Below are 144,179 nucleotides of genomic sequence, written 5' to 3' on the forward strand. Positions count from 1 at the left end.
GTGTAGGTTCTCCAACAGTCCAAAAAACATGAAGTTAGTTCATTGGACACCCAATCTTAAATGAAAGAGTGAATGGTTGTATGTCTCTTACGGCGGGAGTAACGGTGACTCTCTTGGAATCCATGAGCACGGGTCCCTAGGTTGGTGGTCATAGAGACCGTCAGTCCTCACTGCCACGTGGTTCCCGCAGGAAACGAGCCCATTGATGCACAGCTAAGAGGACAAGCCCATGGGCCGGTCGGACCAGCCAGCTCAGTAGCCAGGTCAAAAACTATGACATAGAATTTGGACTCCCAGACAGGACCACCCTTCTGGATTATCAGATGGGTGATTCACAGGGTAGTTATGGGACCCGGGGCAGTATGGCAAATCCATCACTTCCTCTGGCTGGATAGAAATGGGACCAGCACTGAAATCTGTCTCCAAAATGGCCGGAGTAGCTATTTAGGCCCTTTGACTCTCTTAGGAGTCATGTCTCAGGTCCTTTGAGCGAGTGCAAGAACCTGGGTTGGTCTTTGAGAAACCGCTATGGCTTCTCATGCCTTCAGCTGCCACTCAGTTGCCCTAAATGCCGCCACCGTCCTCTGACCAATCGAGAGCTAGTGAATACAGTGGGGTCTCGTAGTGATTACATCGGGATGCAGGTGGACTCTTATGGGATAAAGCAACCTTGTGTAGCACCAAGATGGCACTGGATGGGCCAGTCAACCAGAGAGGGTCTGAAAGAGGGCCTGCACTTCCAGTCATAACCCAGAATGGCCTGAAAAAAGGCCCAAACATAGCTCTGTGCTCAACTAATGACCTTTAGTTTGCTTATTTGGCTCTTTCTGAAAATACTTCTTGTAATGTTTTCCAAAAAAATGTCACGACTCGTTAACTGTCACAACCAAGCTCTTCCAAGGCCGCCCCCGACCTCGCATCGTTTCCGTTCTTGTTCACCTTCCGCCCTCGCATCTTTTGGATGTTTGCGAAACTGAAGCGGACAAAGTGCCAAACATTTTCGTGATGCGTCAGCCTTCGGGGCTGTCGGCGAAATCGGAAGAAGTACAGCTGTTGTTCTCGTCACTTGCGCAAAGTTGGGACCAGTCAAAATCTGATTACATTCCAATTCCAAAACACATCTGTTTGTTGCGGACTGAAACTTCCCACTGTTGACAAAAAGACGGGGCTTAAACAAAACACTGAATTTATAGCCGTAGATTTCTTAAGTAGGAATCACCTTTGACCCTTTGGCTATTTGAATCCAAAATGAAACTTAATGTAAAATTCTTATTAATTTTGAAAAAAGCAGTAAAAAAAATTCCCACCCCCACTTGTACAATGAAATATTCAAAGTCATGTCAAGGAACTCTTATTTGTTGACATGATGGGCCAAAACTCTGAAAACACGTCCTCAAAGGATTCCACAATCTTGCCTCATACCAATTTGTAAAAGAAAAAAAAGCATTTATAATTAATGTTTACAGATGTCGCAACGAAGGCTCCGAATCACATGATGGCCTCTCTCTTTACCCAAGAAATAAAACTTGTAGACCCTCAAGAGAACAACCTTTGAAACAATATTGACTCGGCACTACAAGTAAGACCATGTGCATCAGTTACATTGACCAAAGTAGCGCCATCGGAGCATCCTTCTGATCGGCAGGTTGGTGGTTCGATGTCGGGTTCATCCCGTCTGAGCGCCGAAGTGTCCTTGGGCAAAACACCGAACACCCAAATGTTATGAGACATGAGATACATCAGGTATCGCAAGGAAGGGTCTGAATCAAATGATCCCCTCTTTGCCGACAGTTTTCTGGGTTGCAGACGAAAAACTGGAAATCGAAAGGGGCTTTATTGTAGTTTTAATGGAGTCGTAGTGCAGGGTGCTAATCTGATCTGTCTTTTCCAACTCTTGCGTGTACGACAGTGTAAATCATGTCTTTTCGGTCTTCACGGTGACGAAACACAATCGACAATGAGCTCCAACAAAACCAGGAAAAGGTCATTCTCCAGAGCAGTGCCGGCAGCAGAGACTGTATTTTCAGCAGTATGGATGAATGGGAATGATAACGGACATCCAGGTCAATATGGAGTGTCCAGAAAGAAGAGCGGATGGTGAAGCTGTGGACAGAAAAGCCCTTGTGGGGAACAAGTGGAGATGGAAAAGTGCTGGAGTGAAACAGCAGAGACTGAGAAAAAATTGCTGAGAGAATCTAGTTGTAGTTTTGTAAATAGTGATCCTGTGAGAGTCTTTGTTAAAACTTGTATTTAGATGATAATTTTCCACAGGTCTTTTCCAAATCTGAAGTGCGATGAAACTGACACCACACAGACACGGGGAGAACATGGAAACCCCAACCTGGTTGGAATCGAACAAGGGACTTTCCTGTTGCTGCAGGGGAAGCGCGAACCACTGCGCCACGCTGCAAATTATACCCAATAAATTACTTCAATTGGCCGAGGTGGTCAGCTGGTAGAGCATAAATCCTGGTGCTTCAACGCCCAGCTCTTTCCATTACACTGAACCCCAACTTACTCAATTTTCTGTGAGCTCATGTATGAATGGGTGAATGCTTTCGAAGGTGTCATACAAGCGGAGACCATTAACCATTGCGACACACGCCGTTTTCTGTATCTCCCCATGAATAATAACCTTTCCAAGATTATTGGAGTTCCCAAAAACCCTGTCAGGCGAACCCGTCCGTTGTGAAATGGCTGTTGTCAATTACGCGCAAGAGTTTATATGATAATTCTTGTGCCAGGGTAAATAAACAGACTGAAATGAAGCAGAGCTTCGGAATTTTGTTGACTTTTTCGAGATCGAACCCGGAGTTTTCCCCTTTGAGCGCCCGCAGACGTAAATTTGCAAATTTTAGACGCGACTGTTTTCACGTTACCACATGAAGGATGAAACGGGAGATGTCACGTTCGGAGGCTGTATCGCAGATCGACCCCCAGACAGACCTAAAAGGGTAATTGGCCATGTGTTTGGAATCACTCCGGGGCAGAAGCCATGGTTTGATTAGATTCGGCTTTTTCTGGCCCCTCCTCTCGTTCCTTCCCCCCTGGCAACGGCAGGTTTCACTCATCTGTCCTTCTATCTTACTCTGCCGTCCACATTTCTTTGCTTTTCTTTAATTCCAAAAGAGCCTAAGAGAGGGAGACAGAAGAAGACGGGAGGGAGTTTATATATATATATATATATATATATATATATATATGTCTTTTTTAAAGCCGTGTTCAGCAGAGAAAAAAACATAAAAATCACTCTAAACCCGAGGGATCCTGGAGCACCAGACATGAAAACTTGCATGGAAATAAAAGAAAAAAAAAGCGATGTGGAGGAAGAAAATGGGAAAAAGAAGGGGTGTGTGGGGGCTGCTAGGGGAGCTCTGACAGTCTCAAATCGCAACCTCTCTCTCTCGTAAAAAAAAAAAAAAAAAAAAGGAGCACCACGGAGTTCGGGGACTGCGGCTCGTCAAATATTTGGTTTTTGAATGATGTTAAGAAGATGGCGTTCCGGAGCCCCGGCCAGCGCTCAGCTCCGGAGATCCCGAGACTCAAGCCGGCAGCGGCTCCTCCGGTGCTCGGCAATACGAAGGAAAAAAAAGCGAAGGAAGAAAATCCTGCACGTGTTGACTGAGGATCCCTTAAGACTTCTTATCTTACCACGACTGATCCCTCGCTCTCCTGGTGCTAGCGAGGGAGCGAGGTTGTACGCCCGGTGGAAGGGAGAGCTGTAATATCTAAACTTTAAGACGTCTGCAGGGGGTCAAGTCGGCGACCCCCCTCAGCGAATTTGACGACAACTCGGCACAGTGCATCCCCCGAACGCTACCGGAATGTTTTTTTTTTTTTTTTGTAAATGGGGGTTAAATGAGAAATTTCCAAAATTTGAATGGGAAAAGGCTCTAAAAGTCAAAATGGATAAATAAATAATGATCTATTCTGTTTATCCTGCACTTTCACACACAGAGACATACAGCCATTCACTCCCTCATTTGCACATCTCTACAATTTAGGGTAAATTTAGGGCCTGTTTTAGGACTGATGGCATTGTTGGAATTGAACCAGGGACCTCCTTGCTGTTAAATGGAATCGTCAATTGATAAAATAAAATAAAATAAAATAAAATAAAATAAAATAAAATAAAATAAAATAAATTAAAATAAAATAAAATGTTTTAATGATAATTCCAAATGGACCCTATTTTTCTTAAGTACCACATTCATTTCAGGAATCATGGCGAGATTATTTTGTCATGAATGTGAGATATCAAGACATCGCTGAGGTGGGATGTGTGAGCTCAGTGGTATTTTTCATGTTTAAAAAAGAAAAAATAAATTGCAAAAGACAAATGTAGTCTGGAATGAAAGCCTTTTTGTTTCCACATATTCCCAAGAAACGATTTAGAGCAGCAACATATTTCTTAGATTAATTTCAATCCATTACCTCACAACTTGAAGATAAACAGTTGCATTCATGGGACTTAAAAAAAAAAGAAAAAAAGATGAAGTTAATATTTATGTAGGTCGAAACTGAATATTGTTCATGGTAGCGGGTGTGTGTGCGTGTGTGTGTGTAGCGGGTGGGTGTGGCGGTGGGTCGATTACTTGAAGATGGCTGCCTGTCTCTGGTTGTTGCTCAACAGCTTGATGTCATTACTATCAAACTCAGCCCATTCATCTTCATCTGTGTCCCAAGTCCAAGTTTGTGTGTGTGTGTGAGGAGATGGAGGAGGTTCATGACAGATATGCACACACACACACACACACACACACACACACACACACACACAGACAGATGCACGTTCAACATTGATTGGAATGAAGCACAAATAACGATTGTCTCATCAAACGCTGACAAATCCTCAAAATTCAGGTCAGTTCAGCGGGAGCCTCGAAAAAAAAACACCCGAAAACAACCCGACTGATGAAACTTTGAGCAAGAAAAAAAAACGCTTACGAAAGAAGCAACTCGGAGGAATAACACAGAGTCATCAACTTAGTTCCCAAAAGAATGCGGTAAGGAAGATACACAACAGAAGTTTTTTTTTTTTTTTTTTTCCTTCTTCTTCTTCTTTCTGACATTAGAAACATAAAGGTACATGAAAAATGTTTTTGAAAAATGTGTTTGTAGCTCATTGGGTAGAGCGGGGCTTCCTTCCACCACAGCTCTGCCACCACTGGTGTGTGAGTTTTGTGTTTGCTCATCTTTAAAAAAAAACATTCAGTCACTTATTATCCATACTTACATACTACATAAATACCACATCCAGCATTTAGGGGATGCGCTGGCTAACCCAGCTGTGTTCGGGCAAGAGGTCGGAGGGCGTCCCGGACCGGCCGCCGATCCAGGATGTCTTCAGACCAGACCATTCACACTCTCTTTCACATGCAAAAAATAAAAATGTTAATATGTGAATCTGTGTATTGTGAGATATGCAAAGTGTTTAATGCACAATCGCAAGGTATGCTGATAAATGGCGCTTGACTCAGTTTATTATGAAGCACAATTTCACAAAACACATATACATATTTATACTATACTTTATACTATATATTTTTTTTTTTTTTCTTTCTTTCTCTGTGCCTCCTGCAGCTGGCAGGCTGCACACCACAGCAGTTCCGTCTCCAACCGAGCCCTTTTCCCCTCTTTTTCCCCCTATTTCCGGTCTGTTGTTGAAAACTAAAGTTGAAAACCAAACTGCTGGATGTCACTTTTGCACGTTCATCATGATCATATGTTGTTTATATTCTTCAGTCTTTTTTTATTTGATTTTTTAATATATTTTTTTAATATTTTTCTGATATTTATATTTCTAAACTGCTGCACATTATAATCAACCACCTCTACCGCATTATCAACTCTCTGCCGTGTGTGAACTGAAATTTCGATGGGATCTCGATGGGATAATAAATAATAAATAATAAATAATAAATAATAAATAATAAATAATAAATAATAAATAATAAATAATAAATAATAAATAATAAATAATAAATAATAAATAATAAAAGGAATATTCTATTCTGCCATGTACTGCAGAGGTGCTTTTGAGCTGGACATTGAGGCAGGACTCATTGAAGCTTTAAGGCCAATAAATGTATCATGTATGTCATGAAACGTCCCTGCTCATATACTTCCCCACTTTTCACCTGAGCAGGGTGGGGGCGGCGCAGAGTTCAATTCCAAGTTCCAATGTTGGAGAATTCTTCTTTCTGGTCATGCCGATATAGTCTTCCTTGTTCGAGCCAAATTTGCGGGTCGTATTTGAGGATACCCCGCAACAGCACCCCCATGACTACCGGCGGTACTGCTACATCCACAGAAGACAGCCAGAAGGCTGCGTCCATATGAGTAAGAGTATTTAACATCGACCAAAACGAGTCATCGAGCAGCAAAGTGAGTCAGGGAATCTTTCGGAAAAGCACAAAAGCTGGACGGATCCCGCCTGTATGAGTAAAAGTATAATAATAAAATGTTGTTTCTTGCGGTCCTTTTCCATGTGTGTGCATTTGCGTTGTCAGCCGACGCGCATGTTTGTTGCAGATTCCAGTCCGGCCTGTGATGTGGGGACGGACTCGGGAAAGGAATGCATCCCACGTGACCTCAAATATGTTTTTCCGTAACACCCCTGACTCTTCTATCGGCGCGTTCCAAAAATGGTCCTTTAACGCGCAATGCACAGTGTGCTTTTCTTTTTTTTTACTTTAAATAGATCCTTGTTTTCCCAGACTATTTCCACTGACACGGCAGGGCTCGGGTCGAACAATAAATCAAGGGGCTGTTTAAAAATGAGCCCGTAAAATATCCTGGATGTTTAGTCTAGCCCTTGGCTCTTGGCTTATTTGGCCGCCGAAACTGCGTCCCGCTCTAAATGTTCGACGCCGCATCGCCTCTGCATTTCCCCTTTCCCGCTCGGAGTATTCTACCGACTCATTAATGGTTTTGCAAGCTGCTGTTCGGAGCCTCTCATCGATGTGGTTTCCAGTCGCAGCAGGAGGCTGTTTGGCCAAAAGAAAATTAAAAAAATAAAGCTCTGGTGAACCCACTCTCTGCTACCTGCCCACCGCTTCCCAGCAGACAACATTTTGGTTCAGATCTTTGAAGGGGGGGTTTGCTACCCAACTCAACGGGACTGGAACATTAGTCGTAACGGTTCAAGCCAACCGGCCAAAACCGAGAATGTGTCAGCCTCGCTAAAAATAAATGGAGTGCTCACCCGCTGAGCGCTGTGGTCAAGGTTTGAAGCAAATTAAGTGCATTTCTTACATTTGGAACAAAGCTGTATTTTTTTTAACCCAGGGGAACGGCCGACTGACCGACAGGCTGAACGCCTTCTGCGAAACAGTAAACTTCATGAATACTACACATTGAAGTAATACTATTAGTATTAAAAAATAGTAGGATGATTGCTGTCTATATTACAAATAAATGTTTAGTTCCCTAACTTCTTCCACATTATTAGGCACCAAAAGAATTTGATGCAAAAAAAAAATGCTTACCACTACAAGCTGAACCCCTGGGGAAAAATACGCTTAAATATCAGAAAATCCTGGTTGAGTTCAGTGAGGCAACACTCGATGTTCAAACTACATTTGAAAGGGAGCTGCATCCTAAAAAGACTAAAACAAAAGCTTTGTTTTAGTGCTTGTTAGCTTCTTTACAATTTGAGTTTGGCTTCTAGTTGGGTTTTGTCATGGGTTTCGGCACAAGAGACAGTAACATCTTGTCCTGTGTATTAATGGACGCATTATCTTTATCGCTTATTTTGTACTCAGATAAGCTGAGGCCGATCCCAGCTGCATTCGGGCAAAAGCCGGGGTTCTCCCTGGATCAATCTCAGGGCCTCATATAGAGAAAAAACGACCATCGACTCCTTATTGATTATCGATAGCACTCAGCATGCAATTTGAGTCGCAAGTTGTCCCGGATTCAAGTGATCACAGTGCCGCAAGCAGAGGTATATAACGTCACTTGTTCATTTACACATCCGGGCAATTCAGGGTCTCCAGTGAACCCACTGCATATCTTCAGGTGAACTGGAGAACCCGTGGGAAACCCACACCGACACGTAGGAGTACATGCAAAGGTCAAAATCAAACCAAAAAGCTTCCTGCGTTGAGGCGGACGTGCTAACCAGGCCAACTATTAATTAGCATAGTGTAAATATGAATATGCAAACGCCAAACTGTAGAGACATGATGCAACATGTCAGCAAAACTTTTCCGGACAAGCGATGAGAAGCGTAGCCCTCGCACTTACAGCGAGTGTCGAGACAAGCGATTCACTGAGCCGGAACGTCGTGTGTCATAGTCTGAATACCATGGCAAATGAGGGGGAAACATTATGCTCTTCAAAATGCTACCAAGGGAAGGCATACTTTTGCAAGACTAAAAATGTTCACGTTAAACTGAGCATCAGAAGTCACTATTCGAATAAAAACCTGTCTGTCTCTATTAGAATAGAATTGTTCCAAAAGAGTGCTATATCTCTTCTCATTCGCGCTCATGCTCGCATCAAAAGTGCCGCTAACATTGGTAGCATAATGGGCTTCATTTCATGCTAACTACTAGTTAGCACAATGCTACTGTAAACAAAGGCACATCCAAACCTTCATTAATTTTGATTAACATTGGTTGATGCAGGACATGACATGAGAACTTGTTGGTCGCCTGAGAAACTAAAATAAATGCAAATTCTCAATGGATTAATAGTGTACAAGTCCATAAGTAGTGGTTGATCACGAGTGACTGCTCTTCCATGAGACTGAATACTTATATTGAATCATTTCATTCATTCAGTTATTCATTTGTCCATTAATTTGTTCATCCATCCTATGTATATATATATATATATATATATATATATGTGTGTGTGTGTGTGTGTGTGTGTGTGTGTGTGTGTGTGTGTGTAAATATATTTACAGTACATGTTTGTGGAGGTGATGTGGCCAAAGACATTATGAATCCTGGTGGTGAATCCTGTCATTCAATTATTCATTCATTTATTCATCCATCTGTGATTGTGATCTGATTGCGATTCAGTCAACCAGTCATCGCTTTTTTCATCCATCCATCCATCCATCCATCCATCCATCCATCCATCCATCCATCCATTCATCCATCCACTCATTCTGGCTACTGGCCCTCAGTATCTCAGTGTGATCCAAGCCTAGGACCGGGGTCTCCAATTGAGGGTCTCCAATGAACTTGCTGCATATATTAGGACTGTGAAAGGAAACCAGAGAACCTGGAGAACATGCAAGCTCCACACAGAAAGGTCTGCTGTCAGAACTGAACCAGGAACCTCCTCCCAAGAGAGGCGGGAGCGCCAACATCGCGCCACTTCGCTGCCCCTGAATACAATTAAACTCAGAATACAATTTATACTACTAATTATAACACGGCCGCGACATTAAACGAATCATTTCTTTCAACAGCTCGGTCACAAGGAGCTGACTGCCGCCAAAACTCCGATGCAATTTGACAGCGATATGGAAACCAGCAGCCGATTCGTCACGCTCGATTCACCAAAGCTGACCTCTTCCGCCGCATTACAGGCTGATTTTGCGGCATCGGTTAAAATTACATGTAAGCGTCGGTGGGGAGCGAACGGGGCACCTTTCATCGATATGGGCGATGGTTATTCTATTTTATGGCTCAGACATTGCTTAAATTTAATTACCATTCATTGACTGAAGCCCATCAGAAGGTCACACAATATTTGAGACTGATGTTACAACCCAGTTACGGTTAAAAAAAAAAAAAAAAAACACGTCACTCAAACACAAAAAAAACTTTTATAAACCCAACTACCAAACCAACCATAATCCCATTTCTTTGTTTATTAACTCTTTTTTTGTTTAATTAAAATATTTTTCTTTTCTTTTATTTGTTTATTTTTTTAAATTTTATTTTGTTTAATTAGATGCACTCAAAACTGCAACTATCTGAATTTAATTTGATCAAAAAATATACAGAGACCTGTAATAGGAAATGTTATATTAGGTGTTGATGAATGCATTTGAATGATACTGATGATTCATCTGTTTCCCTGTAATAAGTTAAATCAATATGACTTGTTTATTTTATTTTTAACTACCACAAAAATTATGATGCAAACTAATTTATCACGTCTACTTAGAAGCAACCGCTAAATGAATCATTCATTCTTTCGGTGGTCAGTAAAGTCTTTCAGACATTGTTGCTTTCACAAATAGCAAAGGTGAGTTGCATCCTGTATTTAATGATCAATTTCCATTTTTATCGACTGAAAGAATCTAGGATTTGTGCGAACCATGCCTGTGTAACCCTGAAGATAAAAAAATAAAATAAAAAACCCCAAGACTGTTCAGGTCAGAAAAGAATGTCTGCAATTTCTCAATATATCATGCGTTATATTTTTTCAAGTGTGAAACATTGCTTTCGATATTTATCAGAGTTAAAAAGTATGAAAATACCAATGTGTCTCTGTCAGACTTGCTTTCATTGCTTTTGTTTCCATCCCTTATACATGCTAATACACACACGCACACACACCAGCCACATGGCAACAATAGGTCAGATCCTGCAGCAAACTTCTCGCAACTGTGTACACATTGGGGAAGTGTGTGCGAGCTTTGTGCGTATGTGTGCATATGTGTGTGTGCGTGGGTGTGTGTGTGTCGGGGGGGCATATGGGCTACGGTGAATGGGGCAGACGGTGGCTGAGGGAGGAGTGTGTGACAGATGCCCTTTTGCGGGCCGTCCGCCAGGGGTCAACGCATCTATGGGGGGGTCAAAGGTCATCCCATCTGCTGTAGACATGTGTTGGAGAGCGACGGGACAGATATGATGATCGGGGTTCACGGGGTTTCAACACTTGGACGGCGAGAGCATGAGTAGGAGGGGCCGCACTGGTGTGACGTGCACTAACAACACATGCACACACACACACACACACACACACACACTCATCTATAAAACCAATACACACCCCAACATTGAAAAGTAAACATGCAGAAAGGTAAATATGTAGCATCCCTGGATGTGTGTTGTGTTATGTGAATTGCGATGGCAGATAGAGCTCACTTGCACAAACACACGTGCACGACCGCGCACACAAAGACCTGAGAGTGTCGGGAGGGTTAAATAATACATCCTATTTTTAGAGACCTGCTCCAATTTGTGCTCCACTCCTCTGAACCCAAACAGCGTCGGAGCTAATCAGCACTGCCTCTCCACGCAGAGCAACAAGCCACATTCGAGATGCTCCTGCGGGGAGAGAATTTCCTCCATCTTTCTGCAGTGTTCAAAAAAAGAAGAGGCCCATTAGAGTTGTTGTTTTTTGTTTTTGTTTTTTTTTTTTTTTTCTCCAAAAGATGTCTCTTCTAACTTGATAAAAGCACAGTTGTTTCAGTGTTTCGGGTGCCGCCTTTTTTTTTTTTTTTTTTCGGTGGACCTCTGTTTTATGCCGATTGGGTCAAATTGAGCCAGATAATTTTTAAAAAACAGAGATAGGAAAAAATCATGCTTGTCGACCGTAACTTACATTGTTAAAAAACAAATACATAAATCTTAATTTATGTTCCCATTAAACATTAGCTTGTAAACACACCCTTTTAGCTAATATATTATTATTATTGTTATATAAATGTCAGTGGGAGTGTTAAGGGTCTCACCAAGGGACAGTACGGTATGCAGACAGGAGAGAATTGAACTGCCAGTCTTTCCAATTGTATGTCGCAGATGGAAGAAAAGTGGACGACCAAAGTGGGTGACCTTCTTGCAGCGAGGCAAAAGAGCAAATCACCGTGCTGCCTTGTAACCCCACTATGACTAGACAAGAGAGGAAAAAAAGAATTAAAAATGAGATAATGATTGAATTACTTTGCCAAGTTTGGGTTTCTACCCCTCAGAAACTTTGAGGCACAAAATCTTCTTCTTTCTCTTTTGGCTTTTCTCTTCAGGGGTGACCACAGCGAATCAACCTCCTCCATCTAACCCTATTCTCTGTATCATCTTCTCTCAAACCGACAAATTTCTCATCCTCTTTCACTTCTTTAAAAAACCTTCCCTTTGGTTCCTCCAAACCTCCTGACTGGCAATTCCAACCTCAGCTTCCTTCTACCAATGCTTTCACTTTCCCCCCTCTACACATGACCGAACCATCTCAGTCTGGCCTCTCTGAGCTTATCTCCAAAACATATCTCTTGTGCTGTCCCTCTGATGGACTCATTCCTTATTCCATCCATCCTCATCACTTCCAAAGAGAACCTCAAAATCTCTGTGACCTCAAGCTCTGCATCCTGTCTTCTCTTCAATGCAACTGTCTCCAAACAATGCAGCATCGCTAGTCTCACAATTGTCTTGTATCCTTTTCCTTTCATTATGGCTTTCATTCTGGCTCAACCCATATCAACCTGCTTGAACATGTTTCTTTACCTCTTCTCAACACTCTCCATTGCTCTGGACTGTTGACCCTGAGTACTTCAAATCTTACCTTCTTTACCTCCACTCCCTGTAGCCTCACCGATCCCCTTGAGTCCCTCTCATTCAAACATTTATTCCATCTTGCTGCGACTAACCTTAATTCTTCTCCTTTCGAGAGCATTCCTGTCTAACTTCATCTGTCAGCCTGTCCATCACCACAGCAAACAAGAAGGGGCTCAGAGCTGACCCCTGATGTAGTGCCACCTCCACCTTGAACTTCTCTGTCACACCTTCAGCACACTTCACCACTGTCTCACATCCAGCATACATGTCCTGCACCACTCTTAATATGCTGTACTTCTCTGACACTCCAGACTTCCCCATACAGTACTATAGTTCCTGGAACTATGGTACTGTATGGTACTATACTATGGAACTCCTTGGAACTAACAGTTCCTCCCTGTTGTATGCTTTGTCTAGGTCTACAAAAGCACAGTGCAGCTCCCTCTGACCTTCTTTGTACTTCTCTACCAGAAGGCAAATACTGCATCTGTAGTACTCTTTTTAGCCATGAAACCATACTGCTCCTCACAAATGCTGACTTCTGCTCTCAGTCTCCATTGCCTCCATTGCCAGTTTCCATTGCTCTTTCGAATAACTTTATTGTTTGGTTCATCACCTTCATCTTTATAGTTTGTGGCACAAAATTTGGAGCCCACTTAATTTATAGATGTGTTATAAGCCGTTTCTTTACTTTTTTGGTTAAGTATCATGGTTTTAGAGTGATGATGGTATGAACAGTGCCAAAGCATCCAATAATTGATCGATCAGTTGGATGAATGTCAAGAATGAATGCTTCTGTGTGGATTCTACCGGGAACACACTGGAGATGGGAAAAGTGTGACATGAACTTATTAAACAAAATGAAATAAAATGAAAAAAAAAGGCTTACACTCTTTTAACAGTCAAAGTTTTAGAGAAACCTCCTCTTTTTGCCCAAAAACGTTAGTGAGTGTTTTCTATTTGACTTGGCCGTCACATCTTAGCCTGTAAACTGCATGATCACATTACAAATGCTTCATCCATGGCATTTTCCTGTTGTACCATTCATCTGTGTGTGTATCTGTGTGTGTGTGTGTGTGTGTGTGTGTGTATGCATGCATGCTTCAGACGGGTTGATGTCTGGAGTTAATGCACTCCTTATAGTAAATCCATTCACTCTCTTCCCCACATGCGCAGCAGCTCCTCCATAAATCATAAATACTACCATCTGCCCATAGGATGATGGAGAGCTGCGCATTTCCAAGGAAGGTTTGCGAACAACCTCTCAAACACGCTGGAGTAAATAAAGGAGCGTGTCGAGAGTGCGCCCCAAACCCCACCAACAGCCTGCCGTTTTACTGTATGCAAATGTAAAAGTAGGTTATTTATCATAGCGTTTGTTCATATTTTTCTCTGAGAAGTTCATTACTGTTGGACAATATGTGAAATACCTTGGATTTGAACCAAAGGGGTTAAAAAGAAATTAAAATATATATATTTGTTCTGCATTTTCTTGAAGTGCTGCTGAAAGGAGCTCACAGAGAGCTTCAGACTTTACATAGCAAATTGCTTGATAGGGATTCAAATAAAGCGGAATCCCTGAAGCACAAAAGCGTGTGTGTGTCCCGCTGCAGAATGTGAACATGAACGAGACCCCGCTTGAGTCAATAACCCACGAATGTTAGCAAATATGTTGCTCGTCATTGAGCACAATGAGCATTGAGTGTCCTCTGATTTCTGATTAAATTAATGAAAAAAATTAAGCTTCTCTCAGGGAAATGGAGGCATTTGACTAACGCATTGGAATCAAGATGGACCAATTCCATAAATATATTATTCCAAAGTTGGGCTTCCATTGTTGACAGAAGCATATCCGGTATGGCAAATGGTCTGCACTTATATAATGCTTTCACACCTTGTGGTTTCTAAGCAAGATGGCATTCATCCATTCATACACCGATGGCGGCTGAGCTGTCATGCGAGGCTCGGAGCGAGTCTTTGGGAGCAACTCGGGGGTCGTTGTCTTCCCCAAGGATGCTTTAGCATGCAGACGGGAGGAGCTGGGAATCCAATCACCCCAATGGACGCGGAGGACATGAAACCTTCATCAAGGATGCAAATTTAAACCCATCATCCTCATCGGCTATTATAATAAAGAAAATTTGGCTGCCGGGTGACTCGAACATCACGAAAACACAAGTAGATGTGATTAATGTTGGACTTCTATTGTTGATGACAGCATATTCTATGGGACAAATGGTCTTTGCTAAGACCTGCTAAGACTCTGCTAAGGTGCTAGCCAGCCCATCTATGAAAGCTATGAAACGGCCGCATTGAAATGTACATCCACGATGCAAATTTAATCCCATCATCCTCGGCGGCCATTATAATAGACAAAATCCAGGAGATGCTAAACTTAAGTCGTAATTCTGTTACTACGGCTCGACTCACGTGGGGGTGAAAAGTTCCCAGAAAAAAATGGAAGAAAGCAAATGTGGCGCAATCCAAAGAGTTGTGCAACCGGTGAATGGAAACAAAGCCATGAACATATAAACAGAAGCTTGAAAGGTTATGGAAATCAAAAAGGTGAATAATGATAACATTTAGAATTGGATTTTCTTTTTTTACACACTACAGCATCAATAAGCTATTAAACTGCGAATAATATTCAGTCGGTGTCGGTGAGGCTTATTCTCACAGCTGATTCATTGGATTTCTTGACAGACATAAAGGAGGATCTCATATCCCAATTAATTATATGAAGAATCTGAGAGGGATTTTTTTCTGTTAAACTCACAAAAGTGCTCAACCACCCCCCAACTGTTTGCAGTACCAGTAACTTCCATATAACATAAAGTAAGAAATGATGATTTATGGCTGCTGACACGGTCTACTGTTTGTACAACATGGATTTATATCCCTTATGTGCTCTTGTGCAACTGTGAAGTTATGATTTATGGAAGTTTTACCCACCTAAACGCGTGACGTGTCTCTCAAACAAGGTTTCATAAAAAATCCTGAGGCTTTTTTTTTCACTCGAGAAGCAGAGACAGAGAAAGTCTAATTTTTTTTAATTTTTTTTTTTTTTTTTTCTCCTGCTCTCATTGTTTATGCAAAGTCAGCTGCAGAACAATCCTCCAACACCGATAACGGAGATAAGATTGCCGATGCAGATCTGCGAGTTTTCTGCCGACATCTGCAGTATCTCGGGCTCGAACGCTTCTGCGCACTGAATGGCCCGAAGGAGTGCACGCTCATGGGCACACGCACGTGCACGCTCATCCACACCCCCCCCCGCCAACCCCTGTAATCTGATTGTTCCGGAAAACTGAATGTAAAATTGCAATCAGTGTAGTACAATTATTAGTCATCCTGCAATTCAATCTGCACCCTCTCACCCCCACTTCCACCAGAAATCAGCTTATTCACGACGGGCAAAACGAGGACCGGGTAGATGGAAGGGAAGATGAAGAAAGAAGTGTGCAGACACATGGAGAGAGAGAGAGAGAGTGAGAGACAAAAATAGCTGAGGGAAACAAAGAAAAATCAATTGCTGTCACATCAGTTGCAGGGAAATAAAGTGGGATACAGCTGTAAAGAAAACATGAAAAAAAGTCGGAAATTGGTGCAGATATGGGGGAACGTCTGAATGGTCGGAAGAAATGAAAACCAGGAGAAAAGAAGAGAAAAGAAAAGGATACAATAAATAAACAAACAGATAATTAGTATCGCATCTATTGGGGGCGAGAGCGGAGCCGTGGAGAGAAGCGAGGCAGAGGAAGAATCCCCGTCAGAAAAACCCAGATCTGAAATTCTGAAAGCGCCTCTCGTGAACCTCCTGAAATATTCAGAAATGCAGAACCGAGTGAGATGACACATCCATCGGCCTAATACGCTTGATATTTTCCATGTAGAAATAAAAGCCCCGGGAAGTAAAATATTGATAATCTGCTTCCTAATGACTCGCAGGGAGGTGTGTGGAAGGAAGCCAGTGGGGGAGGAAAGTGGACGAAGGTGACATTGAACCCCAGTATGGAGCAGCAGGTTGAACGATAACATGTGATTTCGGCCACTCATCAGCATTACTTATGTTTACAACTCAGCAATAAACAATAAGCGAGTTCTGTGGAAAGCCCTTCCTTTGTGGGTTGGGCCACTGGCAATTCTTAAAAAGTAAATGCCGCAACTATGAAACTTCTAGTTTGATGAAGAGATGAATGTCGAAAACTATTTTCATTGAATAGCTCCCACCCCTGATGCAGAGGGAAATGCACTCAAGTTCTTGGCTGGAACTCCCATTGCTGCTCTTGAGTTACAGCTGAAAGTTCTCAAGAGGGTTTCTAGTTCAGTTGCTGTAAAAGGGGCGTTGGGGGGGGGTGTCATCTAGCAACTTCTTATCACGTGGCCATCATACAGCGCCGGTCTACTTGACTAGTTTTACTGTTGCACAAACAAATGGAAAAGCCCATGTTAGTTTGACTTAGAGAAAAGCTTGAGGTATTTATCATTTAGTAAACGCGCTCTTTGTGGTGTGTCTAGACGTGTGCCAGAAGCCAAAGATAACACTTCTGTAGTCCCAAAAAATCCTTTCAGAGAAATGTCTAAATTTATTGGCGCTGCAGCCAGTAAAGGGAAATGTAATGGGCTTTTGTTCATTGCAATAGGTATCTTCCCTCAAGATCGTAGATAGCAAAAGTCCATATGACCTGAACAACCATTTGTACCACTAGTTAAGAATGGGGGTATGCTTTGTTATCTATGAGCAGGGGCATGTTGTCACAGAGTTCGGAGCATTAGCACACAGGTAGCAAGATTACCAAGCTTCCTCTTAGCCCCCAGATTATCAACAAATAAACTTCCGCCCGTGAAAAAAAAATGGTGAAGCCCACATTTGCTCAACTTTGCCCAAGTTCGAGATATTAACGTATGGTAAACTTGCTCCTCTTCATGTGTCTAGACATGCGCAACAAGCTAAAGATAACATTTCTGTGGTCCCACAAAAATCCTTTTCCAGACCATTCTAGATGTATTGGTGCTGCAGTTCGTAAAGTGTAACATAACTGACCCTTTGCCATTGCAGTTGGTATCTTTGCTCAAGGTAGTAGATAGCAAAATTCCAGATGACCTGAAGTATCATTTCTACCCCTAGTTTAGAATGAGGGTATGCGCTGTTTGCCATAAGTAGGAGCATGTTGTCCCAGAGGTCAGATGTTTAGAACACAAGTCGCAGGATTATTTTGATCATATATCAACTAAGCAAAACCAACCCCCAAAAAAGGGGATGCCCATGTTTGCTCAACCTTGCCCTTCGAGAATAGTTTGAAATATTTAACGCTTGGTAAACATGCCCCTTTTCATGTGTCTAGATATGTGCCATAAGTGAAAGATGACATTTCTGTAATCCCCCCAAAAACTTTTTACAGAAAATTCTAGATGTACTGGTGCTGGAGTTAATAAAGTTTGACATAACTGACCCTTTTTCATCATAATTGATATCTTCCATCAAGGTAGTAGATAGCAAAAGTCCAGATGACCTGAACTATCATTTCTACTCCTACTTTAGAATTCGGGTATGCTCTGTTGTAAGTAGGGCCATATTGTCACAGAGGTCAGAGCGTTAGCACGCAAGTAGCAAAACAAGCTAGCTTCCCTTTAACCCTCAGATTATCAACAAAGCAATACCCTGCTGTGAGAAAAAAAAAAAAAAAAAGAATTGGTGAAACCCATTTTGCTCAACTTTGCCCTTCAGGAATAGTTTGAGATATTTAATATTTGGACAAAATCTTTTTGTCTGGATGTGTGCCAGACTACAAAGAAACATTTCTGTAGTCCCAAAAAAAACTTTTTTTCAATCCTAGATGTATTGGTACTGCAGTTATCAAAGTTAAATGTAAAATATTTTTGTCCATCACATTTGGTATCTTCCCTAAAAGCTAAAGAATGGGGATATGTTCTGTTTGTCACAGAGTTCAGAGTTTTAGCACACAAGAATCAAGACAAGCTGGCTTCCTTTCAGTCCTCTGTCAACAAAGCACATTATGACATACATATTGTATCTCCCCACAACCCCCTTTTTTCCAATTCACACATTTAATGTCCCAGGGCCTTTGGATTATTAAAATGTGCAGGTGATATTTACCCCATTGATGAGTGACACACTTTGCTTCTAATGAGCGTGAGAATTATCTTGGGAAATTATGTTGTGGGAAGGAAAGTAATGCATCCTCTTTGAGTACTATATGTTCCGGAGGCAGAGAGAGCTGTGAGGATAAAGTTACTCAAACACATTCCAGTTTGTTTTTTGTTTTCCCTGGCACTACCCCTTACCTGATCCCAGCTCTCCATGCGAAAAAAAAAAATCGCATTGGACAGACATTCTGTCGGGATCCGTTCTTGCTGACAAAGGCGACTGCCGCCTGTTTGGAACACCCAAGCAGCATCCTGTAATGCTGAAGCCATTATTGGACGCGAAAGCCCCTCAGCGTCAGGCCCTTGAAGCTCCCCTGATGTGCGACCCACGCGTTACCGCTCGGAAATCGTATCCTTTTGTTGTTGAATTCCTCTGTTAAATGTCTAAACCAGAGGAGCTGGGAAACCACTTGCATCTTTTTCGCAACACACCCTGTTTCTTGCATATTAAGCCCGTTTGTACAAGTAACTGTTCCCAAAAACGACATTGACCTCAACTTGAACTCCTGTTACAACAAGGGGTAGAACACTGAGCAGTACAACTACTACTACTGCTAATTGTATGACTACTGCTGCACCCCTTCCTGTCAAAAAATCCCATACTTCAAATTACCGATTAAGTAATTCATTCATTCATTCATGCATTATCTATACCACTTATCTTGCACTCAGTGCTGCCAAAGCCTCTTCCAAGTATCACTAGGCAAGAAGCAGACAGATTGCTGGTCAATCTAAGGACCAAATATAGAGAGAAATAGGACTTGAATTGCTTCACCTAAAGACATTACACCTGTTATTACAGTCAGTTCTGAACTGAAAAAGAGACAAACAGCGATTCACCCTGTCATTCACAAATCCCATGTTTTTCGTGTTTTTTTGGGTGGAAGGAGGCAAACATGCTAACCCCATGCTAACCCCACACAGTCGCAATCCCACTATGCCATGGGTGGTAGTGTGCCGCCCCATCACAAATCATCACATCTTAAAAATCCAATCACATCATCTATTATGACAAAGAAAAAATTGGTAAAAAAATCTCAAGTGTTACTACAAGGCCCAAAAATCCACATGCTTTTTTTTATATTCAAATACTTTAAAAGTAACAGTATGTGATGCCGCATAACAGATTATCAGTTTAAGCCAATTCCCATCTGTCAAGGATTCCGCAGTCTACAGTTGCGGTGAACGTGTCAACCATAGTCACATAATTCACCGCGCTGGTAGAAAAATGACAGAATCCTCTTTGGCTTTGCAACAGTTAGAAATAGCATTTGCGGCCGCCGGATCGGCTAAAAGAGAATCCAATCAGCCTTGGAACTGCACATTAAATTTCGGTCCCTGATATAAAATTGTCAATTTTTTCACCCCCGTCTTTCCTTTTAAGTCACTAATGCAATGACCCAATTTCGGGCAAAGTGATCCTTCAGGTTTCATCTCAGGTTTTTCAATTATGGTCTCTTAATTCGCTCTGATATCTAAAGATAAAGTGCACGTAGGTTGAATTGATATGACAGAAAAAAAGTCACAGTCAGTCACAGAGGACGGCGGTCGGTTATGCGTCGCATGGAATGAGAAAACATCCAGGAATTTCATCTTCAAAGAAGAAACAAAGGATGTGGATGAAACAGGCAAAAGAAGGTCAACATTGCTTTCATTTTAACCAAAGAGATAATATCTAGCACTCTTTTTGCTGTCAATGAACTCATCATTTTATCCGGAAGAAATTGCGTTAATCTCAAATTCTTTGCAATCACGAACATGGTGAAGGACGAGGACACAGACAAATGTTTACCCGTGCCGGCTTGAAGAGAGAAATCAAGATCCAAAGTGAGTGTGCAATACAGCTGGTGAATTTTGTGAATCCCTCACACAATGCATATTTATGTATGTATCTTAATTCCATTAAATTTTGTTATGATTCATATTTGCATTGGCTTAGTTTTTATGAATTTATTTAATTTTTCATTGATTTATGTATTGATTTTTTTTTTTTTTTTTGTTTTATTTAAGGGTCCCAATTTCTGTCTTGGTTAGTCGCTAACCCACAAATAGGTCGAGAGCAGAAGCTATATTGGTCAACAAGAGACGAGAAATGTCGGGCAAATGTCTCCAAGGAGAACATTTCAACCCAGTGACCCCAGAAAGCTGTGTTTGGCGCACAACATTTGTGCACCTGCTGTTCAGAATTTCTGCCAATAACCTTAACCAGCTATTTTCATAATAATATATTTATATATTTTTTTACTTTTGGTACCTCAATAAAATAAAATAAAATGGAAAATTGAATTTGTGTCCCATGTTTGCTCAGGCCGGCTTTCCATGCAGCAGCTGCTCTGAAGCCTAATGGAGCCGACGAGGAAGAGGAGAACGGGATAAACATGCCTGCGTGCAAACCCCGAGACACAATCCCTGTGCTGACAATGCAGATTACCACTGACATGGTTGTGGCCCTCTACCTCCTCGTCATCGCCTCTTCATTTAAATTCTTCACCCACATAGGTGGACGCTCGCCATCTTCAAGAAACAGCAGGAGCCGTGAGAGAGATTCGGAACAAACAAAAAAAAAAAATCAAATTTTTTTGTGTCGTAAATCTCACTTTGAACTCGTAAATATGCGGTGAAAGCACACCCTTTGTGATATTTAGGTCTATGGCCATGGGAATACTGTTGCAATAAATACCGCATGTACAATTCCCTAGCAACTTTTATTTCGGGAAAAAATACATACATATATATAATCAGCAAATATCAAAAAAAACTGGACCAATAAATGGTGGTAAAGTATGACATTTTCCAAAGAACTGGAGGGGAGAGTCAGGCCAGCTGCAAAATTCTGTGTTCCAAAGATTCATGGATCTTTGTCAGCTATGTTCTGAACTCCTAGGATGTGAATGCCTTGTTTTTTTTCCTGCCCAGGGACCCAGTACTTGTAGGAAGTATAGCGGTACTTTTTGCTGTCATCCCCTGGGGTCGCCGGTTTGGTCTTGTACCGCCACGTCTTGTCGACAGTACTCGGAAAAGTTTGGTGGTAAGCTCACATCATTTATGGGTTCCAGGTCATGGCATTTCTGGACCTGGTCTGTTGGTCTGTCCCTGTACAACAACATCCTGGCACTTCTCTACCATACCCCATGCCAAAAACAAGTTCTGAGTTAAGCTGACGGTATCTGGTGAGCTCCTCCAGATTCATGTTCTACATACAGAGACCTTCAAAATATCATGTGAAAACTCTGTATTTTATTTGTTCTGTGATTTAGCGCGAGAAAGACATTATTTATGTTGGTAAGAATATATGGATTGTGTTTCCATTGATCAACTTCTATGTTTAGACTTTCAGTTGTACCTCCCTTGAATCGCCTTCCCAGGCTCTGCCTGGTTCCTGTCCTCTCCCGGTGAGCCCAGGAGTACTTCTCACCAAATAAATATTAAAACTACCAACCACCGTCAATGAGACTACTCAAAAATCAGAAAACAAATAAGTAAAACAACAAATAAATAGGCCCTCCTCAAAGTGCCCTCTTATCGTGGTTGAAGGGTTTTCTCAGGGCCTAGTTTTTGGGTGAATGGTCTCAGCAAATAGGGCCTGTTTCCACCTTATGGTCTCAAAGCGCTAGATGGCACCCGATGGCGATGGGTACAGAGCTGCCATACCAGGCGCTAACCAGTCCATTGGGAGCAACTCCGGGTTCAGTGTCCTGCCAAAGGACACTTTCACAAGCACATGGGAGGCGCCAACCTTCTGATTGGAGGGAGGCCCACTCTACCAACCGAGCCAAAGCCACCCCCGAGGGTCACCCAAGGCAAACAGATCCTCGACAGGGGAAAGGACAAAGTGGGGTATGACAAATTAAAGCTATGGACTCAGTTTTCCCTTGCCCGGACACTTGCCACCGGGGTCCCCCATCTGGATGTAAGCCTGGGGCTGGGGCTCTTTGGACGACCCTTGGTGGCCGGACCCGCGCAGATTGGGCCAAAGCCTGAAACAACACTACACCCCCTCCCTTTCCCATGGGTTCACCACCCACAGGAGGGGCCAACAGAGTCGGGTGCAATGTGAGCTGGGCAGTGGCCAAACATTGGGGACCTTAACTGTCTGCGGAAGCTGGCTTGAGAGACTGCATTTTAATGTTGGGTGGGTAACAGCTGGGATTTATAGGGTGGGTATTATAGCTATACATTTTATTGTAAAATACTGCAAAATCCAAAGCTGGTGCCAGTGACGTGATATTGCGAAGTATGAAGAGGACAGAAATCGGGAGGCGAGAGCTCGTAGTTCAGGAATATCCGGCACAGCCCAGACTGAGACTTTATCTTCTGTCCAGTGATCCCTGTTTACAGTATGAAACTTGAGATGCAATATTGAGGCTCAAACTAAAGACAATAAATAAAGTCAACAAGGTCTTTTTGGATCTTTGGAACTGGTGTGTTTCTTTTGTAAGATAAGCCAGACACACTAATAAGAAACTTTATTGATCCCCGTAGGGGAAATTATTTTGTCACAGCAGTGTAGCACTGTTTACTCTTGCTCTCTGTCAACCAGGGGGCTTCTTTTGCTGAAACAACAGTCCCTATATTCATGGAAATATATGTCCACTATCTGTATCACAACAAGAGAGGACTTGGATATCCTGAATAAGAACAATACCAGTGAGATCATAGCCATAATAATAATGCTAATAATAACAGCAAAAACAACAACACAAATAATAACAACAATAATAATATGATTATTGTTTATTACTATAATTATTATTAACATTATAATTATACGTTTTTTTTTCTTTCTTTCAGCAAGAACAACTATAATATATAGTAACAACTATAATAATAATAATGCTATTATCATTATCAGCAGCTGTATCATGATTATTATCTATTTTATTGTTGCTCAATTTCAAAAAACAGCACTTTCTTTGTTTTGTATTTTTTAATCTGGTAATTACCCACTCTTATTTTCTCAATGCTGTCTCTGAGCTCATTGTTTCAATGTTTGATTTTCCCCCTCCTTTTTCCACTTTTCCAAAACACAACCAAAAAAAACATGTTCTGGATAAACCGCGATTTGTTCTTGCACTACTTGTCCTTTTCCACCCTTCGACCGGGCCATACACACATACGCTGATCCAGAAATGCTGAAAAACCATGTTTGTTTCATGCCATTACCAAGCAGCAGACACACAAGTCATTGATTTCCATGCTATTTTCAGGATCCGATTACAATGCACCTAATGCCATCTCTTGTATCCATGGGTCGGGACAAGTTTTGCATTTCTAGACGTTCTGAAGTATCAAGAACTGAGGTTTGACACAGACCAGGAACGACATGCAAAACATTCTTGGGGAGCTATCCAAGAGAAAAATACTCACTCCTTTTATTCCACCACCAGACTTAAGCAATTTTTGACCAAGGAACGGAGTGACACTCCCATCATGCCATCTTTTGATGCACACTGGTTCTTTTGAAATGCTGCCTGTGAGAAACCAAACTTCAACCGAAGGAAAATGCAAACAAAGCAGGAATGCAACCCCCGATTTAGTTCAAAGGAGAAAAACAAGTGGAAAAAAAAAAAACGGAAAAGAAGACAAGGCGATGATTCTCCGACATCCAACAAACGTAGATGTCACAGGTCGGTCTTGTTATGTCAATCCAGCAGCTTTAAACCCATTTAGTTTAAACCGTAGCTGCATACCCGGCATCGGTTTTGGATTATTGCAGAGTATTACCGTTCCATTAGCCTCAGCGACTGGTTGACCAGCCAAGCCTGATGGAAAGACATGGAGCGCTGACCGCAGCCGGCGCTGGACGCTTCACTGCACCGCCAATATTTTGGTCAAATGATTCAATCGCTCCTTCAACATAGCGGCGAGCCAAAGAAAGCAGACTGCCCAGATCGTTCCTTGTGTATCTGTGTGTGCGTGTGCACGTCCACATGTGTGTGTGTGTGCGCAGGAACCCAAAAGTGGGATCTAATTGAAACCAGCTGTTCTACTGAGACAGAGCTGGAATGAGGCCAGAACGCTACATTAGTCTGACATGGATAGAGCGAGAGACATGCACAGAAAACAGAGAGGAGGGGTGTAAAAGTATGCGAGGCTCACGCAGAGAGTTAGCGTTTGATGTTAACAGAAGGGGGGGGTCGTAATGGGAGAAGGGGGGGGCGCTGATTGTTTCTCTCTAGACTTCTGTGACAATTTTCTTGTGCTTTGCACGAGCCTCAGACTTGGAAGTGACAAGCAGACAGCTCTCTGACAGGGGAGAAGATCACAAAAAATAATACCATCAGCGGCGGGAGCCTCATTGTCAAAATGAGCTTGTGTTCGACTGAGACGCTGACAAAGTTCTCTTTTTGGCCTGTTTACATCACTTTGACCTCGCTTTTGGGATTTCTGAAGTTTAATCACACATTTCCCACAATTTCTTCACACTACAGCAATGCAAGTTAAGCCCGACCCCATGCTAGGCAGATGCATGTATATACTATGTATATACTATACTTAGCATAAATATGCTTGTTTTTTGGGTTTTTTTTTGTATAATTTCATCCTAAATCGTGCCAGGAGTATGATAAGTATGAAAAACAGAGCTAAAATAGTGCCCTGGCAGTAGCATTCTGCCTTCCCACTCATGCAGATGAATCCATGAATGGGGAAGAGGAAAATCACAGAGTTACAGGCAGAAACAAGTGAGGAGTGTCCAATTTCGTAAATGGAAACTCAATGGAAACCATCAATGTCTCGTGTTTGGATGCAGCAGATTGGCGCTCTATCTACTCTTCCTGCTTTCACAACAATGTTTATTTGTACAGTACCTTTAAGACTTTGTTTACTGTCTGTTTATTTTATGACCGGTTTATTTATGACCTGTCTGCATGCCCGAGTGCCCTTGGGCAACTCACTGAGCCCCAATGTGCTCCCGATGGTCTGGTTAGCGACTTGCACGGCAACTCTGCCTCCGTGACTGAGCGCTTGTGTGAATGGGTGAATGTGAAATCTAGAGTAAAGGGAATGAAAGTGGAGTCCATTTATCTTTTACTCACACTTCTGGCACCTGTCAATATATTTCCCTGTCTAACTTAAATCACCCAAAGCTGCTGCATGTCCTTTGCATCTCTATGTCTGCGCTTCAGCAACCTGTATAAATCTGTATAAAGCCCTTGCTGTCCAACCTTGCATACAAGTCATTGTACATCTTTTTTTTTGGCCTCTGCCACCTTATGCAAATGGGATCCAGGAGACGAGTAGGAGAATACCTGGTTTGTCATCTGAGTAGAATGTAGATAAGGAGACTTGTTGATGGAGCGGAGAAGATCGAGAGTGGATACAGAGAAAGAGGTAAGACTAGAGAGAGTAGACAGGAGTACACGGAAATGCAACACAAGGTGAAGGTACAGGTGGAAAAGGCCAAACAAAAAGTGTGAGATGACTTGTATGCTAGGTTGGACAGTAAGAGGAAGAGACTGATTTATACAGGTTGGCGAAGCAGAGAGATACAGATGGAAAGGATATGCAGTGGGCTGGGGTGATTAAGGACAGACAGGTGAATGACTTGAAAGGTTTCAGAAATGTAATGGGAAGATGGAAAGAGTACTTTGAAGAGTTGCCGAACGAGGAAAATTGAGAGACTGAAGAGTATAAGAGGTGACCGCAGCGGACCACAAAGTAGCAAAGATTAGTAAAGCTGTAGGGAGGAGGGCACTGAACGGGATAAAGAGTGGAAAGGAAAGTGGCCCTGATAATTTAGCCTTGGAGGTATGGAAGTCTCCAGGACAGGTGCAAGTACAGTTTTTGAACTGGTTATTTAACCGGATCTTAAAGAGTGAAAGGGATGGAAGTTATATTTGATGGTGCTGATTACTGAGAACAAGGTGCACATTTGTGAGCAGCAGTATGGTTTCATGCAGAGAGACAAAGTACCACAGATGCAGAGGTCAGGTTCGTAGGTCCAGAAAAAGCATACGACAGGGTGCCGGAAGAGAAATCATGGAAGTCTGAAGTAACAGGGAAGTATGTTCGACTTGTGCAGGTTCAGTGCGAGAGCTGTGAGACAGCGGTGAGGTTTGCTGCAGGTGTGATAGAGGAGTTCAAGGTGGAGGTGGAGCGACATCAGGTATCTGCTGATGCTGTCTGACAGTGACAGCCAGGAGGCCTAGAGGAAGACTGAAGAAGAAGGAGTGGATGGAACGGATGGAGTGAAAGAGGACAGAGGTTAGTTGGAATGCGGGAAGAAGCTGCAGAGGAGAGGGTGGATGGAGGCACGTGATTCACTATGATTCCCTGAACGGAGCAACCAATAGGACAACGGTTTTGAAACTTGGTATTCATTGCCATAATGAATACTGCAAAGCTGCCCTTCAGGGCCAATTCCAAGCTGAGTTTGATCAAATCAAAGCTAAACTCAAAAACAGTTATTTGATCCATTACTGAATAGTCTACCACTAAATATATGTAGTATTTTTGACAACTTTATATTCATTCATTTATTTGGTTTCTGGATCTCACGCTTATTTTCCTTTCACAAATGCATTTGAAGGTTACTGTAAATAATTTGTGTTGCATATTCCTTTCAGAATAAACTTCATGTCGATTTCAAATACAAAAATGCAACTCCTGTCGTGTATGTATTTATTTTTTCATGTGATCATTTTTGTGTGCTTTTTACTTATTGGTGTCTTTCTTTTCTATTTCAGGATGGGTAAAAGTACAAATTTACACACGTATCTATCCGCTCGAGTGATACTAACCACTGGCTCATCAAGATAACTTTGCTGGCGGCACTCACTTCGCTGTCGGGGAACCTTGATCTTGATGCTAAGTAACAGTAATGAACCGACGGGAGAATATCTGGAGGGAATGTATTCACAGCACAGAGGGGGAGGTTTTTGGGGCTGTGAGAGCTCAGGTGAGAATTGGTCAGGAAGCATCTGGTGGTCATTTGGAGCAACAGGAAAACAGTAACAGATGGGTTTGTCATGTCATAAACCATGTGGGAGGGGGGTCTTTAAAAAAAAAAAAAAAGATATGCGTCAATAGTTTTTCATTTTGCAGCTTACCACGAGGACACGGCGTTAAATTTAAATGCAGCGTCCATCTCAGCGTTAGAAAAAGGAACGGATTTTAAACACATGTTTATGTGCTGCAGGATGTGCGCTTCTGCAGAATACTGATAAAGCAAACACAGTGCAGAGACTAGGACTGGAATATTTATAACAAATGTCATTAAGGACAAACAGAACACTACGCTAAACACAAACAGCACAACTAAAGAGCAAAATGTGCAAAAGTTCGAGCGACTGTTGAGAAGTATTTCTTTGAAAGGAGATGCAAAAAAGCAAAATCAGATTCATCTTCCCTTCCTTCTCTCCATCCTGTCCAACATTTTATTGGTTTGTTTCAACATATTGCAAATCACAGATGTTACTTTGTATACAAGGACGGTAACAAAACATCTGCTCTTGTCTCGGGTCTTTGTTCAGCATCCCCTTCACCCTCATTCTCCCCTTCTTGCCATTCAGTGGTTTCAAGGATTCTGTTTATTTTTTTTAATTTGTTTTCCTTACCACAATTCAAGAGCAATTTCAAGAAAGAAACCTTTACTGTTTATTTATCTGTTTTTGTTAAAATGGTCCCATGCACTATTTATTTCATTTATTGATAATCAATTTTGATTTATTTATTTTCTTTGCTTATTTGTTTTATTTCTTTTTGTTCCATTTAGTTATCTATTTGGTTTGGTGTTTGTTACACTTTTTTTTGGTTTTTATCTTATTTGTTTTTTTTGTCTTTTGAGGTACAATCTTATTAATAAATGTATTTGTTTGGTTTTTGGTTGCCTATTTTGCTAACCATATATTTATTTAGCTGTTTGTTTGGCTTTTTTATTTACTAATTTATTTATTTACTGGATTTTGATTTTGTTCATTTATGCATTTATTTTATTTACTTGTTTGCTTGTCTATTTATTTATCTATTTTTCCTGTCTATGTTTGCAGTTTTTTTTCTGCACCTTAACCCCATTGAATGTGTCTGTATGCATTAAACCTACTTAATGCAATAAGTTGCGCTCCAAGTTTCATTAAACCTACGCTTTTCTCCCGATACACCGGATATTCAAAATATACACCGTTTTCGCGGCATTGGGGCGAACACGGGTGGCACCTTTGAAACTTAATTCGAGTAACCACAGGTTACGTAACATGACATTGGAGTCCCACGTGGCAACGGAGCGACCGGAGCCCGATCTCTGGTCAGCGGTGGATCTCGGCTGCCGAGACGTTTTTCCTCCGTTGCGGCCACACTCGGCCTGACCCGAACTCTGAGGTCAGTTTAGAGCTCAAGCGAAAACAGATGTTGGACCACTTTGTGCCTCATACTCTATGCTGTCTGTGCAGTTGAGACTACAGCGCTACTTCTACAACTGCTACTAGAATTACTACTACTACTACTCACAATAACAACGTTCCTTGAGTCGCCACCTTATCAGTGATCCCAGGAGCTCAGTCGTCAGGGGGTGTATGCCTCCTGGTAGCATAATTCAAGGCATACAGGTCCAAGACAAGTGACCGAAGAAAGGGTAGTTCAGTCGACCCCCTACAAAAATACAATGATGGACCCAAGGAAGAAGCCAAGCAGAAGGGTGAAGCCTTCCTTTAATCCTGCGGATTTATGTTCCCAACCTCACCTGTGGACAAGAGCTGTGGTCAGTAAGCGAAAGAACAACTTCACAGATACAAAAGTCTGAAAGACACACAGTGGGGTTTCCTCACCGTCCCAGCATGAGGGCACACTAGAAGGGCTGGGGATCTCAGCTGGCCAGAGGAGCCAGAAGAGCTGGAACAGAGAAATCTGTTTTTCTGCTTTGGACTCCAGCAAGCAGACTCCAGATTCATGCTAGAAAATGGATGGATGGATGGATGGATGGATGGATGGATGGATGGATGGATGGATGGATGGATGGATGGATGGATGGATGGATGGATGGATGGATGGATGGACGGATGATGATGATTGATCCTATTACTACTACTACTAACAATAATAATAATAAAAAAATTAATAAAAACTTGAGATATGTGAACAGAGGATTCGGCCACATATTTGAGCAGATTAATGGTGGAATTGTAAAGATGCTACTGGCGTATCACAGAAAATGTACCTGCATTACGGGTTTATTTGTAATACTGGATGAGTAGCTATGCTTGGAGACATTCATTTATTTATTCCTTATATTATTTATCTAATTTTATTTTTTTCATTTATTAACTAAAATGGTATTATTATATCCCTTGGCATTACTGTGTTAATCAGTAGGTGAATCGCTTGCAGACAGACTAAACTGGAAAACATAAACTTAATTCTTTCAATCCAATGTTTTTTAATCGTATCCTTGCATGTCTTTCCTCACCATCATCCCTTCACTACACCCTTTTCCTCAGCTCTAATCTGCCTCTTCATCTGCTCCTGTCTGGTCGCTGTCATCCTCTCCTCCCCCTTCCCAATCATGTCCGTCTTATGATGCATTTTGACTTGTTTTTTTCTTATCATCCTGGGCTTTCTTTCTTTTTTCCCTGCGAGTCAGGGCTCGCAAGACACAATCAACAGAGCTCTTTTTTTTTCAGTGGCAGACAGCCTCTGATTCATGTGCCCATCATCCCATCGGCCTGAGGGCCGCCGGGCCGGGCACAAAGGAGGCAGGCAGTCAAGCATCACTCTCTGCACTCTCCGCAGTCAATTTCATTGCTCTTTTCTCCGGCTTGTCTCTTTCTTCTCCTCTTATTGGGCTGTCTGTTGTGTCTCCACTGTTGCTCCTGCTGAGTGTTTCTCCGTCAATGTCCACTCGTCACTTGAACGCTCATTTTGCTAGCTTCATCCACTTTTTCTTTCTTTTTTTCTGTTTGCTTTATGCTGTCCTGGCCACATTCTCTTGTCTCCTCATTGCATTCGCTTAACGGCAGAGAGGAAAGAAGCCGGGGTCTTTTCAGTGACTATTTACACAATCGAATATATTTGGAAAAAAAAAAGAAAACGATCGCACCCGGGTGAGATTCCTGTGATTGTTGGCTTTGTATCGGGAGGTTGACTCCTCAAATATGGCCGTAAATCCAGCTTATATTGTAACAAAAATCTTTCAGGAACTCGACTCTCTTACAAATTGGCCTTGAGTATTGGAGACAATTTTATTTTAAAAAAGGTCCATTCATTCAAGAAACTTGGCATGAAATTACTCATGTAAAGTGCTGGAGAATTTTATCCAGTGATGAGAGAGATAAAATAACATAAAATAGCAATAATCAACCAAAAAAAAAAGGGATCTATGTAGAAATAGATTTTCCTCAAATACAATGAAACGACAATAATTCCTCAGCTGCTGTGGCATAATCCCATAATTCCCTTTGGTGCATCTGCTGCGTTCAAGTCTATTTGTCCCTATTGCTTGTCCCAGACCATTGGATTGAATCTAGCGGCAAATAATCAAATCGAAAATAAATGTATCTGGCCGACATAAGTGACGCAATACTTGTACCGCATCGCATTAAGAGATTGGTACATCTGCAAGGCCACCCAATAACCAAAGGATCTTTCACTCTACTGCTCCTTGTCGCAAATTTTAAAGCTCTAACATTTGTTTGTACTGTCTGCAAGCGCAGCGTTGTTAGTTTCGGGTCTCGGACACTTCATGCGATCGAGACCAATTGAGCTTTGTTTCCAGAAACTTCCCTTCTGTGCTTGTATCACACATGCAAATGACAGCAAATCAAGTACAATTGTAGTTTAAAAATGTTAAAAGTTAAAAATGTAGTTTGTGCATTGATGCCTGTGACTTATAGTTGCCATTGGACCCATCATTGAGACATTATACTTAAAACCTCACTTGCCATTTGCACCTTGGAAATGGCATACATGTCCCGTGTAGTTCCAAAATGAATCAGATAAGACTACATTTATTAAAATCATTGATGGAAATACAAACCCTCCGAGAGCAAGCGCGTGACAACACTGGCAAGCAAAAACCGACCCTGTACCGGTGCAGAAACCTTGTACAGATCCAAGCTCAATGTTGGTTGGGGTAGGAAGGGCAACTGTGAGAGAGACAAGGGTGGTGTGAAGGTTTGGAGCGACAGCTATAAATAATGCTAATAACAACAGTAATGCTAACAGCTCGCAGGTTCTGGTGTGTGTTTCAGATGACGTCACGATGCATTTAAAGACAAAATCAAATTACCCTCACAGGTGGGTCCATGGTCAAAATCCCATGATAATATTTGCATTTAGTTTTATTTCTTCATTTGGTTCAAAATAGTTGCCCAACCACTTACTTATATATTGCCGTCACTCTTTTTGCAACTGCACCTTTAAAATCAAACCCTACCATATCTACCTCAATGTAACTCATCGTTGTTCTTTTTTCTCTGTGGCAAATTATTTATAATCGTTTGTACTTTTGCACCACGGGTCTTAGAGTAAGGCTATTCCAATGCTCTGTATGAGTGAACATCTGGCAGTATTGTCAATAAAATTGACTTTGACTTTACCTTGCTACCACTGCTATGCAGATGATATGCCGCTGTCATTGACCATAGATTGACCAGATACATTTTAACTCATCAGCTTTCATTTTTGAGCTAATAAAAACAGCCAAGAAGGACTTTATAACCATTTGACCATAAAGGTGGAGCCATTTTTTAAATCATTTTTCCCAGTCTTTGGATGCAATGTTATTTATTGCAGTAACAGAGTTGTGTGTTTCTTTTAGAGGCCATACCTTGGAAATATTGCTCAGATTGTAACTTCCTTAAAGAGCGCACCTATCCTAATCCATGCATTTGTTAATCCAAGTTGCAAAAGAGGATTTTTAAGATTCAAGGAATACAAGTGTTCATTGTCAGGCGGTACGCACAGTCCAGAAACTTGATTCCATATGCTCTGAAATTCCTCCTTTCTGTCTGCAGTGCATGCCTGCTAATGAAACATCAGTTATTAATGTTACATTAGAGAAGCAAGAAGGTCTCTGGTTCATTGCCAAAAGCGAGCCAGTCTGTACTGGTTCTGACTGGCATCTCGGATTTCCTCCCATATTCCAAAAACTCTTAGCCCCGATGCCTCCCCAACAACAGGATGGGTGGAATAGAAAAGGTCCTACTCTAATTTCAACTATTTGATGGAAAGTGGATAATAAATACATTATTATTATTATTATTATCACTATTATTATATTATAATTATTATAATTATTATAATTATTATAATTATTATAACTATTGATTTCACCATTGTTATTATTATTATTATTATTATTATTATTATTATTATTATTATTATTATTATTATTATTATTCATTAAACATCCTAATAATTAACCTTATTATTATTTCTTTTTTTTAGGAAAGATACCGCTATCAAATTTTTTATTTTCTAATATCGACTTTCTTGATCCTAAACTTGGGCAATGGGGTGGCATGTTTGCTACCTAAGGATCTGCAGCTTGGTGAATCAGTGTTATCGTTCAAAAACTAAATGCAGGTCCTTGCAGATGTGGACTCCTGACACCCCAGGCTCACATTCGTGGCAAAAAAATCTTCGATATCTGTTTGGTTATTTCCTTCAAGGGGCTTTCCACTGACACGTGATCCTTTCAAACATAAGGCAGCCATATTGAATCACTGTGTTATTTATGAAATTCATGTGTGAGCGACTCTTGAGTTAAGGACTGCACTTTGAAGGAGGAGACAATGTCGTACTGTCACTCTCTTTCATTTCACATTTTTTATTCCCCCATTTATCTCTTTTTATCTCCCCATTAAAGCGATCCATTCCAATGGATATGTGCAGCATCTGTCTTCAAACATATCGTGCGCGCGCATGCGGCCGGCACAGATGTGATATGTAGAGGGCTCACTTTTCCATATATTAGGTTATTTAGGCACTTGTCAGAGGCAGAAGATTTGGTGGATGATAGCGTCGTCTTTCTTCATCCCATTTGTCCATTTGTGTGAGCGCGCCCGTGCATTATTGAGAGCGTGTCACGGTGTGCGTTACAAGATAGAGAGCACCCACAGTGAAGGACAAGCATTTCTCATCCGTTTATGAAGCCGTCAGCATAAAAGTCAGCCAAGCATCTTAATGACCTATGACTCAACTAGGAGAATAATCTGACGCACACGCACACAAACACACACACACACACACCAACAAGCACGAGGCTGATTTGAGCAAAGTTCACACGTGGCACAAACAGTAACGCCGAGTCACACTCGCAGCAGCAATGGATTGCACCGCTATTAACTCGTGTGACATAAGATAATGTATATTTTGACCTCTGTCTAACCGCCTTCATTAAACTGCGCGCTCTGATTGTTTCACAAAAACGGTACGGCAGATATCGCCCAACCAGCAGGAACCATAAAAATAATAATAATTATAATTCCCTACCTTCAGGTGTTCCCCACCAGAGTTAAGATTATGCCAGATCCTGGTATAGATTTTTTTTTTCCCTCATAGAAGTATTCTTGAACGGTGCCGCACAGGGATAGAAGTCAATTTAATCACTTGTACAATCAACTGCCATCATGTTCACTTTGCCCTTGACCTATTTACACCATAGGCATCACCTGCACAGGAGTACAAGCACCCAAGAATCCTGCAGAAAGTGAAGAAGAAGCTACGATTTTAGCCATACCTTGAATGCACCTGATCCAAATTATTCGCGACAACACAGTCTTTCTTGTCAGGTAGTTGTTTTTTCTCGACTGGCTTATTAATTCATGTAGTTCTCTTTTCAATGGAGAGGGAGAAACCTGTATTTTCATGTATAAGAATCCGTTACTGATACCCCCAGAAAGTCACAAGTGACGTCAAATCAACCAGGACTAAATCCTGTGGGATTATCCCAAAGCAGGAGCACATCAATGCTCCCGCGATTTTAAAGCCGCCAGGGTTCAAGTCTGCGCAGATTTATATAGCGGCTAATGCAGACATACCGGAGGGTCTGATATTACATAGGTATTTACCCTTCGCCCCCAAAACCTGGCTGCTTTCACTGCATCAGAAATAAAAGAAACATGGCAGCTGAAATAAGGGTAGGAATTTGGACATGTGGTGTCTCCCTCCACGACTAAATCAGCAAATAAAAAAGTTGAGTTGGGAGATGAAGATGATTGGTAGAGCTAATTATTTAGCAACACAAAATTAGCTGGATTTACGTGAAACGTCGACCGAAAGCTGAAACAAGCTGCAGACTCGACTGGAATCAGGGTGTGGAAGTTGGCAGAAATATATCACAAGTGGACCGTTAACCGGTGTCCGACACAGATGCGTGCACCGAATCTCCACACATTTGCACCATAAATTACAATGTAGGCTGCGCGGAAATGCATTCCTTTGCAAATGCCCAGAGGAGTGATCAGGAAATGTTCCCACAGGTATCGCCTTTACCTGGAAATCTGGAGTCTCAGACAAAGAGATGGAAACCAATGCATGCGATGGGTTCATTTTCTTGAATAAATCCTGTTTTTACTTCTCATAATCCAAACTGGACGAAGCCTCGAGGGAGGCTCATAACCCATCAACTGTACTCTAGGCACCAGCCACTGACCGATGGCAGAGGTGTACGTCTATGTGCTGGCTACTTCCAATACATCTGCTACCCTTATACTATGAATTTTCAATGCGCATCAATCAAACAAACCTTCTTCTCTTACACAAAAGTCAGTGGGTAGATGCCCGTCTCCCCCAGTTGGGGCAGAAATCCGCCAGCAATTAGCACTTTCCCAAGGTTTTCCGCAATTTTTTTTGCTCCTCAGGAAATCTCGTGTATCTTTTGATGGTTTTAGAGTTTGGTCCAGACCAGCTCTGCAAGGGAAAGTCTCACAAGGCAACCGTTTTGTGACTCAGCACCATACAAAAAAAATCTGACTTGCCTTGAATCCGACGGTATCGGGGCGAGCCGTCGGCATTTCCGCAATCGCATCTGGCAAAGACATGGAGTTTCAAATGTCTTCAAAATTCAGTTCAAAATCAGAAATCGTAAAGATGCATACTGACCACTACTCCAAGGACCTAGTCTCATCAATATGGCAATCATGTGCCTAGTGATTAGCGATACTGCTCTGCCCCACAACAGTACCGCAACGGTATGCTGCCTTGACTAATTACAGGGACACGCTTTGGTTGCTTGACACAGTTTGAAAAGCCTGTGCAGGATTGTAAAACACACAGTACATTTCAGTTGATGAGACCCTTTGTCTTACTGTTTAGCAGCATGAACATTTTATAGTGTGCCTTTCACTCCCTTAATATAGCTTACATTTTAGTATCTGGAAAATAATCACATGCAGCACATCACTGCTGGATGAATATGGGGTACCGATGTTTTCTGTCCTTTTGTACCCTCTTCTCCATCTTCCTAGAGAGTTTATTGATCTGCATGGAACAAGAGTTTGTTTACTCTTCTGGGTTTTAGGATTAGCTCTTTGCGTATCTGGGAGATTACGCTTCTAATCTTTTAATCAGCGGTGAATATTTATGATTTTTTTTTTTTTTTTTTGATTATGGATTTATGATTGCATTTGACTCACGAGCCGAAATATTCCTCCTGCCTTTAAATGGTAATAAATAAATAAAAAATCATGTTGCAGCACAAGGAACACATTGTACTCCGCTTGTGCACTTATTTCCGTAGTGGAGAGGTTGCTCCCGTGTCAATAGTTCATTGCATATCTGGGTTTCAATGTGGTTATAAATGTGTGGAACTTTTTGTGCAGACTCCACTTGGCAACTATGACTTGCACGGACTTGGACAGCATAACTTCACAAGCTAAAAAACTAATTATTTTAGTCTCCTCAAGTCAATATGGTGCCATTCATGTAATATGCAAATGAGACATCTCCTGCATTGACGTTTCTACATTAACTGATTTATTTATTTGAAGGTTTCAGTATTTTTGAAGGAAGAGATGACCAAGCCAGTGTTCCTTATCTACCATACGGATACATGATATTGAAAATTGCTAAAAAGGACGATGGTCTCATTATATTTAGTGCTATCATGTGGTTTACATGTCATTCACCCATTCGCCCACTGTAGCAGCACAGTTGCCGTGCACGGTGCCAGTCAGACTGTCGAGAGTTACTTAGGATTCAGCACTTTGCCAAACCACAGTAAAACATGCCGACAGACGGAGACGGAAATCGTACCGTCGCACTACCTGCTCTGCCAATTGAGCCACAGCTGCCAAACTAACCTATCCAATGCAAAGCTTCAGTGTCTTCATTGTTTTCATATTGACCAAAAGCGCTGGTAAATTAATTTCTCACAAATGAGATAGTAATTTTTTTCCCATCAGGTTTCAAAATATTTGCACATCTTATTAAAAGCGCACACATGATTCACCTGTTTGATTTTAATTCTTTACTTCAGATTTGTGTGATGTCGCACTTCTAGGTTTATATCCCTTGGGGATCTTATATTAAAGATGCAGGGGACACCCATGACTAATCAGGAAAAGACAATCAAAAAAAAAAAAAAATCTTGAAATCTCTCCCTGCCAGTCATTAAATTATCCAATTTAAAAGAGAGATAATCCTCAAAGATAATCTCAGTCAATTTTTACTTGGCACAGCTCTTGTTGCTTGGCGGGGAGAATGAAAAGAGACATCCTCCTCAGAATGTGTTTTCTTGTATGATAATCATGAAATTCAGTTTGATAATTAAAAAATAGCTTTGAACTTCCCAACTTGGAATACTTGAAACAAAAAAAGTTAGTTTAAGTTGAAAACTCGCCACATTTTTTGGCTTGTCCATTACAGCTTGGCCCATGAGCATACAAGTCTGGAGGTGTGCTTTGACTTCTTCACCATGTTTGGTCAATGTGAATATGTTATCAGAACAGAAAATAATGAAGCGGGAATTTCCAAAGTGGTCATCTTTTCCTTCCAGCTGTTCCCCTCAGGGGTTGCCATGTTGAAATATCTGCCCTTATTTAACCCTACCCTCTTCATCCTCTCCTCTCATACCAACCAACTTCATTAGCCTTTTCACCCCTTCATGTAGGTTTCACTATGCAAAGAGTAGCACCATTATAAGCCAATGTGTATAACATTTTCCCAATTGGCATTTCATTTTTCAAGCTTTTGACCTAAAATAATCGTCCTTGAAGCTTTAAGCCTAAACAGGTCTGTTTGGCTATTACCTTCAGAAGTATCTGTATCTCAGATCTAGTAGTTTAACAGAATAACTCAGATACTCATTAATGAAGAAATGATTCGTGGATTTGTCCAGTATCCTGTAAAGAAAAGTTTTAAAAAAAAGTATATTTTGATTTTAGTCATTGTCAAGCTACCTTTTATGCCCAATAAAACATAAGAAAATGTAATTTTACAAACAAAATTGTCAGTTGTTCTGTATGAATCTATAGCAGAAGATCATATAGATAGATTTAAATTTTAATTATTTTTCTGTAATTTTTGTCCTTTTTGATTCCTATAACTATTATATATTACATGGGGTAATATATAATAGTTATAGGAATCAAAAAGGACAAAAATTACAGAAAAATAATTAAAATTTAAATTTAAATGACAAGAATGAATTCAAAATGGTATGAATAAAATATGGATTTGAGTGTGAGTTAGTCTTGGTCTATGTTCTTAAATGTTCTGCTATCCTCTACATAAAGTTTTAAAGAAGCCAAGTTTAAAGTATAAGAAAATATCAGAAACAGAGAATGTTACAAATCTAGTGATTTATTTCTTACACTTTTATATGAGTAGCAGAAGTAAGTAGGACTGGAGAAATATGGAAAAGTTGTATCATATACGGGTATTTTTATTTTCTTTCAAAAAGCTATGTTTAAAACAACCCCCGGGGTCCTATTTTTTTCTCTAGCACTAATACTGATTTCAGTATTCTGAATTTCACTTGCTCATGCGTGTGTGTGTGCGTCTGTGTGTGCGTCTGTGTGTGTGTGTATGTGTGTTTGATGAGGCAAACTATAAAATTCATGTCAGTATGTGTTGACTTATCCTTTATTTAAATAAATAAATAATACAATCATGCCATAAAATTACAGAAAAAATAAAATGAATAAATGGTAATAAAATACATGGTATTCAGTGAAATAATATTAAAAAAAAATGCAGAGGGGAATTTTTAGAGACAGAAAGGATATGGAGAGAGGAAGGTATCAGTGCTAAAGCCTGTACATCAGCTACTTTCCAGCAAACCAAGCCAAGCAGGTAATAAAGCAGCGCCTTACTGACCGGCAACTCGGGAAAATCATCTCCTGATATTGTGTTTGTTGAACTCGGCCATGATGTTAACACTCGGAAACTCGAAAAAAAAAAAAAAAAACCCACATTCTCAATTACCACTCCCAGGGACGGAAACTGAAAATTTTTTTTTTTTTTTTCTCTCATTTTGGCTTCGAAACATTTTACTCAAAATAATCAAAATCCGGGTGAAGCACCAAGTAAAACACTCTTGGTTAAAAAAAAAAAAAAAAAAAAACAAGCCGTCTTCCAAATCTCACACAAAAGACATGTATGTCCATCTGTGTGTGTGTATGTGTGTGTGTGTGAGAGAGAGTGTGCGCTTTACATCGGCGTTACTCGCTTAAAAAAAATGTCAGCCATTGCTCGAGCAACCAGCAATGGAGCCCTGAGGTGTTACCTGGATCTATTTCCCACCGCTTGCATGGTGAATATCTCCCACTGCCACAACAAGCTCCTACCCATCCCTCCTCGCAGTGGCAGGATGTGACACGCCATCACCGCCGTGACGCTTACTTGGGGATATCTGGAGCTCCAAAATATTTCATGACTTCTCCTGGGGACCTCCGTGGATTATAATTAGGGAGTTGCAGGGCGGGTTGGTGGCTAGTTATAAATATATGGGGTGAGAGATGGGACTCATGGGGAGATGGAGGGAGAGAGAAGACCCCGTGGAGAGTGGTCCAATGGCGACAGCGCAGCCATAGCTAATGTGATTCCCCTGCTGTGACTCACAGAGGAGGTATATAAATACCCACACGGGCCCCTGTCGCTGACACGCAAGCCCATCCCTGGCTTTGTATAAGCCCATGAGGCAGAGAGACAGAATTTGAAAGGCCCAGAAAAACCTATCCACCCTTCAACCCCAACCCCCTGAACTGTGAACTTGTGTTTATCTTGCCACGTGGAGGGTATAAAAAAAAAAAAAAAATGCATTTGAAATGGAGAGCTGAGGGGATTCTCGGAGTGCCCAAATGAAAAACAGCTTAGAGTGTCCCAAAATTCCCCCCTTCTCTCAGCCATCTCGGGCTTTTGTCGCGGCTGGGCCACAACCCGCAGCTGCCACGGGGAGTTGAGCTGGCCAGCTTGACAAAGAATCGGGTGTTTGTCCCCTCCGGGCCACCTTTACTTCAGCTTTCACTTAAAGACATCATTGTCCTTTTTGATCGCTAAAAAGTCACTCGTAGGCCGCCATTGTTGTTTACGTCTCAACAGCGTCTGGGTAGTGAAGTCATAGGGTTGGTCCACAGTCCCAAATTTTACCAGAAGTTGCAAAAATATGTCATCAGAACAACCCTTCCCATGAGAGAGACGTGAGCGAGGAGGATTACGCTAAAGACAGAAATCAAAGTGAGCTTCAAAACAGAGATGAAAAAGACCAAAAACACAAGGGTTGGGAAAAGTCATAGCGTTGCTATGCTAACAAAGATAGTTCTGTCTGTTCTAAGGAGCTCCACTTTTTGTCTTCAGCTGTTCACTGTAGATTTCTGGACCACTGTGTTGACCCACTGGGTAACTCGTCTTAAATTTTGATATTTTAAGTAATAATTCGTCATGCTTTTTTTTTTTTTTTTTTAATAAAGCAACTTTATGCTTATTGTTTCTCCCAGGCAGGGTCCCCCGAAATTAAAAAAAAAAAAAAACAATATAGTTAGGATCAAGGTGAGAGAAATATCCTGAGCCCCCTATGCAGGGGCAATTTGAGCGCTCTGGGCTTCGGCCAATGCCGGGGCCGTATGCGAGTCCAGATGCGGCGCAGACAGCGAGGTTTGGCTACGATCGGTGACGGCCAAATCTGGCTCGGATGTAATGAGCTGTGATGAGCTATACGACAGAGCCGGGGCTCGCTTCAGGAGCGTCCATTTCAAACTAGCTGCACCCGTTAGCTCTTTCGGCAGCTTAGCTTGGCTAAATGCACCGAATGCATCAGCGAGAACACGTGGGAGTTGTGTATGTCCAATTTCCCACTTCTGCCGTCTCTTCTTGTCCCTTGAAAAACTGTGCAGACAAACATCAGTCCCTTTGTTTCCCTTGGACTGGAAGTTGCACTCAAAAGTAGCACAAAGTCGCATTATTAGCATTTATACCATACTTTGCCAAAGTTAGTGCTAGCGGAAAGCCAAAGCTAACATGAGCAACCTGTATGCGTCATCAACTCAGCATGTGCTAGTAAAACAATGAGCTACAATATGTGTTTTTGTGTGATTTTTAAAGAATTAGCAATTCTTCATGCATCTTTAACAACACATTCTGAAACATACAGTAAAGCATATTTATGCCTGTTGGACCTCCTAGGAGGGGTTCGCTTTAAAAGAAGGCCAAGATCATCTGAAGGCGCGTTCCTCGTGTCACACGAGAACCTTCATACGGGTATATCTTTGCGGGCCGTATCCACCAGAAGCTGTAAAAATGGCACGGTTGCAGCTTTATAACAACACTTTATAATAAATCAGCATTATATGCATGATTATATTTATTTTCACATGTAAATAGGAGCGTCATATGTTTTCCATTGCTGCTCAGCTGCACCATTATTCACCTCTGGCAGATATATAGGTGACGTTAAAGGGTAGAAGCTTGGGAAAGGGGTGGACAGCTCGCAACAGAACGGCGCAACCTTATTTTTCCCTTTTCAAATATATTGGACAGAACAGAACTGCACTCAAGTTCGTGCTTCTGGCTCACGTTATGAAGAATTCATAATAGCAAGAACGTCCCACATTTGATTCCAACAGGGAGATGGGGGTTCTGTTCCACCCTATCCCAAGATGTTGAACTCTCTCTCTCTTGTCAAATCCTTCTTGTTTTGGCAACTGGACTTGTATTTCTTGACTTGAGGACATTTCACCCCCTCATCTGAGAATCTTCTTCAGTTCCAATGGCGGGTCCAGGTTACGATGGCTTGTTATGCAAATGTAGAGTTGATCAGCAGAAACTAGGTATAGTTCCTCAAGTGAAGAAATTCAAGTCCAGTTCCCACAACAAGAAGATTTCAACAAGAATTCACCATGACATGGAAGACTGAGAACTGGAAGACCTGGAAGACTTCATTCTTCAACTCCCTCCTCCACCCACCCAACGCGGATGTCGAACGTTCCCCCAACTCTCTACTGGACTCTGACAGCATATTGCAGCATTACCACTTTCTTTTGCACTTCCGAAATTTTGCACTGTCATAGAGAACACCATCATGCTGCTTTTGCACCATATATAGTTGGGTAAAAAAGTATTTAGTCAGCCACCAATTGTTCAAGGTTTCCCACTTAAAAAGATGCGAGAGGCCTGTCATTTTCATCATAGGTACACTTCAATTATGAGAGACAGAATGAGAAAAAAAAATCCAGAAAATCACATTGTCCGATTAAAAAAAAAATTGAAAATTACGCCGGAAAATAAGTATTTGGTCAACAACAGACATTCTCCTCAATACTTGTTATAAACCCTTTGTTGGCAATGACAAAGGTCAAGTGTTTTCTGTAAGTCTTCACAAGGTTTTCACCCACTGTTGCTGGTGTTTGGCCCATTCCTCCATGCAGATCTCTTCTAAGGCAGTGATGTTTTGGGACTGTCACTGGGCAACATGGACTTTCAACTCCCTCCAAAGATTTTCTATGGTGTCGAAATCTGGAGGCTGGCTCGGCCACTCCAGGACCTTGAAATGCTACTCAGGAAGCCACTCCTTCATTGACCGGGCGGCGTGTTTAGGATCATTGTCATGCTGAAAGACCCAGTCACGATTCATCTTCAATGCCCTTGCTGATGGAAGGAGGTTTTCACTCAAAATCTCACGATACATGGCCCCGTTCATTCTTTCCTTTACACGGATCAGTCGTCCCTTTGCAGAAAAACAGCCCCAAAGCACGATGTTTCCACCCCCATGCTTCACAGTAAGTATGGTCTTATTTGGATGCAACTCAGTATTCTTTCTCCTCCAAACACGACAAGTTCAGTTTTAACCAAAAAGTTCTATTTAGGTTTGATCTGACCATAGGACATTCTCCCAATCCTCTTCTGGATCATCCAAATGCTCTCTAGCAAACTTCACACGGGCCTGGACATGTACTGTCTTAGGCAGGCGGACACATCTGGCACTGCAGGATTTGAGTCCCTGGCGGTGCAGTGTGTTACTGATGGTAGCCTTTGTTACTTTGGTCCCAGCTACTGCAGGTCATTCAGAAGGTCCTCCCTCGTGGTTCTGAGATTTTCGCTCACCGTTCTTGTGATCATTTTGATCCCACAGGGTGAGATCTTGAGTGGAGCCCCAGATCAAGGGAACTTATCAGTGGTCCAGTATGTCTTCAATTTTCTCATATTTGCTCCCACAGTTGATTTCTTCACACCAAGCTGTTTACCTATTGTAGATTCAGTCTTCCCAGCCTGGTGCAGGTCTACAGTTATGTTTCTAATGTCCTTTGACAGCTCTTTGGTCTTGGCCATGGTGGAGTTTGGAGTGTGACTGTTTGAGGTTGTGGACAGATGTCTTTTATACTGATAACCAGTTCAAACAAGTGCCATTAATCCAGGCAATGTGCGGAGAACTGAGGAGCCTCTTAAAGATGAAGATACACATCTGTGAAAGCCAGAAATCTTGCTAGTTTGTAGGTGACCAAATATGTATTTTCCACCGAAATTTGCAAATAAATTCTTAAAAATCAGACGTTTTTTTTTTTTTTCTTTTTTTTTTTCACATTCTGTCTCTCATAGTTAAAGTGTACCTAAGAAGGAAATTACAAGCCTCTCTCATCTTTTTAAGTGGGAGAACTTGAACACGGTTGGTGGCTGACTAAATATTTTTTGCTCCACTGTACTATTATTTAGTAACCTTTGCAATAAACAGCACTATATATATATACTTTATATGTTCCAATTACACATATGTATACTCTATATATTCAAATTACACATATTTATATACCTCAGTCTTCATGCTGTCAAATGTCTTTCATCGTTTCACCTCACCAGCAGTTTTTGTTTGCTTGCGCTCTATACTTTATACCTTAAAGTTTAATATTTATCGTTTGTTTATTGTGCACTTTGCTAATGTGCACTCTATTATTATTATTATCATTTTGTTAATTTCATGTCACCGTTGGATTGTGAGAAACATCTCGACTCCTCTGTATGTCCAGTAGATGTGGAGAATGGAAAATAAGGCTGACTTTGACTTCGCATCTTCTTTGCACAGGTTTATCTCCGGTGTCCTCCCGCAGTCCAAAAACATGCTGTTGGTTCACGGGAGACTATGAATAGTTTAGATTTATGAATGACTGAGTGAATGAGTCTCTACGTGTGACTGCGATGGGAACCCTGCCTCTGACAGCTGGGATATGAGTACAGGATGAGCGGCATAGATAATGAATGAAGGAATTATTGGATGAGAGGGTGAATGGTTGTTTGTGTCTGTATAACATTTGAATGAGACAGTGAATGTTCTTGGCTTGTAGATGATGTGTGAATTAGAGGGTGAATAGTTGCATTTCACCAGATGACCTATGAATGAGACACTGAAAGGTGGCGTCTGTTGAATGGTTCTATCTCTCTATGTCACAGGTGTCAAACTCTGGCCCGCGGGCCAAATTTGGCCCGCGCTGTAATTATATTTGGCCCGCAAAGCCATACCAAATGACTATTAGGGCTGGCCTGTCGGTGTAGTCTGCAGCGCATGTACCGCAAATTCAACAAATCCCAGGATTTTTTGCTGGTGTTTTGGCATGAAAATCACAACAGGACCCACCAACGCCCTCTCCTCTGTTGACAGTAGTCATAGCGACCTTATGCTAATACTGGCACCCTGCTACTTAGGCAGAAAACCGCATTTTGCATGTGTGCAATAATAAGTTATATATTGTATAGTATTAAACTACGCTTGTTCTATATTTTGTTTTTAAGCAAAATTTGTTTGGGTCCATATGAAAAGGTTCACTGTTGTATCTGGAGGAAGATTTTCTTCAATAAATATCGATGTTGGCCCGCGACTTTGTCCCAGTTTTGAATTTTGGCCCACTGTGTATTTGAGTTTGACACTCCTGCTCTATATAACATTTGAATAAGAGGGTGTATGTTTTTTGTCTCCAGGTGACACATGAATCAGAGGATGAACGGTTATTTTTCGATATATGATGTCTGAGTGAGACTGAACACTTTCATGTTTCTATATAGCGTCAGGAAGAGAAGATGAGTTTTTGTTTCTGACATATGAATGAAATAGTGACCTTTTTTGTCTCTATATAACGTGAGACTGAGTGGATGTGTGTATTTTTGTCTCCAGATGACGTATGAATGAAAGGGTGAAAGGCGTTATCTCCCTAAATGACATATAAATGGTTGTATGATGTGTGAATCAATTTATGAATTGTCTATATGTGGCCCTGTGATCGAGTGGCAACCGGTCAAAGGTGAACTGCCTCTCAGCCAATGGCAGGATCAGTGTCATCTAGAACAGGATAAAGGTTAGTATCACGGCAATAAATGACCGGTAGTCTTTATATATTCATAATAGACAGATAAATGCTCATCCTTTCCCTGTGCCAAAAAATAACCCGTTCTAAATGTTGCTCAGGTGCCAAACGCTTGTGAAAACAGAGTGTAACATTATCACATATCATGAATTTTTCATATTTTTAATGGCCTAACATTTCTTTCCATGTGCGGCTCATTAATGGCTGTCAGCCGCCACGTGGAGTGAATATTATTCCCCACTTTGGGGAAACAGATGACGCACAGCCTCCAAATCTCAAAGGTGCAGTCATTTTTTTTATTATTGATTTGATGAAGTGGTGAATTGGCATCTGAAGCTGGATAACGCCCGACCCACCCGAAATGGAAAAGTCCTTATGTCAGTGAAAACCTCTGCAGAGTCCTGTCGCTCCTCACTGCGGGCTACAAACCAGAACACACTCTCAAACTCCTCTTCTTGAAGCTCGATACACTCCGCAAGTCTCATCGACTCCGGTGATACCCCTGACCGGGGGCATGCTCTTTTCTCGCTCTGTCGCTCTTCATCAGCGTAATAACATCACAACGTATCTCTTAAGAGCGAGCGTGACGGCTCCCGCCCACGCCTGCCGCTCTTAAAACATCGGGAATTAGATTCGTTTGGTCCCACTTGAAAAAAGTTACCACGCACAACTTGTGCATGGGTATGACAAAAGAATGGAACAGGCTTACAGTAACAACATGAGAAATTAATTAAAATAAATACATAAAAATGAATAAATTAATGAAATTAATGGGAATTTAATAAAATAAAATAAAATAAAATAAAATAAAATAAAATAAAATAAAATAAAATAAGCAATGCCATTCCTTCAAATTTCTTCAAATCTTTGCACTTAAGACCTTAAAACACTTTATAGCCTGGACTTTGACACTTTATAGTTTTATTTTTATTTATAAATTAAATAGATTAGATTAAAAATAAAATAAACTAAGCAATGCCATTCCTTCAAATTTCTTCAAATCTTTGCACTTAAGACCTTAAAACACTTTATAGCCTGGACTTTGACACTTTAGAGTTTTATTTGTATTTATAAATTAAATTAAATCAAATTAAAAATAAAATAAATTAAGCAATGCCATTCCTTCAAATTTCTTCAAATCTTTGCACTTAAGACCTTAAAACACATTATAGCCTGGACTTTGACACTTTAGAGTTTTATTTGTATTTATTACCCCCCCTTTTTTTTTACTGTTTATACTATTTCCTACTATTATTTATTATTGTTATGTTTTACTTGAAACTCTGGCACAACAATTTCCTTTGGGATAAATAAAGTTGTTCTTATTCTTATTCTTTCAGGTATTATTGTAACATGTCAGCTGTTACTATAAGTATGAGATCATTTGTGTCCGTCTCCCCTGTCTCTATCGCATTTTTGCTTTCTACTCCTGCCGCTTGAGACAGAAGGCCACCTGCCTTGAGCTCGGATCTGTCTGAGTTTTTTTTTTTTTTTTTACCGGTAAAAAGGCCGTTGTCGGCTAACCGCTATCTCCAAGCTCTTGCTCATTGAGGGAAGGATATCGGTTTTCTATCAATCATTTTAAAGAGTGGCGGTTCAGACCTGCTCTGAGCAGCATGACCGTGTTATGATCAGGCTCCGTATGAATAAAATCTTTGACTTCAATTGACGTCATGAATTCTCCTCAGCCTCTGTTCAAAGTGGCGTCTGGAAGTAGATTAGAGGTGGATGGCTACAACTTGCGGAGCCAGAGCGTGACATGTGCACGAGAAGTAAAACCAATGCACTTACGTCGAATATATTTGCATGTATTGAGTGTCTAAGACTGAGATTCCCAAATTAAATAAATTGCACACTCACTCTAACAGATTTCACACTTGGCTGATGTGTATTGACTTGTGAATAATCGACAAAAGGTGCAAACATGGCTGGGGGGATAATGGGAATTGAAAAGAGGGGTTTTGCGCCTTTGCGTCGCATCAGATATGTGTGGTTTTGGATAAAGAGCTACAATTTGGAGCGGCTGGAGCAAGAAGACCTGGTGAAAGAGAAGGGCAGAATCAGCTGTGAGCTGCTGGTGAGCTGCAACCGCTTGTATATATTTATTCATTAATTCTTTCGTTACTCGCTTATCCTGTCAACTGACAGGCGAGGTTAACCCTGGATTGTTCGCCTGTCGATATCAGACATAGAACCCCATTTGCCCTCTCTTTTAAACATCATTTACAGAAATACCACTATTCACCCAATCTTTTGCACATCATCGTGAGACATACAAACATTCATGTCGTCCATAGACGAACAACCATTCACCCTCTCATTCACGTCATCTTGAGATATAAAACCATTCACACGTCATACAAAGACATTCAAGCGTCCACCCAATTGTTCAGAAGTGTCATCACGAGACATTAGACCAGGGGTCAGGAACCTTTTTGACTGGGAGGGCCATAAAAGCCAAATATTTCTAAATATATTTCATCGAGAGCCATATTGTATTTTAATGTATATTAATTTAAATATGTCCTACTTTTAATGCGACCTCTGGCGCTGCATGGATTTGTTCGAAGTGTTGCTTTATATTTGACAGTTTCATCAATGCAATTTTAGATCCAGATCCAAACAAAAATACCTTTTTTCAACGCCGCCTGGAATGCACGGTAATCTTTTTTTTTTTTTTTTTTTGCCATCTTTTATCTGTTAGAAGGATAAACTAGTTGGCTATCTGATAAAATTGATTTCTTCACCTTTACAATGACCCTGACATGCCCGTAAGCCATTGCTTCCCGTGAAATGTATCTTCAAATCTAATTTCTGTTTACTTTAAAAGGACAGTATTACGAAGAAATTTTACAAGTACTTTAAAATCAGTTCCAAACTGTTTTTTTTTTTTTTTTTTTTTCAACTCAAAATTATCTGGGAGCCATATGCCGTCACCAGAGGAGCCATATAAGGGCTGGAGCCATAGATTCTTGATCTCTGCATTAGACATTCAATCCCCCATTCAAACATTATAATGAGACATCTGTCATTCACACATCAAAAATTCAACCAATCATTCAGGGGTGTCATCTATAGACAAACAATATTCACACTCTCATTTACAAGTCATATAGAGACATTCAACCGTTCACATGTATTTCACGTGTACTCTCATTTACCCCCAAATTCACGTCATCTTGAAACAAACAACCGTTCAGTATCACTCACCCTCACATTCACATCATCTAAAGGCAATCAACATTCAGTCTCCCATTCACCCTCTCATTCAAGCATCATCTAAGGACATCCAACCATTCATCCTCTCATTAACACGTCTGAATAAACCTGCTGCGTGTTTTTGGACGGCGGGAGGAAACTGGAGAACCTGGAGGAACCAGAAGAACCCTGCCCATACAGAGTGGAATTGAACCAGGGACCATCTGGCTGTGAGGCGGAAGCGCTAACCACGGCACCCCTGCATCTATATCAAGAATCAAGAAGTAATGGATTGAAAAATAAAAACAAAAGGAAAATGAGAGATGATAAAAAGTGAAGGAAGAAACATTGCCTTTGGATAAAACATCCACGACAGTCCGGCTCCAGATTGGATATTGCTTAGATACATCCCTGGTTTGGCTTAGCTGATGCTAATGCTCTGCACATGCAAGCCATTGGCCAAATCCAGTATTTACTTGCAATCTGTAGAATCCCGTGTTTTGGCTTCCAAAAAGCCCCTCAGTAACAAAAGCAGCATCCACAGCCCGGGATAAGGTAACCTACACTTCGGAAATAACAACGTCCGACGGCGGTTCAGATCTTGTTAGCGGGGGAAGGCGCCCTCGGTCCTTCGGGTGAATGGTTTGTGGATTTGTAAGGCCTGGGAATGAATTGTGGAAAAACACACGGCGCATTACGAGAGCCCCTCGCCCCCCTCGGCCCCCCCCTATCTCGATCTCTTTTCCCAGCAACGCGGGCGTGAGACGCCGTTGATCTTTTACCTCAAGGACCCGCATGTGATATTGACTTGACCGATGTTCCGGATTTTTCCTCATCACATGAGGTTCTGTGAAATGGCTTTGGCCGCGTACTGGGAGGATTAAATGCAGCTGTTACAGCTGTGAATTGAACGGGTCCAGCGGCTGACAAGGACTCCCCCAATTTGGCAACAATGGCAAGATTTTTGATCAAGAAATCAGCATATTGTTTATTTATTTTATTTGTTCATGTGCCTCTACAGTCTTAGACATTGTGGACATTATTATTATTATTATTATTATTATTATTATTATTATTATTATTATTATTATTATTATTATTATTCTCATCACTGAATTGTTATCATTGGGGTTATAAATATCATAACATAACATAATATTATTACTACTATTATCGATGATAATAATAATAATAATAATAATAATAATAATAATAATAATAATGATGATGATGATAATACTACTACTACTACTACTACTACTACTAATAATAATAATAATAATAATAATAATAATATCAACAACAATAATAATAATAATAATAATGTTGCTGTTACAATTATTATTTAAAAAGAAATGTTGTAATTGCTGCTGGTGGAATTATTATTTTTATTACTAGTGTTAGAGTGCATAATAAAATTGTTTTAAAAGAAGTTGATAGATTTGTTATTTCTATGTAATAATTGCTCCAATGTTTATCTATACCCGAGAGTTTTCCTATTTTACTTGTTTAATCACTTCTTTCACATTGAATGTCACACTGGTGCGTGTTTGTGCTTTTTGTAGCATCAGGAGAGGGTGAATTTGAGGACATATGAGGGGGCGGCTGTCGCTGAGTTGGGAGAACGAGCGTCCCTGCAAATGGAAAGGTTGCCAGTTTGATCCCCGGCTCTGAACTGTAATTTGTGAAGTCACTGAGCAACGCAGTTGCTCCCAAATACCTGATTAGTGCCTTACATGGCAGTATGCTTGGCTCAACATGCAAGGTTATTAAAGTGCTATAAGTAACCATTTGCCATATAGGGACTGCAAGAAATAGAAAAAAAATGGTGACATCTAATGATAGTATATTTTCCTGCATGATTTAAATGCGTTATTTTTCCTTGCAATACACTTATGTAATCAAAGCATCCACTTGTTTGCTGACATTTTCCATTGGCAGCAATCGGTTCAAAGTATAATCAAATCTGTTTGCAGTACTTTCAAATTGCTAAATGGTGAAATTTAATTTTTGAAACTATAATTAAATGTTAAACTTGTTTGCAGATGACATTATTATCTATAGTGAGAGCTGAAAACAGGTAGAGGAATGTCTAGAGAGGGGGAGGTATGCTCTGGAAAGGAGAGATATGAGAGTTAGTCGCAGCAAGACAGAATATATGTGTGTGAATGAGAGGAACTCAGGTGGAACGGTGAGGCTACAGGGAGTGGAGATCAAGAAGCTGGAGTTCGGGTACTTGGGGTCAACATTCCAGAGCAACAGAGAGTGTGAAAAAGAGGTGGAGAGACGGGTTCAAGCAGGTTGGAATGGGTTGAGAAAAGTGTCAGAGGTAGAAGATGTGATAGAAGACTGTCGGCCAGAAATAAACAAAAGGTGGGCAAGACAGTGGTGAGACCAGCGATGATGTATGGACTAGAAACTGTTACAATGACGAAAAGACAGGAGACAGAACTAGAGGATGCAGATATGAAGATATTGAGGTTCTCTTTGGGAGTGACCAGGATGGATAGGATCAGGAATGAGTGTATCAGAGGAACAACACATGTTAGATGTTTTGGAGAGAAGGTCAGAGGAGCCAGACTGAGATGGTTCGGTCATGTACAGAGGAGGGATAGTGAATATATTGGTAGATGGATGCTGGAATTGGAGCTGCCAGGCAAGAGGTCTCGAGGAAGACCAAAGAGAAGATTTATGGACGTAGTGAGAGAGGATATGAAGGTAATTGGTGTGAGAGAGGAGGATATGGAGAATAGGGTTAGAGGGAGAAAGTTGATTTGTTGTGGCGACCCCTGAAGGGAAAAGCGGAGAGAGAAAAATCATTGAATATTAAACTGGTAGAATAATGTACACAGAAATTATTAAAATATCAACCTTTTTTTAAAATCTGTTTGCTTTAAATTGCGTGCATCGTGCAAACTTTACCGTGCAATTTTGACTATGTGACACGCAGCACCGTGTTTATTCGTCCGCCTGTCTGTTTGTGCCCGTCAGTCTCATCCTCGATTCATGAATATTCAAGCTCTCCATGATTATACCCGCTCTAATCCAGGAAGTGAGTGGGATGATAAAAAAAAAAAAAAAAAAAGGTTGGCGGCTGGTCCCCCACCTCCATACACACCTCCACCACTTTCTCAAAATAAACAAATAATTAGCGCATGTGAACCTTGCTCTGATATCACAAGGTGGGGCTGACAGAGAGACATGGTTGAAAGTGTGTTTTCATGACCTCAGTACCGACTTCAACGAACGTGACTCTGATGAGACGAAAAGAGAAGAGCTACTTTCTTATAATTGCATCAGCACTTTGTTAACAATAACGCAATTAAGCAGAGAGCCACTAGTAGACTTGCTTTTCTTTTTTTTTTTCTTCTTCTGCCCCTCTGTTCCCACACAAGGCTGAGGTATGTTAATATCAATTAGATTCTGCTTGTTATCTCTCCAGCTGCACTAATCCGATCCCTGGGAAAGTCAGGGAACAAGATGTCAAGTCAGTTAAAAAAGTTCTCGGCTGATAAGCGAGAGAGCGTGAGTGTGTGTGTGTGTGTGTGTGTATGTGTGTATGTCAGTGCTTGTGTGTGTTTTTAACACACAATTCCGCACTGCTGTGCGAGCTTTTAAATTAAATGTCAGAATTGTAATGCGGAGGAGGAAAGATGTTTTGTCATGTTCTCACATTGAGCTCCAGGTAGAAAATATATATATATATACATATATATATATATAATAATCTGTGAAGTAAAATAATAATGTTATTAATAATAGTAATGGCAACAATAATCATGCTATTAATGGTAATAACCATTATACCACCACCACCAACAATAATAATAATAATGATAATAATAATAATAATAATACTAATAATAATAATGATAATAATGATAATAATGATAACAACAACAACAATAATAATAATAATAACAGTAATAATATATTATTATTATTAATACTATTATTGTTATTATTGTTATTATTATTATATTATTATTATTATTATTATTATTATTATTATTATTATTATTATCATAGCAACATAATAGTAATATTTAATAATTGTAATATTGATAATGTACAATGATAACACCAATTATAACAACACCACCAATAATTACAATGTTAATAATGTTCATAAAAATGATAATAATATGATAACAATAATAACATCACTATAATTTATAATAATGGAATAGGAATATTTGAGAATTTCTTCTACCAGTGATAATAGTAATAATAATGTTATATTATAGCTTTATTTGCACTCTCAGATCCTACAGTGTCAAACCGGATCCCATTCATTCATCACTCTGGCAGCTATGGTAGCAGAATTGCCATGCAAGGCACATAGCTTTGTAATTATATTCATAATCATAGGGACACCACCTTTATTTTACCTTTGGAGGACAAATATAAATGAAACAATCAATATGTGAACCACATGTAAGGATTTTCAATGAACCAGAAAGTAATTATAATCAAATTAAACAATATGGTAAAATACTGATTTTGATTCACAGAAAACACATGTCACTAAGCACATAGTTGGCAGCTGGCGGAGTAAGGCGAATGTCTCAGCTTCTTTTCTGACATTTGAGGATGACGGGGACCCGCACATCCACACTGCAGAGCCCTTTGCGAATATGGGTCATTTCCTCTGGGGAATGTCAAGTGGTACCTTGATATTGGTTCTGCTGGGTTTGTCCTGATGTGATCCTTTTTGGTTTTGATTAGCCGCTGCTAGCTGTTGGCCATGTGGTTCAACTAAAATAATAATAATTAATAATTAATAAAATAAATGAAAATAAATAAATTACAATAAAATCTAAATAAATAAGTATGGCGTTAAAATGAATTAGATAAAGAAAATGATATTTGATCATCCTTGAACAAACCCATTTAAACTTGGATTAAATAGATTCAGTTAAATTTGCTCCGCTGAGTAAAACCATCTTTTGTGGGCTAAATGACTTATTTGGTGAATCAAATTCATTTTCTGTTTGTTTACCGATAAAACGAGAAGGGTGACGTGGAAGAACGGGGGGAACTTGGACCCGTCATGAAAAGCGTGCCGAGACAGAACTCAAATAAAAAGTAGCAAAGACTGTACCGACAATTAAGTTATTTACCTGTAGTATTTTTAAGTAATGACTATAATTTTAGTTATATTTTGGCTGACATAGATGGTCATATTTTAGCTCACATAAGGGGATTTAAAACTAATATATTAAGGTACTTCTTTATTTTACATTTGGCAAAAATATGAGATAAAGTACATTGTAAACATCCCACTTGTTAAAAATGTATGCTCACTGAAGCTGTGTTTCATTTAATGCTAGAGGAACTGATGCACCGATGTATATCTAAGTCCATTATCTATATCTACTATACAGTTTTATCTCTTACTTTTTGACTCACGCCACCCCTTGAGCAGAAACTGGGGGTAATCAGAACTCTACACCAGCGAGCCGAGGTACAACACATTAGGGAAGCCTTGGTATCCTGTGGCTGCCCTAATTGGGCCTTCACCAAATCAGAAACCACCAAACACTGCAACATAGAACAGCAGGAAGACAACGACAAACGAAAGCACGTTGTCGTACCATACTTTGCTGCTATTTCGGGGAAACTCCAAAGGGTGTTCATTAAACACCATATACCGGTACATTTGAAACCCCACAACTCCCTGAAGAGAAAACTGGTGCACCTCAAGGACAAAACACCCAAGTATAGGATAGAGAATGTGGTGTATGAAGAATAGAATGAAGTACATTGGAGAGACCAAGCAACCTCTGCACAAATGGAGAGCCACCACTGCAGGACAAGACTCCGCAGTCCGCCGACACCTGAAGGACCACGGCCTTTCTTTTGAAGACAGTAATGTTTGTATTCTGGCCAGAGAACACAGATGGTCTGAGAAAGGAGTCAAAGAAGCCATCTTTGTCAAAACAGAAACATATAACACCGTACTGCGATCAATACCAAGACAGATTTGCTCACAAAAGTTGCTCTTTTGTTCCAACGAACAACAGCCCCATGAGCACAACAACCCCCTTAGACCTAGTTTCTGCCAATCAACTCTTCCATTTGCACAACAAGTCACCATAACCTAGACCCACCCAAAACTCTAGCAGTTATATTCAGAAAATCCCTCCAGGTCTTTAGAACTGAAGAAGCCTCTTGGATGAGGGCAGAATAGTAGTTAAACAGACAGATTTTTTCTAACTTTTAATTAAATACGTGACATGAAAGTTTTTTTTTCCCAAAAAGTGCCTGGTACAGGTCAGGATAAATAATATATTTATATATATATATATATATATATATATATATATATATACTGTATATATACATATGTGTAGCCTAGTAGGAAAAGCCATTGATCGCTATCTTCATCTTTACCCTGCATAATAAAACTAAAGTTAGTTGTTTTCAGTACACACCCTCACAATTCACCCATCACACACTTCCATAGTCTCTCTTTTGTTGTCACTCTTGATGTCACTGGTGTAAACTACATGTTTAATTTCATTGGTCCAATGTCTAGATCTGGGGTAGGGAACCTATGGCTCGCAAACCAGGTGTGGTTCTTTTGATGATTGCATCTGGCTCCCAGATAAAACAAAATATCCTCACTTGTTTTAATCTATCCATCGATTTTTCACTGCTCAGGTCCTGTTCAGGGCTGCAGATCGCTGCAGGAGCAGGTGTCCATTATTTTTAATTGGATGATACTGCCCCATGTTGGCCGTTGCTGGGCAAACCGGTAAACGCCCCCTTTTGAATAAGTCTGCTCAGTCATAAGTTCAAAGCTAACCCCCTGAAAAAAAGACGACGAGTATCTTACATTTCAGAATGAATGGACCGAAGAATTCGCCTTTGTGGAGAGAGCAGGTTCTGCGATGTGTCTAATCTGCAATGACAAAATTGCATCGATGAAACAGTCGAATGTAAAGCGGCACTTCGACACGCGCCATGCTAGCTTTGCATCAAAATACCCAGTGGGTGATAGCAGAAAGAAAGCGTGCCGAATGCAAATGAGCAGGGTGCAAGCTAGCCAGCAGCAACTCTGCGTATGGACCCGGCAAGGTGACTATAATTCCGCTAGCTTTGCTGGATCTTTAGCAATAGTGAGGAACGGAAAACCATTCAGAAATGGCGAGTATGCTAAAACCTTCATGCTGGATGTAGCCAATGAATTTTTTGATGATCTTCCGAACAAAGACGAGATAATCAAACGGATACAAGAGACGCCTCTGTCGGCAAGAAATGTTCATGATCGTACCATCATGATGGTGAACAAAGTGGAGGAAACGCAAGTGAAGGACATAAATGCAGCGCCGTTCTTTTCCCTGGCTTTGGATGAGTCAACAGACGTGAGCCATTTGTCGCGGTTCAGCGTGATTGCAAGATATGCTGTTGATGACACACTGCGTGAAGAAAGTCTTGCTGTTCTGCCAATAAAAGGATCCACAAGAGGTGAGGATTTATTCAAGTCATTCATTGAGTTTGCTCCAGAAAAAAATCTACCTATGGATAAACTCCTCTCAGTGTGAACTGATGGTGTATGGTGGGAGAAAAACAAAGGATTTGTGGCGCTTCTTCATGAACATGAAAATAGACCCATCCTAAGTTTCCATAGCATTCTACACCGGGAGGCACTTTGTGCTCAAATATGGCAGTTTGGCGAAGTGATGTCGCTGGTCATTCGTGTGATCAACTTTATTATTGCCCGAGGCTTAAATGATCGCCAGTTTAAAACACTACTGGATGAAGTTGGAAATAACCATCCTGGTCTGCTTTTGCACAACAATGTGTGTTAGTTGTCAAGAGGGAAGGTGCTTAGCCGTTTTGCTGCTTGCCTGAGCCGAAACTGAGTGGCTCCTCAAGTTTTATTATCTCGTAGATATAACTGAACATCTGAACCAGCTCAACATAAAAATGCAAGGCACTGGAAACATAGTGTTATCCCTTTAACAAGCTGTGTTTGCTTTTGAAAACAAGCTAGAGCTCTTCATTATGGATCTTGAAACAGGTCCTTTACTGCATTTTGAAAAACTGAGCCAGTTTAAAGATGCATGCACAGCAAGTGAGCCTATTCAAAACTTTGATTTTCACCAGCTAGCTGACTTCATATCCAGTCTCCTACAGTCCTTAAAAGCATGCTTTGGAGAATTTCGTTTTTTTTTAAGTGCATCGCACCATCCAAACAAGTGTTCACTGAAAACAGGCTCTGAGTTACATTCCTGGTGTCTTCATCAGAGATTTTGAAGCAGAAGTGGCTGACCTGAAGGCCTCAGACATGTGGGTTAACAAGTTCAAGTCACTGAATGAAGATTTGGAAAAAATCACACGACAAAAAGCAGAGTTGGCAAGCGAGCACATGTGGACAGAAATGAGAAAACTTCATCTTGAAGGCCAGCTGATTCTCCGAACTTGAAACGCACTTCCTATCACACACCACACACTGCAGCGTGTGAGTATTGCTGTATTGACCGTGTTTGGATCTACATACACATGTGAGCAGTCATTCTCACGTCTCAAAAACATCGAGGACAATCTACGATCACGTTTACAAATGAAAGTCTCAACGTTTGCATGAAGTTTCACCTCACCAAGCACCAACCAGACTAAAAATACATCAGCAAATCCATGCAGCATCAGATAATAGTGAATATTATAACAACATTATTGAAAAAAATAAATTCAGAGGCTTATTATACTGACCTTTGGTTGAATTTACTTTTAAAATATATTATATGGCTCTCACTGGAACTAATTTCCAAATATAATGCTTTCATGGCTCTTTTAGTCAAAAAGCTTCCCGACCCCTGGTGTAGATCGTCATGGCACGAAGCCGGTTTGCCCGTAAAAATCCATAAAGTAGCTGCATCATTGTTCAAGCTGCGATATACATTTCATGATCGCCCATTCAAATCCAAGCTGGATGAGCTCCTCCATTTCTCACCTCAATGCACATAACAACGTGTACATTGACGTTGCAGCCCCGTTAAGACCAAAGCACTGGACAAGAACTCACTCATCAACACAACCAACCCTTTCAAGCCAAACAAGCGGTTCTATATCGGAAAACACCCTGGAGAGTAACTTGGTTCAGTTTCCAGGGGAGCTCGGCAGTCTAAGGCACATTTGGACCAGATCTTTCCTAATCTAGCCCTCAAAGCTGATATAAGATAAGTTGAGATAAGTCTGTTATGTGGTTCATGCCGGCGAAATTCACTAACAAGTAACTGGTCGAGATTACATTTGAATTTATCCATCTTAATTTATCAATCTTTTACTGACTGACTAGATTAACTCCACAAAAAATGAGGCCTCCTTCAAAGGTGGATATATGGATGAAATATACAGTGTTCTCTGTCAAATGTGTATTAAAAAGTGCATAACTTGCACACCATGTTAATGCAAAAGACAAAAAAAAACCCTGGCAAAAACTCAGAATGTATTTTTTAGAACTGCAGAATGTATTTTTACGGTGGTCTGCTTGATTTTAAAATGTATTAATTCATTATTTTATTATTTTATTATGATTATTTCTTATTATTAATTGTTGTTTTGGATTATTTATTATTATCTATATTATTATTTGGGTTTTATTTCTATCTATCTATCTATCTATCTATCTATCTATCTATCTATCTATCTATCTATCTATCTATCTATCTATCTATCTATCTATCTATCCACCCACCTGTCTGCCTGACTATCTCACTTAAGTAGCACCACATTAATATTTAACATTCATGAATTAATATTTTCTCCTTTTCTTCCTTTTTTTCCCCAATTATACAATTTTGACAACTTTTGATTGAAATGATTAAAATAAAATGAGGCATAACCATAAATTTCATAATTTTCTGCCCCTCAACAGTAAAATGTATAAGTACATTAACAATAGGCAACAAATAATCAGCTTAAATTATTAACATTTTATAATTATTTATTCTATTATTATTATTATTATTATTATTATTATTATTATTATTATTATTATTATTACAGTTATCATTATTATTATTATCATTATTATTATTATTATTGTTATTATTTTTATTATTGTTATTAATGCTGTGTCTTATCAGTTGAAGACATTGGTTTTGGTTTATTTTTAATCATGAATCTTCGGGTGCCCCATTATAATTTATCGTCCTTGTCCCAAATATCAATCCTATTGATCCCGCACACATTAATTAGTCACTCAGGACAACAATCCATCTCTCCCTCCAGGTGGAGTTGGGTGTTTGGCTCGAATGCTACCCACATCTGCTCACTCCGGCTCTCCAACGGCCTTTATTTCGACATCCAACGACAGCGTTGGCTCGGCGGCGCGGCCAGCTCCTGAAGCGAGCCCCGGCTCTGTCGTATAGCTCATCACAGCTCATTACGTTCGAGCCACATTTGGCCGGCGCCGTTCGCAGCCAAACCCCACTGACTGCGCCGCATCTGGACTCGCATACACTCCGGCATCGGCCCAAACCCGGAGCGCTCGCACTGTCCCTGCATCAGGGGGGTATATGTCTCTCACCTTGATTTCGACTATTTTTTTTATTTTATGAATTTTTCCCAGGGGAACACTGCTTGCTTGCTTTACTTTAAAAAAAAAAAGAAGCATGAAGAATTATTACCGAAAATATCAACATTTAAACCATACTTAAAGCCGGGGGTGCCGCCATTATTTTACTAGCGCAATACGTGCTAGGTTGATGATGTATACAGGTTGCTCATGTTAGCTTTGGCTTTCCGCTAGCGCTAACTTTGACTCGGTACGGTGTATATAATAATAATACTACATTGTGCTGCTTTTGGGTGCATGTCTGCACAGCTTTCTAAAGGATATGAGAAGAGAGGAGTGGGAAATTGCTTGTGGATGTATTATTTAGGATGACTTCCTAAATATCCACAACGTGTTCTCGCCGATGTACAGGACTGTCTCAGAAAATTAGAATATTGTGATAAAGTTCTTTATCTTATTTAATGCAATTAAAAAAATTAAAATTACTTTTGCATGATATTCTTATATTTTGAGATAGGATTTTTGAGTTTTCTTAAGACATAAGCCATAATCAGCAATATTAAAATAATAAAAGGCTTGCAATATTTCAGTTGATTTGTAATGAATCCAGAATGTATGACATTTTTGTTTTTGTAACTACATTACAGAAGATAAAGAACTTCTGTTCAGTCCTGTATTTGACGCATTTAGCTGAGCTAAGCTAGTGAAAGAGCTAATGGGTGTTGTTAGTTTGAAATGGACCCGAAAGCCAAACGCCATGCCTACGTTTTTCTGTCACAAGCAGATAAAAGTTCCTCAGGAAATGAGTGAAGCTCGAAGAAACGTAGCAGGCTAGACGTTCTCCTGTCAGCAACCTGTTACTGCAGAAGGAACATCTGATCATGAAAACCAGGCGACGCGGCAATCGGAGCAAGCTTATGAGTCACCCTGTGGGTCAACAGTATTCCAGAAATCCATGACAAAAAGCGTCCAATTTTATACAAACCAAGATGACTTGAGAGATTGAATTATTGCTTTTATTCAGCTGTTACAAATATTGATCAAATAGGACAACAATGTCTTAGAAACCAAGGATCCCTTTAAGATATTTTACCCATGGCTCCAACAATAAATGAAGTCACATGACTTCATCGGCGAACACCACGGGGATACACAGGACGACGCATCAATGAAAATGACAAGGTGATCCAAAACCAGCCGAATGTTTAATCATCTCTGCTCTTGAAGGGAAAATCAACTTTGCGGCGGCAGCAGGCATTCGGTCATTATCTGGCCAGATCACAGAGGAAGGTGATGACGAGTCACCCAGTGGGTCAGCACAGCGGCCAAGACGTCTAAAGTGAACAGCCGATGACAAAACGTGGAATTCCTTAGAAGAGACTCTCTCTGTTAGCATAGCAACGCCGTTGCCGCGCATGCGCCGGGGACTTATGCCGACTCTTGTCCCTTTGGTCCTTGTCTATCTTCATTTTGAATCTCACTTTGACTTCTGTCTTCAGCGATATCCTCCTCGCTCACGTCTCTCTCAGGTGCAAATGGGAAGGGTTGCAGTGATCAAAGAGTTAGAAAAGAAACACACACACACACACACATCCGCTGCCCAGTTAGGGATGGGTGCTGGATCAAAAAGAGTTCGACTAAGTAGGGTTTTGAAAAAATCCACACTGAAAAAGATTCATTTTACATATAACACAGAACACTTAGTGTCGCACATAACACATATCGCAGGTGTTATTAACTCAAAACTCCGGTAAGGGTCAGAGGAACAGCCTATCTTTTGCTCTAAACATTATGAATTTGACAGTAATTGTTTTGTGTTATGTGTAAAATAATCTTTTCTTTTCAGGCATTTTTTTATTTTTTCTCAAAACTCTACTAAGGACATGTTTTTTTGCATTGTATGGTAAAATAAACGGGACCCAGCTAAGGACCAACCTTGTGATATCATTCCCCAGGCAGCATTGTGATCTAAACAACAATGGCAGCCTGGAGGTAGAACTTTGTTTTTTTTACAATTTACAGTGGGACAAAAAAGTATTTGGTCAGCTGTTGATTGTGCAAAAAGATGAGAGAGGCTTGTGATTTTCATCATAGGTACATTTCAACTATGAGTGACAAAATGAGAAAAAAAAAATCCAGAAAATCACATTGTCTGATTTAAAAAAAAAATGCAAATTATGCTGGAAAATAAGCATTTGGTTGATAACAAAAGTTCATCTCAATACTTTGTTATATACCCTTTGTTGGCAATGACAGAGGTCAAGTGTTTTCTGTAAGTCTTCACAAGGTTTTTAACACACTGTTGCTGGTATTTTGGCCCATTCCGCCGTGCAGATCTGCTCTAGAGCAGTGATGTTTCGGGGCTGTCGCTGGGCAACATGGACTTTCAACTCCCTCCAAAGATTTTCTATGGGGTTGAGATCTGGAGACTGGCTCGGCCACACCGGGACCTTGAAATGCTACTCAGGAAGCCACTCCTTCATTGACCGGGCGCTGTGTTTGTGATCATTGTCATGCTGAAAGACCCAGACACGATTTATCTTCAATGCCCTTGCTGATGGAAGGAGGTTTTCACTCAAAATCTCACGATACATGGCCCCTTCATTCTTCCCTTTGCACGGATCAGTCGTCCCTTTGCAGAAAAACAGCCCCAAAGCACGATGTTTCAACCTCCATGATTCACAGTAGGTATGGTGTTGTTTGGATGCATCTCAGCATTCTTTCTCCTCCAAACATGTCACGTTGAGTTTTAACTAAAAACTTCTATTTAGGTTTGATCTGACCACAGGACATTCTCCCAATCCTCTTCTGGATCATCCAAATGCTCTCTAGCAAACTTCACACGGGCCTGGACATGTACTGTCTTAGGCAGGCGGACACATCTGGCACTGCAGGATTTGAGTCCCTGGCGGTGCAGTGTGTTACTGATGGTAGCCTTTGTTACTTTGGTCCCAGCTACTGCAGGTCATTCAGAAGGTCCTCCCTCATGGTTCTGAGATTTTTGCTCACCGTTCTTGTGATCATTTTGACCCCACAGGGTGAGATCTTGAGTGGAGCCCCAGATCAAGGGAACTTATCAGTGGTCTAGTACGTCTTCCATTTTCTTAGCTTTGCTCTCACAGTTGATTTCTTCACACCAAGCTGCTTACCTATTGTAGATTCAGTCTTCCCAGCCTGGTGCAGGTCTACAGTTAGGTTTCTAATGTCCTTTGACAGCTCTTTGGTCTTGGCCATGGTGGAGTTTGGAGTGTGACTGTTTGAGGTTGTGGACAGATGTCTTTTATACTGATAACCAGTTCAAACAGGTGCCATTAATGCAGGTAATGTGTGGAAGACTGAGGAGCCTCTTAAAGATGAAGATACACATCTGTGAAAGCCAGAATCTTGCTAGTTTGTAGGTGACCAAATACTTATTTTTCAGAGGAATTTCCCAATTACTTCATTAAAAACCCTACAATGTGTTTTCCCGGATTTTTTCCCCCCACCCTGTCTCTCATAGTTAAAGTATACCTTAATGGAAATGACAGGCCTATCTCATCTTTTTTTTAAGTTGGAGAACTTGCAAAATTAATGGCTGACATTATAAATATCAATATAAGAATATAATCTCTCAATCAGTTGAGAGATTTTATTGCTGTTTTTTTCTGCCGCTGGTACAAATATTGACCAAATAAGACATTAACATCTTCGTAACCGGGACAGATATTTCATTCTAGGTCCAACAAGTGAATCAAGTCACATGACCTCATCGGAGACGACCGCGGAGATACGCAGGACGACTCCAATCGCATCAACGAAAATGGCAAGGTGAACCGAAACCAGCCAGACGTTTAATCAACTCTGACCTTGAAGGGAAAATCAAGTCTGCAGTGGCGGCGGCGGCGGCAGGCGTTCGGTCATTATCCGCTCGGCCTGCATGCCGAGCACGCCCGGCTGAGAACCCGGGCAGGACACTTGTTCGCTCGTGTTAATGTTTCGGGCAAAAAAAAAAAAAAAAGGTAAAAAGCAGGGCGGGGAGAAACAAAAGGACAGACAGTCGCCCGAGCCGCCTCGCGCCGAGGCAGACGTTTGACCTAATTAGTATGCAAACGTATGCGTGGTGGGGCGTTCGGTCGGAGGTTGCCGGTGATTTAAGGCGGGGAGAGTAAGAAAAGTCCTCTCCTGCCCTTCATTCATCCGCCAACCTCCGCCGCCTATTATACCCGGTAGCCCCTCCGTCCCGTCCCCCCTCCCCGACGGCCTATATATACTCCCAGACATCTTTGTTTTGGGACGGCTGGAGGACACGGCCAGCCGGGTGAGGCCAACTCCCATAAATTAAGACGCCGGGGAAGTACGGAAAGTAGGGCACGGATATTTCTTTTCTTTGGTTTGTTTTTGTTTATTTTCGTCGTATAAAACGGGAGGGGGGGGGGTAGCTTTGCTGGCGGTACATGTCGCCTCCATTGTGGCGGACAAAGATACACTCAGCCGAGCGGCGGGATGATCCCCGAGACAATGGACCGGATACCTCGTCGCCCCCTCCTACCCCCCACCTGGTGCAAGGGGACAGACAAAATCTGCGGCAAGGATGATGTAAATATGAGAACAAAAGACGGGAAGGGGGAGAAGGAGAAACCGAACGAGCGCGTTGGCATTTTGGTGGGAAGGGCAATGGCGGACCCCCCGCTGTTCCACCGCATCACGCATCCCAAACAGACCCCCCCCCCGAACCCCCCCACCACCACCGCCTCCAACTCCCCATTTGGCCTTTTGGCGCCGAGACATCTCGGCTAATTGTCCGCGATGTGGTTTTTTTTTTTTTTTTTTTACCCTCCGCAAATGAAGGCGAAGGAGTTTGGGAGCAAGAGCGGAGAGGACAGAGAGACCAGACAAACAGAGGATGGGATGGGATGGGGCGAGGAGGGGCGATGACAGACGATATAAAGCGAAATGGAAGCAGCCGAAGAAGGAAAAGGGCAGAGACGGAGTGATGGAAGGCAAAGGATGAGACAAAGTCAGAGGCAAGAAGCGGAGGGTGGAAGAGTCAGAGCAGTTTAATAAATCTTTTACCGACGTGACTCCTCCGAGAAGGGGGGGAGGGGGTTCATCGAAAGGGACACGCGTGGGATGACGGAAGGCGAAGCACGTGGAAAAGAAAGAAACATACAGTGGGAGGGGACGAGGGAAGGACGGATAGGAAAGGACGGGAGAGAAGTGGTCAGCGGAGGGGGGGATCACTGGAGGAAAAGACGACGGAGGGAGAGATGTGTGATGACGGAAGAGGGGAGGAGACAAGCGGACAGGAAAGGAAGATAGAAAGGGAATGAGAGGAGGAGACAGGAAGAAACCAGAGAAGGAGAGGGAACGGGTGAAGGGTTGTTGCAGCGGCATGTTATTTGCGGGAAAAAAAAGGCACAAAAATAATAAATACAGAAAAATATAAACACAGATATACACACGTGGACCATTCAGATGTGTGTTTTGAGATTGTGAATCAAGTTCACTTATTCACATTCATTGATTCATTGATTCACCCATCCACACACACACACACACACTCATATAGTGTGTGTTTATGGAGGTGATTCAGATATGGATTGTGAGTTTGTGAATCATCATCATTTATTCATCTATCCATCCTCTCTTAATGTACACACACATACACACACACACACACACACGTACATACACATACACACAAATACACACAGTATGTACAGTATATTATATTTGGATATGGAGTTTGTAATGAATCATGCATTTATTCATTCGGTCATCTATCCATCCTACACACATACATATACATACATACACTATAGACGCTATAAATAAACATAAACATACACTATAGGTATATATATATATATATATATATATATATATATATGAATGAGTGAGAAGAGGTATCTTGCTGTTGCTGTCCCACCTACAAGTGTTAGCTACAAGTGCTAGCGTGTGAATTCACATTGATCGTAGAGGTTTGAACAGTCCAAACCGGTCAGCACATCTGGAGAGCTTCTCCAACATCTGCACTCAACGAGTTGTTCAATCGTCGACAGGCCGTCCCTGACCTTCAGGGAAGGAGTCACGAGTGGTCGAGCATAACGTCTCGGAAGGGAGGGGGGCTCACAATGGAAGAACGGTCTCTCTGTGCAGAGTACACTCGGGTTTGAGGCTGCTGACCTCTTCAACTGGTTCGAAAAAAAAGAAAGATTTTATTTTTGTTTAAATTTGAGGCATTGCACTCACCTTCCTAACAGTAATTTTAGATATTATTAAATTGATGATCAAAGATATAATGATTATTAACCTTCATATAAAACAGTATTTATTATGACATATTATTACTATAGTTGTTTTTTTAATTGTAATCATTATTGTTACGATTGTGCAATACTACTACTACTACTAATAATAATAATATTATTATTATAATAACAACAGCAACAACAATAATAATAATGATAGTAATAATAATAAACAGTACTACTACTTATAATAATAATGATAATAAATATTTATGCATGCATTAAACATACTGCTTATCTTACACTACAGAAATACAACCGTTCACTCTTTCATTCTTACTATTCATTCGTTCATTCTCTCATTCTTCTTCTTCTTATTATTATCATTATCATGTTGTTTCTTTAATTGTAATAATTACTGTTACAATTGCACAATACCACTATTACTACTACTACTACTACTACTACTACTAATAATAATAATAAAAACAATAATAATAATAATAATAATAATATTTATGCATGCGTTCAACACACTGCTTATCTTACACTACAAACATACAACCATTCACTTTCTCATTCATACGTTTGGCCTATTAAGGGTTCAGTTGCATATTTTTGGCCTGTGGAAGGAAACCAGAGAACCAAGGGGAAGCCCATTAAACACGGGAAGAACATGCAAACTCCAGAATCGAACCATCTTGTCGTGAGTCCGAAGCTTGTAAACACTGTTATTGGTCACCAGTCAATCGCAGAGCCTCATATATATACAAACAAGAATTCACTCACTCATTCATTCAGGAGAAAACCAGGGTCCTTCGTGCTGTGAGGATGAAGCGCTAACCACCATGCCATCTTGCCTCCCTCTATTATCATCATTATTATTATCGTTATTTCTTCCTGAATGTGCTATCTTAAAGGAAAGAAGGGGTAAAGGCTTCGGAGTTGTGTTGCATGACCTGTCACGCCGTCCACCTATGGGCAACGCATTTAGAGAAAGCTATATCCCCGCTGCAGAGCGCTCCTGGATATTGTTGGCCGTAAGTTGGCGTGTCTCCATGAAGCGCTTTCTGGAATTTTTAAAATGGAATCCCCTTTCCTGCTTTGTGTATTTGAAATTCTCGGTAGAGAAAGCAGATACGGTCGAAATATGCTTTCATCTTGACTTTAAATGTGCCTTGCACACTTGTTTCTGTTTTTTTAATCTATTTTTTTGCATGTATGTTATAATGCATACAGATCGGTAATTAATTACCGTAGTCTTATTATTATCATTATTACTATTATCATCATTGTTGTTATTTTTTATCATTATTTTTATCATTATCGACGATACAATGACAGCTGGGATTGGCTCCAGATAGATAATTGATAGATGATTATTATTATATATATTATCAACATATATATATATATATATATATATATATATATATATATATATATTGGATATTTAATCAGCTCTGGTGACTGCTGAAGGGAGATGCAAACATATTAATATGTATAGAATTGTATAATAATCAATCAGCTGTGGGAACCCTCAAGGGAAATGCCAAAAGAATATTATTATTATTATTATCGCTATTTCATGGTTGTTATTATCATCCATGTTATCTTTGGTTGTAAATATGTCACTACATGAGTGACTGGGTGAACCCGCTTCTCGGCCAATTTTTAATGAATGTATTAATAAATTTCCACAAGTTTTTCTATTTTTTTTAATCAGAGTCTGTCATTCTCTTTCAAATAGCGCAAATCAATAAACAAGATTTAAGTAAAATATTAGTAATAGATTCGGGGGAGGGGAGAGAGAACTACTCAGTGTGTTTCAATTTGTCACTTTATTTAATTTGTTATATATTGTCAAGCAGTGAATAGGAATAAAATAAATAAGATACAGATGTGATATTTTCTATTTCTTTAACTTATATATTTAACTTTTTATTTTTTTCTCTCAGTTGTTTATCCCCTTTCGAATAATGCAAAATCAATTTGCGATTGGTTTGAATTCATAATATAAGTCATCCCTGGTTTATCGTGGGAGTAACATTCCAGACCCAGTAACCAAAATTTGCTTAGTTCCCCTATTTTTTTAATTTTATCATCTTACATATCATATAGCTTTACGATCTCATTCACACTCTTATTAACTTATAATACCATAAAAAATATTGAAATAATAAATAGATACAAGTACATGTTTACTGCAAAAGTCTGTTGTATAGTGGGACAGGAGATATTTTCTATTTACTTGTGTAAATATTTATGTATTTATTTAACATTTAATTTTTATTTTCAGGGGCTACTCATAATGTTGCTCTAATATTTTTTTCCTTTATTTTAACTCGAGTTTGACGCCCAAACATTCCAAGGTATCTGGCTCTGAACCAAAGTGGCTGTGGCTGAACCAATGCTAACCTTTGGAGAAAAAATGTCGCTTCTCGACATGTTAAAGAGAAGGAGAAGCTTCACTGCTGCGGGAAACGTAAATGAATACAGGAAGTATATCTAAGAGTATGAGAAAGGTTTTTTTAGGGTGTGGGAAATGTCATAAAGGTTTGAAATATGGATAAATAATAAAATACAAATATGGCTGCTATGCAGCTTTTTGTTTATTGCAGCTGGTTATGGAATGTCACCCCCGAGATAAACAAGGGAGTACATATTATTATATATTATTAAACAGCTGTAGCAACCCCTGAAGGAAGACGCTGAAAGACTGTAAATATTATTAATATTATTTTTTATTTTTATTTTGCTGTATCTATTATTCAGATTTCCATTTATGCAAGATCGAGCGTCTTATGCGTTCCTCGTACTTTAATATCCAGTCAAATATTCAGACAACAGGGGGAAATAAATAAACAAACACAGAACTTTCAGTATCTGGCCAGCAAATCATTGAGTAATTGGTATTGATCAGCAGCCCTATCAACCCCCCGCAGATATATTACGGTCATTTTGTGCAACAGGACCATGGAAACGGGGATAATTAGGTCTGGCGGCTTTGCGGGAGCCTGTGGGGAGCGGTCTTGAAGGAACTAAAAAGGGCGGTGACAGCAAAGAAGGGATGAGAAAAAGGCAGGAAAAAGGGATAGAAGGCTGTTGGAGCGGTTCTACTCTCTTATTTGCTCAGAGGCACATCAACACATTCACAAAAGAACGTGAGGGATGCAAAATGACATCTCTGCTGTTTTGATTTGATCCATTTATTTTATTTTTTAATTTTTTTTTTTTGACTCATTCATGCCATGTTTGTGTATTCTCTATTCCTAATGCTGCTTTTTATCGCCCAGCACGCCTGTGTGCTCTCGGCCCACATTTGGACGCCCGTCGTCTGAGTCTGAGAGCTTCAGCGGGGAGCGGCGGCGGTGGCTGAGTGCCGGACTGCAGAGCTCAATTTTATTTGGCCATTTGGAAGCCCGGAAGATGAAATAAATACATAAATGAATGAATGAAAGAATGCATGAATAAATAAATCAATACATATGTACATAAATGAATAAAACAACAAATAAATAAATATATATGTGTTTGTGTGTTTAAACACACACCCTTGTGTGTGTAATGTGTATTCAAATCTTTGTACTTTTTAAGACCTTTAAACACTTTATAGCCTTGACTTTGACACTTTATAGTTTTATTTGTATTTCTTATTCTCCCTCCTTCCTGCTACTATTTATTATTGTTATGTTTTACTTGAAACTCTGGCAAAAAAATTTCCTTCGGGATAAATAAAGTTGTTCTTATTCTTATATACCATTCAAAATTATTGCAACTGTGATGTGTGTAACTACATTAAATATTGTGAAATTTTTGGGGCAGGACGCACCAAACTCACACTAATATAAGAAAAAAAGTGGGGAATCTCGGCATGATTGACAGAGAGAATAACGGCTCACAAATATTATGATAATAATATGGAATAAATACTCCGCAGTCGGCTCATCACACCTGTTACTCTGCATTTGCACGACACACACTCACGCCCGAGCCCCGTCCCCATCATCTGCTCCACCCTCTCCGCTCTGCCGTTTCAAGTTGTTTGGTCACAGAATCCCGACGGAGGGCGGAAAACAACTTGCAGGAATATTTTAATGGCAATATTATGGTTCCATATTTGTGTTACTCCATATTCATATTTTTCAGAATTCGTATTCTTTTAATGTGCTAATGAATGCATTATAACCTCACCTTGCAGAGCACACTCACCAAAGGTAAAGTGCAGTGTTTTCCCAGGCTCTTCGCATATCTCCAAAGTATTCAGCGGTTTGAATATTCACTCTAGATATGATGTGTGAGGTTTGTAACACTATCTGGTTAAAGATTATGTTTTCCTCAAGTTTTGAAGTCAACGCTTCACCTTTTTATCGTGACCTTTGACATAACAGTCCGTCTGCAAACCGGCATCTCCGCGTCGATTCCATTCCCGTCCCGCTGATAAGCAAATCAATTTTATTCATTTGAAGATTGGCGGTGAAACGGCGCAGGACGAGCGATAACCCGCCAACCTCCACCGCAGCTCTACGGGTTATTTCCGTCGGCTCGGATGAAAGACGGTGGTTCGGCACACAAAGACTATTTTTCTACCCAACCAGTTTGTCATAGCCCGCGTTACGCCTTTCTCCTATCTCTTTACATTTTCCTCTCCTTTTTTTTTTATCCCACCGTATTCTAACATCACTGTGTATCCGACCTATCTCAAAGCTTTCATGCCTCCCTTGTGTTGCCCACTTGGTAACTTTACACTGTTTAAAATACAGTTTTGTTTTCAGATAAATCACTGTGTCGCTTGAACTTTCAGCCCCTGATCCCCTGATGGATTAATGAGCTTTGGCCGAGAAGGCATGCTTGTTCGACTGGCATTCACCACCAGCTGTCGTTACAGCTTATATAAATATATATATATATATAACAATATGATACTGGTTCAGTTTTTCAAGAGAAAACATTTAAATAAAATAAAACAAAAAAATAAGTAAATAAAATAAAATAAACTGATAATAACAACAACAACAACAACAACAACAATGATAATAGTAATAATACTAGTAACACTAATAATAATAATAATACTAATAACACTAATAATAATAATAATAATAATAATAATAATAATAACAATAATAATAATTAAAATAACATAATAATAAAGTTCACATACTAATAAATGAATAAGCTTTAATAAATATTGAATTTTAGTTATAAGTTATTGTAGCCTATTGCAGGATAAAGCTATCAACACCCATTCTGGATGGGACAGAAGAAATTATCCCTTTATTAGGGCATAGTCAGTGACATTGATTATTTTTATTATCATTGTTATTATTGTTGTTGTTGTTGTTGTTTTTGTTGTTATTGTTATTGTTATTGTTATTGTTATTGTTATTATATCCATGTATGATTATTACATTTTGGCATTCCCGTTGGCTCCTGGAATGTGATGGAATGGAAGATATGGAATTGAGGCACAGACTTCAGAATATAGGATATGGGCTAAAGGGGCTTTTCTAAAGGGTGTTTATTTTATTTGATTGTATTCATCTATACCTTTTTTATATTTTCAATTGTCTTTTCAAAGTTTAAATTGGTGTTCAATTAAGTGGGAACCCTGAGTGAGGGTGTGCTGCAGCCAAAGCCCATTAACCTTCCTCCCAAAAAAAAGAAAAGGCTGACTGAGCAAGATACTCGCGTCTTCATTAACAAGGAGCAAAAACCCAGTGCTCGCTAAAATACATTTCATCGGAATAAAACTTAAATCCCAATTGATCCTAGTCCCGATATAATATAGACTTCTTCAGCCGTCATATCAGGTATTGTAAATGATGCACGAGCCCCGCACAAATCCAAAAATGCTGTCTACCAATTGATTGGTAAATTTTTATAGCAGTTTTTCTTTTGTTCTATTCCCCAGAAAGAGGTCATCCTGTTTGCTTGAAATACAAATATGGGAAAGGTTAAGAATAGTGTGGGAAAATTCATAAAGCAAATTTTGCCATTTTTAATGGCAAAATAATAAATATATAGAAATTCATTGAATTTATGTATACTGCAAAAATATACTGTGGTATAGCTGCAAAATAAAATCAGATAGAATAGTTAAAATCTGCGAAACAGTGAGACCGCGATTTACGTGTGATGACTAAAATTTGTGCTTAAATGTTTTTAAAATGTTGTGCATCTCTAGGGTATCCGGCTCTGAACCCCCGCAGCAGAGGAAGTTGCTAACCATCAGGGAAAAGCTTCTCAATATGTTAAGTGGAAAGGAGCTGTAGGCTGCGTGTAAGGTTTTTGTTTTCAGACATGTTATGGAAAAGGTTGCTAGCTGTGAGACACTGGTACGCTGTGCTGTAGGGGTAACAGAGAAGTTCAAGGTGGAGGTGGGACTCCATCAGGGATCAGCTCTGAGCCCCCTCTTGTTTGCAGTGGTGATGGACAGGCTGACAGATGAGGTTAGGCAGGAATCGCCATGGACCATGATGTTTGCAGATGACATTGTGATCTGTCGTGAGAGCAGAAAACAGGTAGAGGAAAATCTAGAGAGGTGGAGGTATGCTCTGGAAAGGAGAGGAATGGAAGTTAGTCGCAGCAAGACAGAATATATGTGTACGAATAAGAGGAGCTCGGGTGGAACGGTGAGGCTACAGGGAGTGGAGATCAAGAAGCTGGAGGATTTCAGGTACTTGGGGTCAACAGTCCAGAGCAACGGAGAGTGGAAAAGAGGTGAAGAGACGGGTTCAAGCAGGTTAGGATGGGTGGAGAAAAGTGTCAGGGGTAGAAGATGTGATAGAAGACTATCGGCCAGAATGAAAGGAAAGATGTACAAGACAGTGGTGAGACCAGCAATGCTGTATGGACTAGAAACTGTTACAATGACCAAAAGACAGGAGGCAGAGCCAGAGGTTGCAGAGATGAAGATGTTGAGGTTCTCTTTGGGTGTGACCAGGATGGATAGGATCAGGAATGAGTCTATCAGAGGGACAACACATGTTAAATGTTTTTGAGAGAAGGTCAGAGAAGCCAGACTGAGATGGTTTGGTCATGCACAGAGGAAGGATAGTGATTATATTGGCAGACGGATGCTGGAATTGGAGCTGCCAGGCAAGAGGTCTCGAGGAAGACCAAAGAGAAGATTTATGGACGTAGTGAGAGAGGATATGAAGATAGTTGGTGTGAGAGAGGATACAGAGAATAGGGTTAGATGGAGAAAGTTGACTCGCTGTGGCGACCCCTGAAGGGAAAAGCCGAAAGAAGAAGAAGAAGATGGAAAGGTTGATAAGAGTGTGGGAAAGGTCAAAAAGCTTACTTTTTCCATAACAATAATTGAAATTATATATAATACTTGTATCTCACAAAAACTCTTGATCTAGCAAGAAATCCATGAAATGAAATAAAATCCACAATATAGAGAACCGTGCTATGGTGAGCGGACCACTGGACTCTCATGTAGTCAGAAGCAATTATATAAAAGTGATACAGATGATTTTTTATCCAGTTACTTTTTAAATGTATCGATATTATATTTTATATCTTACATAGCCACCTGGCTCCAGGTGTCACTGAGCTGCCTCCACAGCGTGCAGCAACAGTGATGGGCTTCAGATGAGCTCCTTGTCGGCGACCATGTGACTCAAGCAGCAGCCCACCAACAAACTTCACGGGGAGCAGAGGCTCAATAAAGATAATACGAGATGTCACATTACGTCACAACTAACTTTATTTAGACGCACCGCGGATCTAGGTCGCAGACCCCATTCATAATCATATTTTTATGATCTATTGTAGTATATCGTGCGTGTGTCGCGTACCCTGGCCGTCCGTCCCGTCCACAAGTCACAACATGTCGCTGCCCACTTTTCATTCAAAAAACAAGTTGGCAGCTCATTGTGCCAACCTGTTACCCATCTGCTTTGGCGCGGCTACCACCCAACTACATTAACCGCAAGAATCTCGGCACAAAAGACGCAAACGACATCCTACACATTAGTCAACACATTAGGCATGTGCCATTGGAGCCTTTTGTTCAACGTGCAGACACGTTTTTTTTTTTTCTGGGGCCGCCGCCTTTTGTTTGCCGGCCCCCCCGGAGCAGAGCCACGTCGCCGCACAATGGCGCCATTGAAAGTGAATCTGACCTGACACAGTTGGCTGTGCGGAGGAGGGAGGGGGGCTCAGGGTGTTTGGGGAAGAAGTGACAGAAACAATTCTATGTTGTTTTTTTTTTGTTTTGTTTTTGGTTTTTGTTTGTTTTTTGTTTTGGGGTGGTGCACCAGACATAAACTTAGAGGCAGTTTAAGACCTAGCACAACATGTTTACCCTGACTACGTGTCTAATTTCTAAATCATTTCCAAATAATATTCTCATACTGTGAATGAGTCATCAAGATGGTGCAAAAAAAAAACCCAACACATTTTATGCTCCAGGTGGACTAAAAATAGATAGATAAATAAATAAACAAATAGGAAAAAAACATAGATGAATAAACAAAAAACACTGAATTACAACAGGCAATCAGGCATATTGAAAACAAATGAATAATGATTGAAACAAATAAAAACTAAAATAAAAAATAAGAAATAATAATCACAAATATTAATAATAATTAAAAAAAGAAATATATTTTGAGTGAGGCAGGCATGACCATAGTGATAGTAGTGTTTATATTTCTAAAATATATTTATTGTGGTAGTCTGGGATTTATGTACAAGCTAATGCTTTTTTTTTTAATGTACAAATTTGAAAGAGAGCAGTGGAGCTATCCATATCTTTATCTGTGATGGCATTCTATTTTTTTTTTTTCTATTAATCAATTAAACACACCCAAATCATACCTCAATTGTGTCACATTTGGGGGAAAAATATTGAAAGAAAATACAGTATCTTGAACCCAATCATCTTTTTACATTTGAGCTGTGCATTGGCGTGTTACTTTGCTGGTCTTTTATAGGCATCTGAAAGTAGCAACATCAGCATTTAATCAAAAAAAAAGGGAAATTAACAATTCTTTTTGTAGGATCCTGCCTGGAAGAGTTTAAATACTCCTGTGGGACCCAAGGCTAACTCAATGGAGTACACTTTATGCACTTATTTTTTCGATTATTCTAATATGTCGCCTAAACAGTTGTAGTTTTATGCTAATTGGGTTAAGGGTTGGGATTACATTAAAATCATTTCGCCCTGAGCCTCGCGCACACCGCCGGCGTCTCTGAGTTTAATTCGCTGAAAAATATTCAGAAAGAGGTGCGATCATTTCAGGATAGAAACCTTTGAGAGCTCTTGTCGGAAGCCACCAGGCGCATCCCGCTTTTTGTCAAGTGTCATCAATGGGTATTGAAAAAAAAAAAAAAAAGGTTCAGTTCACCTTAGCGACCCGGAGTTCCTGTATTTAAGCGAATGTAACTCAAACTGATCTTGAAAGCAGCCCCAATGAATAAAGTAACCGTGGAGTGTGTTTTCTCAAGCATTGAACATCTTCTGCTGTTTGGACAATGTGGTTAATGCAGTGATTCCTTTTGCTGGAAAAGCACTGATAAAACTTTTACAACCTTATAAGACAATATCACCTCACATCATGATTTTTTTTATCATTGAATTTATATGACGCGACCGATAAAATGGGTAAAACTGCGTGGCGTAAAGGATCGGCTCAGGGAATATCTTCCTTCCTACCCAGCCGCCAACCCGTCCATCAGGGAACAGTCAGGCGAGAAGAAGCCGACTTTTATTTTTCTCTCCTCAGAAATCGTAACTTTTACCAAGATTTTCTTTTTATTGAATATAATGTCTCCTCAAAGATTACAACCCTCCTCTACGGAGATCGTGCCCAAGCATTAGCACTGGCGTATCTGAGGTTATTATATCTCTGGGCCTAAGGGCAACTTTTTTTTTCCCCCTGAAGAAGTCACTTATGGCACACATTAGCATTCAACCCACCAACACATCCCTCTAGCTTTGTTTTAGAGTAAGGTGACAGCTCTGTTCATCAGCTATTTATAATGTTCTCTCAAAGGCAACTTGAGCACGTAGGGGGAAAAAAAAAAAAGTTTTTTTTTTTTTTCAGGAAAAATACACATTTCTAGGTCTATATATTTTAAACTAATTTATTTATCTATTTTTATGTTTATTAAAAAAAATACATTATAATTCTGAATAAAAATACAAATAAAGAAATAAAACAAACAATAATTTAAAAATATATTTTTTATTGAATATATATAAATAAACTATATATATATATATATATGTATATATACAGATCATTGCTTAGCATTGTAACTCCATGTTACTTGAATGTCACCACCTTTCACTAGTGCGATCATTAAATATAAATATTCAATGGTTGCGGAGTTATTCTCAGTACGTGTTTTTTTATAGGCCGCAGTTAGTGCATCAACACATTTACGCAATATGTAAATAAATGTAAAATAAATAAATAAATAACACTCTCGCCAGATAGTAGTTCTTTACGATCGTTTTTGTATCACATCTGCAAATTTAAGAGGAAGTGTAAGACATATAAAACTGAAATGATTGTTTCATAAGTCTATAGCCCATAGTTTCAACACACTCCAGCGATCAACTGAATTATGAGGAAAATAAAAGTTAATATTATAACAGCAGTTTGAACCACGTAAAAGAGCACGGTGTCAAGTCGGATATGACCAAACTACAGCTGTGGATACAAAATTTAATTTTATAGTATCATGAGCTGTGCCGTTACCATGGAGAACGAAGCTCCTATCAGTTCTTCCTCTTTAATTTTCACCAGTGGTGCATCTTACTGACTTAAAAAAAAATAGGCCAATACTTTGAGGACAGAGGTCACCTTTTTTTTATGGAACTTGCGTCACAGACTCCATTGCCAAATATAATTCTTGTCATTATTACCATTTTCTTGTTTTCTGGCTGTAATAGACACATTATTTTTTTCACCTGTTTGGAAAAATTGTGTCCTTTTTATATTGTATGCTTATTTTAATTAGCGAGTAAAGAGAATTATTCGTTATTGTGACCGTCACGAACAGACTGCACATGTTCCTGCGTTGGTGGCCGCAAGTCAGCCTTGGATACCCGCGTACACGGACAATCGGTTTTACGTACAAGACTGCAGAGCGGGGCGCTGCCAACATACTTTGCCGCTCAGGTATAACCTGCGACTGCTGTGGACAAGGAAGTGAAATGAGCACTTTTTTATTGTACTTTAAGTAGTCACGGACTTGCATACCTAAGAAGTGCAACGTAGCCTGTCAGAGTGGCGCCCCTTGTTGTCAACAAGCCCCCCCGGTGGTAGAAGGGCTCCATCGGGGAACAAGGGAACAGTTATTGGGTTTGCGCCAAAATTTCTCAAAATGATGAAAACGAAAAAAAAAAGGTACTTATATTTATGGACATCTCTCTGCTTGGCTTTGCCACCAAGTCGGTTGTAAAACATTTTCCAGGAATCTGTCGTCTGCCTCTGCATTTTTGGCCTGATCCAACATCACCTGGCGGTGTCTGCTCGCCCTTCCCGTCACAGTTATGGTGTTGACGGAAACATGTAAAGTCAGCAGACTATCCAACATCCTCTTGATTTTTTGGCCAAAAGTCGGCACCAGTTAGAGCAAGTGGACCCAATTGGACTTTCAGCAAACATGGCAACTTTGGACACAATCTGGTTGTGTGCGCTGTTTACTGACACGACCACAAACACGTCGCTAATAGCCAATAGTTGAAGAAAAATCCTTTTTGCTGTTCGGGAAAACAGCAATAGGAACAGAGCCGACAATGTGAAACTGGACGACAGTTTTGCGCATGAGTTTGTCCAATGTCGATTAGTGTGAACTCCGGGTCTTTTCAAAATTGCCGTTGACCTTGGATGTCATGTGACGCATCCGCAACTTAACTCTGGCATCGGTTGTTGATCCCTCACTCGCTAACCAAACACCTCGGGATTACACCTTTCACTTTAATGCTTGGAAACTACAGGAATGTAGTGTACCTTGGTGTTGTTTGGTTTTTGCTTCTGTCAAAAAAGTCCAAAATCATGCATTTGGTGAGTTGGACCCTGAAATGCCTAGATGCATAAATGAGAGGGTGGATTGTTGTGTGTTTCCATGGACTGGTGATTGGTCCAAAGTGAACCCCGTCTTTCGCCCAATGACATGATAGGATCCTCCCCTCTCCCTTCCCCCTATTATGACCCTGACTGGAGGACAAGCGGTATGGACAATAAATGAATGAACTGATGTTGGAAAATCTGATTTATGATTTGCAGCTGTTGGTCACTGAGCAGTAAATACCAGGTTGACAGTAAATGGAGGATGAAATGAAATGAATACAAAAGAAAATAAAGTGAACTTGAGAAAAAAAAAAAAAAAAAGGCAAAGACAAAAAGGCACCAAGCACAGATTGTAAAATTACAATGAAGTGAAGGACGACCGCAATAAAGCCAATGACATCAGTTTCAACCTTTTAGTGTCTTTGTATTTTCTCCTTGGGGACGAAAGTGGAGCTGACGTGTCCAATGACTCCGTCCAGGAGTAATTAGGGAATTGAGCAGCTGTATTCCGATCACACCTTGACTCAAAAAGCCCTGGGATGCATCGTTCTTTTTTATACAATCGCTGTTAAGGAACGTTTGACTTTGTTATGATCTCCCGACGACCGCTACATCGTAATACATCACGTCCGTTTCATAAGCGGTCAACGTAAAGACATTGCTCAGCCCCCGCAAAGAGGTGGGCAATGGACACAGGGTCAGGCAAAATAGTCAAGAATTATGACGCATTCCGGGTATACGATAAATAAATACACTGAAAAAAAAGTCAACTTTCATTGAGACTCCACTGCATTACCATGCACTTGATATTTTCTCAAAATATTCCAAATACACTGTCACCATAAAAAAAAAGATTATAGAAACATAGCATTTATAACAATTATATAAAACACTATTTTTGTGAAAGGTTTCGCTTTGTCATTTTTTGAGTTTAATTTTGAATTGTTATTGTAAGCCCACAAGCAAACCTTATTGATGAGTCAATGGTTCTAACTTCTATGGTCTGATGGGGTTTGTATCTATTCTCACCTCATTTTTATGGCAAAATAAATCTTAAATGATAGGAAAATAACTAAATTTATATTTGGAAACAGGGGTAACTCATTGTTAAAGTGACCCAAAACACATAAATACCACAACTGTCATATCACTGCATGACTAAAATCACAACATGAAAATATCTGGAAATAAATAAGAAAATTCTAAACGTATAAGCATAGATTAAATATATAAAAGCCATGATTAAAATAGAGAAATACATCAAATAAATACATGTAAACAAATAGATAATATCTAAAAATAAATCAAGGGAGGAAAATGGACATTTAAGCTACCAAAAGGTGGGAATATGTCTTAACATGCATGAATTTTTCCAAGAATATTGCAGACCAACCTCCCTTTTAGGTCTTATTTATCTCAACCTGGCTTTGATTAAAATCCATGGATGACACCCTCCATGAACCAGTCTGCTGTTAACTTCTTAAATTGTCTTTTTAACCGTTGTCTATTCACATCTTTTATTTGTTTATTGTTAATTTTTTTTTTATTTTTATTTTCCTAGTCTCATTTATTGATTAACGGATATATTCATTTATCTATTTATTTATTGAATGTTTCTTTCTTAGCTTTATTGAGATATATATTTATTTGATTCGTTTGTCTATTGCATTTTATTTCCCGAGTTGTTTTTTTTTTTAAGTTTCAAGTTAACCGTTTTGTCCTCTCACATGCCACGCGACGCCGGCGTTTCCTCCCGCAATCACAAAAGGCGATCGATCGATTGAGTCTAATGAATGGAATATAATGGAAATGACGGTTTGTTGATGCTAGTCAGTATCTCCACAGTACAAATCACAAAGGGCTACCTTTTCTTCCAAAATCAAGTGAGCTACCACGGCAACAAGAGGGTCAAGGATGCCGCCGGCCAGTTGGCGCTGCCCTCCTCGCTAAATTCAGCCCGCTTATTTTATTTCACACCGTTAAAACCGTAGGGAAGAGACCAAGTTAGCGTCGGCGAAAACAGCTCCGGAGAAAAAATAAAAAAAGAAAAGGCGAAACAAACACAAAGATAACAATGTGAAAGAGAGTGACAGTGAAGAGGCTTCTGGGGAGGAAAAAAAAAAAAAAAAGAGAAAAACAAGAGGAGGAGAAGGAGGAGGAGGCAGAAGAATAGAAGAAAGAAAGAGAGTTAAGCCAGATTGAGATTGTCTGCCTCGGGTGGTACTAGTCACCCTGAATTATAAATGGTCTCTCACTTTCCGAGCCAAAACACACAACCACAATATAATACACATGATGCATTTCCACTGGCAGGCCACTCCACCGTCCCCCGGGTTAGCCCCCCGCCGCTAATCTTTGTCCTCTGCTCCCCTTCTCCCCGCTGCCGCCACGCTCCATCTTTTCACTCTCCGGAGTGGAGGATTTTGCGAACTTTGCCCTCCCTCCACTCACCCCATCCCTCGGCGGCGAGCCGGCGATTGTACTGAGTCACCGGCGGCTGCAATCGCCTCGGAAACAGCCCGTTCCTCCATCTCTCCTCTTTTTTTTTTTTTTTTTTTTCTTTCCTGTGAATAGAAATATTCCATCCACCATCAATGAACCCTTTCCACACTCAGCTGCCCCACTTTCTCCTGCTTTTCACAGTTCTTTCTGTTTCACATTATGCTGCTGCAGCCACCGCTTCCTATCTTTTTTTTTTTTTTTTTTTTTTTTTTTTTTTTAATGTACGGCTCTGTGGCTCTCTCCTTTCTTGGAGATTGACTGACCTCACATTATGGTCCCAGCTGATCAGCAGTTCGTGGATCCTCTCACAAATCCCAGGGTGCACACCGAATAAATCAGGTGTCTCCGACTGATAAAACAAAAACCACGTGTGGCGTTTGCTGACTGAGGCACGTGATCCATCATGTCGCAGCTAATGTGTTGCTGCTACCTCTCATGAGAACATCCTGGTGTGAAGGAAAAAAATCAAAAGCTGAATTGAAATTGTCTGGTTGAGAAAAAAAATAAGTAGAAAATCAAAACAATAAAAAATGAAAAAAAAAATGGAGAAGAGGGAATGAATATTTGTAATAATAATAATAACAATGACATTAATTAATTTAAAAACAATAATGATAATAATAAATATGTACGCCATTGCCCGCATCCATTTAGCATCACACCAGTAATTTGCTATTTTTGTGTTGTACATGCTCAAACACTATATATATATATATATATATATATATATATACAGGACTGTCTCAGAAAATTTGAATATTGTGATAAAGTTCTTTATCTTCTGTAATGTAATTAAAAAAACAAAAATACTTTGTCATGATATTCTAATATTTTGAGATAGGATTTTTTTGTTTTCTTAAGATGTAAGCCCTAATCAGCAATATTAAGATAATAAAAGGATTGCAATATTTCAGTTGATTTGTAATGAATCCAGAATGTATGGCATATTTGCTTTTGTAATTGCATTACAGAAGATAAAGAACTTTATCACAATATTTTAATTTTCTGAGACGGTCCTGTATATATAGCAACTAATTGTTTGCAGCCAAGCACCATTTGCATTGAAATTGTCCATGGAATCTGTTGCAGCTATTGTTAGAAATTTGTAGCCACTTTTTTCTCAGGAGAGTTGGTTTAAGCCTGTTTTATGCCTTGACGTCAGTCCTACTCTAAAGCAATCGCAGTCACAGAACATAAATCTGCACTTGTGTAAATACATACGAGCACAAGGTCCGCCCTGTCAGTGCTAAAGATAAATCACTCAAAATGATTCTCAAATGTTTTTACGTGGGTTTCTCTCCTTTGGATCCAGGTGCGATCATTTCTTATGGTTGCAGATTTTTGCTCGTTGCAAAGCGATTTTATTTTGAAAAAAGAAATGTGCATTGAAAGTAAGAAAAGTGTTTTCCTTCTCATCACCTTATGGGAAGGCTTGCTGCTCAAGTACATCCAGCGGTACTTGAACTGGAAAATTGTATCGGTTAAACCATTTTTCTCCTTCCCTCTCATGGTCTCCTTCGTCTGGGGTTGCGTTTCACACTCCTTTCAACATCCATCAGGTTTACAGCTTAAAAAGTCTCTCCAATCAGGTGGCAGCAACAATATCATGCTTTCGTAAGGCAACAAGAGGAGGGCTAAGGCACTCCTAAGGGGCTTAGGGGTTTCCGCTTTATGACAATTTTGAGAGGCGTAATTGTCTGACACTTGCTGATGGTCAATGGCTCAGAGCTCACAGGCTGAGGTTGCAAAGCACTTTATTTATTTATTTATTTATTTATTTAATATCTTATTTTTCACCAAAAAAGCAGAGGCTCAGAGTTGACCCCTGATGCACTCCCACCTCCACGTTGAACTCCTCCGTCATGCCTATGGCTAAACTGTTTTACAGCTGTCATACATGTCCTGCACCAGTCTAGAACCTTCATTCCTCTCCTTTCTAGAGCATACCTCAAACTGCTCCCTGCTCTCACTACAGATCACAATGTCATCTGTTAACATCATGGTCCACGGAGATTCCTGTCTAACCTTATCTGTGTGTGTCCATAACCAATGCAAACAAGAGTCCCACAGTTCACGGCTCAAGATCAAGATGGAGTCCCACCTCCATCTTGATCTTCTATGTCACACCTTCAGCACACTCACTAGGTATATCACCAGGACCGGCTGCCCTGCTGCTCCTCAACATTTTCAATGTTGTCCCCACTTCACTTTGTGGTCCAAAGCCTCTTCTACTCTTTGATTTCTCTCATTATCCCCATCAGCTCTTCAAAGTACTCTTTCCACGTCTTATACTGAAGCGGAGGAGAGGCCGGGTAGGGTTCGCAATTCAAGTTGTAAACCTGGCACACGGTATTATTGATGAACTCATTGTGTTCAGTCCAAAGTGGGGTACAACTGCAAGCTGTTTATTTGATATGCCGGCAGGCAGTTCCCGGGGCCAATCAATATGTGAGGGTTATAAATTCTACAAGAGCGAAAAACCCATTTACGTATGTATGTCTCCAAGTGTCTCCAATATGTATGCATGTAATTATGTATGTATGCATGTATACGAATTTATTTAATGTATGACTTAATTTATTTTTTTTTTAATTTTCATTGAATTTTATTTTACTTTATTCGATTTAAATTTTTTAAATGTTATTCTTCACAGTACAAATTATAGATGCACAGGAACGTACATGCATGCATAACTTTTAAGGAGGAGCTTCACTTTCTTTTCTGGCTTGCAAAAACAATAGCGGATGTTACCGTACATTCAGGAATGTTAAAATCCATTAGTGATCTGATGTCACGGTCAAGAACCCCAAAGCCCTGTACAAGTGTATTACATTTTTGAATAACTTTATACTTAGCTGTGGCCTGTAGTCCCAAAAGTATGCATACATTGGTGTGATTACTGGCATGTTATCAGCAGGTTCTCAATGTCCTTGAAGAACAAGGATGCTCCTGTTTTCTGTGGAGCAAATAAAATATACTAAGTGCCGGTATCAACACTTACCATATTGCTCAGGTTGTGTCACGCCAAAGAGTTTCTTTTTTTAATTTTTGTTTTTTTTCCTAAGTAATAGTTGTGAGGAGCAAAGACGCCTCGAGTTCACCAGATTGACCTCCAGCATACCAGGCCGAAGGCTTTGTGTGCATATTTACACTTCACTTCCTCTCTGTTTTTTTTTTCCTCTTTGAAATAGAAGGCAAAAGTTGTGATTTGTATGCTCGCAGGAAGTTGATGAATACTTAAAGAAATAAACAAACATCAAAAAAAAGGGGGCGTCTAGTTTTTCATTAGTCATGTTACCCACCGGAGCTACAGAAATAGAAGTGGGCACATGAGACCTTCTAATGTGGGTAAACTCACTTGTAAACAGCACACCTGAAGAACTAGCACATTTACTGATTAGTGTGTGTGTGTGTGTATGTGTGTGTGTGTATGTGTGTGTGCATGTGTGTATTTCAATCAGATCAATACACTCCAATTGCTTTTCTTTCCCGCTTCTCTCTGATTTGGTCCATTTAGGAGAAACTCTGTGACATGTTTGTTGCTGGTGGGCAGGCTGTGTGTGTGTGTGTGTGTGTGTGTGTGTGTGTGTGTGTGCGTGTGTGTGTGTGGGGATACCAATGTCCCTCACTGAGACAAGGCGTGCATTTTCAGCCCCAATCCATCAAACGTGTAAGTTTCTCATTCAATTATCGATTACCCCTGCATGCGGTCCGACTCAGGAAAAAACCCTCAGCGGCGTCTTTGTGATTTTTGATATTGAACAACAATCAATAAAATTGCTACATGCCCCCCATAGAAATTTGAGAACTATAAAACACTATGGATTGACCTGCTGTGCATAGATGAATGAGCTATATCTCCATGTGCAAGCCAGCGTGGTTACTGTTGCTTGGCACATAAAATTGAAATTGGATTGTAATAGTTTTTTTTTTTGGTTTGTTTTTTTGTTTTAACAAGAAAAATTCCAAACAATGAATAGACCCCCCAAAAATATTTAGGCTTTGTCCCAGTAACGACAAGCACAAACCCTCATGTAAAGGCCCGTGGGGAACAACAGTGGTTAAATTACTAATATTAGCCTATTTGAGAATAAATATTTGGCCTCATAGATTCAAAAAGTAAATTGACTAAATTCAATTCAGATACATGTCAAGCGCAGGCTTGAAAGAAGAAAAAAGAGAAAGCGATAAATACGGGCAGATGGGAAAATAAACAAATTTACATATTAGTACATGCAAATAATAAAGAAATGTATCATAAATATACAATAAATGAACAAATAAAGAAAAAAGAATATGTCGACTTTCTCAGACGATGGACATAAAGAGGCAGAAAGCCTACTGTGAATAGTCTATAATGGTAACACTGTACAAAAATATTTTAAAGACAAATATATGTAAAAAAAAAACAATAATACAATAAAAAAGGGAATGGGAATGAACAATTCAATAAAGAATATTAAAATATTGAATATTTTATTTTTGTTTTTTTTGTTTGTTTTATTGTTTGGGTTCAAACAATAGAAGTGACTTAGGCTCTATTGCAGCCGATATTGCAATTCTTAATAATTGTAACAAATCAGTCAGTAAAATTGTTTCTAGTCAGAAATTCACAGAAAATAATAATACTAATAATACTGCTACTACTAATAATAATAAAAACACCCTCAAATCAGCAATGTCGACAACAATAGCAATATATGAACAAAAACATTGGGAGGAAAGTGTTGAAATCTGTTCTGAATTTCCTTAGATGTTGTCAAAATGTGATATATTTATTTACTGTAAAATGACCTTAAAAATGCATTAGACACACCCTATTCTGCAAGTCTACCACAAATCATGTGAGTATAAGGCATAATTTCCAAATGATGGCAATGAATGTATGCCAGACTAACTGAAACATTAATAAACACTGCAAATGAACTTTGGAACAGGTAACATTTGCACGGCGTTCGCATTTTTGCAAATCAAACCCGTATGTTTTGCGAAGGAAAATTGAATCAAACGCATCCCGTGACCGACTGCCAGCTGCTTACGTCCCCTTCAAAACATTTCCTCCTGAGAAAGACTTCATCTGTTTCCCATTTTCAGACAGTGGAAACATTTTCTCCCCTTGCTGTTCACTTAAAGTAATGTGTTTCCATCAGTACCCTGGGCTTGTCTCCACTATACACACGTGCACACACGCACACACACATATACACATGCACAAACACTGCTCTGTTCAATAGAAATGAATCTGGTAAAAGCCAAGTGTCTGGTTACTTGGTATTACTTTTATATTTTCTCCTTCTACTGTAAACTAATGTGTGAGAATAACGGAGGGGATATGGCAGTGCCCATTTGCTGATTTAGTTGAGTGAAATGCTTAATGCGGGAAATACATCAGAGAAAACACACCTCTGGGGTCATGAAATAATATTTGCATAATTATGTAAAAAACAGAACTTTCCTGTGCGTTGCGGTAATGAGGTGAGGATTCTTCACGGGGGAGGCAAATGACGAGCAGAAAGAACAATGCATTTCTTACAGAAACCCCTTTACTTCAGGTTTCGAGTGACATTACGTCGGCGGTCGACTCTGCACACAACGCACTCGTGCTTTTGCTCGCTTCTCTAGGACTCTCTTGATCAAAAGTTTTTTGTGTGTGAGTTTGTTGCATTTTTCTAATTTTGTAACTTATCCTTACATCCTGTCATAAAGGTAAGTTTGCGTATGAAGAGAAGGGACAATCGTACCAACAGTTGGGTTTACAGTTGATTTGATTGGGCCTCATGCCCCCCAGAAAAAATGCGGTTACAAAACTATCGTTCATTTTAGACATACTTGAATGCGTATCAAACTGAATCAGTCTGTACTGACTTGCTGTCTGTTGAAGTCCACATCCTGCCACACTCCATTCCTTGAATTGTGTGGACCACCAGGTAAAAGACAGTAGCAGAGGTCCTCAATTTATGTCAGAATTCCATTCTGTCTTAATAACATTATGGCAGATGACGATCTACCCACGAAGTACTGTAGGTCAAAGACGTTGTTAACTGAGGACTTCCTGTACTCCTGTCTTGACAGGAGCATCATCTCAGCACTGAGGGGCGATGCTCTACTGTACAAAAATAAGAAAAAATCTCTGGTGATTAATTGGTTCTCTCTGCTCTTCTGATTGGTCTTTGGCTGAGCTTCCAGAAATTGCTTTACTTCAGGTTTCGAATGACGCGAACAATGGCGGTCAACTCTGCACAAAACGCACTCGGTGCTTTCACTCGCTTCTCTCAGCTACTTTGACACTGTTGACCAAAAGTATTTGATCGATAGACTTCGACATGATGGATTCTGCTTTCAGGAGTGGTGAAAGGATGGTTCTCATACCTCACTGATAGAAGTTTGTTGTGTTGTGATTAATTAGTTCCTATCTGAATCGGCACAGCTTACCTGCGGGGTACCTCAGGGTTCTATCTTTGGCCCAATACTATTTCTATGATAACTGCTTCCTTTAGCGATTGGTGATGTTTCTATCCAATTTTACACTGATGACGCCAAGCTGAGTTCCACGAAAAACATCCCTTAAAAAAACATGGTTGTCGGAAATCATCCGGTGGTTCAGGGATTATTACATACAACTTAACTTTGAGAAAACAGAAGCTGTTGTTGTTGGCCCTAACAGTTTCAGTCCCCAGACAAAGCAGAACTTATGGCTTTTAGCTTCTTCTCTCCAGCCCTATGCGCAGAAGTGAGGTGTTATATTTGACAAGGCAATGTCCTTGGAGCATCATTCTATACAGTAATAAAAATGTTTCCTTCCACATCTGCAATTTTGCGAAATTGAAACCACTCGTGTCCAAGGTTGCACCGGAGATGATTACTTAAGCTATTATATCCTTACGTCTGGACATTTATAATAGTCTGTTCAAAAACTAAGGAGCTTGATTGCATTTGGGTCAGCTCTGCCTCAAGGCTTTTAACCGGAACATACAGTTGGGCCTGTATCGAGGCTGTTTTAGCTGGATATCAGTTAATGTTTGAATACATTTTAAAATCTTCACCCTCACTTTAAAGTCCGTGCATGGTTCAGGTCTTCCTGAAATGTCTGACCTGCTACAGCTTCACCCCCCATCTCCCAATCGGAGGTCAGAAGGGCCAGTTGTTACTTGCAGCCCCCAAAAGCCAATTCAAGAACCAAGGGGATTGCTCCTTTGTGGCAGTCACAACTAGGTTTATATCATATATAGTGCCTGTTGTAAAACTTGGCATCGGTACTGATAACCTGATAACAGATAGCAGTGGGGTCAAAGAAGGAGAAGAGGTGTCTGGAACTGAGAGTAGAGACTTTCAATTATTAGGACGATTACAGGAAAAACAAAAGATTTGGTTTACATGATGCAGAGAAGGAAGGATATCATGTACGTCCAGAAAAAGTAGAACCTCAGGAGCAAGGTTTCAGTCGTGCTATCATGGAATTGACAGGGAAGGGAAATCAGAGAGGCATTATCTTGAAGGAGGTATTTGATAGGAATGTTCTGGAGGTGAAAAGAGTGTTAAATGGCATTAAGAGTTTGAAACTAGACACTAAAAGCGCAACGTTAAATGTTATTAGTGGCCACGGCCCACAGGTGGGCTGTGAGTTAGAGAAAAGAAGACATTCTGGATAGAGTTAGATGGAAGCCCGTCTAGTTTCTCCAGAGCTGAGAGACGTCAGTGGAAATGTTGGTGCAGGATACAGAGATGAGGAAGAAGTGATGGGCAGCTTCGGTATTGAGGTAGGACATAAATAATGGAAATGGCTGCTGTCAGTACTGTCTCCAAGAAGAAGCGGGAACATAGGATGTCTCATAGGAGTTGCTTTACCAGCACACAGGTGGACTTCATCTTCTGTAGGCCAGGCAGTACTGTCTTTACCAGTCATTCCCCGATAAGTTGCTCAATAATCATAACTAAACTCATGTGCTCATGCCATGCGTACTGTGTTGTCACAGAACAGGAAAGACTTGCAAGGAATAGTTTTCTGGCCTGCTGGGCTCCCACAAGGATATCGATATCTCACAAAAGAAACCCACTTGACAGGCACAATATTCATTTATGTATTTCGTTATTTATTTTCGAGTATGAACCTTCTTTACGAAACTGAAATCGCTAGCCGTCACGATCTACATGCAGGCACACAATGCACAATGCTCGTAAATTATCTCCATATGCACCGATGCGTCAGAGTCGGAATCGGCTGCCGCGACGCCAGCAGATCATGCAGACCTTGGGTGTCAGTAGCGCAGCTGAGGGAGAGGAGATGTCCAAAAGTGTCTGGATCCGCGCCGCGCTTCGTGCAGACTCCGCGTTGCCTACGCTCCTATCCAAATGTCAGAGGGAACATTAACCCTCTGGGCTGTTTGGGGGAAAACAAGTATGTCTGAGACAAAGTGCAAGAAATTCATTTTCTGCCGAGATGTCTGTTGGCTTCATAGAGCAAAGGATGCTGGGAGCCAGGTCTCATTACTGCCTTTGTGAAGACAGCCTAAAGGCACCGGGGGGACCGACGATGTGCATATGTGTTTGTGATACTTGGAGAGTGTTACATATGCACAAGCTGCATCCTCTCCTCACGGTCTGACACCCAAGTTCCTGTTACTCCGGATCTTTTTTTCTGAAACCGTACTTAGCACCTTCGTGTGTGAGTTTGTTGCATTTTTTTTATTTTCCAACTTATCCATGCATCTTCTCGTAAAGGTCTGACTGTTTGCCCCAATTGTCGTAGGTTTGCATGTGAAGAGAAGGGACGGTTCTACCAGCAGTTGATCATGTTCAAATTTGGCCTCATATCCCCAAAATGAATATGCGCAGTCACAAAAAAATTGTTCATTTTTGACTGGATCAGTCTGCACTGGCAAATGTCCGTCAGCTGAAGTCCATTTCCTGCCACGACCTACTCTTGATTTGTGTGGACCACATGGTAAAAGTTTCTGGTTGAGAAACATCTTCTTAATATCTCTGTGCATCCGGAGAAATTGACAATAAAGCTGATGTTGACATTTTGAGTTTGACTTTCTCATAATAGACAGCACCAGAGGTCCTCAACCTCTGTCAGAACTCTGTTGTCTTCATAAAATCAGGGCAATGTACCCATGAAATGCTGTGGGTAGAGGAAGTCGCTAATGGAGGACTTTGTGTACTTCCGTCTTGACAGAGGTATTATCTCCGCATTATTTTAATCAGAATCAGAATAAACTTTTAATCCCCAAAGAGCAAGTGGGGGGCACACAGGGTAGCAGCATCAAATTACAAACATCAAAACACAGTATAATAAATTACTGTACATAACTATATGGGACTATACGCTGCTGTACTAAGATAACAAAAAATTTCTATTGACTAATGGGTTCTCTCTGGTCTTCCGATTGGTCTTTGGCAGAGCTTTAGCAGCTCACCTGCAGGTGCCACCTCTAGATGGTGTGGATCTGCACCGTCTCCCACTGCATCACAGTGGCAAAGCACCATGAGAATGACTACCATCAGGAACATAAACAGCATAGCCTGGTCCACAATGGGCTTTTTTTGTCATTCTGTGTGTACAAATGCAAAAGTTTCATTACATTACATTACAATCATTTGGCAGACGCTTTTATCCAAAGCAACTTACAAAAAGTGCAATTCAGTTGCAATTCCCTTGCAACCAGTTGACAGTTAACTTTAAAAGCTTGGGATTGACTGGGGATTATGAGAAAGACAGATAATCGTCCGACCATTTGCTGGCCCACTAGCCAAATGTACTCTTCGCAACTGTTAAGGTCATTTTAAGATAATCGAGGATGCACTTGCTACTCATAAACCAATATCAAAAAGGTAATCTCTCAAGTCCAAAACATTTAACAAGACATACTTCAAGTTTTGGTTGTCAATGGTGATGTTTTTGTGGGACCGCAGATGGATTTTTCAGTCACATCAGACGTTCCATTACTCAAGTCGGTTATATAACTAACCATCTGCTTTCATACGGTTTAGATCGGGTTAGTTATAGACTCAACAAGCACTCGGATTGGCTTAAGGAGCCTTAATACATGCACCAAAACACTGAACGCCAGCTTTTACTTGCCCACAAACGCAAAATTAATTTAATGTAAACAGACAGTTGAAGGTTGAACAGTTACTTATTTATAACACTTGTACAAGTATACAGAAAAATGTACTTTTGTTTTGATCTTACTGTTTATAGTTGTACCCTATGTTTGCTTGCATTTAGCTATTATTGCTAGTCGGTGTTGTGGAAACCTAGTCGATCAGTTCATCTTGTCCCAAGCGTTCCATTTCAATGTCGACAGAGGGGTTAACCTGACCATGAAAAATAAACAGATCTAATCTGATCTGGCCAAGGCAAGGAACAACATTGTGGCTGATGTTGAGGAACACCTGGTTTTCTACCGACAACCGGGAGAGCAGCATCCAATCCCACCAGGGGCTATTCTTCAACTCTGACTTCCACTTTCTTTGTTTTTCCTTAAAGTTGATAAGTTGTTTTTTATTCCGATTTTTCTGCTTGATGCTTATTTCCACAATTTTTGCATAATCCTGGTGCATTAACAGACAAGTTCTAGAAAATTTATTTGGGTCACTTCTTATATGGACCCCAGAGCAATGAGGGCGGAAATCCTCAGACTGCGGATTTTGGAATTGATCTCTTTTCTCCTTCTTCTTCTTATTTTGGGTTTTCCGACATTAAGGGTCGCCAAAGCAGATCATCTGTTTCCCTCTAGCCCTGTCCTCTGCATCATCCCCTGTCGCATCCACTAACTTCACGCTCTCTTCACATCATCCACAAAGCCCATCTTTGGTCCTCCCCCTTTCCCCCCCTGCCAGGCAGCTCCATCTCCAGTATCCCTCAACCAATACATTCTCCTCTTCTCTTGACCAAACCATCTCAAACTGGCCTCTCCGGCTTGACCTCCAAGATGTCTGACCCGGACTGTCCCATGGGTGCACTTGTCTCTAATCCGGTCCACCCTCGTTCCTCCCGAAGAAAATCTCAACATCTTCGGTCCTGCCAACTCCTTGCTGTCTTTTGGTCGGACCCTCCATTACCATATTTTGCAGAAGGGCTGATCTTACTAGCATCTTGTAAAGCCTTTTTGGAACTGATGCGGCAAGTTTGGACCCTACGAACGTCGTTTGCTAATTTAAAATTCCTAAGCTCTACAGTGCCATAGTTTATTGATTTATTGATTATCTATTGCTTATCTGCTTGGGGTTGGTGGGATCCTGGAGCTACATGTAGCAACATACAACATTTCACAGGTTACAGAGACGGGGCGAACAATGCAAACTTGCTCAATTTAGGTCAATTTATGTTTTTTGAATTTCATTCTTCTTTAATGTGTTTTTTTTTTTTTTTTTTTTGGTTTCCCAAAAGACATCCAACAAATGTATCCCACTTGGTGATACCACTGTTTTGTGTGTGTGTGTAGTTTTCACCACCATTTCCTCCACGTACTCCTTCGCACTCAACTATCCCCGACTTTAACAAGGTCGTACTCGGGTCACTGTCAGCTCAATCTTCACCATCTCAGAAACAACATGTAAGTATGTATAATTAAAACGTATTTCAATTATACATTCGCGAGTTTTTCCGAGCGATGTCCAGAGTTGCCAGTTAATGTCCAGGGATGGATCGGTTGACCGTTTATTTTTACAGCGCAAACCACTTTTAAATTCACCCAGTGGATCCATTTTACAAACCGCACTTAACCTTTACAAGTACATATGAAAAACCCATACAAACACGGCGGAATGCGCGCACAAGCGTCACTTCCATTTCTTCTCAAAACCTCCAAACACGCACCCTCATTTGTTAGATCTTTTAAGTTTTTCATGTTAGGACTAAAGAGATAAAGTATATGAACATGAAAGGATGAGAGAACTAAAGGCTGAGGAAAATCAAGCGGGTGCGTAGGAGACATAGACAGCGATAATGAAAGAAACAGGGGCGGGTTTTTCATTTTGTTTCTTTTTTTTTTAGGGGGGGTTATAAAGAGAAACATTTCTCAAAAAGTAATTCCTGGAGGAGATCCAAGCTTTGCTTTTGTATCAAACAAATAAAGGAAAGAGGAAACTTGCAACACAAATACATGCATAGAGGACAGATAACCTCAACTTTTAGGATCATGGCAAAGCAATCCAGAGTGATATAACGAATGTTGACTGTTTTTGTCATTTGTTTAAATGTTTTTCAGTTACGAATAGAGCAAAGGATAAAGCCAGACCATCGTTTGAACATCTACACAACATTAAGTATAATAGCATGAGATTTTGAATTTTATAATTTATTGAAATCACTTCTACTAGAATTTATTATTTTAAAACTACAGTTGGCTCAATAAAAAGAAAGTAAGTCAGTCAAACAAAAACAATTCACAGGCTGTTATATTTCCTGCATTTGGACAGAAAAGTTCCAAGAATGACGTTCTAAGAGCCATCATGATCGAGTTCATTCGAGGAACTACCCACTTCCTTTGGGAAAGCCTTTAGCTTTGGTTTCGTACAGGCATTAAGGGACCGGTGTGACAGATAAGTGCACATTAAGCGCCATGCATTGCTTCATCTGGTAAAAAACCCCTTGTTAGCTGACGCCGTACTTACTTTGGCCGAAATATGTATGTTGTATGTATGCGAGACCCGTCAGTGGCCATTTCCTGATCCTGTCCATTTTGTCACAAGGACGCAAGATCTGACCAAAATGCTTTTAAAAAAATGGAATAAGAAGTATCTGGCGGTGAGTTTGGCTTATGAGTTCTACCTATCATCAAATATCTACGTCATATGACTGACTACCGACCTGTAAAAAAGACCTTGCATCAGAGTAAGAGCTAAAACAGCTCAAGAAACCGAGATCCATGAGCCTCGGTTCCTGTGGTGTCCAGAAGCACACAAAATGTTCCTCAAACGGTTCTAGGAAGTGCAAAAAAGCACTCCTTCCTGACTTGGCTTTTGTCTTTAGTACTCTGTAAACTGGTTTTCAGGGTCCACAATAGTCTCAGGAGTCCAATATTTCCAGGGTTCAACGTTACATGATTGCCATTAAACCTCGGTGGAACATTCAGGAGATCCACTTTGAGCTGCATTGACCCGTCCGAGGCTCACCCCTCATCAGCATGATCATTGGGACTAATTCCTAACCTGGTAATGGTCTCATTTGCCAATTTCGATTACCCTGTCTTTGATTTATAAGTATGTTTATACTGCTCATATGTACCCTTCGGCTTGCGCCCCTTCCAAAAAAAGGCATTGTGGAATTATGTTGTGGCTTGTCGAGCTGGAAACGGGTCCTAAAAACATACAAGTCACACAAAGTGTCAAAAGAATAGGAAACTTTTGGACACCTGGTACCTTTACCTGCTTCGATGACACTGTTTTAATCTATAAATCTACTTATTTTGCTTATATGTACCCTTTGGGTTGCACCCCTTACAATAAAAGGGACTGCAGACATTTTTGTGGTTTGTTGAGCTATAACTTTGGTTCTAAAGGCATACAAGTTACTCTACGAGTCAAAAAAAAAAAAGGAAACTTTGGAACAAAAACATAGCAAACACACAAAGCTTCCAAAGAATTTATGGTTCTGTTGAAAAATAACCTTGTATGAGTAAATCAAATCAAAGAGTTCATCCATTCTCCTTTCTCGCCATTTGGATAATCCAATTTTATTTGTGGTCTGAGTACAGGAGAGTTTCACGAGTGCCTAAGGGCTGGGTTATAGTGGTCACGCCTGTTACTGCAGGACCGCTTTCGGTTAAATCGGAAGAGCTGATGAAGGGGTCGAGGCAGTATTACAGATTTTTTTTCCAATTCAGTGTTTTGATGGAGGCCTGAGTGGCATCGAGTTCTTAAAATTGGCAAAAAGATGTCAATGAATTGAACAACACTGGCGACTGTCTACGGATGAAGTGCTTCTTTCAGTCTGATGCTGATCTCAAACCCGTCGTCCACGTCTCTTCGGACTTTAACGTTGAGCCTCTTCCAAACAGAACGCCGACAGAAGTTGGAGGACTCTGCTCGAAACTCACTAAATCAGTCAGTGTAAACTATGTGGGCCATGGTTTATGGTGCCTCACGTCTTCGTTCCAGAAAACTAATAAGACTTTGGCCAGAAAAGATGAAAAAACTGGCAAGAATAGTTACTCTATTGCTTAGTTTCAGGGAACATCGGCAGATGTTTGATTTGAAAGTGCCTCCTTCTCCGTGATACAATCATTTCTCCTACATTAGCAGCTCTGCTCCATAAATCAGCCGGTAGTGCAAGGCATGTGACAACAGGCCGAGGATCTTATTAGACTTCGACACAATAAAAGCCGAGTTCTGGCTATATTTAAATACTTTAACCCCTCCCGCCCCACCCCCCGGATTTCGTCAGCTCGTCATTACTGTAATAATGAGCTGATGCAACCGAAGAAAAGCCGGCGAGGAGCTGTTGAACTCAGCCTCAACGGGGTCTGGCGGGTTACAGAGGGAAGCGAACAAAACAGTAAAAATCCTAAAGTGTGTATCGTTGTGCATTTAGAATCAACACACAAACACACACGGCAAGACTCCGCTTAATTATCTGAGAATGAAATGAACTGTGAGAGCTGGCTGTGAGTCGTCTGTGTGTACCCTGTGTGCGACAGCGCGAGGTTGCGAGCGTGACTCCACATGCGGGTAAGCTGTTATTACGGAGCATGAGGGAGCACTCCTTTTTATGGGGGTTCAGGGGGGCGCAGGAGGAGAGGTGATCTGTAATTCGTCTCCCCATGAATCATTCATGAGCATTTGTGTATTTATGTGAATCTGCACGTTTGGCGGCATATGTGTGTGTGTGTGCATCCATCTAGACACACCAGTGAGTCCCATAAAATCACAACAAGTAGTGGTAGTCTTTCAAGTTGGCCCCTGCCATCTCCCTCTATATAAAGTTAAGTGGAAACAGTGGCCATTTGAAACACACTCCTCTGGTCTTCCATTACCCCATTGATTTCCGTTATCTGCCCAAAAGCATTATGGGAAAGGGCCATCCTCTTGGGTAGTGATGTATATAAAAGGCAATTTCAAGGTGAAAGAGAAGCAAAAATAAAAAGGAAAAAAAGATACAAAAACTACAATAAAATACAATCATTTGGGCGCTGCTGCATGTGAGCGGTTGATTAATTCTAGAGATCTACTTACAGGAAATCGCATCAGTTGACTTGCAATCTGAGCCGACGTATGAAGTTGGAAAGGATGCCAGTTGTCTGGACTCATGATAATAGCAGAAACCGACTGTTTGGTTGGTTGTATGTTTATGGTCCACGTGATCCATTGGATACTGTAACAGCGGCATTCACCATAGCGGTAGCATGGTGAATGCTAAATGCAAAAAACTAATGTATGCTCCTGGTTACGGAGCATTCAATATCATCATTCCACAGCATCTGGTAAACAATCTTGGCTTCAGCTCCCCTCTCCTGCGCCACCATCAGCAGGGGTCGGAAAAAAACCCTAAAATGTATCACCCTCAGTGCAGGGCAATGTTCTGTTCACCCTGATGACACCCGCCTGCGTCCCCGGATCCACTACCACCTGCGCTTGTGGGTGACGCAACAGTGATAGGCCTCATCAGGGACATCGTGGGCCTGGCCTATAGAGAGGAGGCGGAGCAGCTGAGTAGTCATGGTCAACAACCCAGTACCGAACATGGAAAAAGCCAAAAAATTGAGTGTTGACTTGAATAAGAAATCTCCCCGTCCACGCTCTACTTCCCCCCTTGGCTATGGAGGTGATCACACTGCGTTTCTGGAGGTACTACCGAACTCGAAACAAAATACACTGCAAATACCGGATGAGATGTTGTTGCACTGGTCTCTGCAATTTTGCACGGCCATTTGGCCATTCCTTCATTCATTCAATTATTCATTATCTATACTGTCTATCCTGCACTCGGGGTTGCGGCGGTCCTTTCCCAGCTGTCACTGGGCAAAAAGCAGGTTACACCCCGGGCCAGTTGCCGGTTGATCACCTGCCACATACAGAGGCATACAAGTATTCGCTGCCTCCGTCACGGTTATGAACATTTCAGGGTCTCAGGATGACTGTTGGGTGAAACGGCAAAGGTCACTTTCGAGATTTAAATACTTTGCGGCTATATATTTATGACATACCGCATATCTGGTTCTGTGCCGAGCGGCTTGTGATGGAATCCTGTGTACACTTGTTGTGCACCGTATATGGAGAGGAAACTCCTCTTTAGAGGCCTAGCTAGTCACGCTCCCAAAAATGATTAACAGATTATTTTCTGCTGTGCTTCTACACACCCATCGCCAACAGGCTGTTGCTCTACATCTATATCTCTATCATGTTTCCTCACGGTGGGGGATTCATCCGGCGGCGCTGGTGGCAAGGGGGGGGGGGATATTTTCAATTAACCTACTTTGGAGGGTGCCCTAAGTGTTTTTTATTATTGTTTTCAGGAAGGTGGCATGAGGAGCCCCTCTAACATCGCACATCTTTTCCAATTTGGAGACTCGTTATCATCTGGGATCATCGCACGCCCACTCATCGCCACTGTGTCGGGATTAAGACGGCAGATTCCTCGCCACCACCAGCCTACACGGTGGATTAAGAGCAAATCAAACCCCAGGTTGTTGCTCTCATTTCAAATTTCACCCGCTTTCATTCCAAACCAGCAATCTTCTTTCACAAATGAGACATTTCAAAGGGTGTGTGTTTATATGCTAAAGCTTGCTTCTTGGCCATTAAGTCCGCTAGATGAGTATCACAGGATAGTCATCAGCTGGCACTATACTTGGCCTCCGGCCCTGAAATGCCAATTGGAATTGCATTTTTGCCTTCGTCTGAACCGAACTTGTGACCCAAATAAGTGTCTGGAAACCATCCACTGCGGGAGAAGGGGATGACGTCCGTCATGTGCCTCGGATCGTGCCGTCAAGGTATTTCGCAACCACGCACAAGTCCACGAGATCAGATGCTCCCGTGTCAAAAACAGTTTACCATCAGCGGGATCGCGAAGGCTTTGACTTACAGTTCCAGTTTATCATCTGCGGCATCGCACAAGACTCGACGAACAAAGGCCCTCTATGCTTACCGCAAGTGAAATCGATACTAAGTGCTCTAAGCAGAAAGAGAGGGCAGCCTCTTGACCGTCAGACTTATTTACAGTAAGGCCACAGAAGAAAATTACCTGGCTGCTGACCCTAATCAACTTTGGAGCCATTAAGGCCGACTGGGTGGAAGACGGAGCAAATGAAGGGGTCGTGGAAGACTTTCTAAATGAATCACGGGGTCTAAAGTGGAAGTGATTCAAGAATGTCTGAAAATTAACAGAGAAGCTGATCCGTATCGGATCTGAGAAGAGAAACGGCCAAAAGGAAATAAAAACGTGCAAATAGGACGATACAGCATACGGCGCTCCATCAGCGCGAACTAAAGTGCCGCAGAGTGACAGCGCCAACTCCGACAGCTAATGTCTGTATTTATTCATTCACTGTTTAATATCTATTACAAGTGTATTCTTGTATAGCAAGACCTCTCGACTGTACATTAGATTACGTCCATAGTTATTGATCATAGTCCACTACATTTAATGCACATCTGTATAACATGTTGATAGAAGCTTATCTGTAAACCACTTGTAAAATCTTGACATCCATATGATTTAATTTGTTTGTTACTTATTATTTATTCTATCTTCAGCTGCTGCTTTTTTGCACTTAGATGCTAAACTGCATTTCATTGCCCTGCTGTTGTAAATGTGGGATGTCAATAAGGTTACAACTAACCTAAACCAGTGCCAGGTTAAGCAGTATTTCCCAACATTAGCACTTGAGGGCTTTTTTTGTCACATGATTGATATTTCACTGTGCAGAAAAACTGTTAGATGAAAATATGGCTGCAGACTCCACCGTCTCAGGAGAAGACAACAAACGCAGGTTTGGTGTGAGAAAAACGTATCTGCTCACGATGATTAACAAGGCCAAGAGTATGAATACTGCATAGAGGAATGCACCGTGTGTATTTGTACGAAAGAATATTTATGAAAAATTAAAATTGCAAATATTGAAAGTAGGTCAGATGTAATAATAGTCAGTTCAAATTTCCTCCCGGGCTCCTCTGAGACCAAAACTGGCAAGGTATGTAAGCTGTTCAATAGACCGGGGCACCGACCGAGTAATTATATAAGCATGACCAATTACACGCGGCCAAAGGTTTGGGCAGGGTGTCAGGCTAATTGTCTCTTCCCGGTTGCTGTGGTTTGCAGGGCGTACAGAGCGTACAACAGCATGGGCGTTGACAGGTGACAGCCTCGGGCAACTCTCACCGAACCATTGGATACATAGAATATAAGATAAAATAAAATGTATATGTATAAATGTTTAAAAAATATATATGCATACATACACACACACGTATATATATAATACAAAATATACGTGTTGCACTTGAGCCTGTCACTTATGAATTCTGAAATATCTGTGATTTCTATATATGTGTTTTTGTGTTATTATTTATATTATTATTTTTTTACAATGTATTGCAAATATTATAAATACAGCAATTATTTTTGAATTGTATCCGTGACAATTAATGCAGGTCACTAACCTTGTCACCTGCAAAGATAGAAAGCTATAAAACTACTATCTATTTATTTGTATTATTTTATCCTCTCATTGGTAATTTATTTTAGTATGTGACATACGAATGAATGAATTTCTTAAAATTATTTTTATGATCATGTTTTTAACCTCCTAAATTGGTAATAATATTGATAAACAATGATCAGTTAGTGAGGAATTAGAAAGTGCTATTTTAACCTGCTCACAAAATCAACATCCAGAGTACACACGTTTAACATGAACTTATAATCAGCAGATTATGAAACTATTTGATGATGATTTCATATTCAAATATTTTTTTATAATTATTATTTCCTATATTGTTTCATTTCTAGTATTTTCTGTGCTATAAACGTGATCGCAATTATTGTTGAATTTTATCTGCGACAATAAATACGGTTCGCTAACCTTGTCATCTGCTAAGAAAAAAAATGAAACAAATTATTTTATTTGTATAATGTTTTGTTTTTGATAATAATAATTTTCCCAAAAAAAACAGTCAACCAATCAAACGCTTGAGAAATAAAAGCACACAATTGGCTAGCTTGTCGCCTCTCTCGACAGTTTTTTTTTTTTTTCTTCTTCTTCCTGTCTGGAAACAGTTCAACCGAATGTCATCTGCGATCAGCGCACTTTAGCAAACACTCTTTTCCGGGTTCTTTACCTTGAGGGTCTTTCTCTCTAATCCCCCACAGCCCCCCAGATTTAATCCCAGTCTTCCTCAGCACTCCCGAGCCGTTACGAGGACTCAGCGTCAGCCAATTAGGATAGACGGTGACACCGCTTCCCCTCCGGCGGGAGGAACGGAGGGCTCCTCATTTCTTTGAGAAAAAAAAAAAAAAAAAGTGCCACAAAGGCTCCCCTCTCGAACACTCGGCAGCACAAAAGGATCACACTTCCGTAATTGGCTGTCTCGGGTTGACATTCAAAAAGGCGCGCCCCCCCCTCCCAACTCCCCGCACGTTGGATGCAATAAACAATACGGCATGAATAAAACATTAATCACAATAATTCATTTTGGGGTGGGGGTTGGGGTGGGGGGGGGGGTTATAAACAAATGATTGCCTTTTGTAAATATTTCATCGGCGGGCGTCTTCTCGCCAATGTGTGGCCCTGAGAGGGGTTGAAAGAGATCACGGGAGGGGGAGATGATCTCTTCCGCGCTCTGGTGTTTTGTTAAACATTAATGGGGCCAACGCCGCACAGACGTAGCTTTAATCTTCTTGCCGCCGGAGCCACTATCTTCCTCCTCCACCTTCCTTCCCCGCCCGTCATCTGTCTTCATCCTCGCCGCTCACCTCTACAGCCTCCCCGCCCCGCTCGTCTTCATCCCGCTTTCATCCCCCCCCCACCCACCCCCCCGCCGTTCTAACCCTCTCCTCCGCGCGATTGACGGATCGGGCTATCGTCTCCCCGCGCTCCGCAGTGCATCATCTCAGATCTGGGTTATTCAAATTAGGTTTAAATCCAAGACCACCGAGCCCGAAAGCCTCGGCCGAAATTGTCTCAAATGGCATTTTGATGGGATTCCAAATGAGGGTTTTCTCTCCCCAAACCAGCCGTTTTATACATTCACCCTTCCCGCCACTCGGTAAATAGGAGCAGACAATGTATGGAATTTTTGTATCCAAAAAACAGGATTCGTAAAAAAAAAAAAAAAACGCTACTTTTCCGATCTCTGGAGCCGCAGTCTGAATTTTACACGATGTTACGTGACGAGATGAAAAAATGACAGACTTAGTTTGCGAGGGTTGCTTTCACGCCTCACTCTATTTCTGCTCAGACATGGCTAATCAACTTTATTTAATAATCAATTTATAATAGTTTATTTTATAATTTATAAGTATGCTACAAGGTATTCTATTTCATACAGTTATTTTAGAATTCATTTATCGATTTTGATTTTTTTAATTTTATTTTTTAATCAATTTAATAGTTTATATGAGTTAACTGTTTATGTCAGCCTATTTTTTTTTTTATTTTATTTTATTTTATTTTTTTGGGGGGGGGTACTTACTGCACTTAAAGTTCACCTGACATCCAAGGCATCAGTTATTCATTTAAATCCACAGTCATGCCGGATCCTCTGACAGGCAGCGCGTTGACACCGAGATGCTGAAGATGCAAATATGCCTGACAGGGGTAACTTTACATGGAGAAGATAATGGCTGCATCATAATAGGTAATATGCAATCTCACGAGGTTGTCTGACAAGAAAGCGAGGAAATACAAAGCGGGTGGCGCTTATGGAACCCGTCAATCAAAATGCTGCGGGAGGTAGCATCCGTGCATTTTTCAGGTTATTCAGGATTACTCTCCTTTTTTTTTCTTTTTTTTTTTTTTTCACAAAAGCAAATTGAACGGTCATAAAACTATGTTACCTCTTTTATTTTCTTTTTTTTATCTATTTTTATTTTATTTATTTTTTTATGATTTTTAAGGTTGTTCATTCCTTTTTTATTTAAAAAATTTTCTTGACACATGTAACCCTTCTCACCAAGAAAGTTGCGAATCATCTCGCCCACTTATTATCCAATAAGTCCACAAGTCCAACAAAACATGTTTTGAATCCGCTCCGTAGTTTAGTTAGCATATAATCTGGCAGAATGTGAATATTAATATTATAATCATTGTTATTAATATTATATGATTAGTTGTATGATAGTTGTTGTTATTATCTATATCATAATTCACATTATTGTTGTTATTGTTATTATAGATCAAGAAATAACAAACAAAAAAAAAAAAAAACACACCAGCAGCACACCATAGAAATAGGTCTGGGCGAATGCAAGTATAAGGATGCAAAATATATTATATACAACTACTGGGTAACCCAGATGCTGAGATATAAACAAGCTAGCGGTGAAGCTGACTCTGTCATTTGATATAATACGACTGATATGAAATTATGCACCATTAAGCCTGGCGTATTAGCACATTTCCTGCGAAAAGGCGAGGCACGAAGAGAAAGGCCCCGTCTGGATTTGTAACGGAATTGTGTATACAGTCGACTCCAAATGTAAATCACACTTAGGCAAGACATAAAACATTCAAGCCTACAGTATAATGCAAATGGTGCAGGGATCTGCAGGAGGCCCGCGGACAGAGTTGAGTAGCTGAGAGGCCACCCAAGGATTTAAATAGATAAATCATTTCATTCAGAGATGACGCAAGGCACTTTGTCCTGGACTTTATTCAACCTCTCTCCCCCTTTTTTTTTTTTTTTTTGGGAGCATTTGACTGATGACTGAAGCGGCGTTTTAAGGATAACAACCGTCCTACTTGGATCGGGTATCTGCGGCGCGCACATTGTAACGTGCGTATTGTTTCCGTCGAGAGTCATCCATCTCGCGCGGGATGAACAGGACTAAGCCACTGCCCCGTTACCAGGTAATACCTTAAACACCTGAGATTGGCTTTTCTTCCCCCATTTAACCGGGATATGTTCTCATTCCTCCGTTTTTCCTCGTCAACACCGGATATGCGGGCCATGTCACCGGATTAGCCCGTTCCCTCCTGGCAGCCCCTCTAAAGCTTCTTTTTTTTTTCTCCCCCTCCTTCTCCTCCATCGCCACTCATCTCTCTTTCTTCCCCCTCTCTCTTAAAGCGTCTGAGTTTTGTGTAGCATATTTATTCTGCAGAATTAGCATCACAAACACATTTCCCGGGCCTTTTTTTTGTTTTTTTTTGTAATGCTTTAGGGGGAGGGGGTAGATTATGCCCCGTATTTCTCTCAGGCACACTCAAAGCGAGACTTTCTAGGCTTCCGCGAGATTTCTGAGCGGCCCCTCGGAGCTTATGGAGACACACTCCATCTACTTGAAGTAAAGACGGCTGTGACTTAAAATAATGTTTCTCTGGTGTTCCCTTTAGCCACATTGTTTCCTGTCTTACTCTGTCACCCTTAACTCCCCTTCCCTTAAGTCCTATCCGCCCCTCATCCCCGCCTCCCATATTTGGAATTCCGGAGACATCAATCTCACCCACTATCTTTTGTAAACTGCAGATTATATTTTCACAGTGCACAGACGGTATTAGAAAAAAAACAGATTCTCTTGGTTTTTTACGACTATTAAAAGTATTGTTATGTCATCTCAGCTATTACCATGTAACTGTTAGCACTACTGTTGTTATTGGTATAACAACAGCAGCGCTAACGGGGTAAATTTTCATTTTAAAGAGACTTTATCGGGTTGTGATTGGTCGCCATATGAATAAAATTTGAGGTGGATCGACAAAAACAACACTCACCCTCTCACTCACACATCCGACCAATGGATCTTCCGCGTGTTTTCCGACTGTGGAAAGAAACCGGGGAACCCTAAAGAAACCCCTCCACTTGAAGAACATGGAAACACCACACAGCAAGGCTCCCATGTCAGAAATGAACCAGGAAGTGTTGCTGTGAGGCTGAAATACCAACCCGTGCACTACTGTGAAGCCCTATGAGAATCATAACACAGATAATAAAAATGATAAAAAGAATTCATCCATATTGAATGGTCTTATTGCTAGGTTAAAAGGTGGGGACCACAACTTCATCTAGCCCCTAACTGCTTTCAGCATTTTCAATGGTTCCCTCGGAAAAAAGGAAGAAGTCACTTATAAATATATTTGATGAAGAAACACCTGATTTTCAATACTTGATGGATTGAAATAGGATTGTATCGAGGCCGTCCTTGAGGGAGTTTTGTCACACAGAGTCACAATCTAAACAATGCCGCCACAACAAAAGCTGCTTCGACCGGTTTTTGGAGTGCCCGTTTAGCTCAGGTTAGCATCCGGCTACTGCACTTAAAGGTTCACCTGCAATAATAAAAGGACACATTTCTAAACTGTCTGTTCCAGGGATTCACAGAGTGCATTTTCACTACCAGCTACTTCAGATTTGTTCACAGAGAAAAGAGACTCTTTTCTTTCTGCCTCTCCAGTGAGAAGAAGTTGCTTTTTGAACCTTGGCTTTGTAAGGGACAAAGACGTGTAAACTTGTATTTCAGTATTTTAACGAGCCGTACCGCCTGGCCCCATCTATGTACTTTAGTTCCAGCAACCATTTAGACCTTCCATCGGACATAATAAAAACTCAAAAACCATGAGAGTCCAAATAAAGGGTCGGCATTCTTTTGGAAAAAGGACATTATTTTCTTTCCTCCCAAATTAGGGGTTCCTCGCTGAGGATCATCTGTCCCCATTTCATTTTGTCCACTGCATCTTCCTCAGCCAGTGTACCCGACTAACTCCATGTTCTCCTTCATCCCAGCCAAGAATCTTTGGTCTTTCCCTCATCGGCTGGCAGGCCCATTGCCAACCTTCTTCTGCCCATAAATACAGTCTCTTATCTCTTCACATGCCCAAACCGCCACAATCCAGCCTCTCTAACTTTGCCTCCAAGACATCTAACCTGGGCCACTCCTTGGACGTGTTCTAATATGGTCCATCCTTTTCACAACCTAAGATCTTCATATCTTCTCCTTCTCTATCCTCTCCTTGCATCCTTCTGGTTCCATCTGTTGCAACTGTCCATCATTCCTCTTCTCTCTGGAGCATACAACATCTGCACCGCTTGAGGTTCTTCAACCCCATGCTCCCTGCTGTCCCAAGAGATCACAATGTCATTGGCAGACGCCATTAACCGCCTTTGGCACTTTAAGAACTTTTTGCAGTTCCTGTAATCTATAATCTTCTTTTTTATTTATTCCAACAGCATTGCACCCAGGGAACATAGCCCTCTGTTTCTAGAGCTGTTTTGGCTCCAATTCCAATTCAAGGTCTTTTTACAGTTCCGTAAGGCCTCATGATGTAGATACTTGGTGATTAGTACAATTGATAAGCTCCAGCCGTTACAACATGCTTCTTGAGGTGTGCCAGTTTTGAAAAATGGTCTGCTGTATTCTTACAACAAAATGGACAGGATCCATGAGAAATTGATTAAAAAGGAGGTCCAAACTCCTCTGGACTGCCACACCACAGAAAAGGTACAGAGGGATTCCCAGTACAGGGAAAAACAAACAAAAAAAAAATCCCATTTGATTGCCAATGGTGACTAATAGTGCCAGGAAGAACATTGACGCCAGGGCAACTTTGCCCTCCACATTGCCTGTCTCATCTTCCTCGTCCATGCTGTGGCTTGTTTTTGACGCCAGCACGACACCAGTGCCTACTGTGGTCTCTTACCACTTGTGCAAATGCAAAAACTGAAAAGTTCCCCCAGTGGAAGGCAGTTCCTAGAGCAAAATTCGAACCAGGCAGTTCTTAGAGCGAGCTATAGTCTGGACCACACTCCACTACCACTGTACTGCTGGACTGCTGTCCCAGTGTGTAGTACACACAATTCTGTACTTTTGTAAAGTATAACTTATCTGTACATTTCTACAAGTAAATTATGTCCATAGTTCCCGTCTATAGTCCATTATATTTAATGCACATACCCATTTGTTTACATGTTCCTGTGTTCCTGTGAAATCTGTGTACCATATCTGCACCACTTGCTTTTTTTGCACTTCTGAATAGATACTGAACTGGCTTTCGTTGCAATGTTCTCGCACATCTTCAACAACAATGACGTTGAATCTGATCTAATCTTATCTATGAAGATTCCACCTCAATATAAGCCGCACGGGCTAGCCGACCGCTATCTCGGGCTTCCTCCTGCGCACTAAAACCGTCAAAGTCGTCGTCTTTGGTGTCAGAGTTGAACAGACTCAGCATTTCACGGTCATTTCATCGGTCTGATGTGACGAGGATAAATGTTTTAGCCGCGTGAAGCTCGTTAGCGTCCCCTTCAAAAAAAGTCCATATATTAGGCGCATCGTTGTTTACGTGGAAAAAGTTGCGGCTTATCGTCCGGAAATTACGGTATCTTGGACGACTGCAACATCCTTCCTACCACAGTTCCTCCCCTGGCCCTGTGTCGTACTCTTTTTCAAGATCGACAAACGAACAACGCGCCTCCTTCTGGCCTTGTCTACAAATCTCCATTAGCGCGCTCAAGGCAAATGTATCATTTGCAATATTATTTCTTGCCATAAAACCAGATAACCCAGCTTCCACTTTTCTGTCCCGACATTTTATTGCTCATCAGCTGTACACCCCTGCAGCTCACAACCTTTGTCGTTGATAATTGGTGCTATGACACTTTCCCCTCCCGGGACAATGTTGAAGGATCTGGTCGAAAAAGCTCAAAAGCTCTAATGCAGGGGTGGGCAAACTTTTTGGCTCAGGGGCCACATTGACTTTTAAATTTTGACAGACGGGCCGGGTCACCACAAGATACGATACACATTCGTCAAACATTTGTTTGACCAGTGTCTGAAATTTGCATTGAGATTGAAACCAGATTGGTTTTTAAGGGTCTGACATTTGCTTGCATTTGATGCACAAACCAGTTTTCCCTTGTAGCTTCATGTCCAGCTCATTCATGTGTCAGTATGTCCACAGTAAAGGCTAAATCACAAAGCCAATCTGTGTCATTCAGCTGAGGCAAATTCTCAAGTAGCTCCAAAAATGAAATAATCTCCTGTTTGAGCTCCCAAATTCATTGATCCAATCATTCACATCAAGTATGAATTCTGTACCAATCTTTGGCGGACCGGATTAAAAAGACCAATGGGCCGGATGTGGCTCGCAGGCCGTAGTTTGCCCACCCCTACTCCAGTACTTCCCCACCTCCTCTGGTATGTCTTCACAACCAGAAGGCCACCGGGACTTCGGCCTTACTGATCCTTGGAACTTCTTTCTTCTACTGGCGTAATCGCTTTCCAACTTTCTCTGCCTCTCAGTGTCTTCATTAGACAGTTCTCCAAAGTATCCTACCCCTCGTTACCCCTGACACTCGCATTTGTAAGCACATTTCACCTCCTCAGTCACTCTTACTTGTTTTCAAAGATGGACCAAAAGGGTAATTATCAAAAAAAAAAAAAAAAAAATAGAATAATGTAATAAAATACAGTTAGAAAAGTCAGATGCCAAAATTTAAAGTAAACTGCCTTTTCACTTCACCCTTGATCGATTCTCGGGAGTTTTACAAGATCGAGAGATGAGAATGTGAAATGCACAAGACGAATGGCTTAAAATTATGTATTATGTCATTTACTCAGACAGCTGCTCCATAAAATATTAAAAGCCATCATCATATACATACTGTGCGTGTTTTATCATCCTAATGATCACATGCTGTCATCACTCTTAAAATGCGCCCGCCATCGCTCTCTTCATGAAAATCACGAGCCGTATTCATTGTCCATCTGTCCGTGCAATCGTCCGGCTATCTGTCCATCTGTCCATCCATCCTCTATAATTCACGGACGGCGTGGCCGGGTTTTTTTTTGCGAGCGCAGGATAACAGAATAACTCATCAAGTCAGACAGTTGGTGGGAAAACAGAGGCCAAGACTCGGGGAGGGGGGTTGAATTTCCTTCTTTTTTTTTTTTCCTTTAACCATACCGTTAGAGTGTTTAAATAAATAAAAAAATAAAATTAAACAAATAAATACAATAAATGAATCAGTTTCTTAAGTAGTTAAATACATGACATTAAAAAGTTAAAGATGGGTGAGGGAGCTCTGAAAAATGTAGAAGTAGAGTTAAAGCTGTAAATATTCTGTTGCTCCTCAGGCAAGACACAGAACCCCCAAGTTGCTCCAGGTGGCCTGGTCAACACCTCGCAGGGTGTGTGTGTGTGTGTGTGTGTGTGTGTGGGGGTTATGAACGGGTGAATGCAATTTAATGTAAGGCCCCATGAATCTGCAAGGTGTGAAAGCACTATTTAATTCAAGACAATTCAAGGACAAGGGTTTCATCATTATGAGTCAGCGTCATGTATTTAGTTAATATTTAATGAATTTATGTGTTAATCTAGTTGGTTCCATTATTATTTTATTATTATTAATATATAATACACTATTTTTATTTTTTTTAAGCTTCCACAGCCTATTATTGTATGGACAGGAACATGTGCATTACCCTGTTGACCTTAACACTGATGAACAATTATTTATTTTATTTGTTAAATGGAGGTGCCCAACTGGGTAATTTTCACTTTTTTATTTAATTATCAAGATCACATCATTCTATTTAAAAAAAATAAATGAATAAGTAAAAAAAAATTAAAAAAAAAACACCATAAGGTGAATAACATCCGGACAAAATCAGGTCAGAATTGCAGTCGCTGGAAGCACACAGAGATCGTGCGCCCGCCTTGTTGAGGAGATGCATCTAGATACTCTCCAGGAATGTGCCGCTGTTACCTTACTGCTTGTAAGCAGGTGTGTGTGTTTCTGCGAGAGCTGCCGACCTGATGAAAACCACAGGGGAGAGTTTGCAGCCAATCCCCGAAAAACGCTCCTGACGGTGCAGGGGCCCCGGAGTCAAAGAAGTCTCTCAAAGGACATGCTCGGGCGCACATAGAAAAACGAGTGTTGCTGTGCTTATTCACACACACACACACACACACACACACGTGTGAGACCTGCGTCGCCTCAGGCAGGCCCCTGCGCTGTCAGACCGGAGATCCGGCCCACCCCATTCCCTCCATGCTTAATCGATGCGCTCGGGGCAAAACTCCCGGGCTGTGTCCTTCCCTACCTTCATCAGACCTTCTCATCAACCTCCAGTCGCCTTCACCAAACCCACTCAGCTTATCTGCCGTCACCGTGTGCATTTGCGGCGGCGAGGTCGCCTTTCCCATCTCTTTCCAGGCCACTGCAGCCTCTTGAGGAAGAGTGAGGATGATTATTGGCGAGCGTGCACATTTCTTTGTTACTCACTTTCAATGTTGTTTTCAAAGTGTGTGTGTGTGGTTTTATGTGGTCTTGTTCCTTTAATACACATATAAGGCAAGATCTTGCCACGCAAATATCTATATTTCACGGAACTGTAATAAGTATCTAACAATCTATACATGCACTCATACACATCTATCTATCTATATGAATAGATAAATCTATTTATAACCATATATACACATGTACATATTTTTGCATGCATATATATATAGGACTGTCTCAGAACATTAGAATATTGTGATAAAGTTCTTTATCTTCTATAATGTAATTACAAAAACGTCCTACATTCTGGATTCATTCCAAATCAATTGAAATATTGCAAGCCTTTTATTATTTTAATATTGCTGATCAGGGCTTACATCTTAAGAAAACTCAAAAAATCCCATCTCAAAATATTAGAATATCATGAAAAAGTATGTTTTGTTTTTTAATTGCATTACAAAAGATAAAGAACTTAATCATAATATTCTAATTTTCTTAGACAGCCCTGCATATATATGTGTATATATATATATGTATATGTATGAACAATGTAGTGTTTGAGCATGTGCAACACAAAAATAGCAAATTACTGGTGTGATGCTGAATGGATGCAGGCGATGGTGTACATATTTATTATTGTTTTTAAATCAATTAATGTCATCTTGATTATTACTACAAATATTCATTACCATTTTTTCTTCATTTTTTATTGTTTTGATTTTCTACTTATTTTTTTTTCCCAACCAGGCAAAAAAATCTAAAAAGATGAGAAACTGACACATGTACCGGCATATTTTATGTGTATATTCCTCACATCTCCATCCCATTCATGTTTCAATCTTTAATATTTGGTCTATACTTTATGTATAATAATTAAAAAATTAAAATAAAAAAATAAATAATATATTAAAAGAAAACATTTGAGATTTACTGTTCCATTGGCAAATTTTTGCTTCCATTTTCCAGTTGACACTGCAGTCGGGATGTTTAAAAAAACACTGTTCAAAAATCCTCTAAATAAATGCAGGCAAGCGCTGTTACACTTTTTTCACTTTCTAAATTTTACAGATCTGTTCTCAGTTTCTGTCTAATTAAATGGTGGTAAAGCGGTTAAGGCGTTCATTTACGCAACAAACTACTTCTTATTGGGAGTTTTGACTATTAATTTAAATAAGAAGTCTATCTATTTATAAGTTTAGCAGCTTCATTTAAACTATCAAGTCTTAAAATAAAACCATCTGTTTACATTCAGACCAAAGCCCATGTGGTCACAGTGCTTACCTTTGTGGGGGGGGGGGGGGTAAATAAAGCATCTGTGCTGATGGGACAGTTCCAAACACTGTGGCACTTCAGAGCAGTGCATCAGCACACACACACACACACACACACGATACATCACACTTATTCAGCTCAATGAATTTTTCATGGCCGTGGATATTTTCCTTGTTAATGTTGTTTTTTAAAGTGGCTGGCCGGGCAGTTGGAAAATCAATTTCAATGGCGGGTTGTGACTATGTGTGTGTGTGTGTGTGTGTGTGTGTGGATAGTGGAAAGAAATTCCCTTTCTTCCTGTAAAGCAAACCATCTGTGAAATCCCCCCCCCGATCGGCCCGGATGAAATACACCTCTCCACGGCACGTCACATTCCTGGAATTCTACGCCAAACGGGAACATGTTTGGAAACAGTGAACTCTCAGGTGGCCTTCTGTTACCCCGTCGCGCAGCGCACATGTAGCGCAACAAAAACAGAAAATGATACTGATGCAAGTTTCGACATCGCTCAGAGGGGAAATCTTCCCGGGAGGACTCCACATGTGTCGGAGCTGACACCGGGGCCAAAGATGGAATCGACCCTTTCCGGACATTCAGCATTCACAACCGATCGCCCCTGTATGCACAAATTTAAGACTCCTTCGTTCGCCCAATGTTCTTTTGGACTGTGGAAACTGGAGAACGTGGAACGTGTTGCATCATGTTTGACGCAAGAGACCCGGTCAGGGATGGAGGAGCTGCGGGCAGTTGTCACAAGGGAGGGCAGGAGGAGGTTGGGGTTCCCACCTACTCCAATGAAGTGGGCAAGTTCTTAGTAGATGAGGGCTCTACGGTGCTCAGGACGGTCGATGCGCTCCTGTCCTAGAGGGTGCAGATGTTCCAAGCCAACATAATTGAGGACTTTTGGTCCAGAGAGCAGATTGGCGATGGTTGAGTTATAGTAGTTGTGTTCTGACAACTCAGTCCCTCTGCCGTGGTATGCTGGTTAGATAAGTTTGTCACGTTTGATGTTTAGCCCTTCTTTTCCGGGAGCTCCCCATGCAGCTTGCTCCACGGGGGATCCTAAAAAGTCCAGCTCAGTTGCTATTCCAGCTGCCAAACACCGATGTCGAGGCGAGGTCATTGGAGACGATCTCAGATCGCCGCGGGGCAATCAAGGTCTTTCCCGGGTGGTGTTTTCCCCTTTGGCCTCTGGACGGGGTCAGTCCAGTCTGACAAAGAAGGAAAGGCTAGAAGAAACTAATACAAGTCGCTGAGGGAATTGTTTTGGGTAATCATGCCTTAGGGTAGACCTGCTAGGAGGTTGAGACTCCCGATGGCGTCACTCTTGGGATCATTAGAGCACTTGAGAACTTCTGCAATGGCAAAGAACAACCACTAGAAGGGCTGGCGGGACTGGAGAAGGACATGGGGACTCGGTCGAGAAAGGCTCGAGTAGTCTAACGTAGTCCATCCTCTAAAAAAAAATATTTAAAACATTGTGAAAAATTGGAAAATAAAAATATAAATATAACGAGTGGGACCCCTCATAAAAAATAATCTAACTCTAACCCTAATAATCAAAATGAACCTTTTTGTTTAATAAATAAATCTAAAAAACTACATTTATTCTTTTCCTCCTGTTAGTCTTCTACAAAGCCACAACTGCAGAAAATATACTGCTCAAAAAAATAAAGGGAACACTTAAACAACACAACATAACTCCAAGTCAATCACACTTGTGTGAAATCAAACTGTCCACTTAGGAAGAAACATTCATTTTGACTTGTTTTAAGGACATTACATCCAAGTTGGATCAGCCTGGAGTGTGTTTTTCCACTTTCATTTGGAGTGTGACTCCAAATTCAGACCTCTATGGGTTCATACATTTGATTTCCATTGATCATTTTTGTGTAATTTTGTTGTCAGCACATTCAACTATGTAAAGAACAAAGTATTTCATAAGAATATTTCATTCATTCAGATCTAGGATGTGTTATTTTAGTGTTCCCTTTATTTTTTGGAGCAGTATATCTGCAACTCATCATCACCTTTCCCTCCACCCCCATCCAGCTGCTTGACTTGTTTCGAATTGCCTTTCCCGGCATCGGTTCGGAATTCTCACCAACTAGATCCATCTGCGGTACCTCCCGTAGGCCCTGATCCCAGACCACGGAGAAGAGTGTGGTCCACAGCGATCCACCTCGCCAGTGGACTGGTCAATTTATTTAATAAACGTGGATATTTTATATTCGAGTCCCAACAAGCTTGGATCAGCAACGCTATTGTCCTTCATGCATGTTTGGCATTGAGGTGCTTACGGAAGTTGGAGATGCTCCTTCTACACTGAGTGCAAACAACAGTGCTTTTGTTTTGTACTTTTTTTTTTCCTGTATCTACAGCTATATGGAAGTATGAACATTCCTACACGCTATCATGCGATCGCGACATGCTTCGGTGTAATCTGCGCCCCTGGAAGTGGTGCAATGAGAAACATTCCACTTTGCAAATTAAGGAGCATTAAAAATGCGTTAATTTTCTGTTATTAATTAATCAAAATTGACACATTAAAATCGCAGTCCTAAGATATGTAAATAATAATATGATATTATTATGCTGTTCTTAGAAATACTATGTATATATACATGCTGAATATATATATGTATATGCTGTATATATACTTTTTAATTCCTCTTCCTCCAGCTGCAGAGAATCTTCTAATCTTTACACTTAAGACCTCAAAACACTTTATAGCCTTGACTTTGACACTTTATAGTTTTATTTGTATTTCTTATTCTCCCCCCCTTTTTTTACTGTTTATACAATTTACTACTATTATCTATATTGTTATGTTTAACTTGAAACTCTGGCACAACATTTTTCCTCAGGATAAATAAAGTAGTTCTTATTCTTATATGCCACACACGCACACATGTCAAGATTTTTACCACTTTGTCACTTTTATTTTGTCTCTTTATATGTGTATTTTACATTTACGTCTACATGAGTAAAGCGCCTAAAAAATATAATGTATTATTATAATTATAAAGCAACATTAAATGCATAATACTTCCAAACATTTTACTTTTCCTCATTTGCAGACAACAGTAGCCGAAGATCATCGTGTCTTTTTCGGAAGTTTAAATAGCTCTAATTCTTCTCATGCTGTCCCAGTGCGAAGCTGGCGTTTCCGTATTTGTCGACTATTACTTACACGACACGCGTTGAATTAACGCGCAAGAAGTCAGTCGCAGCTTGTCTGGCGGGAAGAAATGATCACGTGTTCTCGGTGCAGCCTGCTGTGGAATTTAATTACGCTGGAAACCCATGCACATTAAAACCAAGTATGTGCACGTGGTAGGGATGCACGGGAAGGCCCTGTCGAAGAGGAAATGATTTTCACTTCACACGAGCACACAACTTGCAAGAAAACCCTCTCTGACAAGCATGAATCCGCCCCCTTTCTTTGAATCCAAGGCTTTCAAAAGTTACAAACAATGAAAGTGAGAATGGAGCTGGATAAAGAGACGCTTTCCTCTTCTCACTCCTTAACTGACAATTACTACAAAGTTCGGCTGTACAATTTTCTCTTATTTCCCTTTTTGTTGCACAAATTCAGCAATTCAGCACCCCTGTATGGCATAATGCCTGTGCAAATTGGGAGCTAGTAGAAGGAAAAATATTTCTATCTACATCTGAATAGATAGAAATAAATATGTGTAAATCTGGTTACAACTATAAATCTGGTTCTAAGAGGTGGGTCCAAGCAAAAAATCTTAAAAAATAAAAAAAAAAATTAATTACTCATAGACTTCAAGTGGAGGGGATACATGGAGCCTTCATGCACTGAAAATATTTTTTCTATTTATTTCGTTAATTTTTAATTTTATCTGGAATTAAACATAACCAAAAAAAAAAATCATGTTATATTATCTGTATTTTGCATGTACACAAAGTGTTGTTGAGCAAGACACTGAACCCCTAAAGCTTCCGCTCATGGTGCATCCATGGGTTAAATGCGGTGGGCAAATTTTACTGATGTCATGCTCTATGTGAAAATAAAGGCTTTTCTTCTTCTTTAATATTAAAATACAATGTAAACGGCCTCTGCTGATATGGCCCTCTCAACACCTCTCTGTTTATGAATAATAAACAATTGTAAATCATGATAATGAATCATTAATTTGCAATTTAATATAAATGGTCTCAACTCACATGGCGCTTTCGCATCTCGGGGTTTTAAAGCGCTCGACACTGGATTCATGCACGCGCACGGACTGCCATGCAAAATCGCTAACCGCTGCTAGCAACTAAGAGCTCAAATCTTGCCCGAGGGTACTCGGGCAGGCAGACAGGGGGAGCCGAAGATCGAACCGCCGTCCTACCCGTTGGACGCTCGCCCTTCCCTCCGAGCCACAGCTGTTCCTTAAATTGTGGGACGGTCGTACAAGTTTTTCTGCACGAAGGCAGTAAATCGCTCCTGTACTGTTTTGGCACGCAGAGGTCTGTTGCACGCATCAGACAGGAGGTCTCCTGCACGAGGCGCGACGGATGCTGAGGCTGCACAAGTCCTGACTTGGCAGCAAGCTGGCACTCGGAGCGACGGCCAGTTGGAAAACACAAAAACCCAGTGTTGTAACTTCATCGCTCAGCTGCTCGGTCTTTTAGAGAGCGCTGCCGCTATGGAGCGGCCAAAACACATCATTTAGTTCTAGTGGGAGTTTGATGCTGTGATTTATATACCCGTCTTCTTGAAGTCTAGTATTCAGCAGCAGGCCTGTTAGGTTTATTACCTCTGGGTCTGTGCGGATGGAAACAAAAAATAAATAAATAAAAGAAAAGAAAAAGTCCTCTGTGGAGTGCTTTGGCAAAGAAGATGCACAGAAGTACAGCCAATATGAAAAACAATGCCCGTCCAAAAACACAGTTCTAGTACTATAAGTTGCTTAACTGATCCTATACAAATCAATTGAAATTGGCATTTCTAGGATTTCCAGTCTCCCATTTCACAAGGATGAAAAAACTATTTGAAAAAACTGTTAGAAAAGTGCATTTCATGATTCTCTCATCTCTACATTCATCTAATTTCTATTTTTTTTTTTATTATAATTTCTTTTCATTTTGGAATTTCTTTATATATGACTGTGACTATGTCTCTTTGTAAATCAGAATACCAAGGGGGAAATTGCTTTTTGTTGAAAGCAGCTCCTGCTTACAGAGCAAAGTGGAGAAGAATCAACATAGAACAATTTACAAAAAAAAAAAGAAGAAATGGCAAATCATAATGAAATAAAATAACGGTAAATAGCAGAAGTAATACATAAAAATAGAGGGTATGTAAATATAAAAATATTGTACATCTGTGTATTTGCAGTATTTATACTATGTGTGTAGAAATCGGGGTTATTGTGCAGGAAACGGTCATTACACAGAGGATAATGGAACTATTACACAGAGGGAGAATAATTACACATGATGACTCCAAGAAAAGCCAACTGACATCAACGGTCTGATTGAAGAGTTATACAGTCCAATGGCCGCCAGTGAGAACGATTTTCTATAGCGCTCGGTGGCGCTTCATGATCGGATCAGTCTTGTGCTGAAAGAAGTCCTGTACCTGACCAGCACATTGTGGAGTGGGTTGGTCAGTGTCCAAAATGACCTTCGCCTTCTAAGCATTCTACTATCTGACATATATATAACATAAAATATGTATAAAAAGTATTATCAAAATATGAGAGAGAGGAATGACTTTTGCTACAGTTGAAACATAACCCACGAGTATTATCTTGCCAGGAGCTGTGGTGTTTACGTTTCAGGCGTACGTTTCACATTTGCCTGAACATTTGCCTGACGTAAAACAAATGGCCTTCTTTGCAAGCAGCTCATGCAAACGTAGAAGAAAAAAAAACAACCTGTCAATCTAGCCTGGCGTTCACGTCTTCACCTGGCCGCGGAAGGAACAACTCGCAATTAGAAAAATCAGGTTATCTTACACTGTGAACAACAAATTAAGTGAGCACAAAATATAGTGCAATGAAAACAAACCAATTAGCAGGAAGAATTCATATACAATGCAACAAAGACTGAATGAGATAATGATATATATAAACATCTAAATATAGATATATATTTACAATTTTTTTTTTCTATTCATGCTGTGCAGTGCCACAGCCAACGCTGTTTTTTGTTTTGTTTTTTTTGTTCGAGCTGAGCATGAGCACCTTTTTAACTTGTCAAGATTAAGATTATACAGTTTTAGTAGTCCAACATGACTAACCAGATCAAGCACTGTTTTTGGTGTAAATCATATTATTACATGGCAAATCATTTACCAGTAGCTGTCGTAGAGTCGGATAAACCAACAGACCAAACATTTTATGATAAGAACGCTCCTGAGACTGTGTGATTGGATAATGAAGTGAAACAGCGTGTTCAAAATAATGGTAGCGTGGAGTTCAATCACTGAGGTCGTTCATTTTGTGAAGAAACGGGTGTCATTTCATTTTAGAATGAAGCCAGCACATGTTGCACATGCAATTCTCTGGAAACCTGAGAAAGATGGGTCATGCCAGACATCGTTCAGAAGAACGGCGTGCTTTAATTAAAATATTGATCGGAGAGGGGAAAAACATGACGAAAATGATCGACTGCTAAAACGATCCCTGATGCTTTAAAATGAAAAGCCAATGGATTTGAATAGTCAGAGGGCAAAGACGGTCTGAAGTTACCTGTGAGCACTGTGACGATTGGAAGATGCTTGTGTGAGGCTAATCTGTGACACTATTAAAAAAAAAAAAAAAAAGTGCTGAAGAGGATACAACTTGCCAAAAAACATATCGACTGGTCTAAAGAGAAACATTTTTTGTGGACCGATGAAAGTAAGATTGTTTTTTTTGGGTCCGAGGGCCGCAAACAGTTTGTCAGACGACCCCCAAAAACTGAATTCAAGCCACAGTACACTGAAGACGAAGCATGGAGGTGTAAGCATCAAATGTGGCTGTTTCTCTTTATCGCATACCAGGGATCATGGATCGATTTGCTTCTATCAAAATACTTGAAGATGTCATGCTACCTTCTGCTGAGGAGGAAATGCCCTTGAAATGGCTAACAACATGGATGGATCACGAACAAGACGACAACTCCTAACACACCAATAAGCGAGCAGCTTCTTGGTTACGGACCTACAAAAATGAAGGTTATGGAGTGGGCAGCCCAATCCTTGGACCTGAATCCAAAAGAAAACTTGTGAGGTGACATCAAAAATTTAGCTTCTGAAGCAAAACCAAGAAATGCAGAGAAATTGTGGAAGGTTGTCAAAACATCCTGGGCTGGAATACCTGGTTGGAGCTGCCAGAAGTTGGTGGACTCCATGCAGCACAGATGTGAAGCAGTTCTCAAAAACAGTGCTAATACAGCTAAATTAGTTCAGCAATGCACAGGAACTCTAAATTTTTATGTTTTTTTCAGTCTGAGTAAGTTTGAGTTTTTAATGAAAAATGCAGACACTGCTATTGTTTTTGAACAGCCCAATATTATTTTTTCCTTCATTTTCTGTAAAGTAATTAAAACATTGTTTTTTTTTTTCTTCATGTTTTCATGTAAAATATAATGTGCAGTTTTCCCAATGAATTGAAATAAAAGATAAGGATTTTGAGCTGTTATTTTGAACACAACTGTATATGCGCAGGGTCCAAAGTCCACTGCCTGGACTCTCCGTTTTGGTCAAAGGTTTTTCGTAAACGTCACACCAAATTGTTATCCCCTGCCAGACGGCCCAGATGAGAATCTCTATCCAACCTCAGGCGACGTCGCACTGTTACGTCCGCTCACCCGGTAGAGTTCGTACCAAGAAGTGACATCCGATCTTGGTCTGAAAAGGTTTCTCTGTGTTAGGAAGTGTCAGATTGTCCTGTATGATCAAATACGAAGATACATTTTTCCGCCTTTCTGTTGACATCCCAGAGATGGAAACAACAACAACACATCTTGTCCTGAATTTGCCGTGGACAGTTTTACGTTGCTGCCCTCGTGGCGATTTTACCCTCCACTGGACCGGAATGTCATCAGCTGCCCTTTTTCCATAATTGCTGAAATAACACTGCTAAATAAAGTACTTAAACCTATTTTACTGCAGGCACAGAATTGAAAATAAATAAGCATACAAGGCGGCGCAGAGGTGACGATGCTTTACGGTCGAGAGGCAGCGGCATTCGGGGAAAAGACAGGAAGCAGAGCAGAGGTGAAGATGGGTTTTATTTCGGGGCAAAGACAGGATCAGAAACTAGTCCACTAGAGGGACAACTCATGGTAGAAGTTTTGGAAATCAAGTCAGACTTACCAAGCCATGGGTCAGACATGGATAGAGAAGATCTGGTTTAAAGGATGCTGAGGTTGGAACGCAGGAGGACAACAGGAAGACCAGAGGAGATTTGGATGGAGGATGTGGAAAAAGGACATGAAGGTACCTGGTGGGACAGAAGAGGATAGGGTCAGAAAGAGGAAGATGATTCGCTGTGACCGCTGTGGGGAGCAGCGGAAAGGAAAGGATTCAGAATGAAAAATACCATGATAAATGTTTAAAATGAATACATTTGAATGTTCCCATACTATGTTCCACTTGGTACTAATGTTCTGCCTGTCACCTTGACAACACTCACCAATCCCAGTTCGATTTAAATTCCCCTTTGAGTTGTTCAACAGAGGGAAGCTTTCACACTTTGTGAACCTCCATAGAGCCGAACATTTCATTCATTCATTCATTACATATCATGCATATCCTGCTCTCAAAGCTGTCACTGCCACCAGTTTTGGGTCTCAAATGCACGTTTTTGGAGAAACCCGGCGGTAACCCAGGCAAACCGGGGATGCACATGGAAAGACCAGGTGACGCAATCCCAATGAGGGACCTTCTTGCTTCGAGACATATGTGCGAACTATGACACCATCGGATCAAAACAACTTCTAAGGATTCATTTATCGGCAGAAAATACACGACGGTGACCCCGAATCTAAGAAAACACGACAAGGCTACCTGCTCTTTTCTCGCGCTGAGATGAGAAAGCGATCTGTCCACAGATAGTGGGGTTAATTAGCGAAGCCGACCGACCCGGTGACATGCACGACCTTATCAGTCGCGGAGTCTGTCTAGCAAATTCTTAACAAGGCGTTCTCACAGCGGGGCTACACGGGTCTTGCTCTCAGCTAAAACATCTCCCGATGTGCATAGGTACATATACACGGCATTAAAAATGGATGTAAACAGGAAGGGAACAATGTCACCTCTGGCCCAATTGAAAGAGCTGACAAACCGTTGTCCATACGCTCACAACGAAAAAAAAAAAACTGCCTCTGCAATCTTCAGTTCCCTCCCTGATGTCCGTACCGCGTACAGGCCCTGTCTTCTCCACCCGTTTTATTCCCTTTGACTCCCCCGTCTACCCCTTTTGACACCATCTCCGCCTCTGTCGCAGAACCGGGTGTTGAGAGATCTGACTTGACAGCAGGGATACATTTTTGGAATAGAGACGCAGTATGTTTTTTTCCGCCTTTTTTTTGGAATGTAATGCATTTGCTCGCTGGACTCTAAATTAAAAACGCCTTCCCACCGCTGCGATTCTTTGAACGTCCAATCCAAGGACACATATGTTCGCAACCTAACAATTTGTTTGGGTGTTCACCAACATCCTACAACTTTATATTTTACAACTGATGTTTTTTTTTTTTTTTATAAATTATTCAGAAAATTAATTTATTTCTTGAATGATTGGTGGGGGTGATGAGTTAATAAAAACAAAGAATTTGAAAAGTCAAATTTCGAATATGAATTTAAGGTATACGCGGGTCATATGGGCAATTCTTGTCAATCTTCTTGTTGTGGCAACCGGACTTGTATGTCTTCACTTGAAGACGTTTCACCCATTCTGCAGTTCTAATGGCCTGTCGGGAGTTTCGGAATATATCTGCCAGGGTTGTTGGTGGGTCTACGATATGATGGCTTCTTATACAAATGGTGGGGTTGATCAACAGAAATGAGGTCGAAGGGGGTTGTAAAGATGATGGGGTGTCGTTAGGTGGGGGACAGCTTCGATATAGCTACAGGGAGCATTTCTTTAATACATGTTTTTTTATCTTTATTATTTATATATATATAAATGTTATTATACTTTTATTAGTCCCTTCCTCTCTGCTTTTAATCCAACATGGAGGAACCATGAGCAGCTGGCAGCCGACGAGCAGCGAGGGGAGCAGTTAGGGCTTCAGTGTCTAGCGCAACAATGCTTTAACACACTAGGAGGAGCTGGGAATTGAACCAGGAATGTTCGGCTCCAAGGACGCCGCCGCACAACGGCGTCGCTGCAGTGAAGTTAGTTAGCTGGTTTTAAATCCTCAGAATAATGGTGAAACGCACAGGCATTGGCACAGCCACTTACCAAGCCAAAGTGAGAGAAATGCGGTACTTTTAGAATGGAAGTCGGAGAACATGCAAACAAAAGAAAAAACTGAAGCAGGGTGAAGGTTTTCCTTTTGAGTGAGAGAGGTCTGTTCTGAAAAAACTTGCTGCAAAGCCAAAGTTATGTGTTTGCTCAGACACATGAAAAATTCGAGGGAACATCGGTGGTAAGACATGATTTTTTTGAACAATGTTATCATAGCAACTGGACTTATTCAGCACCTTTGATTTTGGAAGATGACCTCAGAAGATGGTCATAGGACTCTGTTTGTAGAAAAACAAATGAAGCTGAACCCAGATGAAAAAAATATGTTTTATGATATAAAACCAGTGTTCAGACATGGTATGTTTGATTCAGTCAAACCAACTGCCAACCTCACAATAGCCCCCTGTACTCTGTTCAATCTCCTACTTTCACGACAATGACGATATCCCAGAAACACAGTATGCAAGAGTTAGCGAGCCAGGCCCTTTCCTGAATTAGGCATACAACTCTAATCCTGTTGGTTCAGATAGCTAAACAAAACTTGGGTTCTAAGTCAGAGAACAGTAGGTGGAAGCATTCACGGTTCATCTCAGCATGGTTGCCACTCATCTTGCCACTCACAAGGGAGTGTCACAGAAAACAAATTATTGGACTACGCAGTGCACATGCCACTTGATAGACGCCCAGAGATATGGATCCCCGGGATACCGACGCAAACTGCTCAGAATGCACAGGTTCACTCATGTTGCCCCCCAGAACATAAACAAGGGGTCTTCAGAATTCTCCGCCATCAAGCTAAGAACATCCCCAACTCCGCCAAAGCAAGGACAGCAGAGGTGTAGCACTTTAAGAAAACCCCAGATCCAAATTTGGGATTTGTCAAAACAGAGACAACCAAAGAAACAGCACAGACCAAAGACACCATAGCAGAAAGGACAATATCACACCAAACATTGCCAGCATGTCAGAAAAAACTTTCAGATTTTCAGTATATTTTAAGCGATGCAATAAGCTAGTGGAAAGCGCACCAAGCTTGCGAATGCGGTCTGTGCCGTTAGGTGCAAGGAGGAGTTTGATTACCTTCACATTAGGGGAAACGGGGTAACCTTGAAACAGAACCTCCGGCATCCGGGACCCCTGCAATCCATTTCCAACAAGCGTTGCTCCTTCCAATGTCCATATCCAGGCCAGAGATGATAGATGGCTTTTAGAGAGGAATCAAAGCAGCCACCTTTGTCAAACTGGAGAAAGCGTCACTGGGCAGAAGAGGTGGCCTCCGACACTGTCTGGGAAAAACAAGATTAGATGCTCGGACCGGTCCCGAGATGGATCGACCTACAGACCAATCTTAACCCTACAACTCATCATGAGGAGTCAACGACTCACACCATTGCCCATCTAGCCGCAGACTGTGTGATTGTTATTGAAATGTAGACCTTCTTTAATTTCATTGTGCACAACAAGATGTTCCATATCTCACGTTTTATTGTAGCTGGCAGTAGCCAATAGCCAGAGTTATTCCCCATGAAACGAACACATTAATCTCCAAATATGGCTTCTTCACATGCGGTTATGGCTTTGCTCTTGTTAGATTATGACTTTATCCTGCAACACGATAGCAGTAGCGCAAGGGCAATAATTCATCAGGACGACGGCGCGATTTTAAGGACCCGGTCATAGCCCGACGGACCACAACTTCTTTCTGTGCTGTCTTTTATCGAAAGTGCAACAAGCAGAGGGGTGAGTGGGGGTTGAGCAGTGAAGGCAAGGGGATGGTTACCAGGCAAGCAGGTAGTCCAAGCGAACGAGCAGGAACATGCCAGGTGAGAAGCACTGAGGCGTCTGGTGTCTTTATACCGGCCTTGATTGCTGCTGATTGGCCCCAGGTGAGTGAGAGGCAGGGTGGATGGAGGGGAGGACGAGTACTGAGTCCAGATTTGGTGAATCTGCAGCCTCTGACGTAAGCCACTTTAGCACAGCAGGAATTTTTTGCACTTTCTAGAATTTTTGCTGGAACAAGGCTGTTTTTTGGGTGATTGGACCGCATAAGAGCCAGAGACCATGGACCTCAGCTCATGTATATATATATAAATATATGCCTTGATATGGGCAATATTATCATATATGCCTTGATATGGTGCAATATTCTATGTGCCATGTGAAAGCATGACAATTATTTGACTGTGCATTCGATTGATTATGAACACATTGTGTGTGTGTTTGTGTGTGTGTGTGTGTGTGTGTGTGTGTGTGTGTGTGTGTGCGTGTGTTTGTGTGAGTAGCTATGACAGCAACACAGATGCACCTTCATTCTGTATTTCACTTCGCCATCTCAACAAAGCTTTTCTATTCTCTTCTATTTTATCAATCAAAACACAAACTTGATTTTTTTTTCCTCTTCTTTTAGGTCTTTTTGTTATATATTATTCATATATTTTTTAAAGTCCAATTTAGAAGACATAAATCAGTAATTAACTTACATGCGCATAAAATAAAAGAAAATAAAAGAAAATAATATAAAAGTAGTCCCTTTTCAAGCTTTTGTGAAGATAGGCTAGGAATAAAACACATCCAGAAAACCCCTTGGCCTTCTGAGATTTAACACGAGATGTTGACAGAAACACTTAAGGGGAGGCTAAGTTAGTTAGGGACACTTTAAATCGATTATTTATGGCAATGACAAGAAAATGTGAACAATAGTGACTCCACCCTCGACTATGTTTCACAGTTGACCATCCTATTAGTAGCAAGTAGGAATATCAGCATCCTCGCCCCTGACATATTGCGTACTTTGCCGTCACACTCTGCCGTCTGTCAGGTAGAAATGTCCACTTTCTTGTTATTTTCCCGTCATTACGCATTCCCGCCTGAATACGTGAACATCTCCGAGCCCTGCCAAACACCAGAAGCAGGTGCGCCGTTATGAGGCCAGGAGTCCCGCCGTCTACGGAAAAAAAAAAAAAAAAAAAACTCCAACTGTTTCATCCAGTGTCAGAGGACTTGCAACATCTGTTTGATTTCATCAGTGGGGGTGGAGGAGGGGGTGGGGGGGGGCAGCTGTGTGTGTGTGTGTATGTCTATGTATGTGTGTGTGTGTGTGTGTGTGTGTGTGTGGGCTCAAGAGCTTCCTGGTGTTTGCCGGAGCGTCGCCTTCGCATCGCTCGCAGACAGCTGCACCGACAGACAGCAACAGGCGCGTCCTCGCCACCTCTCGCCGCCTTGTCGGCTCTAATTAAGCAAAATCCCGTTAACTCTAATAAGAATATCTGAGTGTGCTTACATTCGGGATCAAATGTGGAAAAAAAACATCCTGTGTCCAAAAACTTACAAATAATGTTGACAAACAGACAGTTCCAACATATCACAACCGAGCCAGTGTTTACGAACACCTGACCTTTTTGACACGAAAATGAAAATCTAATGGTAACATCTTCGCAAAATCAGGATATTTATCTGTAAAAATTTAACTCAACTCGGGCGATTTAATCCCAGGAAAGTCTGATTTGTGTCTCATCTTTCAAAACAAATTAGTCATAATTTGCATCCTGCATCAACTGGCCTCCAAATAACATTAATCTTTAAATGCGTGTGTAGAGCTACTTGTTTTTGTTAAAAACAAGATGAAAAATTTTACTTTGCATCACAGAAATAAAAAAAATCTCATGTAGACCTTAAATATACCAGTCATTTCTAAGTGCATCCTCCTACTGGTTTCGCATTCATATTTAACAGTTGTGTTTCCAAATGGGAAATATTCAAAATATGAGATCTGCAGAAATCGATTCCGGCCAAAGCATATAGCTAATTGATAACGTTTGAGGGTAAATCTATAATTCAGCAGTGACCGCTCGGCAAGCACAAAGCAAAAATGCTTCGGCGTAACTGGAGCTCAGAGGCCGGCGGCGCGGCAGCACCCGGGGAACGGTTCATCCTGCGGTCAAAAGGAAGCTCCCGAAGAAAGATCCGAGAAAGCGGACGGTTGGATTTTCCAATGCGGGTCTTAGTTTCATAGGAGCTGCTGTTCTCTGAAAAATAATAAAGTGAATCCAATGAATTGAATAAATATTAAGAAAATCAGAATGCGACTCGGGTCATGAACGTCCCTGATCACGAACACATCGGTCCAGGAACAGTTTTCGATCAAATTTTGAATCGAGCCTCGGTGCACGAACGCACAACTAAACCCCGAGGGCTTTCCAAGTTTTGGTGTTGCAATTGTTCAACGTTGGCTTCGACGCTTATAACACTTTTTTGTGCTTATTTTCAGTAAGCTACCCCTCATTATGGCTCCCAAAAATGTTGGGAGTGCTAGTGCTTGTGGCGTTAAGAAGAAGTTGAGAATTTCAATCGATTTGAAGAAGGAAATAATAGCTAAATGTGAGCGTGGTGACGGTAAACGCTAAGACATGGCTAAGTCAACCATCCGTAAGATCCTGAAGAAGAAAGATGTGCTAGAGAAGGCTGATGTAGCTTAAGGTGCAACTACGTTAATGAAGCAAAGATCTTAAGTCTGAAAAGAAGTAGAAAAGTGATTGTTAGTTTAAAATGATGACAGACAGCTTGCTGAAGTTAGCATTAGCGAGGGTCTCATAGGCGAAGAGACTTTATTTTGGCGAATTAAGTGAAGGAGACTCCAAGTACAAGTGCTAGCAAGATGGGAAAGAAGACCAGAAATACAGCAATAAATAAGGTAATCTTTAATTCCTTTATGTCCATTACCACAAATAAACCCATAAAGAAAGGTAGGCATTTGGGAATTACATCAAAAACAAACATAATAAAAAATATAGGATTGTTTCCTAATAGTGCCATGCCTTAATACTGTATTGATATCTTCATCTGTTTAGCTTTTTTTATTTAATATGGATGAATGTATGTATAGATATGTATATCAATTAATATAAATATATTCCTATAAATCAAATTATGAATTTATTTATTAATTCCTTGCTGCATGTGGGGGAAACCGAGAACGCGGAGACTCCTAAAGTCGAAAGCAGGGACCTTCTCACTGCGAGGCGGCAACGTCCAACCGGTCGTGCATTCAAATGATTAAACATAAAGTGCCAGTGTCATTTTACCTGCGTGACATATGCAGGGTTCAATATTAGCCAGAGGCAAATAATAGCTCATTCATTACAGAAGTGGCACCCTCCATCCGTTTGACCTCGGCACTCCGACTCCGCCGCCGCTCGTCTGTGAAGGTCAGATTGCAGCTCTAATCCTGTTGGCTCCATTCAGCGGCGCTCGCTTGGCCCGAGTCTCTATTTGTTCATCCCCGAGGCTGGCTTTCTGCTGTGTCCTTGGACGCTGTGCTCACACTTTTCGCGAACAGCGCGACGGCCACGCACACACACACACACACACATATTTCTAACAGTTCAGCGGACATTATATTAATTGGAAACCACTTCAATGGTGAAGGCAAAATTTAGGGAATAATATTCTTCCTGTAGCCCCTAATTCTAGCTTTGCTAACTGACCAATAACCCCTCGGTGTGTGAGATAGTCCACACACACACACGCACTGTAATAGAGATCCATATTGCTTACACAAACCTCTGGCCGTGACCCAGGTGAGGGAGACCAGCGAGCCAGAGGCACTTCTATCTAATTCAGCTCTTACAGCTTCCATGTCTATTCCTGGAACCAGTTTAACACCTTCTGCACACTCCTCGCCCTCCCTGTGCCCGACGGGATTGAGAAAGGCAAGAGGGTTGTGGTGGTGTGAAAACGACTGAGTGTGCTTCATGACACATGGGCCTGTGTTACCCCGTGCGTGTGTGTGTGTGTGTGTGTGCATGCGTTGCTTCAAGGGGATGAGAGTTTGATGTCCTCTCACCAGCCCTTCAATGTTTATCTGGTGTCGCTATTAACTCTGCAGCAGGGATGAAGGCAAACAGCTTGCCTTTTGTCCGGAGGTTAGTACCAAATTATCAGGCAGAATAAACCTCTTGATAACATGTCAGTGTTTATTTATTCATTTCTGTGCTTATGCTTGTTTGCTTAGTTGTTTGTTCAATTATTTACTTTTATTTAAGTGAATTCATTGATGTATTTTTATGTTTCGTTCGCTCATCTGAAAAAAATAAAAATAAAAATAAAAATAAAAATAAAAATAAAAATAAAAATAAAAATAAAAATAAAAATAAAAATAAAAATAAAAATAAAAATAAAAATAAATTGATCTTCCACTAAAATATGATGGGATGCCACTAGTAGGAAACAATCCATTAATTTTTGTTCTTTTGTTTGCTTTTTTATTTGGTTGTTTGTTTTCTAGTTATCCCCTAGCTTCAAAACTGATAGAAAAAAAAGAATAGAAAGCCCCTACATGCTGGAATTCAAAATATAATGAATTTAAACAGATGGAACGAATTCAAAGTAAGTGGAGACTAATATATATGGGGAAAAGTCAAGAAATAAAGATGTCGCTGATCGTGCCTACTAAGATGTTATTTTTAAGGATATTTTGAGTCTGGATAGCCTAACCTTGGCCACAGAGGGCTTTTTGTTTTGTTTTCACTCCCTCACACAACACAGTTCAAGGACTGACGTTTTTCACCTGTGAAATATCTATGTGTTCTTCCCGATCCACATCAAACCTGGCAGGTGTCTCACCGGGGTCCCATAAAGCTGCTGTGATTATTTTTTTTCCAGACAAAGAGGTGATTGGCTGATGATACCCTGATGAGACTCCATGACATCACCAGTCTGCCAAGCAACACTCCAAACACTCGCCTTCAGACACATCGCCGCACTCGGATGAAACTATGAAAGGAGAACGTTTTGACAGCACGAGGGAGGAAAGGAAGGAGAAGAGAAGCAACATTTTCACGTGATCCAAAGGTCATGATTATACTTTTTGTGGTTCGTACCTGGTGAAGAAACAGCAACGTTTTGCATAAAATGCGCTTTTGCGCTTCTCTTATCTATTATCTATTATCAACCAGATAAAGATTTACATCTTACAACAGTTGGGTTGATGATGGTTGTTTATTTATTCATTTATTTATGTATTTATTGTGTTTGTATTTGCATTTATTATTTAATTATATTAATTATTCATGACTTGAATTGTATTTTTTAATACTGAAAGATTTCACAAATATGTATATATATATCCAGACCTCTTGCTCTGTCTCCTGTCTTTTGGTCATTGTCACTGTTTCTAAATCATTCAGCATCGCTGGTCTCACCAAAGGCTTCTACACCTTTCCTTTCATTCAGGCTGACAGCCTTCTATCGCATAGAACCCCTGTACGTATATATGTACATATATTTTTCAATTTATTCATTCTCAATATATTGTCACCTTCCTCCAACAATGCCCTCTATTTTAGCATAAAATGATTTTTACCTAAATCAACTCCTTATTCAACATATAAAAAAAAAACCATCTGAAAGTATGACACAGGCAATCATTAGAGGGCTGACAATGTGGATATGACTCCCTGACAGGCCAATTATAATGTTATTTTGACAATGACAATCAAGTCGCAGTCCGAGACTAACTCTTACTCTCAGTGTAAATCTTATGAGTTTCTTTGAGTCCAATCGTAAGTTTTCGTCTAAGTCTTGGTCTAAACCTAAGTCTAACTCATGATTTTTAGTCGATGTATAAGACTCAGTCTAACTAGAAGCCTGAGTTTTAGTATAAGTTTAACTCTTAAGTGTAAGTCTGATTCTAAGTCAAAGTCTAATTGATATCGTGAGACTTGATGTCATTCTAAAACTTAGTCTAAGGACGATGTTTAGTCCAAGCCTACAGTAGGTCTAAGTCTTTGTCGACATTCTGTGTCTAGGTCTAAGTCAACGGACAATTCCAGGTCCAGGTCCAGGTCCAGGTCCAGGTCCAGGTCCAGGTCCAGGTCTAGGTCCAGGTCCAGGTCCAATGTCCCAAGCCTAATGAAGTGTTATTTGTATCACAGTCTTTAAATCCAACTGTCAAAAAAGTCATTAATTGGATTGAAAGAGCTGAACTACATGTTGAGCTTAATGGCCACCTCCCACACACACACACACACAGACACACACACACACTGCAAATTCACACGCACTGCAAAATTCCTTCCATTGTGCGTCTGCAGCAGATCCAGATGTGCACGTGGCTATAAGGCAAACAGCAGCCTGTGAATTAAACTGGTAGTAAAGAGGTGTGTGTGTGTGGGTTTGTGTCTGTTTGTGTGTGTGTGTGTGTGTGTGTGTGTGTGTGTGCACATGCACTTTTGGCCATTAAGCTCAACATCTAGTTCAGCTCTTTCAATCCAATTAATGACTTTTTATGAGAGTTGTGTCTTGGGCAACCCATAAATCAACACTTCTTTTAAATCGTTGCCAGTAACATCAGCCCCAGTGTTCCTGTTTTTTTTTTTCTTTTTTTTTTTTTTAACATGCACATTGCCATAACCGGTGTGTTTTATTAGTTTTACCAGGGTAAAAAAAAAACAGCAAAGTGGTGGTAAAGTTGTGATCTTCGGAGGGGCTCCTGCAGGCTCAGCCAAGACAAGAATATGAGAGAATGAAAGAGGGGTAAGAAAAAAAAAAGAAAAAAAAAAGAAAAGTAGGTCACAGCTGTTCTATATCTACTCTGGTATGCCACCCCTCCCTCCAGAACCTCAGGGTCATTCCCCCCAACCTCATATTTCTTGTGTTTATTTTCTACAGGCACGTCCTGAGTGGGTGAGTGGGGGAGTGAGGAGTGGAGTGGGGTGGTGGTGGTGGAGGGGGGGGTGTCACTACATGGAAATGTTGTAATGACATTTTATTCCACCTTTGTTCACACTTGGCAACGAAGCATTTAAATTAAATTTGCATTACTGAAAACAAATGCTGATTATAGAGCTTTTATATGTGAAAAGGGTTATTTTTTTAAAAAGGGATTTTCAGGCAAAATAAAGGAGAACAGCGCAATGGAGTCACGGGGATACTTCAATTTGGAGGTTAAATGCGATTTTTTAGAATCTGAATTTGAAACTGCCGCACAGGCTAAGTATGTTTGCAAGGAATTCGGCTGGATGGATAAACAGACTCCACAAAAATTGACAACATGTACCGGTTTATTAACGTCACCTGACAACCGTGTCGGTTTCAGACAGCAAATGCCAGATTTCCTTCACTAACTCCCTATCTGACCATTATATGTCTGTTTATCTCGTTGGTTGTTTGGTTGGTTGTTCATTAGCGTGTTTGTTCAATCGTTCATTAATTCATACGTCTTGTCATTCGTTGTTCATTTGTTTGTTTGTTCATTCATTCAGTTGTGCGTTCGCTTGCTCGTGTGTTTGTTTCGTCTGTCGGTCGTTTGGTCATTCATTTGTCCATTCGTTCAATCGCTTGTTCATCCGTCAGTTGGTTTGTTTGTTTGTTTATTTGTGTGTTTGTTAAAAAAAAATCACTACTAATGACTTTATTAGAGATCGAAAAAATGCCTTGTTATTGGCACATGGGGATAATAAAGGATCATTGGACTATGGTGATAAAATAAATTAAACAGATAGATAGATAGATAGATAGATAGATAGATAGATAGATAGATAGATAGATAGATAGATAGATAGATAGATAGATAGATAGATAGACAGACTTGTATCACCATGAGAATGAATGAATGAATGAATGAATGAATGAATGAATGAATGAATGAATGAATGAATGAATGAATGACATTGAGTTCTTAAAGTGCTGTTGTAAATATGCTCTGAATTGTTGTTCCTTCTTTGGTTTCTGAACTTTTTTTTTTTTTTTTATCCGAGGCCCGACGCTGGTGCGCGGCGGTTCTTTTGAGGACAGCTTGCGGATATTGATGCTTTAACAACCCTGTCCTGAAGGATCCTCTTTGTGCGACTGCTTTGCTATTATTTCTTTTTTTTTCTTTATTTTTCTTTTGGAATTGTGAGATACAGTTTCCTTGAAAAATGGCAAAAAAAAACTCACTTTTAACCAATGGGGAGGATTTTTTTACAAGCAATGCAGAAGTACAGTCTTTGCATGTGTGTGTGTGTGTTTGTGTTTGTGTGTGTGTGTGTGTGTGTGTGTGTGTGTGTGTTCTGCTTGGAAGCATGAGTAGGTTTGATGGATAAACTGTAAAATATGAACTGGAAATTAAGAATTTTGGCAACTCCATGGTTTTATGGGAACTGAATAAACCCATAATTCACATAAATTATCCCTTCTATTTGCTGGTGGGTCTTAAGAATACCAGGTATTTTAAGGAAAACCAAAATGGGAGTTTAATAATTCCAAAAAGTACAAATATACACCCTTTAGGCCAGACCTGGGCCACATCCAACCAGTTTCTCTTTTTTATCCGGCCCACCAAACTATTTTCTTTAAATATTTTAAGTAGTATTTTCAACCAATATGGAATTTAGAAACTCCACAGTTTTCCTTTTGTTTAATTTGTATGGATGATAACATGCAAAATAATGACAGCACATTTATATGATCATGGATGATTTTAAGTTGACATAAAATGCCAAAATATGCATTTTAATTTCATTCAATTTACATGATACCCAGTTGGCCCGCGCATAAAAATTAAATAAGAAATGTGTCCTGCCAGCCAAAATAATTGCCCACCCCTGCATTAGGTCATACCCCAACCCCAACCAACTTACGTCAACGTTCATGTTTTTGAGCGTTTGATACCAATGTGGCCGCCGCTGAAGTGTTTAAAAAGTCGGACGTGCCGCGCTCCGCTAAGTAACCCGGCGAAAATCACGGGAAAATCATGAGCGAGGCGTGTGTGTGTGTGTCGTTGACTCGTCCGTGAAGAGATGGAGAAGTTGTTTTTGGTGAGATTCGGTCACGGAGAGCATCATCCGTGAGAAGCCGGGAAATAATTATTCTCTTAAGTCAAAGTACTACTGAATAGGCAAATGCTAACTGCACAAAAAAATCAACTTTTAATGCAATTATATTAAAACTACTTATTTCTTGTAAACATTTAAAATGGAACAGCGCATTGATTCAAATTTAGAGTAATGTCTAATTAATATGGAACAGACAATAATGCCAAATAAGTCTCCTGTGCCGTTTACAACTCCTTCCAGCTTTCCCTCCCCTGCTCAAAGAATCTCCAAAGCCCTTTGTCGCTCTCGGTAAAAGTGATGAAATGTCAATTGGCGGGTTAAATATCTGCGTCGATTCATCCTCGAGAAAACAATTTTCAAACATCATTGTCCATCATGTGCAACAAAAGTCAGGCGACAAATAAAGTGGCCTTGAGCGGTCCTTTTGCCGCCAGATCGTGAAACGTTTCAGATTTTCCACAACGGAAAAATTATTGCAACAGCCGCTTTCACACTGTCGGACCGTTTTACAGTTTAAGAACATTTTCAGGAATCACGCGGCTTTTTTTTTTTCTGTGCATTCCGACAAAACAGCAGCCAAGAGCTCGGACGCCTGAGTTCTTTGAATCATTTCGAGTTCCTACTCCAAGATATCTCTTTTTTTACTTTTTTCGAACCACGTTTTCGGTACTTTTTTGTCCGAAAGCGGCTTACGACAGGGATTATTTGAATAAATTCCAACATGGAGCGGAGGAAGCACGTGATATGTGGAGTTTCTGCAATCCAGGACGCTTCTTTTCTCAAAACAGAAAATGGAAATGCGGTCATTTTTATCTAGCTCTTTTAGTTTCTAGTTTTAAACAGTGAGCCGGTCAGTAATAAGCACCGAAGTGGATCTGTATCCATTTGGTCAGAGGTCACATAAAAAGACCACACACTCACAGACTCTGGATTCTCCAGAAACACACACACACACACACACACACACACAACCTTTCGCACAAAGGCTGCAGTGTTAAGCAGGAGACCCGCGCGTGATGAGAAAACAGGAAATTGGTAGCATCTCGTCCCATCTGCACGGCTCCTACCGTTAATAGAGCATGTGCTTCTCCCCCCGTCGTCCCTCATTAGACGGGCTGCAGAGACGGGATGACGGGGAGCAAAAAAGAAATTATTATCAAGAAAAGGGGATGCGCGAAATCATCCTCGTGTTGTAAATTTTGTATTTCTTTAATTTTTCACTGTGACTGGAAACGGAGAGCATTCCTGTTTTTGTCCAAGCTCAATGCCATCACTGTTGAGTTCAGAAACCTCAATTGCACACACACACACACACACACACACACACACACACACACACACAGGTACTACTGACTGACATATCATGACATGAGAATGTAACAATAGAGATTCAAAAGCGTTTCCTGAAACTCAAAGAAAATAACATGGCGGTTACAAGAAATTGACTCTGAGTCACGATTAGAACCGTAATTTATATCTGCTTGAAAAAAAGCAGCTGTCATATTTTCATGGTAAAATAAGGCTTATTGTGATTCATGAGTGTTTACGATTGTTCTTAATGGGATTTTTAGAAACATTTTGCTTCTATGAAGTCTAACCTCCAGGTAAAAGCCTCTTTAATTACAGTGTTTCTACACATTCATGGTTCTGGTTCCATAGAGGAGTATTATTGATTTGTGTTTATGGTTATATGAAAATTAAAATATCGATCTATTTTCCTATGGCATACAGTATGTTGGCTGTAAACTACGTTCACAGTATTTCACAGTGACGCACTTTAAAACTTTGAATTGAAGCTCGATACCATGTTGACAGTTGTATCCTCACTTGCCTGTAATAGTATAAATTCAAAGTATGAACGTAAATGCCTGCAAATAAACTTAGCTCAGACTTCCTGTTTTATTTCTTTATTTATTGTATTTATCCATTATTATTATAGATGAATATATTATTATCATAAGCAAATGTTATTAGTTTATTTATTTTACATTTTTATTTATCTATATCAACAATTGAATAATAATAATAATAACAATAATAATAATAATAATAATTCATAGTAAATTAGCATTTTGCCAATGAGCCAATTTGTCTGGAATCAAGGTTGACATATGTATGGAAGTAGTCATGGATTATTGATATATTATTGAATAGAAATTTACTGAAATAATTGGATCCCACATCTTCTCAGACCTGACAGACTGTGAGCACTTTCTAGCATATTTGCAGGTGATATACAAGATGTTTGACAACTACCATGATGAAAATGGCTCCCGACGCACAAAAAACAAGATGGATGCTCCACACCTTTGACTTTGCCGATTGTTCAGAATAGAATAGAATAGAATAGAATAGAATAGAATAGAATAGAATAGAACTTTATTAATCCCGAAGGATATTATTTTTCCAGAGGGCTCCAACCTTATTGTATTTTTATACAATGATAATAAATAGTGAGGCTCCAGGTCTCACTATTTATTGGCTGCCCCTTCATCCACTATTATATGGCTGGTCCTCCGACTTATACAAAGGCGCGACTTGTATATTAAAATAATTATTTTCATGTGTTATTTTTACACTGACAGCTGCAAAAATGCTCCCTTGGCTTGTGTGCCAGTATCTGCTACTACAATTTCTCCCGTACCACCGATAACCTGAAATTTAAACATCAACTTATAAAGACAACTTAGAAAGACTGAACACAAATGCTCCCAAAAGGTAAATCCTATGCAGATTACAAGCTGCAAGTTGTGCGATATGCAGCCGAAACGTTAATCAAGCGGCAGAAAGAAAGTTTGGAGTGAGCGAGAAACGAGTGAGGGACTGGCGAAAAGCAGAGGATATTCTAACTTTGATGAAGAAAACAAAAAAAAGCTAAAAGCTAGATGGCCACAGCTACAGGAACAAGTTCACAAATGATTGGTTGAACAACGTGCTGTCAGGAGAGGCTTGTCAACGTCGCAGTTACGTCTCCATGCCCAGGTTGTTGCCAAGGCGATGAATATAAATGATTTTAAGGGAGGACCTTCTTGGTACGCAACCGCCTCTCTGTCGGAGCATAAGATAAGATAAGATAAGATAAGATAAGATAAGATAAGATAAGATAAGATAAGATAAGATAAGATAAGATAAGATAAACTTTATTGGGGTAAGCGTTATGGAGAAATTCCTTTGTCACAGCAGCATAACATTCATTATATCAAAAAAAAAAAAGGTAATAAATACAAATATGATTATAAATAGAAAAATCATGAATAAATCGACAGCAGAAAAATTCAATGGATTTAGTGATTCGGCATGATCAAAAGTTCGGTAAACTATAGTTATCTATCTGAATAACTGTGAATAACATACCAGACACCTATTCAGCCCGTTATTGTCATTACAATTGTAGTGACTCTGCAGCTCTGTTTAGAGGAATATTCAGAGTTCTATTATTTCCTACTGGCGGTGAGTGTGTTTTAGCGAGGAGTCGGGTTGGTGTTGAGAGAGCACTGATTAAGATTAAGATTAAGGGGAGCAGCTGTTGCTTAACTGTTAAAATTATTCTAATAAAAATAAGGTTGAACCGGCAAATTGTCATCGTTGAGCACGTCTGCTCGGACATTACACTATAACTTGCCGATCAAGATGAAATGCCTGTTCTTGCCTGTTCTAAAATAAACTTCCCCCCTAAAATGCAATTTATAATCCAGTGCGACTATTATATGTTATTTTCTCCTTCATTATGCAATTTTTCTCTGGTTTGATTTATACTCCAGAGCGACTTATAGTCCACAAATACAGTATATATATTCACTTAGAAAAAATGGTATTGATTTTATTGCTGTCGGGTTTCCTTCTTGCGGTGCTCCTCGGTGGGTTAATTAATATTTCTCATTTAATTTTCATGCTCAGGCGATCTAAGCATCATGTAAATTGAACACAATGAAAATTGGAATTTTAATATTTCATTATTTTGGCATTTTATTTCAACTTTAAAATCATTTATGATCATATAAATGTACTGACACTATTTTGTGTGTAATCATCCATAGAAAATTAAACAAAAGGAGTCTCTCAATTCAATATGGATTGAAAATACTTCAAAGTAAGTAGTTTGGCGGGCTGGTAAAAAAAAAAAAAAAAACAGCAAAACGTGCCGAATGTGGCCCACGGGCCGTAAAATACCCAGGTCTGGCATAGATGATGATGCTGAACACCAGCGTGTGATAAAACATCCACAACTTCAGCAGGAAGTCTTTGCAACCCAAGCAGCTGGTCCTCCAAACTCAAAAATCAGGAGCTCCCAACCTATGACCTATCAGAAACTCTCATGTAAAGGCCCAGAGGACTGTTCCTGGTGCTCAAATGTTGCGCCATGGATGCAGTTGTATTACTGAAAGACAAACCCATGGGCTGCTTTGGACCATTTCCTGTGTTTGTTTGTTTTTTTCCACTAAATCCCTTTTTTTTTTTTTTTTATTGCGGAACGGATCGTATTTTACAAATGCGTCCTGCGTGGGCTCTTCTGCTTCTCCATTAACACTCACAACCAGGTGTTTTGTTCGAGACAAAAAAAAAAAAAAAATTGTAACGAACAGGCTCAATTGTCTTTTCAGCGGTGTGAACCGCGCATTTAGCTGGTTTGCCGTCTTTAAAAAATAAATAAAACACGCTTCCAACACCAGCAGAGCATCCTCCGTGACACTGAGCACTCCGGGGTGGAGCGTGTGCACGGCTTAATGCCACACTTTGTTTTTCGCATGGATATTAAAAAGCATACGGGGTGGCGCTTGTTTCTACACGGGCTATAAAAAGATGATCTGTGAGTTCCCGAGGCCAGTGGCAAGTTGACTGGATCAGAGAGGATCAAGAAGGGAAGAGGAGGAGGGGTTTGCATCATTCTTTTAATCTGAGTTTTTTTAGGAGGGGATTGGGGAAGAGAGGAAGGGGATGAATGTGTGTGTGTGTGTGTGTGTGTGTGTGTGCAGCGGGAGGGGGGGGATAAAGAGAGAAAATGACAGAGAGGAAAAGACAAGGGAATAACAAAGAGGGGGAAAGTCTTGGTTTTTCCAAGATGAGTGAGGAGGAGAGACGAATAATACACGCCGCACAAGCGCAATCCATCCGTACTGGGTAAACCTAAGGAGCGGATTCATCCGTCTCAACGCCATGCTTTGTGTGTGTGTGTGTGTGTGTGTGTTACCGTGTTTTTTGTTTTGTTTTGTTTTTTTTCCCCTGTGATTATACAGGAAGACAACTGCTTACACACACATCAAACAGTCCTTGTTTAAAAAAAAAGAAAAAAAAAAAAAATGCCAGCCGGGTAGTACCTCAACAAGGAAGTGGAAAATCTATGCTTTTTATGATCGCAGACTGAAAACTGAAAGTCGTAAGGAAATTTTTAGGTGCATTACCGGAGTTGTAGCGCGTTTTTGTCATCTCATTGAGCTGAACGAGCTTCTCGGATGAGGGTTGAAGCGTCTTCAAGTGAAGAAATTCAAGTTCCGTTTAGGGTCTCCATTAAATTACCGTATTTTCACGACTATAAGGCGCACATAAAACTCTTAGATTTGCTTCAAAATGTGCGGCGCGCCCTATAGCACCCTGTGTGTGTTGTTGTAAGGTGGACGCAGCAGAGAACACCATGAGAACGTGAAAGGGGGAAGTTTTGGCCTCGATTGTATATGAAAGAACGGGTATGTGCAGAACATCGTTGTTTTAACAACCCTGAAAGCATCGCCGTCAAACACATCCAGCCCATCCACGTTATAAACATGGAGGTGCCGCTCACTTTCGACATCCCGGTGATTCACACTGTGGAGAAGAAGGGGACCAGTACGGTAGCAATACGCACAACGGGGTACGAAAAGTCTTCTTGGAGATCACAGTTTCACTGAGAGTGGAAGGCAGCGCCGGGCTAACGTGTCTTCTGCCACTGTTGTTCAAACTTTCGCAAAAGCCGGTATCATTTCCGAGGAGCCACACGGCACGGAAAGTGACTCTGACAGTGAAGAAAGTAAACCTGGCATGTTTGATGGAGATTTAGCGCAGCTGTTCAAATCAGAAACAGAGGATGAGGACTTCGATGGGTTTGATTGATGACGATTACCGGTATAAAAATATAAAAACTCAACTCAGTGTAGCTCCCGCTCTATTTTTAAATACGCAGACTTGTATGCTTGTGTGTGTGTGTTGTTGTAAGGCGGACGTAGTAGAGAACAACATGAGAACATTAAAGGGGGAAGTGTGGGCGTGGATTGTACATAAAACCCGCGCCCTATAATCAGGTGCGCCTTATGTGTGTGTTAAATACAATAATGGCACACATAACTGAGAATGCGCCTTATGGTCGTGAAAATACGGTACATTACAATACAGTCATTTGACAGACGCTTTCATCCAAAGCGACTTACAAAAAGTGCAATTCAGTCACCAAAGATCTGCAGTAAGAGTAGTCGGAAGTCAGAAGTGACCAGTCAACCAAATAGCCATTTCAGAACCATATAGATACATACATTCATTTCTTCATTTTTTTTTTTTTTTTTTTTTTTCGGGGGGTGTAGGGACATAAGAAAGGGAGTCGTGTGGGAGAATTTGGGACAGTTGAACACCAGGCGGGCTGCCGCTTTCTGAACAAGCTCCAGAGGCCTCATGGTCACCACTGGGGAGGTGACCATGGAGGGAGGAGGGAGTTGCAGCAGTCCAGACGAGAGATGGCAAGAGCCTAGATGAGTATTTGCGCTGTATCCTGCGTGAGGAGTTGCCACGACAAGAAGATTTTTACAAGAATCTCGTTCTTTAGGTAGAAGGTGGTAATCTGAGCAGGTTTAGATTGGTCTTTTCCTTGTCTTGGGCTTACAACTATACGACACGTTTGATTTTAGCGCGAGTCTTTGGGTCTTTACATTGACGTAACACAATCAAACGACCAATAACCTGGTGGACAAATGATCACCGGAGCGGTATTGACAGCAGAGACGGTATTTGTTGGCGGTATGGATAAAGGGGAACAGCGAAGGACGTCCAGATCAATAAGGAGCAACCGGAAAGAAGAGCAAATGGTGGAGCTGTGGGCAGAAACGCCTGGTTTGGATGACGCTGACTCTCCGACGATTCACTAGCAAGTGAAGAAGAAAAAGCGTTGGAGAGAAATAGCAGAAGCTTTCCCGGAGGTAACATTGCATGGTGGGAAAATATTGCTGAAAGAATCTAGTGGTAGTCTTGTAAATAGTGATCCTGTTAGAGTCACAGTCTTTGCAAAATCTCAGTCTGAGACTAGGCTGAGACTAAAAACTCAAAAAAAACAGTCTTTTGATGTGAGCAGGTGAGAAATTATAGTTTTCCACAAGTCCTTTCCAAAATGTTCTCAAAGTCTTTCGCTGTATGGATGGCTTGAGTCGTGCAGATACACATGATGATGTTTTTTATCGTCACACTGTCATTTTGGTTTATCCAACATTTTTTTTTAAATTCTGGCAACCACAAGGTGAAAAAATCTGGCTTTCATTTGTTTTTTCTTCACAGGACTATTAAACATGTACTCGTACAGAATACAGTACTTGTGTAGTACCTTACCTTTGCCTGATAACAATTCTATTTCAAGAAAACAATGTCAATTTCAAATATTTCCTGCAATGAGATCAGGTCTACAGCAGAATAGGAAAAGGGAATTTTAGTAGGAAAAAAGACCCATTGTTTTGATAGGAGGCATGATTTCTATTATTCCCTCCGAGGGACGTTCTTTACAATAACGAAAAAATAAATGAATCTATTTATTACATTTTATTTATGTAATAATGAGACTTGTTAAGGTTTTTTTTTTTCTATTTTTAAATGCTACCAATAATAAAGCTGAATACCGCTCAGTAACTCACTTACATCTTCTTTTTAAAGAGACATTTGCTGTATAAATGAATTTCCTCAACTCGTTTGTGTTTAGGGTTAACATTCTGCTGAGAGCTGGTTTGGATGTGGAACCATATGGATGGGAAACTTGATGAAGACAGAAAATAGGGGGGGGGACACATAACATACATACATACATACATACATACATGAATACATATAAACATACATGCATGCATACATTCATAAATGCATACAGACATTCATGCATATACACGTATATACATATAGACATATATATAAACATACATGCATGCATACATACATAAATACATACAGACATGCATGCATGCATGTACACATATATACATATATGCATCGTATAAACATAAATGTATGCATTCATACATGAGTAGATACAAACATACCGGTACATACATAAATACATACAAATACAAATGCATTGATACATACATTGTTACATACTTGGAAAAATAGGCATAAGTAACAAGGCTTTATTTTATTGCTGTGTATTGATGTGTGTATTCTCTATGAATGGGCTTATAAAGTGTAAAACATGTAAACTTTCTTGCCTTGGCAAAAGGTAATGAAAGGTTCAAGCATCCTTTAATATCACCCGGTAACATTTGCATTTGCGCTTGCATATGATTGTAGCAACATGTGGCCCGGAAATGTCTCCGAATGTTATCACGGTGACTGGATTTCAGCGTGACTTCCAATTACAGCATTCTATCTTTGATCAGATGCATCTCAGCGCCAGGTCTAAACAGGGTCACCCCGCTTTGAAAACACCTTTGGATTTTGTTCTCAGATAGGATCACCGACAGGGTGGCGAACAGTGGGTTGGAAGTGGCATCCGGTCGCGGCGTGTGTTATCAAAGCATTGATCCGATGCTGTTTTTCAGCATTGAAAGCAAAACTCAATGTTTGAAGGTGTAGACTTTATGGTATGGCATGTTTAAAATCTGTTCCATCACGTCCTCTCCTCACTAATTTATTTTTACGTGGAAAAATTAACCCTATATTACAACTTAGCTTCTTCCACTGTGTAAAGATGTTTCCCTGCTATAACAAGAAGCAAGAAGACTTAGGATGGGTAGAAATCAAGCCTGACTAGCTGTTTTACGTTTTTATGTGGCAGTGTCAAAATATCAAAAATAATAGCAGAAAGCCAACCGTGTCAAAACACTACCCGTATAGAAGGGTTATATGACGACAACGTCATATATATATATATATATATATATATATATATGTACACATATACAGTATGTATAGATATACATATATAGAGAGATAAATCACTATACACTTAACACTATACTATATGTACGTGTATTGCATGTTATATAAAATAAACAGTCTAAATTTCTGTGAAGCTAACCATTATAATCAGTTAAATAAAAATGCAAAAAATGAGAAATAAAAATGGCATCAAAGCAGAACTAAAGGGGGCGGGTTACACTTAATATGCAAATGTAAGTTAATCTTATTGTGACGGCTAAGAAAACATAAATACTTCGAACCACAAATAGACATCCGATTCAAAGCGAATCGGAATTGATCGCGGATTTCGGATCAGCGTATCTCTCTCAGTGTTCTGATACCCGTCGATGTGCCGAGGAATTTGAAAAAAAGCCGCCGGGTTATATTTATATTTTACCCTGCTTCGTGTTTCGAGTAAAAGTATTGAAAAGTATCTGCTCACGGGAGGTCAACCGCAGCTGACACACTTGCAAGGAATTGCCCACAGGCTAATGAGTGAGGGGGGCCAAGGGACGGGTGGCAGTGGACCAAACCACTGACAGGCATATTAGGGGGCCATGCAATCTTCTGGCACGCTTTTTTGGCCGATCAAAAAAAAATCAGTGCCTTCAAACTCTGTTTAATATTAATTCAGAATCACACAGATAAAAGTCGACAATAGCACTGAAGAGTTGAAAGGAAGGGCTAAACAAAATGTTAATAGAAGAGGCTGCTAATTGACAGAATTAAAAAAATGGAGCCCTCTGACAGTAATTAGTAGAAACACAAACCCAAAAAATGATGGAAAATATTTACATGATTAAAACCGGCAGAGCGCCTTGGTGGCAGATCCGTGTCGAGAGCATGCTATAATTTTTCTTTTTTTCGCACTGACAAAAAAAAAAAAAAAAAAAACGAAGCTGTGCGGAATTAGAACCTCGCATTTGGTCCGGGCCAATCAATCAAGCCAATCAGACGGCTCGACTGTCAGAGCGTTGTCAGCGGGGCGGCTCGATGAAGCGGACCGGATAAATCCGAGTCCCGGCGGACAGGCAGAAAAACACCACTGTCACTGCGATCATTCCAGCGGTGTGAACTTTACTTTACCAACCCCAGCCTGGCCACGGGGGCACCCACTCGATAGTGGGAGTGGGGCGGGGGGTTCAGTCTAAGAGGAAGTGACTCGAGCCTTAGGCGATGCCATTCTGGGAACAGCTGGTGCCCTGGCAGGATTAGATACAGAGGAGAAGCCACGCTGACAGAGAAAGATGGAGGGCATCAAACACCCACACGGTGATTTTCTCCCTCGCTCTCGGAGGGTAAACAATTCAATAAAAAAACAGTGCCAGAGATAGAAGTGATGTCTGCCAAGCCCAAGGCCCTCCAACCATCCCATATTGATGGAGCGGCGCGGCACACCGAGCGGCGAGAAAGTCACGGAGATGCTCAGCCATTTTTGATTTGTGTACACGCGGTATGAGAGGGGTCGTAGAGGCGGGGCTAATGGGCCGTTTTTGTGCGAATCGAACAAAACGTGCTATTTAAACCTCTCGCACCCCTGCGTGATTACTCCACGGCGGTGTTTCAAAGTGGAATTACTCAAGGTAGGATGTTCTTTTGAACCCACTCGGAGAATAAATATTCGTTCTAACATGCGAACGTTCAAGAGGATGCAAAAATTGTACTTCTCATGAAGGTGTTTTTTTAAATTTATTTTATTATTTGTATTCATTTATTGATTTGTTACTTTATTTTCTGCCTCTTTGCTTATTTATTTTGTATCTACCAATTGATTATATTGCTATTATTATTATTATTGTTGCCAGTATCATTGTTATTATTATTATCATCATTATTATTATTATTATTATCATCAACATCATTATTATTATTATTATTATTATTATTGTTGTTGTTGTTGTTGTTGTTGCTGTTGTTGTTATTATTATTGTTATTACTATTATTGCCATTATCATTGTTGTTTTATGAAAATATCAGTAGTAGTAGTAGTTGTAGTAGTATTGCTATTATATTGTTTCATTCGTTATAATATGTTAATCATGTCCGTATTATGTTATATTATGTGTTATATTATAACAAATTAGTAACAATGTTTGTATACTAAATACTTGATGTTTTTCAGCGTGAGGCTTAACTATAGAAGTGCATGTTTAGACATTGTTGTTTTTGTTCAGGTCCTGTATTTTTCTTAAAGCCTGAATCCGTGCTAGTAAAACAACCATCCATGCATCCATTACCTCCGTTTTTTTTCCTGCAATTGGGTTTGCTAGATAATAAAAATAATAATATAATTAGAAGAAGAAAAAGAAGAAGAAGAAGAATATTTATAAAGAGACATCAAAGTGATGGCACTTTATAGGAAATGAGTGGGACACAGGGAAATTTAAAAATTCATTAATTAGTTCGGTTATTGTCAATTCACAGTTTCTCTAATATCCTCCAACAAAGAACATGGTGGGGGAAGAGGCCTCCAAATTAACCTCTTGCATGTTTTCGGACTTCGGGAGGAAACCAGAGAGCACGGCTGCAATGGCTTAAGTCTATCTAGATGCTGCCCTTTCATTTGATTACCTCAATTTCACAGCTCATGTGAAAGTCATCTAAAACCCAATTAAAACAGGTTCACGCTATATTCCTCCTCATTTCTGCACATCACAGGGAACTGCCAGCAAAATTAAAAGGTAAGATCTGGAAATTACCTCCAAACCAGCCGCAAATTTCAGATCTATTATATGATTTCTCCACTGGGCTTATCATACCCTTATCAGACTCTTGGCTGATTATGGAGCAGAATGCTGTGATGAAAAAAAATACTGAGTAAAATAACCCTCACACACATGCTGTCACCCTCCAGGCACCAAGATGATTGTAGATTCTGGATAAACCTCCCCAGAACCCCCCCCACCCACCAACCCCTCACCTGGCAGCAACAGACGGAAAGAAAGATGAAAGAATGGATAGATGTGTGATGAAATGAAAGGGGGGTGCAGACCAGATGAAAGAGAGAAGGTCAAGTTAGCGAGACCGAGACGCGGAGTCTTCGCTGTATCTCTTTTGGATTACTGTGACCGGCCCGCCTCACCGAGCTCATTTGCAAGACTAATGGCACTGCGGGGAGTTCGGGGCTTGGTACGCTACCGGTGGCCGAGTTTACGATGGAGGGGAAAAGACCGAACATTAACCGACGATCAAAAAATGTATTGATCCGCAAAACGATGGACTTACATGTCGGACGAGTTGTTTTCGATTCGGGGTACCGTACTCGAGTGTTGTCGGGGCAGCAGTTCAAATGCAGGTCAGAGGCGACAAACAAAACAACAGGAGTCCGTTCGGCGCTTGAAATGCAACACTGGGATCGTGGAATTCCAAATAAATTGGCGCAGAAGTATATTAATGTTTTATGTTTTGGAGGTTCCTCCGCAGGGCGTTCTGGCCACGGGAAGCTGATGTATTCCACTCTCCTCGATTATTGTGCTTCTGCAAGAATCGTCCATTTCCCTTTGCCTCCCGAGTGAAACTTTGCTCCTCCAGAAAAAAATCACCCACCGTGTTTTGGACAAAAGTTGCCCCTCCATTTATTCGGAACAGTTTGTTAGACATTAGCCCACGGCACATTTTGACGGTATTTTGGTTCGGTCTGATGGCGCACGCGCAATTGTCATAGCCTACACATTCTTACTCCCAAACCAGGGAGTCGGATACCGTCAGACTTGTAATGTTCATTGCGCTAAATCTAAGACAATACAAGTGAAAGAATGAGAATATGTGCATGAAGTGACGAATAGAAAGAATACATTTATGAGGATAAAAGCAACTCTTCAAGCAGAACTCCACATCCTCTCAGTCCCAATGTTTTGTCCAATCACCTCCTTATGTGTCCCACTTCTGTCGACGTGTCCCAGAATAAGACTGTTTCGTAATGTTTTTCATCCGTTGTAATTGTGTCCTAATTTGACCCATCTCATGTTATTTTATCAGTAAACCACTTCTTGGTGGCTGGGCTGCTGAATTTTTTCCCCATTTGGTCCACCTCAGTCAACTGAGACTGTAGCGAAGCCAAATCAAACCCCTGAAACATCTGAACACCCACTGGGAGTTTACAATGTGCTACAAATGCCATGCATTCATATTTAAATCATAAACAGCACCTCAATGCATTTAGAGGTAAGTATTACCGCGATACACAATGCAAATACTATTTTGGGAGTACTAGCATGTGCGCTTACATGGAAATATTTGCTAATGAATGCATGCTATTTTACCTCCTTCCTTCATTAACATATAGTACTTGTTGGCAAAATGTCCCCCCCTGCTTTATATCCATGCA

This window comes from Fistularia commersonii, chromosome 31 (genome assembly GCF_037954325.1).
Source record: "Fistularia commersonii isolate RoL2024-O1a breed Wild chromosome 31, RoL_Fcom_v1.0, whole genome shotgun sequence".
Classification (NCBI taxonomy): domain Eukaryota; kingdom Metazoa; phylum Chordata; class Actinopteri; order Syngnathiformes; family Fistulariidae; genus Fistularia; species Fistularia commersonii.